Source organism: Phodopus roborovskii, unplaced genomic scaffold (genome assembly GCF_943737965.1).
Source record: "Phodopus roborovskii unplaced genomic scaffold, PHOROB, whole genome shotgun sequence".
NCBI classification, from domain to species: Eukaryota; Metazoa; Chordata; class Mammalia; order Rodentia; family Cricetidae; genus Phodopus; species Phodopus roborovskii.
In genome coordinates this window covers 3,724,881-3,851,632 of record NW_026126646.1, presented here as the reverse complement: position 1 = coordinate 3,851,632, position 126,752 = coordinate 3,724,881, and the positions used below count along the sequence as shown (strand labels likewise).

Here is a 126,752-nt window from a genome sequence, read left to right as displayed (position 1 = left end):
AGCGTGCGGGGAAACGGGGTCACCCCCTCCTAAGTGGAAATAAATAGGGTTTTTATTTATTTATGTATATGTATATTTTTCGTTTGCCTCTCCAGACAGCGCGCCAAACTTTGTGGTGCTTGATTTGGGGGAAAGCCTGGGGAACGATGGAAATCTGTCTGTACCTTTAGGTAGCAGCATTCTGGGCGGATCTCATTGACCTATACATAGGTTTTGTATGTGTGCGTTTTCCATACTGCCTATAGTGAAGATTTTAGTGCTAAAGCCAGAAGTCCTCCTGCACTTTTTTGTGTATCATTTTAAATTTATACAGTGCTTGTATATATTTGCGTGGCACAACGCCGTGTGGGTTCTACCAGTCTGGGTGGAATCCACCACGCAGAGATCCACCTGCCTCTGCCTCCCTCGTACTGGAATGAAAGGCACAGGCCACACACCCAGTCTTGTTTTGCTTTTGAGACAGTGTATCCTCTGCAGCCCAGGACGACCTCGAACTCATCCAGCCTCCCTGCACGCCCCCACCCCAAGGCTGGATTTCAGGGTGAGCCATCACTCCAGACTTTGTCTGTTGCTGGGGACTGAACTGAATGCTTCTACTAACCGAGTTATCTCCCCAGTCCATGGAGTGTGGGGTTTGTTTGGTTTGAGTCCAGGAGAGAAACCGGCGGGTACGAGGGCTACAGGATAGGAAGGGTGTGTGGAAGACTTTAGGAGCTGTCCCTACCAGCTCCTGGAAGTGATGAATCACTGGGGAACCAAGAGCGATTTGAAAGGCAGAGGCGGGAAGGAGCAAGCCTAAGCAGGATGGGAGACTGACCCCAGACAGGCCGCTGTGGCTGTGGCGAGCCCTGATGTATGGGCATAGGAGTGCAGAACCTGGGCTGGTATCCCAGGCTCCAGTACTTTACATCTTATCTTGGTGGCAGCAGGCAGGTAACTTCTGTGAACCTCGTCTTCCTGTAAAATGGAATCCTCATTTCTCCATCTTGGACTGACAATCATCCATTGTCCTGCTTAACCTTAATTGTCACCCTGACACAGCCCAGAGCCATCTGAAAAGAAAAGCCTTGATGGGGGATAGGAGAGACGGCTCAGTGGTTAAGAGCACTGACTGCTCTTCCAGACCACCCAGGTTCAATTCCCAGCACCCACATGGCATCTCACAACTGTCTGTAAATCCAAGATCTGACACCCTCACATGGATATACATACAGGCAAAACCCCATTGCAAATAAAATATAAATAAAAGAATTATTAAAAAAAAAAAAAAAGAAAAGCCTTGATTGAGGAATTGGGAACACCACGTGGTCCATGGCATATCTGTGAAGTGTCATCTTGATTACTAATTGAAGTCAGAAGGCCCAGCCCAGTGTGTGAGGCACCATTCCTGGGCAGGTGTTCCTAAGCATGGGCAAGTGAGCCAGCTGTAGAGCATCCTCCTCCGTGACTTCCATGACTTCTGTTGAGCCCCTGATTCCATTCTGCCCTGACTTCCCTCACTGGTAGACAGTGCCTGGGAGAATGACACCGTAGTTTACAAAGCCAGCACTGTGTTGCGATTGTGCGTGGGGAGACATTTGTTAAAGTGAGGTGATAGGAAGGAGAAAGAGATTTAATGGTTCAGGTACAGTGAAATCCCAGCAACACACACATGTAAGTAAGGCTCTCTAGCCTCCTTCCTGTTGCTGTGATAAAACACTGGCCAAAAGGAACTTGAGGAGGAAATGGTTCATTTGGTTTAACACTTCCGGGTCATGGGTCATCACTGAGGGAAGTCAGGGCAGAAGCCATGGAGGAACGCTGCTTTCTGTCTGCTCATCCTTAGCTAACTTCTGTGAAATCAAAAGTTCAGTACCACCTGCCTGAGGAATGTTGTCCACAGCCGGCTTTCTTCTCAGATGACCAGGCTGTGTTGATTTGACCAGGGCACAAGGGTGACTGAGTGGCCGGGCTACCCTGGAAAAAGGCCTGGGCTGTTCTGTTACCGGTCTGAGAGCAGGAGTTCTGGCTCCTGCTTGTCCGGCATGGCCTCCCCAGACTCAGGACCTCTCCCCTGAGCCAGGACATGTCAGAGCCACTAGAGGGCGCTTGTTGCCCCTCACTTATTCCCTGGGAGGAAGCCCCTTCTCAGGCCCTGAGCTTTTGATCTCCACTCTTAGGCGACCAGCAAAATGTAACTGACCCGAGAGCTTGAACCACATCCTCTGCCTGTCACCCCCCCCCCATGAGGTCACAGTTCCTTTACCCTAGAGGTCAGAGAAGGGGAGATGTGCTCTATCAGGTGGGCTACACTCAGGGAATGTGAACTTTTTAGGGGTCGCTCGCTGGCTTTGCTGAAACTTCAGGGCCTGGCACTCAGTGCAGTGACAGACAGGGAAGCAGGCAGGGTTACACACATCCAGGCATGTGTATAACCAGAGAAGCAGACACACAGAGGATGTGTATACCCAGGAAAACAGTTACAGAGTACATATGCCCAGGGAAACAGCCACGCTCACATATATAGTTACACACAAAGAGTATATACACCCAAGGAAACAGTTATACACAGAGCACACGCCCAGAGGAGCAGTCACACGGAGAACACACTTATACCCAGGGACATAGTCAGAGAGCGTGCACCGACCCAGAGGGGTAGTCACACACACAGAGGGCTACATCCAGATGCACAGGGAAACACAGGCCTGCTTCCCCACCAGAGAGGAAGGGAGTCTTACCGAACAGTCTCACTGGGTTTCATCCAGCTCTTCATCCAATGCAGGAGGCGATAGAGCTCCAGGATGGGAAGGGAGGACGGGAAAGTGCCCAGTTCTGGGGTACACCTCCCCTTTTCTTGAAAATAAGCATTTGAATGTGTTTTGTTCTAGCAGCTTCCAGACAAGCACAAAAGGGGATCTTTCTCAGGCAGTAGGGTCCCTCTGTGGCCCATGTCTTCCCCATCCTTAAATGCCACCCCTGGCTAGAGCAGTCATCCTGTCTGGGCCCAGGTGGAAGCTGTCTTGTTTTGGGACAAGTGTAAGGAAATTGAGGCAGACAGACTTGACCTGGAACAGCGAGGGGCCCAGTCTTTCCTCTGGATGAAGGCCGTGTGCACTTAGAGAGGCTGTGGACACGTGTGTACACACGCACACATATGTAGATCGCTATAGGAAGTTACAGGTATTTTGTCTTTTGACTGGAAGCAGGTTGGACTGTTTTTGAAACCTGGACATATTGCTTTGCAAGTGGAGCTGAATGGTCAGGTTGGGGCCAAGCATTTCACAATGGCTAGGGGGCCCTTGCCCTATACAGCTTGACTCACTGTTCATTGCCAACACTAAGAACCACCTTAGCGTTTCCAAATTGAGCCACAAGCTAAGATGAAATAAACTGTCAGTCTTTTTAAGACTCAGCTTGTGTGTGTGTGTTTGTGAGTGTGTGTGAGAGAGTGTGTATGAGTGTGTGTGAGAGTGTGTGTGAGAGTGTATGTGTGAGTATGTGTGCGAGTGTGTGTGAGAGAGAGTGTGTGTGAGTGTGTGTGAGAGAGAGAGAGTGTGTGTGTGTGTGCAGGTGCCAGTGGAGCTGGGGTTACAGGTGCATGAACAGTATGCACTCTTAACCACTGAGCCATCTCCCCAGCACCACGGTTTCACTGAGCAAGAGAGAGTATGGAGAGGAGCGTGAGCCCAAGGCAGGCACACAGAAGCATGGATGAGATCAGCATTGACATGCCATGCATCCTGCACACAAAATCCCCAGGATGAAAGCTGGCCCGTGTTCTATCATTCAAGCCTGAAACCAAGCAGGAGGAAAGCCCAGGATGCTCATATCCCCCTCCCCAGTGGTGGAGGCTAGATCAGTCATTTGCACAGGGCTGTTTCCCCCTGGCTATTCAGGACCTCTGGCCCATCCAGAGCGCAGTGGGGAGGAGTCTGCCCAGCATGGCAATGGATCTGCACTGGGGACAGCCGCGTCTTCCAAAAGAAAATTTCCTCTAAGCCTGCATTGGTGGCACTCAAAAGGCAGATATCTGTGAGTTCGAGGCCAGCATGGTCTACAAGAGCTAGTTCCAGGACAGTCTCCAAAGCCACAGAGAAACCCTGTCTCGAAAAACCAAAAAAAAAAAAAAAAAAAAGAAAGAAAGAAAGAAAAAGAAAAGAATATTTTTCCTCCTGTCTTCCTCCTCCAGCAGTCACAGGATCACAGGATGGAGGAATGAAAGCTTTCTCCAGTCTGGTAAATGATGTGTGATTTATGAGTACACAGGCCCCTCGGTGCATAAGTCACATGTGCACAAAGGGGCCGGGTAAATATTTAAAGATTGGAGCCAGCTTGGGGGAGACACAAAAGACTAGGACAAAGAGGGTCTCTCTGAATTCACTCTTCCTAAGCTGGGCTGGCCTGGCTAGTGTTGATGCACTTACTGAAGTTCCAGCTTTTGTCCCCCTGAAGGGCCCTTGGCTGCTGTACAATTCAAAGCCTCAACGCAGTTAAAGAGCCTTAAACAATTGCAGCCTCTCCAGCCCCATCTGGAGACAATCACCTGAGTCATTTCGGGGCTTTTTGCCATGCCCCTGATAGTTAATTACACAGCAATCACTTCGTCTCACTTTGAAGCACGTCTGCAGAGGGGAACAGGCTTCTTTCTCCAGTTACCACCAGCACCCACAGCGGTCTGTGCCAGGCTCGTCATTCAGCACTGGCATAAAGCCAGATGTGCAGGAAAGAAGGGCTGGTGGCACCGGGACCCTGGGCGGCCAAGGGCTGGTGTCTGGTAGGGCCCTTGTTGGGGGGGGGGGGCTTCATCAAACCCTTTCTCCACTTTGTGTCCGTGTGTGCCTTTTGCAGAGAACGCAAATGGGAAAGACACAAAGGCACCAACTGGGTCATTTTTCACCCTCAAATCCCTGGCTGTGAGAAGGGGTGGGGTTAGGGTGGGCTGACAGCAAACGTTGCCCTTGAATGAGCAAAAGGGGCCTGGGTTTCCTTGCTCCTCCTGGGCCTGTACTCTTTCCAAGTACCTTGGGGACCCTGAGTGCTAAAGACAGAAAGGGAGTTGGTGGCCTACATCCTGGTTTGCATAAGCAGGGTTTCTAAGTTGGTCTATGACCTTCCCGGCAGGGCAGTTCAAAGACAGTACTGTGCCCAGCTTGCTCGGGGAGGGTAAGGTGAGCAGCTGTCTCTCCTCACCTCTGGGAACGACTCTCTCTCTCTCTCTCTCTCTCTCTCTCTCTCTCTCTCTCTCTCTCTCTCTCTCTCTCTCTCTCTCAGGACTGCCTGCCGGTGCAGGTGAGATGTCCCTCCTGCATCTCTTTACCTGTCACCTTTTCCACTGACCTTGCTGGTTGTAAAGGTCTGGCTCTAACTTAGTGGAAGAAGAGGCTGCCTAGAGGACGAAGCTGTGAGGGAAGCTACTGTAGTGGGAGGAAGGGGACTGGTTTGGAGCTGGGAGGGCGAGAAAATGGAGGGGAATGGGGAGATGGAGGCGTCCCTCCTGGTCAGGAGCTTGCACAGCCACAGGCGCAAGCATCGCAGGTGTTTTGTAACGCCAAAGGAAGGAAAAGCAGGGAGGTCCGCACTGGCAGAGAGACCCCCATCCAAGGACCGGCCCACGGGAAAGGAGCAGCAGAAGGCACGATGCGATGCCGCTGCAGAAACAGATTCTAGCCGAGGGCAACCTCTGAGAACCGGGTCCTGGCCCCGTGGCGGCGGGCCTCACTTCCCCCAGCCAAAGCAGAACGTTGCAGATTAGTACATTTTGTGGTCAATTTTCCACTACCTGAGAAACACTTAGCCACCCACATGAACGGCCCCACCCAGTGCAGCCGGGATCCCTGGGCATAGCCTTGTGAGGGGTGATGACCTAGACAGTGGGGGGTGCGGGTGGGAGCGAGAGAGGGGGACTTTATAGTGACCCTAATTCTGGAGAGGGGGCGGGACCAGTGCCCAGCGCCCCGCAGTGCGCCAGGAAAGCTGAGCGCAGAACTATTGGGTTGCTAATGCACCGGACTCAAAGGCGCGGGCAGCAGTTTATGGGAAAGTATTGTAATTACAAGACAAATTGCCCCGCTTCTGGCTTGACTTGAGAGCGAGGTGGGTGGAGCGGACCCGTCGAGGTGAGGCGCGCGCCCGGCATCTCTACAGATGTGCAGCAGCTGGAAGTCCGTGCGCCGCGGGGAGCCGGGAATTTGGCCCCCGAGAAGGCGGGCGCGGGTGCGGGCGCCGCTTTGTGCAACCGGCACAATGCCCTTAACACTCGGCTGCCCCCTTTGTGCCGAGCCCCTCGCCCGCCTGCCCCGCGGCGCCTTTGTACCTCCCCAAAGCTATAGATAGCGAGGCGCACGGAGGCAGTCCCGGCCCGGCTGGCGCTTTAAACCTACCCGGCGCGTGGCAGCGCTCGTCACTGGGCTTCAGCCCCGTCATCATCCAGAGTACAAGCCACCCGGATCTGGTCCACCCACCCAACGGCGGCGGGGAGGGGGAGGGGGAGAGAGAACGTTCCAGAGTTCTGGTCGCCTTTGCCCAGGCCTGAAAGGGGGAGGGCGGGACTCGATTCTCCACGCTGCTTGGCGCTTAGGAGCGCATCGACAAGGCCCGTCAATGCCCAGAGCGGGGGGTGGGGGTGGGGAGCGGAGGGGTCAGAAAGATGCCCGGTTTGGGGGCATCTTGCCCCAACAATGACCCTCAGAGGCCATTGCTTTCATGTCTTGACCACAGAGAATGTCAGGGATGCCTCTTCAGTCTCCTGGCTCCCGATCTAAGACCAGGAGAGTGCAAGAAAAGGAGGTATCTAGGTTTGAACCCAAGAGTTTCTCTGGAGTCAGCCTTGTCAATCACAATCCAATGGGAGTGGAGTGAGGGCATTGCAGCCTTGTCCTATAGCAAGTGGTCCCAGAGCCTCTTGTGTCCTCGCAGCATGGGAAATGGAAGGTGTACAGGGACATACAATGCAGTCTGGCCTTTCAGAGCCATCAAGTGGTCCCCAACCCCGACTCCATGCTCATTGAACTTAAGAGAAGGTACACAGGAACTGAACCCAAATTGCTGGTGCCCACTCTCTGTCTCTGTTTCTCTCCTCCTAGACAGGGTTTCTGTGTGTAGCCCTGGCTGTCCTGGAACTCACTCTGTAGACCAGGCTGGCCTCGAACTCAGAGATCCACCTGCCTCTGCCTCCTGAGTGCAGGGATTAAAGGCGTGCGCCACCACAGCTGGCTCAGGTGTTTTTCTCTTAAAGACAGGTCCTTCACCAGAGTTACAAGCCTGGAAGCCCAGACAGGGCTGAAAGTGGGGTGGTCTGCTTCCTAGCTGGAAGCCCCCATATTGGGTTCTATCACCAGTGACTGGGTCCTTGGAAGGAGGAGACTCGTTGTGGCCCTGCGCCCTGCGGGCGGGCTGCACGCTTTAATGGGACACATGTTACTGCGTGGCCCCCACAGGCCCTGCTTGAGGTTGGCTTTGAGCAGCCACAGGCAGAAAATTGCTACATTGTCCCTACATTAGGGCGAGTAATTCAGTATCCCAGCATGGCAGGGCGTGAAAGGCATCCCTGGCCAGTACTCATCGCTTCAGCGAGGATGAGGGTTCCATCCTCACCATTCAGGGTGGTATGCAGCCTCCAAAGCTCCTTGTGACATTGGAGGACTACCAGAAGAATGTTGGAAGATAAGATGCAGCCAGGACTTGGCAAGTAGAGGTGGTGGTGAGGTTCAGACCTACAGTAGTTGGCTCAACAATGCCTGGAGAGGATGGGCTTGGGAAAAGTCTTCAGTGGTGGTGGGGGGGAGGAATTTCGTAGGGAAGCAGGAAACATCTTGAAAGGCAGAGGCAGCCTGAGTTATTGGTTATTGGAAAGGGCCCCATAGAGGGACATAGGGACAGTTCCTCTGCATCCCCTTTCTGTCCCCTCCCCCTCTGGGTTTTGCCAGTTTCAAGAGCCTCATTGACATGTAAACGAGGTACCCTATAAAGGCCACGCAGTCTACTGTCCCTGCAGATGCCACAAAATGGGCACTGAGCCCACATCGAGGGGTAGCTCCAGTGGTTCAGCCAGCAGCTTCCGAAAGGTCTGGGATCCTGAAGGGTTTGGAGTGAGAACCCCTGGGGTGGGAACCCCTGGGCTGGAGGGGGTGGAGGCCTGGAAAGCTAAGGCCTTCCCTCTAAAAGCTACTGGCTGGCCCACAGATCTCCAAGCCTCTGATGGAGAAAAGGCGCCGTGCTCGAATCAACGTGTCACTGGAACAGCTCAAGTGTCTTCTGGAGAGACACTACTCGCATCAGGTAAGACAGGAGAGGGAGGGAGCGGTTGGTCCAGCCCTTCTCCACTCGGCCTGTAAAGAGTATCTTATGGCTTGGCAGATACGGAAACGGAAGTTGGAAAAGGCTGACATCCTGGAGCTGAGTGTCAAGTACATGAAAAGCCTTCAGAATTCATTGCAAGGTATTGAAGTCAGGGTTTGAAGATCTACAACTCGACATTGGGAGGGATGTGTGAGAGCTAGCCATGAAGTCTTGGGGCTAGGCATGGCATCGTTTGCCAGTAAACCCAGCCCTGGGGAAGCTGAGGCAGCAGGATGGAGGGTTTGGAGAGCAGTCTGAGCTATAAGGTGGTAGCCTGGGGTGGGATGGGAGATAGGTAGAGAGGAGAGCTGAAGTGAATAGCTAAGTGAGCAGGGTCCACCACCTAGCTGGAGTGGATGTGTGGAAGGGCAGCTAAGGCCTGTCTGCCTGGCTGTGGAGTTGCAGCCTGTGAACAAAGCTGTGCCCACCCAGCAGACCATCTTCTTCCTTTTATCCTTCACACCTCTATTCTCCCTTCCCCTCCTCTTTCCAGGACTCTGGCCAGGACCCGGTGGGGTCGACTACCCGTCTGGCTTCCAAGGCTGCTTGCCAGGCGTGAGCCAGCGGCTTCGGCGCGGAGGGGACGGCAGTGGCCTGCGCTGCCCCCTGGTGCTAGAGCGCAGGGCAGGTAGCACCATGGACAGCGCCAGCCCGCAGGCGGTCTCTGTTCTCAGCCCCTGCCTCCCCGCGGTCTGGACTCCTGCTGCTGGTGGCTCTCAGTCCCCGCTGTCCCCGCTCTCTCTCCCTAGAGGTCTCCCAGAGTCCTCTGCCGGCGTTCAGGCTCCACAACCAGCGTCAAACTGCCAGACCGAGGAAAGCTCCAGGCAGGGGCTTGGGCTGTGGCGGCCCTGGTGAGGCCTAGGCAAAGATTCAGACTCAAGACCCTTCCCTCACCATCACCCATGGTGACTGCAGTACTCTTAATCGGTGGCCTGGTAGAGCTGCAGGAAAATCCACACAGCCACTTGTGGATGGGGTCTCCACGTCTCGGTGAATTCACCCACTCCAGCCCCACCCACCAGCCATACCAGCTCCCCTCCCCCCACCTCTAGGGGATCTAGGAGAGGACGGGTGGGCTGTGCCCCTTTCCCAGGGATCCAGGGCTGGCAGTTCGCCCCTGCCCCCCTCTCCACGGTTGCATCACGGTGGGAAGGTCGCGGTCGCCAGCGGCGCAGAGCGGACCCCTAGTAGCGAGGAGAATCGCTGCCCCGCCCTGATCCATTCAACTGGCCTGGGGAGCTCTGTTCCCACAGGCACAAAGCGCGCCGGGCTCCGCCCCTCCAGCAAGGGGCTCCCATCCCATCCCACCCCCACCCAAGACCCTTTCACTACCATCGCAACCCACTCCCTCTGCACGGGGCCCACCCTGCGGACGCGTCCTCCAAGGTCCTCCCTTCACAGATGCCCACGGCTGTGGGATGCTGGAGCGGAGCGGGGACTCCGCCTCTAAGGTTCATTGCGTGCTCGGACGCCGCGTCTCGTCACGATCTAGAGTCCCAGGTCCCACCCATCGCTGCTTGGCATTGCCAGTGAGAACCTCGGCACTTCTGCAAAAAAGACCGGTATCCGGGACCACACAGTGCCTTCTGAGCCCTAGACTCGGAAAGAACTCTGTACCTGTTACCTACCATGCTCTGCGACCATGGAGGGGAGAGATTGAGGATGAACACGCTCTGATCTACTCAGGATTCTCCTCAACTTGGCTCTCCCACACTAACCCACCCCACACATCGAGCTTTCTAAAGCAAGGACCGGTACAGAGTCCAGCCATGGCCAGCCACCTCAGGCGGCCTCTGGTTAGCTAGCCGGTGGGAGAAAATTCAAGACCCTTCCTTCCTCTACCGCTAGGTGGCGGCCTCTCAGCGAGGACCAGGAGGAGTGGTCTGCGAATTGAATTCTACTGGAATCTAAAAGTGGTCTCAAAGGGCACACCCAGTACCAGCATTACTGGGTCAAGATCACAGTGCCGATCAAATAAACCCTGACCCCAAACATAGGTGCCAGATAGCCACCGTGACACAGGAAATTTCCTCTGACCACTGCTTGCTACCGTTGTGAGCCCAGGTCTGTCTCCCTGGTCTCCTGCTTGGAGAAATGCCAAGTACACTCGCCTAGACTTCAGGCTGTAGACGGAGAGAGGTTTGGGGAGTAGCTGGTTAGCCCTGTGAAACAGGTTTCCTTCCGCAAACCAGCCCCAGAAGGCGGTGTGCAAATCATGAGGACGTTTTTTTATTGGGTCCTGTACAGAAGAGAAATGCTGTTTTTCAAAAATCTACAAACAAATCCCAGACTCTGGGCTGAGCGGTGTTGTCTAGATAGCGTTCTTACCAGTAACCCATGGCCAAGGTCCTTATGAGCGTCGGCAAACAGGGAGGCTGAACGGGGAGTGGGGAAGAGCCCTAGTCATCCAGGGTCCTCTGCGTGGGGTTTGCCCTTAAAGTTCTGTAAAAAGTAGGACTGACTTATGAGGACCATGTCCCCATGACAAGTATTGCCTTTGAATACAAAAGAGAGTGGTGATCAATTGACGATTTGAGGCCAGTGAGGGGAGACAGTGGCTAGCTGGTGACCCCTGCCCCTACATGATGTCAGTCCCTGAAGGCACAGCAGCAGACAGCCGGAGAAAGCTTCTCCCGTGTCCAGACATGGACAGACTGTAGCCCCCTGCTTCACCATCTGGATTGGTTCATCCTTCATTTACCCCACAGCCAGGAACTACAGCCACCTCTGAGGCCTAGGACAGAGCAGTCACCCACCCCCATACGCAGCTGGACTTAGAACTCTGTGCAAGGGAGAAGAGATGGGCCTGGTCATCGTGCAAAGGAGAAGGGCTGCTCTGTGCTGGCCTTGAGACCATCTCCAGGTCCCAACACAGAGGTTCTGCTGAATGGTGGCAAGGCTACCCCACCCTAACTCATACCCTGGACATCTCCCGGGAAGAGCTATTCCCCTGGAGCAGCCCAAGCCCAGAGAGAGGTCCACCCAGGGGAGAGCACAGCCCTTCCTTGCAGTGGGTTAGGGGTGCAGGTGGGGAGGTGGGTGGGGGCCTACACAGGGGTAAGCCCCCTCTGTGGGGCCGCTGTGTGTGCGAAGCAAAGCTGGAGACGGACACCAGGACAGCAGAGCCTGGTTCCATCGACTTTAGCTCCGTGCACCACAGCAGGGTCACAGAAGTGGCCGAAGTAGTGGGAGACAGGCAATGTGGTGGAGTCTGGAGCATGGGGACACTAGTGGGGGTCAAGGCGGCTGTTATACCCATGGTGGTGGTGTTGTGCTTTAGCTGAGGTCAATCTCCAAGAGGGCAAGGGCCATTGAGATGGGGGGAGGGGTGCCTCAGGTCTGGGGGGGCCATGTGCTGAAGGCTGACCCTCACAAAGGGTCCTAGGCTACCTCTCACACCTGGTCCATTCAAGGACCAGGGGGGTTCTTCAAACAGCCCTGAGAGATGTATCATGGTCATCCACACATCAGAGACAGGGAAACTGAGGCAGGTCACAGGGAAGCCTGCTCAGTAGGCCTTGTTTGGGTTCTGAAGACCCCTGTGCTTACAGATGCTCTACGTGCCACACCCTTGAGATGAGGCAGGTGCAGAGCAAGTAGAAATGAATGTTGTCCAGCAGCTCTGGCTTAAGCTTCTCAGAGAAGGGACTTCGTCCTTTCTCATGGTGGGCGGGTCTCGGGATCCCCTATACACCCCAGCCTAGTCTCAGAAGGCCGGGGAGGTGTACTAAACGTGCAGATGCCACTCACTACAAAGGCACAGCCTGTCCCTTCCTGAGAGATGCCGTCCCCAGCAGCAGGCTGGCGTCCCGTGCAGCCGTCAAGGGCGGTCATTGTTCCTCCAGGAGATATCAGAACCGTAAGAGGGGTGCCGAGTCCACCATCCATCCACCCCTAGGGTGGGTGGCACTTGTCCGCGCGCCCAGCACACGTGCCCAGCACACGCGCCCAGCATCTTTGGTGCTGTGCCTCTCCCATCTGCGTGGCGTCCCTGGCGAGGACCACTAGGACGCAGAGCCCAGCGAGTCCGAGTGCAGTGTGACGTAGCCCGAGGACTCGGAAGGCGAGCTCAGAAAGCTGCTGGTGCTGCCGCCGCCCGCCGCGTGCAAACCGCCGGGCTCGCCCCACGACGCGCTCAGGCCTGTCTGCAGGGGCCCTGCGTGCGCGCGCGCGGCCCTGCGTCCGTGGCTGCGTTGCGCACCGCCGCCAGGGGGCGTCGGGACCTCACCAGGCTCCGTGCCGTCGCGGGTGGCGGGGAATGGCCGGGCTGGGGCGGGCAGACGACGTAGGGCCTGCGGCTCGCGCTCGAAGGCGGTTAGAGCGAAGGCATCAGGCAGCAGCGAGACCGAGGCGGAGCGGGTGCCCGGCCCGGGGCGGCGACGCGGGCTGCCGGGAGGCGAGTCGTGGGTGCCACGCGGGCCGCCGTCCAGGGACGAGGGCTGCAGGGACAGCAGGCTCTCGGCTGAGCGACGGCGCGGGCGGAATGGGGGCGCATTCTCAGCGAAAGCCAGCAGGCTCCTGCGCCGCTGGTCGGTCCCCGCGGGCAGCATTAGGTGCGCCAGGACTGCCAGGTCCTCGCCGGAGCTCCAGCGGGGCAAGAGGGTGGGCAGCGGGACGGCCGCCCAGACGTCGGCGTCATCGTGGGAGAACCGCCGTGTGGGCGGGACCTGCGAGCACCCGGCCGGGCTGAAACGGGGCTGCCCTCCTGGAAACCCGCACTGATGCCTCCCCGCGCCCTGCAGAGCAGTGTGTGGGTCAGGGACTAGGGCCCCCTGAATCGGAGCTTTGAGATTGGGGCAAGTGACAACCTCCCTGAACCTCGGTGTCGACTGAAGCTTGGGTCAGTTGGGGAGAAGTCTCACGGGAAGGTTCACAGCAAAGACACCAATGGATCCCCTCTTCCAGAGCACGGGGATGGGCCCACCCACATAGACTGACCTCGAGGCAAGCCAGAGGCTGACAGCCATCCACTGCCTCTGATCTGTGCGTGTATGCGTGCATGCAAGCGAGGGGGAGAGGGAAGAGGGAGAGAGTCCACCACAGACTTATGAGGCCCCTCTGCTTTGCCGCAACCTACCTGCAGATACTGCATCCGATCCTCCTGCAGTGGCCGCAGAGGGTAGAGCTGGGGCAAGCCTCCTTCCAGGGCAGAAAGCTCATACTTGGCCATCCTGTCCAGGGCAGCGAAGTCACCTCCACAGCTGTAGTCAAGGGAACGTTCCAGTACCAGGTCAGGGGAGATGCTGCCATCTAGGCTGGTCTCTGCAGGATAGGACAGAAGCATAGCACCATGAAAATGGGGAGCATCAGGAAGGTTTCAGGGATCCCCATAAGGTAGGGAGTAGTTTGTGGAAAGGGCAGGCAAGGGTTCCAAGTTCAAATCCCATCTACAGCACACATTAATGCTGAGTCTAAAGGCTGACACGTTGCTCCTCTGAGATTTGGGGTAGGAACTCCCTGGGACTAAATACCCACACAGGCTAACAGGCAAAGTCTATTGCCATGGGAATATCTGGTGGCGGTGAAGAGGGCCACCTAAGTGCCATGTGGTGGGGGTATACCAAATGACTATTTGAGTGACACCCAGTGATCTCACCCGGGTGCTGCCTTCCCCAGAGGCCACCCCGAGGACATCCTTACCATTGTCAGAGTCCTCGTCATTGGCCATAAGGGCCATGCACTTCTCCCAGACTGCTTTGAGGTCTGCCCGGTAGCGGTCACAGGTCCAGAGGAACACAGGTAGCAGCAAGGCCTGGGCCACAGAACACCACAGGACACAGAGCACCATCCAGGGAGCTGAGGCGTCAGCCCGCAGGCTGCTGAAGCTCACCACCTGTGGGCACAGGGCTAGGCCTAACCTCCAGAACCCTCCCCACAACATCCCTCCTAGCCACAGCTGCCCCACCTGCACAGCAGGGCCCATAACCCACTGGCCAGAGGAGGGCCTAGAAGGTGGCTGCAGAATGTTCCAGGGGAGAAGGCCCATCGAGTGAATGAAGACAGGGGCCCGTGTCCCTCCTGAGCACAGCTCAGCTGTGTGTATCACCCCTCATTGTGTTGGGCAGCAACAAACTCTCCAGAGGGAGAGTCCAGGAGAAACAGGCCTGCAGCCTATACTTTTCTGTCACTGCCGTATCCTCCCAGGCCAGTGGCCTCCTTAGCTCTGCCCCTGCCCATAAGATCAGACCCCAGAAGAGACCCAGCAGCCAAAGGGCTCTTCCTAGGGTTCCCTCATCAGCTTGGAAAGTGTTTAAGCATGCCACAACAGAGCAAAATTGGGTACACCATGTCTGTTCTGTGATCTGCATAATCCTTGGAAAGCAACTGAATTTCTCCGGGGCTCTGTTTCGTCTGTGAAATGCACTAAAAACACCCGCACTACAGAAGGCAAGCTAAGGATACATTTTTAAAAACATTTTTTATAGTTTCATGCTTTTAAAGCATTTATTTTTTAATGTGTTTTGCCTGCATGTATGTACACATACGTGTACCATGTGTGTGCCTATGGATGGTTGTGAGCCACCATGTGGATACTGGGAACCAAAAACAGGTTCTGGAAGAGCAGCCAGTGTTCTTAACTACTGAGCCATCTCTCCGGCCCTGAGGTAAGGACTGTTGATAATGTTTATGACAGGCCGTGGGCTCCTCCCAGCTCTAAGGAAATGCTGGGGCAGGCCCCTCCCTCTAAGGCGTCTTTACAGTGTTTTGTGATGTTCAGGGTGGGTTCCTAGCTCTTCTGACATTGAGAAGTGGGAGGGTGCTGGGGAGGGTGGCAGAGCGAGCCGCAGATACAGCACAGGGGTCCTTGACTGTGAAGCAGCCACTGATCTGCGCCTCTCTGGGACTGCCCTGCAGTGGCTGAGGGACATAGCCCTCCTGGCTGTGTGGGCAGGCTGCCTCTGGCCCGGGCTCCTGTCCCTCCAGGAGCCCCAACGAGACTGTTTGCAGTGTTCACTTAAGTCTTTTAAAAAAAATATTTGTTATTTATTTTTATGTGTATGAATGTTTTGCCTGAATGTGTATCAGTGTCTCATATGTGTGCCTGGCGCCTGTGGAAGGTCAGAAGAGGGCATCAGGTCCCCTGGAACTGGAGTTTAAGACACATGTGGGGTGGGGTACCATCAGGGTGCTGGGATTGAATCTTCCTCTGCACTGAGCCATCTCTCCAGCCCCAGACTTCAGTCATGAGCCAGCCCAGTCCAGGCTGCTCAGAGGACTTCAGGCAGCCCCACTGGTTAGCGAGGCCTTCGCCCAATGAGCCTTTAATTCAGCCTCCTCCAGTCTTCAGGAGGAGATGCAACTTCAGAGAAGACATTGGGAGCCTGCCCTGTGTCAATTCAGTGTCCCCTACCTACCTGCCACATCCTGGGACCTGGGCAGGGGAAGGCAGTGGTATTGCTTCTCTTGGAAAGGGCCTGGGGTGAGGGGAGGAAGTACCTCTGCAGTGTGACAAAAAGATACAAGTCAGCTGACAGGGGTTCAAGTCTCACCACACCTACCCTGACTTCGGCAAGTCATGTACCTCTCTGAACTCTGCCTTCCAAATCTGTAATAATTCACGGCTGAAGTCAGGTTTGAAGCTTCAGCCACCTGATGGCCAGTCCCTAGGCTGTTCTAGAAGCCACATCCATGACAGGGCCTACCCAACGACCTCACCCACCAGCACAGGGAAGCCCATGAGGCAGTCATAGATGACCACGATGGCGGCCACCAGGCCTGTGATCTGCAGCGAGGTTTTGGCAGGCTCCGAGCCGTCAATGGAGGAGCGACGCTTGCCCTGTGTATCCTCCACCACGATGGTGGGCACAGTGAAGGCACGGCGGCCAGCCTGGTGCCCCACCTGCGTGGCCAGTGTCTGGAAGAGGGCGATGGCTGTGCAGGCCACGCCCACGGCCACGCTGCCACCCACCAGTAGCAAGAAGCAGACGCCGAAGCCAAGGCCGATCTCAGCCACGATGAAGCGACAACCGTGGGTGTAGAAGCGCTCGCTGGTGTCATGCCAGCCGACGGCAGGAAGGGCGGACAGGATGAAGGACACCATCCAGATGCCCATGACTGTGTGCACCGCCTGCTTCTTGGCATTGCTCAGCCTGGCATGAGGTAGAGCAGGAGAGAGAGCCCTGGCTTTACTCGCAGGACACTAAGGGACCACAGAAGGGGCCCCACTGACTGTGGTCTCCCCACAGCATGTTCCCCTTCATGCACCTGTCCCTCTCGTCTGGCATTTCTGTACTGTGACACTCTACATGCAGGCCCCAGCAGCCCTGGGTTGTTCCAGCCCTCATCTTACCCACCCTGGCATAGCAAAACCACACGCACAAGCACGCGCGCGCGCACACATACACAAACACACACACATACATACACACGCGCGTGCGTGCGCATGCGCCAGGCTGTCTTGTGCTCACCGGTAGTTGACTGGCCAGCGGACCATCCACATGCGGTGGTAGGAGATGGAGGTGACAGAGAAACAGGTGGCCAGAGTGAGGGTGTAGAAGGTAGACACGAAGACCTTACAGAGGCCCTCGTTCCACTCATAGTCGGGACGTTGCTTCTGCAGCTGCACAACAGCGTACGTGGCAATGGGCACTGCCACGTTGAGCATGTGTGTGGCCGCCAGCATGCAAAGCAAGAACTCCAGAGGCTTCCACTTCCTCTGCTTGGCACCCACACTGAGGATGCCCCAGGCGTTGGCTAGCAGCGACAGGCCTCCACATGCCAGCCAGCCTACCGCACTGCCAGGCAGCCGCCGCTCATCACTCATGGTGCAGACCGGAGCTGGAGAGTGGCTCTGGCATCCTTCCTCCTCCTCCTCCAAAGGCAGCAGCCCTCACATGTGGGGGCTTGGCGATGCCGGGGGCCACAAGCAGCTGGGGAGGGAGCAGAGCACCCAGTGAGATGGGAGAGTCTCAGGTGCCATTACCTGCGTACAGGCTCTGGCTCACACCGTGCTGTCGTCTCGGAAGGATCTCATCACTTACTGGGCAGGCAGCTCAAGGGGCGGTACACAGGGGTGCCAAATAAGTGCACATCCCCTCACTTCCACTCACTCATCATCTGAGCTTCCTTTTTTACATTTTTTTAAAAAAGATTTATTATGTACTTGTGTATGCCTGAATGTTATATGCACCATATGCATGCAGTACCTTCAGAGCCCACAGGGGGTGTCAGATCCCCTGCAACTCGAATTACAGGCAGTTTTAGTAAGCTACTTGATGAGGGTGCTGGGAACTGAACCCAGGTCCTCTGGAAGAACAGAAAGTGTTCTTAACCATGGAGCCATCCCTCCAGCCCAGAACAGCCCACCTGTTCACTTACAGTCTCAGGTCAGGCTGGGCCCAAATGGCTTTATTTACCTTATAGCATGCATATGCGTGTTCTGTCTGTATACCCTGTGTTCCTAGGCCAGAAGAAGGTGTTGGGCCTTCTGGAACTGGAGTTACAGATAGTTGTGAGCTCCCATGTGGGTGCTAGGAATTGAACCTGGGTCCTCTGCAAGAGCAGAAAGTGCTCCTAACCACTGAGCCGTCTCTCCATCCTCAGTCTGGGTTTTAAGGGACAGGGTCTCACTATGCAACCCTGGCATTTGCTGTGAAGACCAGGTATGCCCTAGTTTTGTCTCACAGCAAGCCCTCTTACCACTGTGAAACCCACACACAGATACCCAAGCACTCTGACCTTCCTTTTGCCTTCTCCAATCCCCCAGGTGATGTGTGAGGTAGAGATAAGATGGCCACCACTCTCACACCCGCCCTAGGAGTGGGCATACATTCTTTCACAGCGGGCCTCTGCACAGGCCTTGGCACAGCTGGACTGTGACCAGAACTGTACCTCTGGCAGCGTTCCCACCCAAGGACAGTTATGCTGCATCCGTGGGGACAGCTCATGTCTAAAGCCTAGGGCCCAGGTATCTCACACAGTGGATGCTGTGAGGGGACAGCGGCATGCTGGGCGCCGTGTCCCATGTCTGGTTGAGTACTCTGAGGCCTGGATCTCACCCAGAGGGTGCTATGGACTAGTGTTGGTCGGGAGTCACCCCAGAGCCCAGGCCTTAGTTGCAAAGGAACTTCAGGTTGCCTTCAGATGAGAGAGATGGACATAGGATCCTGGGCAGGAGGTTAAACGTGGGGGAGGGGCCATACACTGCTAGAAGGCTGATTGGCAAGTCCTTCCCACAGCCTGGCAGCTTTCCCGGGCTCCCTGTGTGGAGCACCGCATCTTGGAGCAGGCATTACCTGCACTACTCAACCTAACACACATCCAGCCCCACACAGTGCCTCCAGCTGGGGCTGATGGGCAATGGCAGCCTTAGGCAAGATTCATTCCCAGCTCTCGGGCAGGGAAAACGAAGTTGTCCTGGCCAAGTGAGCAGGCATTCTCTGCCGGCTTGCCTACAGTTTCTTTTAAAAATGTTTTTTGAGACAAGGTCACTCTGTGTAGCCTTGGCTGTACTGGAGCTCACTCTGTGTACCAGGCTGGTCTTAAACGCCCAGAGATCCGCCCGCCCCTGCCTCCCAGTGCTGGGATTAAAGGTGTGTGCACCACACTCAGCCCTTGCCTGCTTAGTTCTTTTAACCTGCTGTAGGTTCTTTTCATTCACTTTTCAGTGTCTGCCCCAGGCCTGCTCTGACCCTGACTCAGGGGAGGGGCCTATTTAACCTGCTGCAGGCAGGGAGGGAGGTTTCTGCCCAAACATTTATCAGGTCGATGCTTGCAGGATGGCTCTGTCCGGCTGTACCTTCCACCACACTGCCTGGGTCTGGCCAACCTTCCCGGCTGCAGACTGGAGGCCACACAGGCGAGGGAGAAAGGCCACTGAACCACTCAGGAAGCTGGAGTCCAGCTCCTGTCCCTACTTGGCACCTCTGCACCACAGTTTTCCAGTCCAGAATTCAGACATGGCAGTGTCTTTCTTGAAAAGAGCTGGTGAGCTCTGCCAGGCAAAGTGCTTTGAGGGGGGGTAGAGGCTCAGTGAGCAGTCAGTAAACAAAGGAGAGCATGGAGAATAATCAGGCCTGGGGCCCTCACCCAGGCTTCAGTTCAGTGCTCTACAAGGCAGCTTGGGCTATCTGTGGGCAGGGGAGGAAGGCACACTTCTCCAGCATCTTCAATGGGCAGTACTGCTGCCATCCCCATTACAGAGAAATTTTGATGGAGGCAGAGACAGATGTGATCACCTGCGAATATCTTTATGTACCCGAGCCAGGATTCAAACTGCATTCATCAAGCACCGAAGTCGTGGTCGCAAGACCTTCTAAAAAGTCCCCCAAAAGGTACCTCAATGCTCCCTGCAGGATACATCCTAACTTTGGCAACAAGGTCGCCTCCAAGCTGAGGGCAGCTGAGAGGAAAGGGTCAGGGCAGGCCATATCTGACCCCGGGAATCCTAGAGGCTGTATTCTGGGAGGGGAGAAATGTTCTGGAGTGTAGAGGGACGGATATCAGATCCCTTAAGTGAAATGGCGGTGAGAATATGCTGTTGATGCCCACAGATCCTAGGGCAGCAGTCAATGGGGGCCAGACCCCACTGGGCTCCATCGGGGTTTGGCTACTCTAGCCTGCGAACTCCTTCTGCAAGGGATTCCAAGCATCTCCAACATTTCCAGGAGGATGCTTCCCATCTCCATATCAGGGACCTCACAACTCACCCTCCCCAAGGCAGGGCACAAAGCAAGTGAGACAATCTAGAGACCCTCCCAGGCCTTGAAGCCTCCTCCCTCCGCAGGGTCTGCGGGTAGGGCCAGGTCGTGACGTCACGGTCCAGGGCCAATGAGGCCGCGGAGCCACGGGGCTGTATTGCGCAACAAAGAGAACCCAGAAGTTGAAAGGATTCCCGGGTTCGGGCTGCGCCCACCCGTCTCCGAAAAGCCAACGCTTAGCTGTTTCTTCTCCTAGCTGGCTTCTGGTTTGTCAAAGGATCTCCAAAGGCCCAGCTGGACGGAGCGCAGTGCACGCCCCTTGGCACCCCACTTACAGGTCTCGGTCTCCCGGGGCTCAGTTGGCTTCTTTACCCACCCTTAAAAGGCGCAGCCCCACCGGCCTGACCCTAGTAGTTCTCCCAGTTCCCAGGCTCGAGGGTGCGTGCGTCCGAGTGACGGCTGGGAAGCCAGCTTGTGGGTGGGCTGTGCCTCAACCCGCACCCTCTGTTGACGCTGAGCATAAGGGCCTGGGACCCACAAAGCAGCCACGCCTGCCCGCTGCGAGCACCCAAGGATTGCACCGCCAGCCCAGGAGGCGGGTAGCCGAGGGAGACGCTGGCTCGGAGAAGTTACCCTGAAGGTCCCCAAGTTGTTGTTGGTGGGGCGTCCCGGCCCTAAAGGCTGCCCACGGCCACTCCGACGGACCCCGAGACCCTCCAGGTGCTCGCAGCGCCTCCTCGTACAGCCCTCCCGCCCGAATTTCCCCTTCGGTGCCCCTGGGCCGGGGCGGCGGCGCTCACCCAGCATTCGGGCGCCCGAGGCTCCAGCTCGCTGCTCCCGCCTCCGGCTCCGGCTGCGGTTCCCGCGCCCCGGCACTGAGCGCCCGCTGCCCGGGGCCGCGGAGGTGGCTGGCGACGGACCGGCCCGCGGGCCGGGGCATCCTGGCGGCGGCTGCCTACAGCCAGATCGCAGCGCTGCGCTCGGCCCCGCCGCCCTCCCTTCCTGGGCGCCGCCTCCGCCACGGCCGCGCTCGGCTCCCGCCGCTCGGCTGGCTGAGCTCAGGCGGCCGGGGGCGGGGGGCGGTCCAGGGCGCATGCCTCTGCCGGGGCCTCCGCGCCGCCCCCTGGCCGCGCCCCGCCTTCCCGGCCGCCTCGCACTGGCCCCCCACTCCCAGCAGCCACGTAGCCCCAGCAGCCGCAGTGAAGCCCCTTAGAGCGCGCGATGGGACCCGCCCACGCTGGGGCTGTTGGGTCTGGGTCACTCGCGCAGTCGCCTCTGAGCCGCCTGGAGTTGAGGGGCGGGGCTCGCAGGCCAGAGAACGGGGAGCTTCGACTCGGAGAGGACACAAGACAGGGGATATGGGGAGTCAGGGAGGAAGCCACGTCAGAGGTTAGCATTCTTGACAAGGAGAGGGACAGGATTCGTGCGCCTGAGGACTAGCGGTTTCTAGGAATCAAGAGTAGCAGAAGGCAGTGTTGGGCCAGCCAAAGGTTTCAACTTACTCCTGTGCCTTGGGCACTGCTGGGAACAGGGCAGGGACCTCAGGGCGGCAGGGTGATGGCCCTCTTCCATGGGCTCAGCCTTGCCCTGAGGCTTTGACCAACCAAGCTGACTTGTAGAAGCCGGGATCTGAAGCCTGAGTCCTGGCTCTTCCTCCCCTCCTGGAATCCAGCTTCTGTAACACTCCTGGCCGGCACAGGCTTGTACCTCTAGTCCAGGGCTCCTACGTAGAGGGAAATGTCCTGTTCTCCCTGGCAGCTCGTAAGACCTCTCCAGTAAGAGTGGAGCTGGTCCTCCACCCAGGAGATACAATGACACAGTCTTCTGGGCATAATCTAGGGTTGTGTGGGACAGAACCCCCTTTATCCTCCATGGACCAGACAGCTGTGCCCACAGGAAGATGGGTACCTAGGATCAGACCCACACTTACTACAATCCAATAGTTGCCCGGTGTCCCGCAAGCTACCCTTACTTGGTAGCTAACCTCCTGTACCCTGGGTGCCAGGGTGGGCCTTACGGTCAGTCGTCTGAGACAGTCGAGATCTGTTTTTATATAAAGGAAGGGTTCATATTACTGTTCAGGGCTGGGATAGTCCCAGGTGAGCCCTCCCACACTCCCCACACTGCCCGGGCGTGGTCAGGGCTCTCGGCCCCTTTGTGGACCACTGGCTCTTACGCAGGCAACCCTGGTTATAAATAGATTGCCAGCAGAGGGCAGCTGTGATCAAGTGTGGCATTTTAATGCTGTCTACGACAGACATGCCCCAGGGAGCCCACAGCCCAGGTCCTGCTTAGGACAATGGCTGGGTCTGGGTTCAAGATCTTGGAGTTTGTGCTCCTGTCTGCTGGCCCCAGAGGCCTCCTCATGGCATTGAGGGTATACTTGTGGCTTAGACTGGAGACCTCAAAGTTGTTCAGGGACCTGAGGGACGGACAGAGCTGATATGTGGCTGTATGTGGAAGGGTTGGTTCCCTCCCCTACTTCCGGGTAGGAAGTAACCCCGTCTTCTGGGACCCAGGCCGAGACAGATTCTGAAGCTGAAACTCCTGGCGTGTATTTCTGCACACATCTGCAGCTGGGTTCTTCCTCCAGGGGCCTCGGGAGCTGTGTGATAGGCTGCAGCTGTTGGCAGGAGTTTGCCTTCTCCATGTGGTAGGACACATGTTTGGCCTTCACGGACAAACTCAGGCGCCACCTCTGGCTGTTTGGTGGGTAGGGGGTGGAGTCCTGGCCCCTGGAGAGGCCTTGGTGGCTATTTGCACACCCTCCCCAAGGCAGCTGGGCCACAAGCACAGGCATATATCCCAATGATGACACAGATAGCTCCTTAGCAGACATCCACTGCTACATACAGCAACACAGATACAATGTGCACAGAACCTCACACCACATATTCATACAGCAACAGACATGCACATGTGCTCCCCTACACACACACACACACACACACACACCCTATCTGTAGCTACACAGCCACTCCGACCCCACCGACAAGAATTCCACAGGAGCCTCTCCAAGTGGCCCCTGCCTGAGCAGCGGGGAGACCCCCAGAAGATGTGGGATCTGGACCAGGCAGCACAGTCTCTGCACCTGCCGCCTGCTTAGGCCATAAGTAAGGAGAGGGACAAGGAGTCCTTGTTAAGGGAGTGCACACAAGACAGGCAGCTTCCCACGAAAGCCAGGATTCCACTCAGATGCAAGGCCCCAAGTGCACCTCTCTTTGAGTTTCCAGCGCTGGTGATGGGAGGGGCGGAGCCCGGAAGGAAGGCAGTGAGCCCCCAGGAATGGAGGGCTGAGGCTGCACGAGGAGGCAGGGCCCCCAGTGAGAAAACAGACCCCCCCACCTCAAACAAATGACCACCCAGGCGTCACGGGTCCAGCCAGACAGCATCTTTATTAGTGGTGCTGTTTTCTTCACAGACCATTCAGTGTGCCCTATGTCCTGGTGGCCTTTGGGACAACACTGGGGAGCAGTTACTGGAGGGATATAAATAAAGCTTTGGTGCACAGGTTTTGGGAACAGGGCAAGGTAACACTGCCACGCAATACTTCATACAACACCAGCTCTCAGTGGAAATTGGGGTTTTGGCCAAGGGGTTACTTCTAAGTGACTGCTCATGGGGCTGCCACCACAACTGTGCTGACCCCAGGGACAGGAGGAAGACACCTAGGGCTGAGGCTCTGTGTGGCCCTGTCGCTTCGCCTTCATCTGCAGATAGCGGCCTTTACCATCTTCAAAGCGCTTCTTCTCGTCTTCGGTCTCAGGCTGTGGCGTACACAAAAGAGAACACGTTAGGGTCACCAGAGAGCTCATGAGATCTGCACTGTCCCTGGAGGGTGCCAGGCACAAGGACCCCTGCCCCACCTTCCACAGTGTGTGGAGACACAGGCCAGAGTGTCTGGCGATGGGCTGTCATGTTTGGGTCAAGTGTCATGAAGGAAAGGGATCGGTCCACTCCAGCAGACAACTGTCCAGCCTTTGTCACAAAGGGAAGGCAGGGACGTCATGTAGGCTATGGCCTTACAATAAGAGTAACAATACCACCCGTGGGGGGGGGGCCCTAGCACCCTGCCCTGGACTGTGAGGTCCTCAGGCAGTGGCACCTTGGGCTGAGCAACTTAAGCATCTGGGGCCACAGCATCGGTAGGCAGGACCAGCTAACCAGAGGGATTTAGCTGCAGGCTGGGTTTTGCTGGGGGAATGGTCCTGATTTACATCTGTTATTCTGGCCAGCTGGGACTTCGTTTTTAGGAAAGGCCTGGTTTCACTATGAACCCCTGGGCAGATGTCATGGGAGCAGCAATTGGGTGGTCCCTTTTGAGGCCCCATCTGCCCCGCCTGTGCCTGCTAATTCTGCCAGGATGCCATCTCCCTGTGACATTATGAGGGTATCCAAAAGCCCAGGAAATGGGGCAGGTGCCCTTCATCCAGGGTGACACCAAGTCCTGGCAGCTATTTTTAGGCCTACACGCTTTACAGACATCAGTGTATTGGCAAAGGAGAACCACCAGCCAGAGGACTTAATGTCAAGTCACACCAAATATTTCCTTCCTCCAGCGTCCCCAGAATTGCTGTCTAAATGTCACCAGGTGTACACTGTCTGGGCTGTGCCAGCTGGGAGCCAAGGACATGCTGTCCACAAGGATTCTAGTTCCTGTGTGCAGTGTCTTCAGTACACACATAATGTAGCCCTGGCTGTCCTCGAACTCACAGAGATCCACCTGCCTCCCCTCCTGAGTGCTGGGATTAAAGGCGTGCGTCACTGCCATTCCTCCCCCCACCCCATCATACACAAGTTGCATTGGGGTCCCCGGGTGGGAGACAAGAGTTGCAAATAAAAAGCACAGAGCACCTCCTGTGCAGTGCTAGGACCGCTTTTCCTCTGACAGCCACGGCCATGGGCGCAGCACCTACAGAGCGCTCGGTCGTTCCATGGAAAACACTGACACTAAGATCTGAAATCGTTTGCTTCACCTGGCTAAAGAGGCTTTCGCAGGCTGGTTTGTCCATGCTAAGGAAAACCACTGCTCCGGCATTAGTCAGGGGTTGCTGGTACCATGCCTTCTCCTCGCCCACCTGCTCATGTGCTCTCCTTGTGACCTCCACAGCCCAGGGGGTACGGTGTTGTCGCTCATGGGCCACCTGGGCCATGGTTTTGGCTAGGGCTATGGCGCCCTGAGTCACCTCTACCTCTAGGCTCCAGCAGGCCAGGACCTCTCCTGACTCTGGCTCTGATTGAGGAAGAGGGGACCCAGGGCCAAGAACTCTATAAGGGGAGGGGCATTAGTTGCCAGTGTGCACCTGGACGGACCAGTCACAGCACTTGGCTTAGGGCTTCTACACACAAGCTCTGTGCTCCTCAGAAGGCAAGTGACCTGTTCTTCAGACAGGCTGGTGCCCACAGAGGGAGGGTGTCTTCAGTCAGGGGACAGCTGGGAAGAGAGGAGCTCCAGTTCACCAGAGGCCCTTGGGTTTGCTGTCTTACACCTTGCTGTTGATAAGTCCTTGATCTAGCAGGCAGCTACAGAGCGGGAGTCGGGGCGGACGCTCGGCCACTCACCTGTCACTCTGGGCAGTTATGCAACCCCTCTGGGCTTCTCTTTCTCATTAGGGTGTGCTGTGTCTAGCTTGTGTCTAACCCTAACCCAGCGTGCACAGGCAGCGACCCCATCTCTCTCATCCCTACTCCGAGTTAACCCACACGACCCTGAGTCCTCACAGGGTAAACGTGGCCAGGATTTCATTTAGCACGTGCCCAGTGGGCCTAAAGGCACTGAGAGCTGGTGGGGTTACTCACGGTCCATGTGGCACTATCAGTAGTTACCCTCGGCTCCAGACGAGATGGGGGCACTGCCCTCACCTGGGAGGGCCATGCTGAATGCACATCTGGGAGCTGGACCAGATGTTCAAGTATCACCCTGAGTGTGTTCTCTGAACATCTAATGAGGGCGTGTGGGGGTCACTCCTGGACTACAGCCTGCCTGTGTCTGCCAACTGTGCCCTGTTCTCCCACAGACAGAGTCCTCTTTCGGGGGTCTCTGTGAGCCTGTGGGAGAGGAGCTGCTTTCCTAGATACTAAGTCCCTCCCAGTTGAACTGTCTCCTGCCTTTTTAACTATTGGTGGTGGTGGTGGTGGTGGTGGGGAGGGAGGGAACACTCTAGTTTACACAAAGGCAGAGTGCCTAGGGGTTGGCCACCTGAGGCCAGTTTGAGCTCCCATTCCCTGTTGGGTTCCCCCACTGGGAGCCTGTGAAGGATAGGGCTCTGTTTCACAGCAGAGAGGCTTCCAGAGAGTGGCCTAGCAGCCCCTCCCCCTACAGAGTTCCTGGCCACAGGGCAAACTCTTCCTCACTTAGGCAGCCCCCTCCCTGACACAGTCATGAGGGGCCGCATGCTCCTAGAACTAGAGACACGGTAACTCGGTAACTCAGAACGCCCGTAGCCATAACCAATACAACGGGCGACAGTGACCAGTAAGTGCCCCATGCATGGGAGCAGAGCCCACGTTTACCTCAGGACTGAATACCAGGCCCTCCAGGTCCCCAGAGTCAGAAACATGACCTCACAACATACCAGGAAAAGCCAGAGCCTTACAACCCCCGAGTATGTGAACAAGCTCCCTTCCAGATGACGTAGTTTAAGAGGACTGGGGCATGGGGAAAGGCAGCTTCATGTGGGAATCATCGTCTACTGAAACTATGCAGACACCACATTGGGTATCATATGTGCCCGGACAGGGAGGTGGCAGACATCAGTGCAGGGGCCAACAAGGAGCCCATGCCCAGCTGTGACAGACGGTCTGAGCCATTCTCTGTCACAGCCTTGCAGCCTCAACAGCCAACAGGATTAGTGTCTCCAGAATGTGCCTCAAAGGCGAAGAGTGCGTGTCTCATTAGGGCCCTCATTGTAGGACCCAAGGAGGGCATGGGCCAAAGTGGAGCAGCTGTAGCGGTCAGCTCAGGACAGATGGCAAAGCTTGGCATGGGGCCTTGAGGCTACTCTGATGTATCTCTGATGCTTAATATCGGCAGTGACCTCATCACCAGGCTCTGCCCTCAGCCAAAATGAATGCTGCCTGGTGATGGGTGTGCGGGACGGTGGCCAGTGAGCATGGCCAGGGCTTTGCAGGGGCCTATGAGGAAGGTGCCAACTGATGGCCTCATTGATCTTAGGGACCATGGCTTGCACTCAGTATCCTGTGCTCAGAGGGAATCCAGTCAGGCCAGGGAGTCAAATTCTGCCTCACTACCATCCCATCCCAAGATGGCAAAGGCCTCCTTCCCTGGAGGTCCTACCTAGCAGGGCAGATACATTCCAAGAGCCAAGGGTCTTTCATTTGCGAGCAAGAGAAGACAGCAGAGGCAGGGAGGCAGAGCTGGTCCCACGTGGAGACAAGGCCCCCGGCTCAGAGGGGCTGGTGGGCTTTCCTACCCAGTGACTAACAGAACGGCCACGTCCCTGCTGGGTCTGGGTCTAACAGGCCGAGACAGACGGCTCCCTGTGCACTGTCCTCCCCATGACACAGTTGCTGCATGCTGCAGCCAGACCCCCTCCATGGGCAAAGTAAACAAACAATACGATGCTGGCTGTGCTGTTTCTCACATCTAGGGAGGTGGGGAGAGAAGACCGAAGGCTGTGTGCAGGAAGAAGGGCTGGTGAGCACAGGGCCATGGGCAGCTCCTGGCTGCTAGAGTGCCCACCCGCAGCCCCAAGCAGGTTCCCCCAGCCACAGCAAGGGCAAAAGGTAAGACAGAGAGGACGTGGGAACGGCAGGGTGGGAAGCCGACAGGGTGGAGTCTGGGTCCATGGGTCTCCACGCATTGTGGCTAGGCTCCCTCACCATGAAGTAAGAACTCTGGGGGACACTCCAAGTATTTCCCATGGGGCCTAGCACATGTGTCCCTCACATGTGTTCACATGCATGAGCATCTGTGGAGTCATCCTGCCTCCTGAGGCCACATGCACTCCGGTGCTTAAGGAGGCAACTGCTGCTAGCTCAAGGCAGTGGCCAGGGAGGAGAGCCCAATGGCCTGGGGGTCATCTAAGTCAGCTGGGCCTTGAAGGCAGCTTCAAGGCCAAGGGTGATGCTCCATATTGCCCTCTGGATGCTCAGGGCTCAGCCTGGCACTGAGCGTCAAGCCCTTCCCCCTGCCTGACAGCTCCAGCACAATCTGCGTCTCCTCCCCTCCCCCGCACATCCTGCCAAGTGCCATCTCCGGGTCCTGCTTCCACCCGGGGAAGCCTGTGGCTCCCAGAGCCTCATGCTGCAAAGCAATTTCTGTGCTTCAGGAAGGCACCACTCACAGCATAGCAGAGGGGGAGTGGCTGGTTCATCAATAGCTTGTCTTTTTTGTAATTAGTCAGTGTCTGGTCCAAAGGGGGCTTCCAGTGGTGACAAAACACCTTCCTGCAAGCCCGGGGGACACAAACCTTAATTGGGAAGCCATACAGTCAGTGCATTCTCTCCCATGACCCACTGGGAGACGAGAGGGGTCTCGGGACTCCAGCATGTGGAGGCATCAGGCCAGAGTGTGAGACTCAGCACAGGACTCTGTCCCCCCCAGTGAGAAGGACTGACAGAGTAACACTCCAGCTCTGCCTGAGAGAGACTCTGACCACACCAGGGCCAGGCCAGGCACCTGAAAGGTGGACCGTCAACTCTAGGTCTCCTGCAGAAACCTCACCGGGGAGGCTCATCCATACCTTCCTCTTATCTGCAGGGACGGGTTGTCACCTAAAATACCTTGTTCCCACATGGCTGGGAAACCCCCTGCATAAAGGCCACCAGAAGGCTGCTGGCAGGGAATCAGTTGTGCAGAGGGAGGAGTCGGCCCATGAGGGCCTCTCCCATGGGCACAGGCTTGTTAGACTCTGCAGTCCCGCTCACAGCTCCCACGTTAGTTGTCTCTACAACAACAAAGACAGTAAGGATGGTTCACTGGCCAGGCCCCAGCCAGAGCTGTGTCCTTCCTGCAGGCTCTGCCCTGAGTTCTTTCTCATCTTGGTGGAGGTGAGAACTGGACTTGGATCCAGCAGGATGAATAGTTGATCAAAACAAGGATGTCTACCCCTGCTCTCCCCCAGACAGGCTTCTCTGTGTAGCCCTAGACCAGGCTGGCCTGGAACTCACAGACCCACCTGCCTCTGCCTCCCTGAGTGCTGGGATTAAAGGCGTGCGCCACCACCCAGCTAGGAGGTCTTAATCTACACAGGTATGTACGGCCTTCGTGTCCGGATTCAAAACCGATGGTTTGTAAAAGACACTGATAGATCTGCCAATGTCTCCAGCAGGCTTGGCACAGCCCGCAGCCCGCAATGACACAGGCGGGACTGAGTGTAGCCAGTAAACTCCCTCAGAACTCAGCTCTCCTGCTGGCGGTGGTGTGTTTACTGATTCCACATTGTGCACACATGCATGCAAGTGGGGAGGGTCTCTCCGCATCCCCCCCCCTCCCAGGCTCCAGAACTTCTCTCTGAACCTTGCACAGAGCTCAGGAGTGCTCTAAGATGGTGTACTAACAGTGTGCTGCAGGCTGAAGACTGGGGGGTGGAGGTTCCCTGCCCCAGGACATGCGAGGAGCCTGAGCTGGCCACCATAAAACATGCCTCAGTGGCCCAGGCCTTACCTTGCCTCCTGCCCGTAACACTTCGCTTCTGCGGCAGGGGAGTGACTGGGGCTGTGGCGCCTCCTTCCCCTGTCCTCTGGAAACCTGACATTGGGCCTTCTTGTATGGCTGCCCTCCTGGCCACTGTGCTGGCGGGTTCACCCCATCAAGCCACAGCGTCCTTGTGACCAGTGACAGGCCCCTGTTCTAACTTACCCCATTGGACTGGCCTGAGTGGACCCCAAGGAGGGCAGCTGAGTCTCAGAGGCAACTCAGCAGACAGCCAGGAACAGTTCAGTGCTCAGTGAGTGCGTGTGTGCGTGTGTGTGCATGTGTGCGTGTCTGTGCGCGCGCGTGGTAGCCTGGGCCTGAGGGTCCTCAAGAGACACCTACAGCTTCGAGGGCCAGGAGGTGGGTGTGGAGGTTGGGGTGCAGTCGGCGGCAGGCCTGGGGAGGGGCACGGTCCTCTCAGCTGTGCCCAGCCCCCTGGCTCTGGGGACTACAGGGCTCACCAGCCCCTATGTTCCCACAGTCCGCTTTAGAGTTCTGGCATGTTTTGATCATTAGAGTTATCTTGCACACCCAGAGGCAAAGAGATACTGAACAAAGAATACCCTGGATGTCCTCATGTGTGACTCATTCCTGAGAGCTAGCACGGTAGGGGCTGCCTTGCTCCCGAGGCTGGGCAGTACCCATGCCTTCTTGGAACAGATACACCAAGCTGTTGCGCTTTCTGCTTTGCCAAAGGCTACTGAGAGATGCACACTGGCTAAACAAGATGGAGGCAGATACAGGGTCTTGGGTAGCTCAGGACAGTATGGGTGTCCCAAGCATGGCCCTACAATCCTGTAGGCTTGAACATGGTCCCTCAGAGCCTGCAGAAGCCTGAGGGCTGAGAAGAAGCTAGAGCCCCTGTCTCTACCCCAGGGTAAGAGCCTTCCCTGAGGACCTCCCTCCCTCCCTCCCTCCCTCCCTCCCTCCCTCCCTCCCTCCCTCCCTCCCTCCCTCCCTCCCTCCCCCAGGGTGTCTGTTCCTTCTGCAGTGCTGGCCAGGAAGTGTAGCCCGTCCTAGGCCCTCTCTGCTGTGTGACTGGGATCAGACTTGGGGACCACAGAGACTGAGTGCCACAAAAACTCTTGTCCTGTCTCCCCCTCAACACAAAGGCTGGGAAGACTTTCAAGTGAGTTGTTACTGAGCCACACAGAGGGACCTCAGAGAACGACAACATGGCTGGTAACAGTTCCAGTCAGGTACCAAGAGCCTAAGAGAGAAGGGACAGCCACAGCCAAGGCCCCTTCTACACACAACCCCACAGCACAGCGCCAAGGGAGCGTTGACACTGTGCTGAAGACAGTTCTAGAGACAGCCCTGCCCGCTCTCTCTAGCCGCTGTGAGAGGAACAGCTCTACCATGACCTCCTCTGGGCATGATGCTCTGCCCTCCCGAGGCCCACCAGACAGAGCCAAGGCACCAGGGACCGAACCATCTGAAATCCTAAGCCCACCCTCCACCCCCAACAACAAGGGAAAGGAGCAATGTTTCCCCCAGGCACTCTGCACGGCGTGACAACGCCAGGGCTCACAATAAGTCTTCAGCAAACCCGGCCCACTGCCCCAGGGATCTGTGTGGTGCTCGGTGAGGCACTCCACAGATGAGAGACAAGAGAATGCACACCTCACTGAGCCTCGGCTGAGCTCCTCTGGCTATGAGCAAGCCTCACTTTGAAAGGAGAAGAAAGTTGGCCACCGCCCTCTCTCTCTCTTCACGGCCCCCACTTTAAGCTGCTGACTAAGGCCGGGTCTGGCCCTGCCTGCCGGAGTGACTGCCAGGCATGAGAGGCAACAACAGGAGCTGTGGCATCCTGTGACGGAGCAGCCAGCTTTGCAGCCAGATCCAGATGTTCTGAGAACATAAAAACCAAGTCTGCTTTGTGCGCCCTGCCTCCTCAGACTCACGCTGGGCAGCCTCTGGTTTACAGAGTCCATCTTGTTGGGGGTCTCGGGTGTGGCGCTCTAACTGGGTATGCTGCCCACATAAGGGGCCAGGGGCTCTGGCCACACCAATTCTGTGTTACTCTTACCTTCTTCAAATCATTTCCCTTACCTCAGCTAAAAGGGTCACTGGGTGTCCAGGGCGCCACAGGTCCTAAGCCGCCAGAGGCAGCTCTCCAACCACGCCTTCCCACTGCCGTTCCAGTGGCTGTGGCTCATTCCCACCCCAAGGTCAGAGGGCACAGCCACAGGGAGGAAGGGAGCGAGCGGAAGGTGTGGCCCACGCTTCTAGCACAGGCTGGTCTGTGCTGACAGTCGGTCGGAACATGACAGCCGCTGCAGAGACCCCGGCAACAAGCCCTCCCCACATCGGGAAACACCTCCACAGAAGCAAAGGAGGCTGCATTGCATGTCAGCAAGGCCCTGGGGAGGGAGCTAAAAATAGACAGGAGCTTCAAGATGGCTGGCAGCGGGGGTAGGGGCAGGCGGGAGCACGAGGGGCAGTGTACACACTCGTGTAACCGCGCAGTGGGGCAGTGTACACACTCGTGTAACCGCGCGGTTCAGGGTGCACTGAGGCCTAGGGCTTGTGCGTGTGTGCGTGCGTGCGTGGCTGCTTCCCTAGCACACCCAAGCCCGGGGAATCTCTCTGCAAGTCTTTTGCTTTGCCTTTGCTGACTGCTCTAACCCTCATCAGGGGCCCCAGCACACCGCAGTGAAGAACCAAGGGGCAGCCTCGACAAGTGCAGAGTTAACAGGCAACAAGTGACTGGACCCACAGGACAATACCAAGAGCAGAACCTCACACTTGGGGACAGAGACCACCCCTGCCACCTGGTGGGTGTCCTTCACCTATCCTCTGCAGCCCACCTCTAGTTCTAGTGCCTTCCCCCCTCCCCTCCCCTCCCTCCTCCTCTCTCCCCCTCCCTCTCCCCCCCTCCCCTCCCCTCTCTGGGTCAGTGCAGCCCCTACACTGTCCAGGACGCAGCTCTGCACTGGCCCTCTAACTATACCCTAGAGTTGAATTAAAAAGAAACAGGGCACATGGGCTATATGAACCCACCTTCCAGAATACACCCTGCATCAGGGTTGGGCTTTCGGTCCTGGGAGCCAAAACAAAGGTGCTGTGGGGAGCACTTGACTATTATCCAGGAAGGAGGACCCATGGTCCCGTGCAGCGGCTGTGACCTCACCCACACGGCTGTGACCACACCCACAGCAGCCTTCTCTACTTCCAGACATAGGGGGCCTCGTCAGACTGAGCCTGAGAAGACGCTGACCACCCGCCCAGCACTGGAGCTGCCCATCTTGTGACCATCTGAGACCCCAATCGCTCAAGGTACTGAAAGGCCTTGGTTCTAGCCGTCATTTTGTTTGTGTGCGCCTTCCCTCTGCTCCTGTGTGCCCCTGTCCTTGCACAGTCTCCCGAGAGGACTCCTCCCTGCTTCCCACCTCAGGCCTCTGGTCAAAGCCTTTCTTGTGAAGGAACTTACCCCTGTAGCTGCTGGTCGGCATTCTGCAGTATGCCCGCCCCTGTTCACCCAGTGAGCACTCCCTCCCTCCTCCACCAGGAGCGGAGCTCCAGGAAGGTATGAACAGTGGCAGCCTTAGGGGCAGGCTCAGGTCTTTCCCTGTCTCATATGACACATACTATGCACTTGAGGACACAAGGCTTGACATGTTTCTAAGACCCTAGTCCAGCACACCTACACATTGCCAGGAGCTCCAGGCAGTGTGCCAGCCATGGTGATGTGCTCAGAGAGGTCTGATCCATCTGTCCAGCCTATGCCTAGAGCTTACAAGGGGCTTCTCCTCAAGACTTCATTAGACCTAAGCACAGCCCATGGTTTAGGACACTCACCACAAGCTGCGGTACAGGCAGTGGCTTGCCCTCCTGGTTCAGGGACACGTAGGTGAAGAAGGCGCTGGCGGCCCGGTATCGCTTCTGTGAGTTGTCCACCACAGGGTCGGCGTCCACCAGGACTTCAATCTCCATGGACTTATTGCTCGTGAAGGTCATACGTCCAGAGATGGTGATGACGCAGCCTGCAGGGTACAGGACACCACTGCATTAGCCGATGCCGGCGTGCTCTCTACTCACCAAGTAGGCAGGGGCAGGTCAGTGAGAAACCATGTTACTGGGGACAGTTAAGACACTGGGTTAGGCAACACAGGCAGCAGCAACTACGAGGACGTATGACAAGTTATTAGCACGTGCCATTGTTAGTCCATGTGAGTCACTGTCCCCTGAGCAGACACTCGGTGCTGTCCCGGTACGTGTGGCAGCCGCTGGCTCCAGCCCTGCTGACACAGGGCCAGGCTGGGCAGGTCGTCAGCCAGGCTGTGGGTGGGCTTGCTCAGCCCTGCCTCGGGTGAAGGTCAAACCTGCCGCCCTCCCTGTCCTCCAGGGCAGGGTGGTGCCCACTGGCCACACAGATGCCCCACTGTGCCATTCTGAGCACCAGAGAATATCCCACAGGCTCCTAATCTCTATGCTGGATTGACACAAGCCACGGCGCCAAGCTCTTGGTGGGGCCATGTGACGATCTGTCAGGTTTACTCAAGTTTCACCCTCGGAGTTGTTGGCTGTCATTCGGGATTGCACCCAGGTTCACCTCTTAGCACCAACCGGGTGTCAGGTGGTGGTGACCTCGGTGTCTCTGTCAATGCCCGAGTGATGTCTAAGCCAACACACACCGCCATTCCCTTGGGCACACGGTACCCCAGCCTGGGTTCCTCTTCCTGGCTTGCTGCCTCTTCCCTCCCGCTGACCCCCCCACCCCTCCCGCTGACCCCCTATCCTCCCTCCCGCTGACCCCACCCACCCTCCCGCTGACCCTCCACTGCTGGGCCCTGCCCCTCTCCACCCTTGGCAGTTTCTGGCCTCAGGGTGCTTGGTTCCGCTCTTGTAAATGGACACAAGAAAGCCTGACCTTCGGGGAACCGTGAGGAAAGGTGGGCAGCCCCAGGGTGCTTGCTTGCCAAGGGTCCTCACCCCATCCATGATGGGTGTGGCCTGTGGGGGCTTTGGCTGCTGCCACTTCTGAATGATGTGTGACCAGAGCCCTCCTCCCACCTCCAGCACGGTCTTCTCCTGGGCCAGGCCATGGGGGTCACTCGGCAGGGACCCGTGTGGCTGCGGGGGCCTACAACACATATCTAGCTCCGAGACAGGCCCTGCAGGACACACGGAGACAGCCAGAGAGAGACAGTGAAGGTGCAGAGCTCTCTGCTGAGAAGTACCAGAAAGCTCCACTCCCCATTCACCGTCATACTTACACAGCGGCTTCAGCGCAGACATGGCCATTTCTGGGAGGGAAGGAAGGAGCCAGGTGGTCAGCAACAGGCGGCCTGATGCGAGCTGCACTGCTCAGTCACATACAAGCATCTGACAGGTGAGCACGCCTGTACCACATCCTGGGACTGTCACCAGCTCAGGGCCTAGGAGCTTGGACTAGTCACCCAGGTCTTGCAGCGGTTCTCTAAACAGCCACTAAGAGCTGGGCCGCGGGGCGAGCGAGATGCAGAAAAGGGGAAGCCGGCCAGAGTTCCCCAAAGTCCAAGGATCCTATGAGGGAGGGCCCACTGCGGAAGGGCCAGCTATTGCACACTGCTACACGAGGCCAGTCCCAGGCTCTGCAAACCCTGACCCAAAGGACAAGGGAACGTGTGCTGCTGTCAAGCACGGAACCCATGGCCTGCCCTGCACAACAAACAGCAAGGCCAGGGCTGCTCATGGTTTAATGTTGGAGCCGGAAGCCCAACGCTTCTAACTCCAAGTTCAAGTTCAGAGGTCCAGGAGGTGGGGTCTGGAGAGCCAGGGACGCCATGCCACACAAAGAACACCCCAAACTCGGGCCTGAGAGCCGCATCACATGTCACACACAAGCCTCAGAGGGACCCCACAGACACAGCGATCCACTATGGCTGGCACCTGACTGGGCCACTAAGAGAAACAGGATCACACTGAAGCCCATGTCAAAAGTCCTCAGCCCTGGCGACAGAGAGCCACAGAGCATCACTCAGAGGCCCTGCAGGTTCAAGGCCAGGGGAACCAGATCCAGCGAGGTGGGGAGAGGCAGCTAACAGGTGGGGTAAGCCTTTAGGTGTCCCTGCTCTGACCCCTACCTTCCCTTCCATACCCCACATGGCCTCCCTCTCCCCACACACTTCTCCCTAATCCTTGGTCTCTTCTCCACAGACGCTGCCAAGAACAGTCCACTCCTAATTAGCCTTCGTGTTCCACTGCAGATCTGGCCATGCCTCCCAGTCTGGAATGCCTAGAGGCAAAGCAGGGTGCCGCTATGAGGTGAGGAAGGGTTTAAACACGGGCAGTGGACTATAGAGACCTAGCACCCTGCTGGCCCCCAGGGCCCAGGGGAGCCTGAGGCCCTGGTTTACTCTGGGGGAAAAGACACTGACCAGGCCTGAATTGAGTGGCTGAGAAGTGTGCCACTGGCCTCCATCAAAACCCTGCTGACCAATGCTTCCTCCCAACTCAAAGGCCACCCTTTGAATGGCTGCCCTAGGGTCTCCCAAACTCTTCCCCACCTGCCTCTCCCCAGGAAGAAGCAGGGCCCTTCACTCTGCAGGCACCCAGAACGTCCAAGCACCGAGATGAAGGGAGTGTCTAGGTTCACAGGGACCCCTGTGACTGAGGGCACACTTGCTAGCAAGGAGGCCTCAATACAGACTGTGGGAAGATGGATGGCGCCCCACGGAAGAAGGCTCTGGTGCATCAGTGGGCACACGAGATGCCGTCAGAGGCCGTCGGCCCCAGTGCTAGCAGCTCCTGCAGCTCCGCCCCCTTTGCCTAGGGCGGTGGCCTGTGGGTAAGCACGCACCACAGCTAAGGCCAGCACATGGCACCTGGGCCACCCAAGCACCTGGGACGGAGGTTGGATATAATGCGCTGGATAATGAGACACTATGTGTCCGCCCTGCCCTGTACACGGTTGCAGAGGGCTCTGGCCGCCTGCACAACTGAGAAGCAACACCTGTCATCCCTCTCTCCTTCCATCCTCCCTTCCGGTCTCTCTTCTTTGGGCAAGGTTTCACTACGGAGCCCAGCTGCCTCGGACATGCGCTCGCTCTTTCTGCCTTTCTGGAATGGCCTCACTGTGTTGGGCAGGCTACACTGGGACTATAAGCACATCCCACTATGCCAGCTTTAATGTTCATTTTAATTATACTCTGAATAGTCATGTGTGGACTGGGACTATTCTGCAGCTTAGTTAAAAACAAAGCTAAGGGGCTGGAGAGATGGTTTAGTTTTTAGAGCAGTTGTTGCTCTTGCAGAGAACCTGGATTCAATTCCCAGTACACACATGGCTCATCGCTATTCAGATTCTAGTTCCAGTCCACAAGTACCAGGCACACACATGATGCACATATTATGTACATTCAGGCATGACACAGATACATGTTTTAAAAACTATAAAAAGGTTTTTTTTTTTTTGCAGCTTTTGTTTGTTTTTAAGCAAAGCCAATAGAATGGAATGTCAGAAGCCCCTGGAGGCAGGAGACTCAACTGTCCATTCAACACTCTCCACACTCAGCAAGAAATGGACCCTGGAATAGGCTGATGAGGACACTATAGACCAGTCTCTTTCTCTGCATGCAGCCTCAGAAGACAGAAGCCACTACTCAAATGCGAGAAGTGAAGTCAGATGACATCCAAGGTCAACATCAAAGGCAGATGACCTTCTGGGGACAGTCCTATGGCTACATAAAGCTGTTGCTAAAACTTCTGATGAATATTCTACTGGGTGACAGAAAAATCTTGACAGACAGACCCAAAAGATGGCCTGTGGCCAAGGGCACAGGGACCCAGAGGAGGCAATATGGGTCCTCAGAGGGCATGTGGCTCTGATGACATCTCGGACTCAGAAGTTAGCCTCCAAAATCAGGAGAGAGTTCGTTTCTGTCGTTTTAAGTATCCCAGTTTGTGGGCATCAGGTACCACAGGGAGCTAACACTTCACAGAGCCCACGGGTGTCAGGCCCATCTGCAGGCCAGGTTCCCAGGGCTCTCTCTAGCTGCTGCTTCATCCTGTACACACTGATGCGTGTCACACCTCTTCTGAGGAGGCGGCAAAACTGTCCCCTGTGGCCTCCTCTATGCCAAAGCTGAGGAGTCACACACAGGAAAGGCACAGGGACAGTGGTTCAGGAGGCACCATACCTCGGGGTCTACGGTGACTTGAGCAGCTGATCAGAACTGACCTGTCAGCCCCCCCCCATAGCTGCTGACACACTTGGACTGTGTCACCACAAACCCAGGGGCAGGAGGGACCTGCCAACCCCACGTGTCCAGGGCAGAGGAGAACACACTGCTCTAAAGAAGCAGGGACTCTCTACTGAGGAACAAAAGGCGGAATGTCATGACCATATTTGTGATGAAGATACAGCCTGTGTCAGCTGAAAAGGGACCCTCCTCCCTTGACACACTCCAGAACGGCTCCCGTGTAAAAGGACACTACACGGGGACATCTCGTTAAAAACAATAAGCAAGGTGGCAGTGTGCAAAAGCCTTAGGACACTGGCCCAGAAGTAGGCCAGACTCCATAGCTGCTATTTCGTTACTGCCTCGGTCCCTTCAACCCCCAAAGATACAACCTGCTGCTCCCCAGGAGGAAGCAAATGTCTGTCAGAAGTCTCGTGGCCACGGGCTGCACGGGTACAAGGACAAGGCAAGGCTGAGACACTGAAGGAGGGTTCTAGGGAAGGGGCTCGCATCACACATTTTTAACATTAGACAGGGTGTCAGTGTGTAACCCTGTGTGACCGGAGCTCACTATGTAGACGGAGCTGGCCCTGAACTCCTGAGTGTGGGATTAGAGATGGGCACCGGTACATCTCCTTAGCCACAAAGACCAGGGCAGCCTAGGAGGTTCTGTGCAATGCCCTGGCCCGGACCCATTGAGGAAGCCAGCGCAGAGCAGTGTGACAGACGAGAAATCAGGGACTTTTGGAAATGCAGACCCTTTCTGTGTTGCAGATAAACGCACCTTTAGAAACCAGTCTCCATCGTCAAAATGCCACATCCTCTGGTGGCAGAAATGACCCTACACAAGCTGCCTGACTCACAGCCACTCCTCCAATCCAGAGCCACTGCCTCTGGAACAGCCCCTTCCAAGCGGCTCCTGGCCATGCAGGGGGCTGAGGGGGAAGAATCTGGGGTCCTAACTTGGTGTCTTCACTCTGAGAACAGGGTGGAGTTCCTTTAAGGGCTCTCTGACTCAAGGCTTTACTGGTATAGCTATTGCCGGGTGGACATGGAGGAAAAGCTGCTATGGAGGATGCTTTTCTTAGTGTTCAAGGTCAACGAGGGATGGCTGGGCGGGGCCAGTTCTGTGGTGCAAGAGCCTGCTCTCCATGGTGGGTTTGGGTTTATATTTAACAATGGGATGCTAAACAGCCATGTCACCAGGCAAGAACTCTAGGAAAAGGAAAGCATGAAATCTGACATTCAGGCCTGTCTCCTCCCCTCCTAAAGGCTCACAGAATGAGCTACAAGGCATCCTGGGAAACCGTTAAAACGATACTATTGCCTGTGTTTGTGGCAAATACCTGTCAATCAAGACAGATTCTTGGAAGCAGGAGCCACATCACCAGGGCAGTCCGTGTCCACTGCAGGACAGCCTACTTATTTTCACTATGGCCAGGGGGCAGCCTTGCATTACCCCATAGCAGCCCCTGCCAGGCGCTGGGGAGCACACAGGGCCAGCAGGCTCTGGCCTCAGCACAGGAGGACAAGACAGCGGTAGTGGCTAGGGCTGTATGGCTCCCAGGCTGTAATCAGTCACGTGAGGGCCTAGCCTTCTCCACTGCCCCGCCCATGAGCTGCAGGGCGAGCACTAGCTGAGGAGGGGGTGCCCGAGGCGCCTCAGCACTGTCTTGCTGTCACTGTCCACCCTGTCCTGGGCCACCTCTTATTCCACAGGAGGACACCTACAGGGTTTAGTGGCAGCTGTCTAAGTGAGAGCATCACAGGGCTCTGTCTGCCTTAAGAGAATAAGTAACTGCTGGGCTTGGGGGACAAAAGCCTCCAGCATCCCAGAGTTTGCAGCTGAAGTCAGACCAGTAAACACCAGTCTCTTGGATGTGTGTGAAGCACAAAGCACACGGCGCTGCCTCCCTGCCTCTTGTGGCACACAGAAGACAGCAGGTGTGAGCAGAGTGGAACGGCCCCAGGGCCCCAGAGAGCTACTTCCCAGTCTCACGTTAGGAGGCTCTTACCTTTCCGGATTTTGTCGTGGAAGTTGATGGCATCCACGGAGGCGGTGACTATGTTGGTCTTGCAGTGACGTGCAGCCACAATCCCAGCTACCTCATCCATGAGCTTCATGGTCACGCCTGCACAGGAAAGGCACATGGCTGGTTAGACCTGGAGGCAGAGGGAGTGTTCACACCTGGAAACAAGTCCTCCCAGCCGCTCCAGCAAAGGCTCCAAAAGCAGTGGGCTGGGGCTTCGCATGCTGTGACTCTCATGTTAAAGTTCACTTCCTCAAGGACATCTGGAAACGGTCTCAGGTGACATTCTAGGCAACTGACAACATTCTCCACAAACCTTACTGCTGGGAAAAGTGCATACCAATGTCCCCTGGGAGGACATCTGTCAACACATCAGCTGGTTAGATAGGGTGACACACATCTGTGACCCATACACTCAAGAGGCTGAGGTAGGAAGATCTTGAGTTTGAGGCCATCCTAGGCTACATAACGCAAGACCCTGCCCTGTCTCAAAACAGTAAGGTCAAAGTCAGATAGCGCAAGGCGAGGGCAGCCCACAATCACGAGTCCTTCCTGTTTACTTAGAGGAGACAGGCTTTCTCAGTATAGCCCTGGCTGCCCTGGAACTCACTCTACACCAGGCTGGCCTTGAACTCAGAGCTCCACCTGCCTCTGCCTCCTGAGCGCTGAGATTAAAGGTGTGTGCCACCAACGCCCAGAGCCACCAGTCCTTCCTAAAGGGGACTGAGATGGGGCAACTTCTGGGGAACCTCTGGAATTTGTAGAAAGAAACAGTGTACTTCTACTGTGCCATACCCAGGGACAGAGATGCTCCAGAGAAACGGACCAGCAAATGCAAACTCAATGGCCATCTCACTCATCAGAGCCATTCAGGGACAACACAAAGGCCACCAGCTGATGTGGGTCAGCAAGATGTGACCCCGCCCACCCACGGTAACATGTGAACCTAAAAACAGGTACAGAGGGAAGCGAGCCAGACACTGAGAGGCACACTCAGTAAGGGCTCCCGTGTTGTAGGAGGGAGACTCAAGAGTCCTTGGAGATGGCGAGAGATTCCAGGTGGCGTAGCGCTCCTCCTCTAGAGGGAATTAAATGTGTCCCAATCAAAACCTGAAACCTGAAAGCCCCACCAGCCCAACTCTGAGCACCCATGTGATGCCATAAGCAGCAAATGCCATACTGTGAAACTGTTAACACAGAATTATTAAAAACTCATACAGTGGGAATGCAGTAGAGAGGGTCCCAACACACTGAAAATACAACCACCCACAATCCGCAGTCTGTTTCCTTGGTGCAGACAAAGGAAACAACAGAGCACACTGCCTGCCCGTGTATTACTACACATTTTACTTATTTAAGCCCGCGCGTGCATGTGTGTGTGCGCGCGTGTGTGTGCGTGTTGTATGTACCACAGCACACACGTGGCTGTCAGAGGACCATTCTGTGGAGTTACCTCTCTCTTTCCATCCCATATGGGCTGTGCGTGTGCGTGTGTGTGTGTGTGCGTGTTGTATGTACCACAGCACACACGTGGCTGTCAGAGGACCATTCTGTGGAATTACCTCTCTCCTTCCATCCCATATGGGCTGTGCACTGGGCTTGCATGGCAACTGCTTTCCTCCCTGAGCCAGGTTGTCTGTACCCTGACTGCTTATTTTTGGAACAAGGTCTTGCTGATATAACCCAGACTGGTCTTAAACTCAAGCTTCTCCCACCTCAGTGTCCCAAGCACTGGGATTATAACCCACAAGAGCGTCAGCATGCTACCGATCCACTCAACAGACATCAGCAGCGTTAGGAGGGCAGGTGTTCACTATTCCCAGACACGCTGTCTTCCAAAGATGCAGACTGAGGAGCAAAACTGGGAGACACCTCACCCACGAGGTCCAGGCTCTAGTGGGGTCACATGGCTGATACTCTGGCAGGCAATGCCACTGGCCAACCAAGGCCCTCTGCTGCTCAGCTCCTACCAATCATCCTCAGGGCTATAAAGGCCTTGACTGGATTCTAACTGTACCCAGTAGAAAAAAATTACAAGAGGTTACAGAGGGACCACTTGATCACCTAACTTTATCGGCATCAAGGGCGCTAAAAACCAGAAAGACATTGCAGCTCATGACATCTATCACTGCCCCTGACAAGCTCCAGAGAACTGATGTGGGATGATCTCTGTGTGCTGTGATATGCTTTATTACTACGGTTAATAAAGAGGCTGACTGGCCAATAGCTAGGCAGAATAGAACTATGGGGAAGTCCAAGCAAAGATGGGGGAGGGAGTCAGAGCAGACACCAGCACACATCAGGGAAGCAAGATGTGAGGTAACAAGCCACGAGCCTCGTGGTAAAGTATGTCATAACAAAAATGGGTTAATTTAAGTCATAAGAGCTGGTTAATAATAAGCCTGAGCTAACAGGCCAAACAATGTGTAATTAATATTAAGCCTCTGAGTTATTCGGAAATGGCAAGTGGGAGAGAAATGTCCGGTTAACAGAATGGCCAGGCACCGATGGTCACAGACACTAGGGTGTGCGTGGCCTGAGTTCAACACCCATTTCTTAGAGTTTAGTGCTCTTGGCTTTAGAAAATTCCAGTTTTATCATGACCTTTTCGGGAAGGGGAAAGGTTCTGCCAATCATGGAGAGGAGGATGGGAAGGAAACAGGGAGCTGCTCAGCCTACATGGGAGGTCAGGGGCCCACTTCTCAGAACCACCGTAGGGACAGAGTCCTCTAGAGTCTAGAGTCACAGAGCGCAGGATGAATGAAACACCACTGCACAGGCTTCCTCCCTTCTGTGCATGGGAGGGGCTGTCACTGGAGAAGGGCAATCGGGAGGGGCTGCAGCTCTGCACTCCAGAGTCGCACTGGGCTGCAGAGTCGCACTGGGCTTGACGTTTGCAAAGAGGAGGAAGAAGCATTATAGAAACGCTTACAGCCCTGCCTGGACCCACTGTGGAGCCTCAGTCCTCTCCTGAGCCAAGCCAGGGCCCTCGTGGAGGTTGACGTGACAAGGGTCAGCACAGGAGGGGTCTAAGTCCCCAGCTTGGGACTTCCCAGAGTCACAAGCACAATAGGGATCATCTACGAATCAGCCTTGGAAAGATTGGGCTCTGAGTTAGGTGAGTGCAGGGGCCACCACAGTGGCTCAGGGCATGGGCTCTGGAGTTGGTTGGCCTGGGGTACAATCCCAAGCCTGATCCCTGGAAGAGCCCCAGCCCCCACGATCACCTTTCAAACACAGTGCATGCAGGTGACACTTGCAATCTGTACAGCAAACACAGGGGTGAGGGGCCAGCGGGGGCTGCAGCTGCCAGCACGGGGAACAGTTGCTGAACTGAACAGCAGCGCCTTTGCCGGCTTAGGACTGGAGATGAACACCTAAGGGAAGAGGAACAGTCTCTCTGGAGGAGTGAAGGAAATCTGGCACCATACACAGCACTCTGCTCGGGTGGGCACAGGAGTCAGACATCGTCAACCTCTGCTGGTCAGGTGCCATTCACACGGAAGCCCGTCTGGGTCATGACACTTTTCTGATTTGGCTATGGCTCCATGCAAGTCTCAGCGTGTCACTTGGCACTTCTCAAAGGACTGTGGAGGACAGAGGGACGGTGCGCAGTCTGCATTCTTCCAGACAGATGCTCTCTAGAGGGGCTTTCCCACAGACTGTCCTCATGCCATGAGCAACGTCCTTGGTGGCCACTGACGCTCCCTTGGCTTAGACTGACATCGACAGCACTCGTGCTGAACACTGGCCGTGCACACCAAGGAAAGATGTGCCCAGAATTCATGTGTGGTTTGGATCACACTTGTCAGTCAAGCACAGAACAGCGCAGGCTGGAGTCTAGGGACTGTGGCTGCCAGGACAACACTCTGTAGATGCGGGGTCCATAGCTGTCTGACAAAGACGAGCTGGCAGCCCCAGGGGCAGGAGCACTGATGTCTGTCTCATAAATCAGGGACAGAGGCACAGCCCATAACTCCAGTCCTACGTTAACCTGATGCCTCTGGCCTCCAGACATGCTCTCCTGTATATGTGCATACACACGTACATCTAGGCAAGCACTCTAGCCACTGGGCAACATCCCCACCCCTCCTCCCCCTCCCTCCCTCCTCCTCGCTTTCTCTTAACATAATAGAAACAAGCAAGTCCCCACTCAGACCCCAGAGCGTGTGACTGTTCCTCAGGGAAGGGAGAACAGAAGGCATGGACTGAAGGTTTTGTTCTATTTTAAGTTCTATTTTGTGTGTGTGTGTGTGTGTGTGTGTGTGTGTGTGTGTGTGTGTTTGAGAGAGACAGAGACAGAGACACCAAGGAAGTCCTGAGTTTGAACCCCGGCCCCACAGAGACCTGGAACAGTGTCGCACGCCTATAATCCCATCCCTCCGAAGTGAGGCAGGGGCATCAGAAATTCAAGGCCATCCTCAGTCACACAGCTATGTGAGGGCGTCTGAGAAGGGCTGGGTCAAGCATCACGCAGCAGTTATTGAAAATACAATATGCTCTCCCAGAACCCCTTCACCAAACACCACTGCTTACAGCACACCAGGGCGCCCCAGTGGAAAGCTAAGTTTGCTAACTTGTATCAAAACAGAGGAGTTCCTAAGTGCCCTGGCTGCCAGTGCAGCCCAGACGGACGCTTCTCCCAGAAGAGCCGCGTGTGTCCCTTTTTCCACCCTGGAAGTCACAATCCACATCCCATTTCTTGCTCGTTCACACAACTAGCAAGTGCCAAGTTCTCTATAACGCCTCTCCCAGGTGTCCACGGACTTTCTCCTCACTTGCTTCCCATTCAGACAGCTAGTATATATACACACACACACTAACACACACTGTCACACACACTCACACACACACACTCTCACACACACAGATGGCTTTGACAAACTATACAGTCCATCATGGGCTGTCCCTGCTTCTCAAGATTGGTAATTTTAAAAACTGACAACCAAATCGCAGGATCTGCTGTCATTAGAGGCTGCACTCACTCCAGGAATTATGGGAAGGAAAAGACCCAGGCTTGTTGGCCACTAACACAGAGATAAACACTGGGTGGTAGAGATATTTTTGCAACTTAACATTTAACTGCTTACAGATTTTTGTTTTGATTTTTCTTTAAGTATCGACAACATGCTGACTGGATTAAAAATAGAGGCTTAATTTTCTTTTCCCAAGGCCTGCTGGGCCAGGCCTGCCTACAAACCCACAGCAGCAGCCAGCCACACAAAGCTACAGACGGCGCAGCCTGCTCTGTGGGTGGGATCTGAGATGCCCCCATTTCTAAATTTAATCCCAGCTGACGGAGCGTGGGTAAGAGCCTCCTATATTAAGCAAATGATAGTAACTTCATCTTATTTTATACATCCTAGCCTTTGGCGACGACAAGACGTTATTATGAGACGCAGGTGAGTGAGTGTTCCCACATGCCCCGCCTCCTCTGGGTGCTATCACCCTGCAGCACCCAGGACCAAGGAGTCCCTGGCACAGGAGCCTTAATTATGACACTCAATGCAGGTTAATTTTTGTAACGAATGCACATACAGCCACAAATTTCTAAAGACAGTAACAAAATGTCAAAAGTGGGAACTGTAGGGAACAGAAACAGATAGTCCAGCATGTTAAGTTCTTGTCACCAAGGCAGACTGTTGGTAGAAGGGAATAACCATTCTAGCAAGTTGTCCTCCTGTACAGCCAGCCATGTTCATGCCATAGCACACAGGAAATGCAATGGCTTTAAAAAGTAGATACTATCGCCAAGTCCCAGGTGGCAATGACTGTGGCTGGAGCATCACACTCCGGGGTGACAAGGGCAGCCATTCTGCCTCAGGAAACTTAGAAATAAATCTGGTGACTGCTGCTCAAGGGTCAGAGTAGCAGAGGCAAAGCAGCAGGGTGCATTTGTCACTCGATGCCCTGGGGACTCGTGGAGAGACAAAGCAGTATAAATCCACACCCAGACCCATGAGACATGGCCGGAGGCCAATCTGCCTCCGCCTAGAGGCCATGAAAGGGCAGGTCCCTTCAAGGAGTCAAGACTGGAGCAGAGGAAGGCTACTATTTTACACTAATGGGTTGGTCTCTTTGGACAGGACAATGTTGTTAGAGGCCACCTGCCATGGTTACTCCGGTGCGTCCACAGCCAGACAGGGAGAAAAGACTGGTTCAGGTGGCGCCAAAACAAGGGTGCACAGCTGCGTCAGCAGGGGCCGAGGGAGTCAGATGCCTCGGGACAGCAATGGGGTGGGGTGGGGGGGGTGGGGGGGGCAGAGGCATGCTAGGGGTAGCACCTGCACTCTCCTGGGTCCTGACACACCAAGAGTCTTAGCTTTGGAGAGGTGGCAGGCAGGCAGGCCAGTTGGCCGCAGGACAGATGAACTCATCGACACAGAAAGGATCAAGTAAAGAACCTTCTACCTTCTGCCCGTCAGGCCCCAAGCAGAGTGGAATGTGAGGAAGTGACCAGCCAGCAGTGGCCAGGGCTTAGACCGGGGGAAACACGGTGCACATGTCCAGCTTCTGACATGAGGCACAGTAGAAAGGGAGTGTGGGCCAAGAGGGGAGATGGAGGCTTTCTAGGATGGAGCGAGTCAGGGACTCCTGCAGGAATGCTGGCCAGACAGAGGACAGAGACTGCTGGGAAGGGATAGGGCTGCTGACAGAAACCAGGGGAGAGGAAGGGCCTGGAGCTATGGTCTCCTCAGTTACTGCCCATTACTTTTTCCAAAAGGAAGCTAACAGTGGAGTGGAGGAAACTCGGCGTTCCACCCCACGGACCATCAGAGCCAGACCTGACATAGCACAGGCTGGAAGGTGACCAGGCCCTGGCCACAGCCCCACAGTAACAGCAAGCGCCACAGAAGCTGGCCACTAGGCAGTCCCTCTCCTGACCCCTGGCTAGCGTCTTCTCTGTGATCTGCGGCTCTAGTGCAGGTCAGGACCCTGACGTGATGCACAGTCAACCAAGCATGGCACATGCCACACACCGTGTGTCAGAGCAGGCTCTGGGGACGCAGGGGCCCAGGCCTGCCCCTCAAGCCCACCCCCTCCCCTTTTTCTATGGGCACACCCTGCTATTTATTCCCTTCTCAGTACCAACATTGAGATATTTTTAATTCTCCTTTTTAAGTCCCACAGGCTCAACACCGCCCACTATTGCTCTGAGAACATCTCTGGCCCTCTCCCCTCTCCGTGGGGCAGCAGCTCCCTTCCCTTACTTTAGAGCACGTGCCATCCCGGCTTTACTTACCCAGGCCCAGCACTCTGGGGGAAGGCAGCTTGGTTTTAGGTAGCACACGCACAAGCTTTACTGAGCCTGCTCGGGACATTTGTATTTAAAGTGCTCTTTATAGTCAAAGCATGAAATGACCACACTGCATAAACGACCTCTGAACAGCAGATGCGGAACTGTCCAACTCACGCTCTCCCCCACCACAGTGTAAGACCTGAGAGTCTAGTCTGCTACAACACACCTGCAGTTCCAACAGCTCTGGAGACTCAAGTGGGAGGGTCGCTTGAGCCCAGGAGTTCAAGACCAGCTGAGCAGGACAGAATGACCCATCTCAAAAATAAGTAGGGCCAGCAAGATGACTCAGCAGGTGAGTGCACTGGCCACCAAGCCTGATGACCTGAGTGGTCCTCGGAGCCACACGGTAACAGGAGAGGACCGGCTGCCACAGGTTGTCTGACCTCCAGGGCACAGGGTGCTTCCTGCGTGTGTCACTCCCTACTATCCCAAGGGAAGTAAGCAAGGAAATGCTGAGCCACAGACAGGGCTTCAGGGGCTCAGAAGAGCTATAGGCAAGAGCTAGATGTCTCAGCAGGTAAAGGCACTGGCTGCACAAGTTTGGCCACCTGAGTTCAACGCCCAGAAGAGAACCAACTCCACAAATTGGTCCCCTGACCTCCCCATGCCCCTTCCCATCATGTGTGTGCAGACACACACACAAGTGAATTTCTCACCCCTTCTAAATCATCAGAACCGGCCAGGCACTCCTTATGAAAACTACAGGCCCCAGAAAGCAGCTCATCCCTCCGGGAGAGGCCGGGAATGTGTTTTCCTTTGGGTCCCACCGTGTGACCCATCAACCCTGGGCATGTGGTCTGTGAGGGCAAGCAGAGTGCTCTCAGACACCAAGAGACTCGCTAAGCATCAGATGCGTTTATGAAGCTACCCTGTCCCCAGTCTGCTGCCATAAGCCCCTCCCTCGCCTCCTGGTATCTCCGGAGTGACTGACCCTCTCTAAGCAGAACCACTTTTACCCAGAACTGAATGTAAACAACAAGATTTCTTTCTAAAACAGAACATAACACCCACCCCCTCCACACCTCCTGTCCTCTGAGGGCTGGGACATGAACTGCAGAGGTGACCGGATCACGCTGTGTCAACTGTGGCCATGTCTAGGCTGAAACAAAGAGGCGTGACTGAAATGGTTCTGGGTGCCACTCAACATCTGCTGCCCCCAGTTGATCCTCTACTACGACTCTCCGCTCTCTTGCAGCCCCCTTGGTATCTTCAGGGAGTTATTAGAGGAGGTCAGAGAGTCGGCTGTGGGAACGAGGGTCTCCTCCGCCCCGCCTCTCCTGACAGCACAGAAATGGGCTCTGGGCAGCTACGTAAGCTCACCCATAGTGCCTGCTGGACTCCAGAATGGCCACCCAGATCACCCAGACAGCTTGTCCACAACCAGCCAATTGGGTGGGCCCAGCAGGACAAGGACACAGCTAGAGTCCTCAGAGAAAACACAAGGTGTAGCCCTCAGGTACAGCAGAGGCGGAGGGTGGCTCAGCTCTACAAGGGTTCCAACAGCAAGAATGGGCCCAGAGGGCCAGAGACGGGGAGTGACTAGTCCCGCTAGTAAGACAGCGGTACAGGAGGGGCTCCCAGACAGAAGAGGGGTCACACAGCTGACCATGGACGGGGTGCAGTTCTTTTCATGAGGGTGCCGGCCAGGCCACAGCTGTAGACACCTTGAGCCCAACACTTTCACTGGAGGGCCCTCTCCCAAAGGAGTCCCAGAGCAGTGGTAGGAGAGCCCACTCCTCCTGGAGCCCGACAGAACCCATTCTCAGTCCCAACCTGGGTGACGGCTGGCGGGGCCTGACACACTTTAACCAGCTCTTGGCCAACATGACTATGTATGGAGCAGCTAACAGTGCCTGCCTGGGTCAGGAGCCTGGACAACAGTGAGGACCACATCGGCAGGGGTCGGGCCAGGGTACGGGTACAGGGGACCCAGCCCTTGTATCCGCCGGCTAAAACCACGGAAGCTGAAGGTGTGGAACTAAGTCCTACGGGTACAGGACTCCCCTAAGCGCCGCCCTTAGCCAGTTCATGTTCTCAGGTAATATGCCTGAAATGAGATTTTCCTTAACAATGTTGCGGCAGGCACCATACCAGCCAGAGGACCATGACCCGGTGGGACACATGGCCACACTGTCCCTGGCGTAAGCTGCTGCTGTTGAGGGCATCTGCACGGCGGCAGATCTGCACCCCAGATGAGAGGCGCCCAGAATGGTGGTCTTCAGGAAACACTGGCACTCAGTAACGGTTGGACCACAGATATCCAGGTAATCATGACTTCTGTGGAAACCACCTCAGCCTCCCGATGCAGCCTGAGTCCTTCCCTGTAGACAGGCTGACCTCACATGTGAGGGTGGCCTACCTAACGTCGCTAGGAGAGGAGGGAGGACGAGGACACAAGAGGTAGGACACTAGCTTTGAAATAACGACCTTCAAGAATAAAGCAGCAACAAAAGGGCCAGAGCCTTGGAAGCTGAGAACTGGCAGCCCCCCGAGGATCCGCCCTGGCTGCCCCTCGGAATCTCCCTCACTGGCAGCTCCCCGAGGATCCGCCCTGGCTGCCCCTCGGAATCTCCCTCACTGGCAGCTCCCCGAGGATCCGCCCTGGCTGCCCCTCGGAATCTCCCTCACTGGCAGCTCCCCGAGGATCCGCCCTGGCTGCCCCTCGGAATCTCCCTCACTGGCAGCTCCCCGAGGATCCGCCCTGGCTGCCCCTCGGAATCCCCCTCACTGGTACTCTGACCCCCAACACCCGTCAATCACCCCCAGAAAGCTATAATGTGGGCAGGGGGGGCAGTAAAGGGACAGAAAGGAAATGGATCCTTACCAGCTGACACCTGGCACTTCCACGAATCCAAGGGGCTGTGAGGTTTCATTTGGGTTCAGAAAGCAGGAGCCAAAGTTATGTATGTGCTTCCTAGTGTATCCCAACTCAGAACTCCCTACTGGAGAGGAAAATGACCATCTCTCACAAGCCACAGCCACTCTGATCGCTATCCCCCAGGCAGTGAGCTCTCTGCCCACGTGCAGGATGGAGTGAGATGCCGGGAAGCCGGCTCCTGGCTTCCTCTGTGGTTTTCAACAGAAAGGTCTCCTTTCCAATGCACCTTCCACAGCCCTGTGACATCAAGGCCAAGCCCAGCCAGCAACTGAGCCGCCACTCAGTCAGCACCTTTACAAAATACCACAGCCCAGAATCAGGGACTTCAGCGACAGTCACACTCGTCCAGGTTCACTGATCCCTGCATTACAGCCTGGTTAAGACTGATTCATGTGAGTTTAGATGCCCTGTTGTGGATACTCTACAGGGAACAAGGGGATAGTAGTTGCCCGTGTTATTATTCGCCCACTTCCAGCAGACTGACAGGCACACAGGCAATGTTGGGGCAGATTTAAAATTAGGAAGCATATTTTATAAATCAAGCATGAGGAGCGCCTAAGAAAATAGGCGCTAAGCATCATAAAGCTACCGTAAATGCCTCCTACTCACATTAAACACAGTGCCCAGCGCGGAGGGCTGCCTGCACTCTGTGAACAGCAGAGCTTCTCAAGGGTTTCCCGAGAACCCTTCACCCCTCTCTGGCTGACACAAGGACCCACTTAGGATGTAGACTTTTACATAGCAGCAGGATGGAGCTGCTATGCAGTCTTGGTGGGAACCTCTCACTGAAAACGAAATAAGCTACACGGCAGCGTGGAGTTTCATAACCTCACAGAACAGGGCTGAGAGGCTGGAGAATGAGTCTTGGAGAAAACCCTGGGCTAGGAGTGGCTGTGTCAGAAGAGCAGGAGAGAGGGCTGCTGTCTATCTGGAATCTGAGGCCAGTGAGGCAGGGATGCAGGGACCCTGGCAAGGACATAGCTGCTCTCAAGGTGGAAAGAGACTGTCATGGGCCTGGAAAGTAAGCCCTTGGTGTAGAGCAGAACTAGCATCCCCCGGGCAGGACTTGCACCAATCAAAATAGCAGTGCAGACAGCACTTAGTGAAAAGAGACAAACTATCATGAAATTGAAAATAGAACCACACCAAAGGGGATTGGCTGAAGATAGGAACAGGATGAAAGAACTCTCAAATCCACTCTGATTCTGGCAGGCCCAGGGCCCATCATCCTTCAACTCAAAAACAAGCCATGCGTCTTTGCGTGGTGCACTACTTCCCAGGAGAAGATGGAACCTGACCCGGTTCTTGAGGAATCCCTGGTAGAAAGATTTACGTAAACCTACAGGTAAAGCCATCTGCGCTGAGGATAAAAAATAAAACAGGTGTCTTCTAGTCAGTGAGTGAATGGGAATTCAGTGTCCAGACACCGAGAAAGGAGGGCAGAAGGGACCGTGATGTACAGAAGCACCTCTTATACCGAAGGACTGAGGACCAGCTGTGCCCAAACCTCGGCGCCGCAGGCCCCTCCCAACCCCTGCTGTCACCTGTGGCCGCTCACTGCTTGCCTGGCATCCCGTTAAATCAGATCCACGATGGCTGTTTTGAACCAGGGTCCAAGTGTCTGTGTCTGCCTGCAGGCCGAGTGCTCCCTTCCTGAGCCATCTCTCCAACCTCAGCTCAGGCTTACAGCTTACTCTACTCTCATTCAGAATGGCAATACCCACTTGTGCAGTTGATGTGCTCCTTATATTTGTCTTATATCAAAGAAATAGCCACACATTACTAAAGTTAAAAGTGTCCTCCAGGAGCCATAGGCCAGGTCCTTGTGTCACAGTCAGAGGAGCCTGTCCAGGACTTTTAAGGCCTGTGCTGTTACAGGTAAGATCCCCAGCATCTCAGAATGGTAAAGGCGACCATCTAGAAAAGCATTTTTAAACAGCAACTGACAGGGGTGCAGGGTATTCTCCTGGACTCTGCAAGGCCAACCCCCGACACCACACAGCTCTGAGGTCCCCACACAGCTCTGAGGTCCCTGGGCTCCATGTGACCCTCTGCTGGACTGTCCTCATCCATCCAACTTTCATTTCCAGTTTTAAAAACAGACACCAATGGTATTTCAGTAATTTCTTATGCAACCTCTTAAAAGTTTAAATTTATACTTCACCAGACTCGAAAGTCTAAACTAGGTCAGTAAGCAGCACGGCCTCCTGGGGGATGCTCAGGACAGGCAGGGGAAGCAGGCAGGGGCAAGGCCCCCTGGGGGATGCTCAGGGCAGGGGAGGAGGGGAGAGAAGGGGGAGCAGGCAGGGGCAAGGCCCCCTGGGGGATGCTCAGGGCAGGGGGGGGAGAGGAGAGAAGGGGGAGCAGGCAGGGGCAAGGCCCCCTGGGGGATGCTCAGGGCAGGGGGGGGAGGGGAGAGAAGGGGGAGCAGGCAGGGGCAAGGCCCCCTGGGGGATGCTGCCCTGGCAGGGGTTAGAGCCCCAGTGACCAGAGCAACTTTATCCCTACCTCCGTGCACGAAGCCATGAAGGGTGCAGTCTGAGGGTCCCACCAGGTGGATCAAACTGGACTGGCTGTAGCTCACTGTGTTGGGTTCTAGAAAAGCACAGGAGAGAGATCAGTTATTGCACAGATGGATCCCCACAGCCCACGAGTGGCAAGGCTACCATTGCTCAGCATTCTGTGTCACCAGAAGTGTCTACCTGCAGTCACTCTGGCAGGTTCCTCTGAAGAGAAGGGATGTCTTGGCAGTACCAAGGAGCCTCTCTCTATCAGTGAGTCACAGTGCACTTTGGGTATGGTGGTATCCACTATAGACCCTGCCCCTGGCAGTCATTAACCCCTTGGCTAGAAGGTTCCAGACTTATCTCAGATTCTCCACAGGATGTTGTCATCCAGCTAACTTTTTTATTCCAATAACAAACAAAAAGCAAGTTATTGTGGAATATTATTTTAACTGGGCAAATAGTTACTTTAAGTGTGTAACTGTTACATTTGTTTCTGTTGCCTTTGTTAACAATGTAAAGATGTATTACATTTGTTTGTGTTGCATGTGTTTAATTATGTAAAGATGGGTTGCATGTGTTTCACCTCGCCTGCCTAGGGCACCAGGCTAGGCAGGGCTGGCAGGCAGAGAATAAAAACAGGAGGAGAAACAGGTTTAAGAAAAATGAGAAAGCTGGGCAGTGGTGGCGCTCGCCTTTAATCCCAGCACTTGGGAGGCAGAGGCAGGTGAATCTCTGTGAGTTGGAGGCCAATCTGGTCTACAGAGCGAGTTCCAAGACTCCAAAGCTACACAGAGGAACCCTGTCCCTAAATAAATAAATAAATATGAGAGGAAGAAGAGGAGATGAGGGAGAAAAAGAGGGGGCAGAGCCAGGGCCAGGAGCCAGCCAGGCAGATATGAAGACTGCAGTAAAATAAGATGACTGTAGACAGAGAGACAGACAGACAAAAAGCCCCAAGGCAAAATATAAAGAGAAACAGATTCAAATAAGAGCTAGGTTAAGACTGAACATTCATAACTAATAATAAGTCTCCATGTCGTGACTGGAGCTGGTTGGTGCCCCTCTCAAAAAAGAAAAAAAGTGCCTGCTACAAGGACAGTGTCTGTACTTCCCACAAAGTGTCAGCTTTGACAGGTGTCTAGGCTGACCTCCCACTGAGCACCCCCCCATGCATGCCCATCAGTGCAAACCTTCCAAGAACAGGAGACTGCAGTGGGCTCCAGGCACTCAGCGCCGCTGCCAACTGCCTAGGAAAGGCTTCATTTAAAACAGGGCAAATTCTGTCCCTGGGGGTAGATCCATTCCTCCACGCTCTCTCTCCTCAATCACGTGCCACCTGCCCTCACCTTAAAGCTGGTGCCTGGAGCTGCCAGTCAGCAAGAAAGGCAGAAAGATAGGATCTCAGCTTAGACACTTACTCTACATTCATGAGCTCAGAATGCCCAGGCTCTGTTTCAGACTCACACAGGGAGCACAGGTCCTAGGGAGCACTGCACGGGGAGCACTCCATCAGTCACAACCAAGAAGTCCTTTGGGACACAAGACCCACCTGGCTCTGGAAGGCAATTCTGGTTTTGGCAGGGTGGTCTGATCATGTGACTCTCTAACTATCTTCATTACTGGCCACTGTGTGAGACAGTCAGGTGACATGTAAGGGCTCTTCTCCTGCACTCGCTACCAACAAAGACAAGGAGTCCCTGGGTGGCCTGATGGCCAGTAGACTGCAGCCAGCTGAGGTGACCTGAGACTTTGACAACTGCTAGAGAAGAGTCTTCTCTCTATTCATTCAAGTTCAGTGTCACCTCTCAGGACGCAGGAGCACCCAGATGGCCCTGCACCTCAGGGCAGCTTCTTTACACCCCAAAAGGCCGCATGGGACACTAACAACAGGACCCGGTCTCTCCAGGGCTCCTCTGACCCCACGCTCTGCTTGGCTCTGCTGACTTTCCTTGGAAGTAGGAAGATGAGCAGTGAAGTCCACACTGCTGAGAGAGATGAGCCCTTGCTGAGAGAGATGAGCGTCCGTTCACACTGACTATCTGTCCTGAGGCCACCTGAATGCTGAGCATCTCCTTGGCCGACTCTTAGAGAGACGCAGACCAAAACAAGGAGGGCAGGACACCAAACATCTCACTGTGGCCTTCGCTGGCCTTGTTTCCCTCACGACGACGTGAACATGTGTATTCTGGAGCATGACTGCGACGTGAACATGTGTATTCTGGAGCATGGCTGGACACCCATGGCCTCCAGTCTCACCCATCTCAGGCCTGATTTACCAGCTAAGAGACCTGCACGTGGTTAACACCAAAAAAATACTTTCAAAGGTCAGACCTAACGCTGGGGTGTAGCTGGTGGCAACGTATGTGCCCAGGATACACAAGTCTCAGATTTGATTCCCTAACACACACAAAAACAAATTTAATTGAAAATTGCCTGCCAAAATCTTTCCCAGCTGGGCAGTGGTGGCACACACCTTTAATCCCAACACTCGGGGGGCAGAGGCAGGGGGATCTACCGGTTTTAGGCCAGCCTCGTCTACAAAGCGAGTTTCTGGGACAGTCAGAGCTAAACAGAGAAACCCTGTCTTAAAAATCCAAAACCAAACAAATCTTCTCCACATGACCAACTCAACAGGACAGCTCAGTGTAAAGGTCCCAGCAATCAACTTCGACTACCTGAGTTCAGTTCTTGGACCCACATGGTTGAAGGAGAAAACTGTCTCCTACAAGTTGTGCTCTGACTTTTATAGGCTCAAGATGACATGCCTGTGCTAACCTACATGCACATGAGTGCGCACACACACACACACACACACACACACACACACACACACTCTTTTATAAAAATCTTTTTCACAACGATGCCTAAGTCTCACTGCACACCCTGGCCGGGCTAGATCTCACTATGTGGACGCACCACACCCAGCTTGGTTTTATTCCTTTTGATGGAAGGGTCTTACATGTCCCAGGCTGGTCTCCAACTCAGCGTGTATCTGTGATGTAGGGCTCCTGCTTGTGGAACAGGTGGGAACCTCCATGTCCCACCCATGTGGTGCTGGGGATCGAACCTAGAACCTTATCTATGCTAAACAATCTCTACCAGTTAAGCCTTGTTTCCTTCTTTCTCACACCAAAAATCCACTGTTCACAGAGGAACGGGAAGCCACTGTAGCTCCCGGGTCAGACCGGCACCCCGCTGTGCTCCGTCCTACTTGAGGACACTGGTTAGGCCAGGGCTCCGTGTTCTTGGGAGCTGCACACAGGAGCTTCAGTGCCTCTTTCATGTCCTCCTCTGGCTCTGTGGGATCAGGTGACGTCTGTTTTCCTTCTTGGTCCACAGCTCCTGGGGTGAGCCACTCCCATGTCCCCTACATGTCACTTTTTAAGTGACACAGGAGGGAACATGTAAAAGGGGCTGCTATGAGCAGACACAGTGGCAGAAACAGGAGTGTCCTGAGTACAGACACCAGTGAGGGGCTGCCCAAAGCCTTTGCAGGGCCCAGGCACTACCACCTTGTCAAAGGCATGAAAGGTGGGACCGCACATGCCTACACTGCAACATGCCTACACTGCAACATGCCTACACTGCAACATGCCTACACTGCAACATGCCTACACTGCAACATGCCTACACTGCACGCCCAGCCAGTTACCAGCCAGTTAAGGCGGGACACACACACACAGCATGTGGAAACTGCATGCCCAGCCAGTTAAGGCGGGACACACAAATCTGACCTGCATGCCCAGAGAGTTAAGGCGGACACACAAATCTGACCTGCATGCCTCCTGGGTTACGGTGCTGAAGTAAATGGCTCACTAGAGCCAGGGTCAGAGACCTTGGCTCTCGTTGCTCTCAGGCAGGCAGACCAGGAAAGACACAACTTCCAGAAAGAAGCAGCCAGTTGTAGGCAGAACCCAGAGTGAGCAGAGTCCAGAGACTTGGGGCATCAGAGGTCAGATATACCTCCTTACTCCAGACCTGGGCTTAGGGGAACTTGAGGGCAGAGGCCCATTGGGGCTCAGCTCTGAATCAAGCACCTGTGACAATGTGGCTTTCCCACCCACGTGTGTCTAGGGAGGGACTGTGGAGTGTGGTGAGGAGGAACAAAATGCGTAGGGCTTGGAAAGTAGCCTGGGAAGAACTTTGGGTGTGGTCACTGTCCTAGGAACTGGCTAGAAGAAACCAGATCCACAAGGGACTGCAGAAACTTTGACTAGTCAAGTCTTAGTTTCTGAATCTCACACTCAGACAAACAGGTGGGTGATGAGCCCCATGCCCCTGTGTCCACTATGAGTGATGCCAGCCTCAGTAATGGACAAGGAAGAAACAGAAGTCAATTAAGGCCTATCCCCATGGCCTTGGCCTGACAAGGGAGGGTGTTATCACTGTGGCTCAAGTGCCTGTCGTTTTGTCGTTTTGCTGTGCCCAGGCCTCTGCTCCCTCATCGACCATAACCAAGCACTGGGCAAGCAGCACCCATCTTCCCAGTGCATCAGATGTCAGACAGTGAGGTGCTGCATGTCACACTGTCTGCCCCTGAGACAAGGCTCCTGCTTGTGCAAAGCCACTGAGATGGCCATGTTAGGAGCAGAAGACAGGACGAGCAGAGCCAAGTGACTGTGGGTCAGGCCTGCCCTCGCCCTGTCCCACACACACTTGTTAGTGACTGTGGATGGTGACAGTCAGTTTCCACAGCGGGCAGTCAGCCTTCTGTATCGATGGAGGCAACCGACTTCCAATCAAAATACTCGTAGCAGCTGGGTTCGCCTTTAATCCCAGCACTCAGGAGGCAGAGGCAGGTGGACCTCTGAGTCTGACATCAGCCTGGTCTACAGGGTGAGTTCCAGGATGGCGAGGTCTACAGAGAAACCGGACTTTTTGCACACGCAGTGACGCACACCTGTGACCCTGGCACTCAGGAGGCTGAGGCCAAGGACCACCTGAGCTACACCTGTCTGCAAAGTGGGAGGCGGGGAGTATGTCTGATGTACGTATAGGGAGGGGTTTGTCATTATTTCAAAATAATACAGGCTTATTACCATTATTTAATAGCATTATGTTATGTTAGGTATCATAAGTAACTAAAAGAATTAATATACACTGGAGGCTTGCGTGTGTAGGCTCCATGTGTCAGGTACAGTATGTGAGGTTACATGCAAACCCATCCATCTCATACGAGACTAGTGCACCCTTGGATTCTGGATCCCATCCCCCATGGATCCCAAGGGAAGGCATCACACCCACACCCACAATGTTATATTGTATTTGATACATATATTCAATTTATCAAACAGATGACTACAGGAACAAAGGGGCCTGAGTCACACTCACTCTCACACTCTCTCACACACACACACTCACACTCTCTCACACACACACACTCACACTCTCTCACACACACATTCACACTCTCACACACACACACTCACACACTCACACTCACTCGTGTGCGCACACACGCTCACACACTCACACACCCGGTCTTCACCATTTGGAGGAGGCCCCACCCTCAGGGAAACCAAGTTTCCAGTCTGCCTAAGCAGGAACTGCCCCCCAGTTATGCACTAGAATGCTGGGGGGGGGGGAATCTGCTGCAGCAGCTACTGTGACCCTGACCTTTAAACCTGAAGTTTCCAAACTATGTGGGGACCCCTAGTCAAGCGCCCAGGGGAGCAACAGGCAAGGTTTCACAGGCTGTAGACACACTGAGTGCCCACCCACCTGCCAGGAGCTGCACCCCTGCTGAGTGCATCCAGTGCCCCTTCTCCCTACAAGCCTACAACTCACTACTTGCCTGGCCTGTTTCCACCAGGGAAAGTGAGGGTTAGATGCCCAGAGAACTGGGATTGGAAACAGGCAAACTCCAGAACTTTCTCTCCTGTCTTCTCATACCAAAGTCACCCAAGACTAGTGCTGAAGGAGCCAGGACCGTGGCTGAGCTGGATGGTCACCGGCGTCAGAGAGGTGCTTCAAATGCAGGCTGGGTCCCAAAGCGAGGCTGCCGGCCCTTGCCCTCCAGGGGCGGCTCTAGGCAGAGCTGCCTGGGCGCTGCTGGCCCTGGAAGGCAAATCTCATCCAGGACCAAGAGCCTGCCAAGGCTCCCCACTGCTCTGCCTGGGAAGCAAACACTATTTCAAGGACAAATGAAGGCAGCAGGTAGTCATTCATGAGGTAATGCTGATGGTGTCGTAAACCCCACAGACCTGGAAACAGGGCCTTGTGGTCTGAGTTCCCAGGGTTTGAGCTGGGCAGCCCATGGCCATGAACCTGGCAGCTCCAAAGTAACTTTTCTCTTGTCAGACAGAGAAAACAGCAGACTCCCCAAGGACACCTACCTGAAATGTAGGTGGCCCAGAGGTTGCTAGGCAACACTGTCTGAGCCCTGTTTCTCTTGCACAGGTGGGTAGGGGTGAGGCAGCAGGAAGGGGAGGGGTAAATGCTACATTGTAGAGCTCTGTCCTCCAAGGACGCCATTGCCACTGATATCTTAAAAGAAAAGCGCTACGATCACTCACATGAGATCCGGGCCCACAAAACTCCTAATGAAGGAGAGGGAATTCGCAGAGGTGGTGTGCATGGCCCCTTCCTGCCAGGGTATACAACTGCTAGGAGAGAGAGGTGTAGCTGCTAATACTCCTGTAAACCACCAAACCATCCTAGAAGCAAGTCAAGCCAAAGTAGCTGGCTCACGAAGCGAGACTTGGGTGAAGTGACTCCCTCCTACCACTGTTGGCGCCCTACCTGGGGTGAGGTGCTTGCTCTTATCTCCTCAGGAAAGGTGGAAAGAGGACACAGCACCCTACCAGCCCACTCGCCCAGGGGAGCCCGTCACACAGGGCCCCAAGAGAACAAGGAAGGCTCTGCCAGGAGACTGAAGTCAGAAACGTGGTTGTCTGCCTTGTAAGGCTCTGGACCCAACCCTCCCTGCCGAGGAAAGGGAACGAGAGAGGAGCAGGCAGTGGCCCCTGTTGCAGAGCTGCATCTCCAGTCCAACCAGCTGAGGGAGATGCATTTTTACAAGAGGCAGAAAACAAAACATGGATACTCCACCGAGAGCCCCGAGTCCACACTGCCAGCTCCAATCACTATCAGCTAAGTATCAGACTCAAGTCAGGGAAAGGGCAGGAACAACGCTCTCAGGAGTAGAGAAGTTAAACTGATTGACAGTCCCGAGTAATTTCAGATGTCTAAATGATCAGACGATGCCTAACACACAGGGACTGGGGTCTCTGTGTAGTCCAGGCTAGAGCTGAACTCACTGCAACTCTGCCTCAGCCCTGCAAACACTGGGGTTACAGGCATGTGCCACCGTGCCCGCCCAGGGTCCGTCCGTCCCTCCCTCCCTCCCTCCCTCCCTCCAGGTATCATGGCCTGCACGGTCCCATTGGCCACAGAGGAGCTGAGAAAGGAGAATGGATGGCGGGTGAAGGGCCCGAACCTCAGGTGGACCCCAGTGCACAGCAATGGGGCTTCAGGACAGGGAGTGCCACAGAGTGTGCTCAGGCCACAAGGACTGGGATCCAAGTAAGAGACAAACTTCCACACATCCAGGGGCCTGAGGCACCGGAGGCCAGGAAGCTGCTCACAGACAGACACCATGGAACCCAGCACAGAACCCTGAGTTGTATAAGTTCAGGCTGTTTCCACCAAGATGAAGAACCTACTAGTACCTTCTGGAAAGAAAGTATTCTCTCAATACTATAAATATAAAACTGTGGTGACTGTGTGCAGGAGGCAGGCGGTCACAGCATTACCAGGCAAACCTGTCTAAAGGCACATAATCCGTCACCGAACTCCTGAAGGGTCAGACACATGCCAAGACTCCTGCCCTGACTGCCATCGAGGAACCTGGGCAGCCCGATTTAGTTTTGGGGCAGACACTACATGAAATCATACGCCAGCCTTGCTGGGGACAGAGGGAGGGAAGGGACCGCGCCATAAGGAGAACTAAGGCTTGTCACTTTGTGGTGAAGGTGACAGTTGCTCAGAGGTGTGTGTCTACCTATGGGGCATTTAAGCCCCATCCTGACTCCAGACCTTCTGTGCTAAGGACAGGGACATCTGCTCACACACAAGCTCCTGAGCAAACTCAAGAGTGTCAACAAAAACAAATGTATTACACAGGCATGGCAGTTCCCACCCAGACTCTCAGAAGCTGCCAATGCCCCTCCGCCCTCCTGCCAGAGGTGCTGCACAGAGGTCTGGCTGGCACAGGGCAGGACGATGGGCAAGGCCTGGCTCCAGGAGGGGGTGCCTGTGGCCTTCGAGGCAGGCAAGCAATGGCCTGTGGCCCTGGTGTCAGCTGACCCCCCGCCCCCAGCCCTGACTTTCACCTGGGTTTGGGACAGGCTGGACTATGTCCCCATTCCTCCACTTGGTCTCCATGCGTTCCAGCTTCTGGGCTTCATAGCGCTTCCGTCCCTCTTCCTCCAGCTCCTGCCGTGAGTACTGTGGAAGAAGCCAGACAGAGGGTCACGGGTGGGGAGAACCCAGCCTTCCTCCCTCCACACCCTGGGGCGCCAGGCCACAGCCCCTCCCGTCTAGCATTTGGGACCTGAACTGCCCTCTTTTTTTTCCTGAGGACATGACCACTACATAACAAGAATGCAGGGCAGATGAAAGTTTCAGGGTGTGCCCTCACAGTGACAGCCTTGGACATCAAGTTAGATCTCCGTGTACCGGTAGATCTATAAAAAGTCCTGCCACGGACATGGGGCAGAAACAAACCCTGTCTCACTAGGTCACTGCAACACAGCTTATATGGTCGACAGTCTCTGCTATTAAAATGACACCATTCTGATGACTCTTGGCCACATCCTGCCACTTGGCACTCAACTCTGTCCTGAACACTGAGCTGCGGAATCCCAAGATCACAAGTGCGACCACCCCTCCTGCCATCTTTGCTAACCACCAGCCAATCAGCAGGCAGGACCTTTACACAGCCGGCAGCCAAGGCTGAAACAGCCCCCAAAGCGCTCCTGATGAATCGCAGGAGTTTTGGTTTAGGAAGTATGACTATAAAGTCTATTGTATCACAGGCCTTTAGTCCCAGCATTTGGGAGGCAGAGGCAGGAGGATCTCTCTGATCTACAGAGCAAGTTCCAGGTCAGTCAAGGCCACACAGACAAACCCTGTCTTGGGGGGGAGGGGAAGCAAAATAAATAAATATAATAAAACCTATTATACTAGCTGAGACCTCTCAATTGTGGGCATGATGGAGAGGGGCTTTTTAATGCAACAGCAATGGGTCACTGAACACTTCCTGGCCCATGAGGGGACACCCCACACTGCCTAACTTCTTCCCTGGGATCCTACCCAGGTCCTAGCCTTAGGTGTGTACTAGTCTACTGTCTATCCTTGGAGGCCCCTGTCCTAGGCCACCAGAGGCAGTCCATTCTCCCCTAACCCACCCTCCATGCTCACTACGCCCACCCGGCCGTTCTCCAACAGTCCGTTTCTCTCTGATTTCTCACTCAGCCTGCCTTTCCGACCAAGCCCCCTGGCTCCTCTCTACCTGTCAAAGATTTCTGACCATAAATTCACACTGAATGGCAGCTTTACACTTCCTTTCTAAAGACATGGTCTTGCTCCAGGCTGAGCAGCATTCTGCAGATTAACTATCCATCCCCTTCAACTGGAGCATGCGTCTTCAAAGTAGGTCAAGGCAGGAGCAGAGAGGTTTGCTCAAAAGAAAAAAAGCCAAGCCCCACTGCAGGAGCATCTGAGCCTGCAGGAGCACCTGACCCTGCAGGAGCACCTGAGCCTGCAGGAGCATCTGACCCTGCAGGAGCACCTGCCATTGCAGGAGCATCTGACACTACAGGAGCACCTGACACTGCAGGAGCATCTGACCCTGCAGGAGCACCTGCCATTGCAGGAGCATCTGACACTACAGGAGCACCTGACACTGCAGGAGCATCTGACCCTGCAGGAGCATCTGACACTACAGGAGCACCTGACACCACAGGAGCATCTGACACTGCAGGAGCATGTGACCCTGCAGGAGCATCTGACCCTGCAGGAGCACCTGACACCGCAGGAGCATCTGACACTGCAGGAGCATCTGACCCTGCAGGAGCACCTGAGCCTGCAGAGCATCTGACCCTGCAGGAGCACCTGACACTGCAGGAGCATCTGACCCTGCAGGAGCATCTGACCCTGCAGGAGGACCTGACCCTGCAGGAGCACCTGCCATTGCAGGAGCATCTGACACTACAGGAGCTATCCAACCTTCCCCTCCCCAAGCTGATGAACTCCTGATGCTCATGCCCAGTATTCGGTGGCACAAGCAGCATCTGTCTGTGTTTGGCCCATCACACAGAACTGATGTTCAGACTCCAGCATCCCAAGAAATGCCCTCCAGAGACCTTAGAGAGGGTGGTGCTGTAGCTCTGAGCACAAGGTGCTGAGTTCCTCCACAACAAAGCCGAGCTCTGGCTGGAGACATGGCTCAGCGCTTAGGAGCGCCTGTGTTCTTTAGAGGACCCAGATCCACCTTTAAGTCCAGACCCAGGTGATCCCACCCCTCCCCTGACCTCTCCAGGGCACTGCACATATGAGGCACACAGAAATACATCCACACACACACACACACACAAGAGTAAAATACCAAACAAAGCTTGTAAGTCAAGCACAGATGTATCACATCTGTAATCTAGACTCACTGATTACAGTGAGACAGGAGGATTGTTCCAAATTCAAAGCCAGCCAGAGTGCTGACTCCTCTGATCCCCACATATATGTGATAGCATGAATGTTCATGCCTACAAACACACAAAATAATACACATAATTTAAAAAGTAAAATAAACAAAAGCAAAAAAAGAGGGGAAAAATTGCTGCTTAACAAAGAGCTACCCCCATCACACACACATTCACATGCATACACACCACAACACACACACCTGCATCTCAAACCCTCATGGTACACAGCAGGCTTGTCTGAACTCTGCAGCAATGCGTGGAGCCTGAGGACCTAGACCTGGACACAGACATAGAGGCCCGGCTGCTTCACACGAAGCAAACTGCTGACACAGTCCAGTAAGACCGGCCCTTCACCTGGCCCCATGGGCCTGTCAGACCCAGCTGACTGGTCAGCTCAGTTCAAATCCTCAGACCTGAGCCGCCTAAAAAAGTACACTGAAAAACTCAGAAAAGCCAGTATGCTCAGCACCAGGGGCCTCCAGACACGACCACCAGAGCAAAAACTGCACTCTGTCAGGCTGAGGAAGAAGGCGAAACAAGGAGACATGTCACACTCTAGTGACAGTGTGAGCAGCCACTCCTGGTAACTAACGTGTGTGTGTGTGTGTGTGTGTGTGTGTGTGTGTGTGTACACTACACATAACTACAGAGAGACGTACCCTTTCTTGAATGACTGTTACTATCTGGGGAAGGTTGGTAGAAGGATGATCACGGCATCCGAAGCCTGAGTTCAAGCTCCCAGTACACGCACTTACTGGAACAAGGAAGAAAGCCACGATTTCCAGGGTCCGGGCAGGGCTCCGCTGGGCCCTGCCAGGGCACACATCGGCCTACTTTCCCAGGGAACTGATGGGTCCCATTTTGCACACTTGGCATCTGTGGGAAGAATCTGGATCATCCCAGCAGCCGCCACAGCTGGAGCTGGTGTGGTCCCTTCCTGGCCCCCGGCCTCAGCTTGGTGGCCCAGTTTCAGTACACTCCTCTATGAAGCCCAACTATTACTTATGTCATCAACCCAACACCCAAAGCAAACAAAAAGGCTGCACGGCTCCTTCCACACATGGCGGGCACTCGTGACTGCATAAGGAGCGTGGGTTAAGAGCGGGCAGAGAGCCAGTCCCTGTGGTGAGGGCTCTCAGGATCATCCATGCAACTGGCCGGAGCCTAAGTGGCTCCAACCTTTAGGGCCCTGACGTGCCAAAAAGCAGCCATGTGCTCAGTCTAGGGTTCTCTGGAAGCTGCAGGACACAGTGTCACAGCAGCCACATGTGTGACATGGCTGGGGTGCCGCTTTTGATTCCCAGGACCAGGTGAGAGCGCACATGTGTGTGCTCTTGTGGCTGTTAACATGCATGTAATTGCCACTAGATCTGAGCCCCAGTCAGCAGTCAAACCAAGAGCCAGGCAGACACCAGAGCCCAGGAGGGGTGGGAGGGGTCCAGACGAGGGTGGGGTGTGCTGGCCGGAGGAGCACACCCAAGGTTGAATGGGTTTATCAAGAAAGAAACTTGGAAACTCAGAATGGGGACATTTCTGGAAATGGATTTTGCAAATGCAGTTGGAGTGGGGTGGCCCGAAGCTCTATAGCTGGAGTCTCCCTAAGACACAGACACAGCCAAGGGGAGGGTGAGTAAGACAGGCAGAGGGACTGGGTGATGCCACCCGAAGCCTGCATTGCAAGGACCTAGAACAAGACATGGAGCCCTCCCCGAGTTCCACAGGCCATCCGTCCCTCGCCAAGCATGAGTTTGGGGCTTGAGATTCAGAACTGTGAAAAAATAATCTTCTATAGTTTAAAATTTTTATTTTACTGGGCTGGAGAGATGGCTCAGCCATTAAAGGCTAGGCTCACAATCAAAAACATAAATCCTTATTTTATTTTTCAGACAGGATCTCTCTATGTAGCTCCAGTTGTCCTAGAACTCTGTGTAGACCAGGCTGGCCTTGAACTCATAGAGATCCACTCACCTCTGCCTCCCAAGTGCTGGGATTAAAAGCATGTGCCACCATGCCTGGCCTTTTTTAGTTTTTGTTTTTTTTTTTAATTTTTATCTTTTTTGGGAGTGGGGGAGTTGCTGATTGGGGTTCTCTATGCATCCCTGGCTTGTCCCAGAGCTCACTCTGTAGACCAGGCTGGCCTCAAACTCACAGAGATCTGCCTGCCTCCACCTCCCAAGTGCTGGGATTAAAGACATGCACCACCAACGCCAGGATCCCTCCTTTAGTTTTTAAACCACCCAAAACTATAACACTTTGTCACAGCAGTCTTGGGACAGTAATACACAGGTCTGTGGACCCGCTGCCTCTGCTTTGCTCACAAGGAGAGACCAGCTTAGAACAGCTGGCGACCGGCCCCAGCACAGCCAGGCCAAGGCTAAAGTTGCCCCTTCTCAGAAGCCGAGAAGATTGATTTTAAAAATACCTAGACTTGGGGTTAGAGAGATGGCTCAGTAGTAAAAAGCACTGGCCACTCTTACAGAGGACCTGGGTTCAATTCCCAGCACCCCAAATGGCAGCTCACAACTGTCTACAACTCTAGTTCCAGGGGATCTGACACCCTCAAACAGATATAATATGTGGGCAAAACATCAGTGCACATAAAATAAAAATAAGTAAAGCATTTTTAAACACCTAGACAATTCAAACTGTGGTAGAACATGCCTGGGATCCTCATACTCAGGAAGCTGAGACAGGAGGATGGCAAGGTTAAAGCCAGTCTAGATTGCATGGAAAGTTATAGACTAACATTGGCTACAGAGTGAGGCCCCTGTCTCAAAAAACACTAACTAAAGCCTCACATGGCAGCACCCACCCTGAGCCACATAGCAATTTCCATAGGTTCTCAAGCCTTCCAGTCCAAAACACCCAACAAACCAACAGAATAAATGACAATAAAAAAAAAAAGTATCTAGGTGTCGTGGTGCATACCAGTAATCTAGAACACTGTGGGGGGGAGGGGAGCGGACGCTGAGACAGGAGGATGGTGAGTTCAAAGCCAGCCTAGGCTATGGACCTGCTATCTGAGCCTAGTTGGTCACTAAGCAATGATGGGAGAGAGGGCAGAAAGCCAGCTTTGGGCAGCCCTAAGTTATGCCGAGGAATAAGTCTCCATTGGCCCAAGTGATCCAGAGCCAGTGGAAAGATAACATATGGAGAGGATGGTCGTCTCACCCACAGGAAGCCAGCCCCACACAAACACACCCGGCACCTGTTAAGCCCAGTGAGGAAGAGAAGACGCCCAGAAGGAACGAGGGCTCCTGGTCTTGGCACTGCCCAGCTCTTGAGGGTCTGCAAGCAGAGGGCAGGTTCACCCTAACCACTCAGCTTCCAGCTCATCCTTGTTAAAGTCACGTTATACATAAATCCTCACCCAGCTGAAAGCCCCTACATGCCAACACTCTTTCCTGGCACATGAAGGCATCCAGAATGCTTGGGAAGAGCTGGCCACAGATAACTGAGTCTCTTATCACAGCAGCCATGGAGCTTGCTAGCTGTGTTAAGCTTCCTCTGGCACTGAAACATGCCATCCTACAGGGAAGTTCTTTAAACAGTAAGTAAACAACCCCAAAAACTTCAGAAAGTCACCAAAACCGACCAGATTCACTAGGCCCCTCCCTGCCAGAGAAGCAATGAACGCTGAATGTCCCCCTCAGAAGAGCAGAGCCAGGCTGCAAAGAATACTCTCAGACAAGCCTGAACTCTCAGTCAGAGGTGACTGAGAGCAGATTGCCGCTCCTGTAAGTAACCCCGATAAAACTCATTGGTTTACCATGTTGGTCTTTGGGGGTTATCCATACTTTGGTCTGTCAAGGGACCCCATCTGGGGTGAGTAGACCTGTGTGTTGCACCTCTCCAGCAAAAGTTTTGTTGCACAATACGGTCCTAGACAGCCTGCCTATAGCGGGATCCCTCTAGAGACAAATATCATAGGCTCTTCTCATGCGACTAACTTATACACGCACACACACTGAGAGACACTCAAAAGAGGAGGCCAGATGCCAGTAGGGGCAGCAGAGGGGAAAGGGAGGCTCACATGGGATCAAGTCCTCACATGGGTGCCTCAAGAGCTTCAGGGAACGGCTTGCCCTCAGCAAGACCCAGCACCCACCGCAGACAGTCCTATCATCGGCTTTTGTTCCCCACGGAGCAAAAGTAACAGAGGGATGCCCTAGCACGGGATGTGGACCACTGAGAGATGCATTCCAGGTGCTACGGCACTGCAGGGCCAGTACCTCCTCAGGCCTGACCTCCGTGTTTCTTCACCCATGCAGAGGGACCCCCGCCAGGCCCCCAAGGGGCCCAAGTGCTACAGTCTGTCCCATGATCCTCTGGGCTACTCCTGTGGCTAAATGGGCCTCCCACAACTCAGAGGGACCCAGCCTCTGCATTTGCCCCAAGAGACAAGTATAAGAGTCACCTTACCACAACAGGAGGCACCTCGAGGACCTTGTCCACATTCTTCAGTGATAGGGGCACATACCACAAGGTGGCCTTATTGGTCAGCTTTTTGGTACCTTAAGAAAAGAAAATCACATGAGTGATGTCTCAGTTTGGCTACACTGGGCAGGTGCTGCTACCGGCAATCGGCATGCCAGAGCTGTAACACCGTCACCTCTGGCTCCCAATCCCCAAGGTCCTGTCCAGCCTCTTGGCCTGAGGGCACTGGCATAGTGGATGTACAGGGCCAGAGTTCCATGCAGTCCCAGGGTCTTACAGAGGCTACTGGAAGGACTCAGACTACAGGCTCTAAGCTAAGTCAGCGCCAGGGCTGGCTTCACAGAAACAGGGTATGGCTATGACACTGTCAAATGCAGCAGGCTGATGAGCTGGCCCAAGTCCCCACCAGCACACTGCCATTACCTGCTGAGGACCCGATGTCCTCAGTCCAGACTAGGACAGAGCTTCCTGGAGACTATTCACCTGTCCAGATGCTGCAAGAATGCTCACCAGCAGGAGACAAAACCAGACAGGCAGCCTGAAGGGTGCATACAACCAATCTCATAGGATACAGAGACTGCTCCAATCCAGAACTTCTGCCACAAGAGGGGCAATGGGCCCAGACTCACTTGGGACACTGAATGCAGACATGGAACAGAATGAAGCTCCCAGAGCAGGAAAGCCCAACTGGGCTGAGAGCCACAGCTCACGGCCTTTTGGTGACAAAGGAATCCACAGTCCATGGCCAATGCCCTGCTTATCATAAGCAGCTAGAAGCCCAGTGAGGTCAAGAGCTTTGACCAACGTCAAATGGCAACTCGGTGACATCCTAGGTACACACCCAGGGCTGTCCAGTCACTTCAGAAAGTATGTAAGTGTGCCTTTAAAAAGTGGCTTTGACAACACAAGACTCCCGGGTAGAGCAGGGGCAGGGAGAGACAGGGGACAGCGGGGGCAGCAGGGGTGGCCTCTGCCACCTGGAGAAGGAGCTGCCTCCAGCCACCTCTACAGCCCCTTCCCCTGCAGCCTGGGGCTTCCCTAAGGTCGCACCCCCATGAGGGGGAGGGGCATCAACCCGCAATGCAGGCCTCACAGCCCCCCCACTCATGGCACCCCAGAACGAGGCTGTTGATTCCCATGCCTGAGAACCACAGACAAGACACGTTGGAAAAATATTTTCCCTACGCTCTGACTGAATGAATCTGACAACCTGCTTTTGGGAATAAAGATCTCCTCTTGGACTCAGAGCCAGCATGAAGAGCTGTTTCCATGGAAACCCAAGTGGCCTGCTAAACCTAAATGAACAGCACTGAGCAAACTGAGGCGAACACAGGGACTGTGCAGCCTCCACCCTGCTGCACTGCAGATGTCTTCACACGCCCCTCTGCTACTGGGAGAGTGGCCCGCAGCAGTGACATCCCGTTAGCCTGATGTCCTGGTATCCAGAGAGGGACCTGTGGTATCTCATGGGCTGAGACTGAAGACTAGTGGGCCAGGCCTGTGCTCATGCAGTGGACTCTGAACTAAAGCTCCGTGCAACAAAGGGACGTGGTGACGGGACCCTTGCTTGTGTGCTGAGGCCACACTAGTAACAGTAAGTTCGGCCTTCATGTGGGCTACAGCTCTGGATGTGAACCTAGCGCCCCTAGCCTCGGGCTTCCTGTCACTCATTCACTCATTCACTCATTCACGGCACGTGGTCAGGGCGGTGATGGATCGGATGTTGTTAAGCAGGCCATCACAGGCTCTCCTCGGTGGACACATGGGCCTCAGTGGACACCTAAGACATGGAAGGAAGACTCTAAGCCTTCCGCTCTGAGGCCAGGCTGCCACATCTGTGCCGCAGGAAGGAGGGACCAGGGGAAACCTGAGGCAATGGCCAGGACCCACTGACAAAAGCTGCCTTGTGCTGCCTCCCTGGGCATGCCAAGTCAACAGTGCCTGTCCTGTGTCTATACCTGCACAGCCTCTGCCCTTCAAGGCTGGCCCCTCAGGGCGGAAGGGACTCTACGGAAGGAAGGTGCAGACGCATGGTAAGCGCAGCGAAGGGCGGAGCTGGTGCTTTAGGCCTTTTCTTCTAAGAATTATTTTTATTTTGCTATTTTAGAAATGTATTGCATGTGTATGAGTATTTTGTCTGCAAACATGTCTGTACCACATGCATGTCCTTGCAACTCTGAAAGCTGCAGAATACCTTTGTGCTCTGCTGCCTCCCCACTCACACAGCTGCATTGTCCTCTGGCCACTGGGCTCCCGAGGGCTGACACTGTGATTGTTTCAGATAACACAGAAATATGCTCTTGTTTTTTAAATTTACTTTGTGTATATGTTTTGCTACATGAATGTATGTGCAGCATGCGTGCATCTGGTGCCTTTGGAGGTGACAAGAGGACGTCAGATCCCTGAAACTGGAGTGACAGACAGATGTGAATCAACATGTGGGTGCTGGGAATCAAACCCAGGTCCGAGCTAGAGCTCTTACCCACTGAGCCACCTATCCAGCCCTTGGGAATCCTGTCTGTCCTCCCCTCCCCTCACGAGACAGGGTTCTCTGTGTAGCCTGGCTGTCCTAGAACTCGCTCTGTAGACCAGGCTGGCCGCAGACTCTCAGAGCTCCGCCTGCCTCTGCCTGCCGAGTGCTGGGATCAAAGGTGTGCGCCCCCGCCGCCTGGTTTAGGAATCCGATAAGGCAGGCTCTACACACTTTCTGAAGCTGAAGGCGCCTACAGCCAGAAGACCTACTGGCTGCTTACAAAGAAGCATGAAGAACAGGAGCCTCCCCCTACGCAGGGGTGACCCTAGCCAGGCTGGCAGAGGAAGGCCCACAGGACAGACAGCGACTCCTCCCTGCATTGGGCCTGCCTTTCCCTTTCCCTAATGATGCACAGCTGTCCCTTCCTGTGCCACAGCCTGAGACCAGTGTCCAAAGAACACTTCATCCCAAAGGATCCAGAGCAGTCTCAGAGTCTCTCAGTACACGTAGCTGAGTGACCCAGCTCGCTCTGATCCATCCCTGCTGAGCTCATCGGAATGTTCCTCATGGCAACTGTGTTCTTAGTTCTTAGCCCTCCCCTCCCAGGAAGGCCCTCACTCCATGGGCTCAGCACTGCAGAGGACCCAGGAAAGAGGAAAAGGAATACACCAGCCCAGTCTTGAAGGCGCATGGGGCCACAGGGTGGTATGGGGCCAAAGAGCCCATCTTACCAGTCAACAGCCAGGTTACAAAAGAAACATAAGCACTTCATGAGTAGGAGCCCTGCTCTCCTGTGGCGCCAATGGGGAAGAGGAGAAGGGTTTCCATGGTTACCACAGCCAAGGAAAAGGTTCAGATGAACCATAGGCAAAGATTCACCCGATAGTTTCTATATACGCCTGGTTTCTAGATGGGCAGGGGCAAATTTTCCCAGCCACCTCTGCATAGCCATACAAGCCATGGTCCAGAAGAGTAGACAGGTAGAGAGGCAGGGCGTGGTCTCACGAAGAGGGGAGCAGCCTGGGAATACTGTTCTGCCTGAGAGGGGCTCAAGTGTACTTCATAACCCACCAGTGCTCCATCTGCAAACTACAAAAGTATGAGTAGAGAAAAATCTGCCTACAGGGTGCATGAGGGCCAAAGAGGTCATACAAAGACAAAGCCATCCCCTGGCATGGCCAACCCTCCTCGTGGGCAAGCGGTGTGTCAGTCAGCTTCAGCTGTCACCTTGACACAAACTTAGAGTCACCTGGGAAGATGAAGCCTCAACTAAAGGGTTACCCAGATCAGACTGGCCTGTAAGCATGTCATGGAGCCATTTTCTTGACTGCTAACTGCTGTAGGCAGCAGGCCCGGGCACTCTGTATAAGAAAGGCAGCTGAGCAAGCCGGAGACAGCGAGCCGGTACACGGCGCTCCTCCACAACCCCTGCTCAGCTTGTCCTCCAGGCTCTTACCCCAAGCGATGGCTACAGTTTCTAAGCTGACACAAAGGCTTCCCCAAGTAGCTTTAGGTTCATGTTTGATCCCAGCAACCTTTAAAGGCAAGGAAGAGCGCTGGCAAGACGCCAGAGAGACCCTGGGAGTTACCTGTGAGGATATTCTCTGACATCACGTGGACTTGGACTTCCACAGAGTGCTTGGAAGTGTAGGTGATCTCTGCACTGACGTGAGCCACCTCACCGATGCACATGGGCGACAGGAAGTCAGTGCGCTCCACCCGGGCCAAGGCAGCCACACAGCGCTCCTGAAAAACCAGAGACAGTCACCAGGCCAGGCCAGCAAATCCCTACCACAGAGACACTTCCTCAAAGCTGCCTGTTCCCTTCCTCACTGTGAAATGATGTGGCTGGGGGACAGCGCTAGCCTAAGTGTGCAGAAACAGCAGTGAACACTTCAGAGCTGCCGCTGACTGAACTGCAGTCATACACTTACTTACCAAGGACATTTCTCCTTATTTTTTTTGCAATAATACATACAGCTTCATGTGGGATACCAAAAAAGCACACAGAGAGGTGGAGAGCGGCTGCATGGCTCCCTCCCCAAGAGAGTTACCATCTGAGTCTTCATACTCCTTCCTCAGGGCAGGGCTGGCCTGCCTTGTCTCTCTCTTCTGGTGCAGGCTACAGGCTTAACCACATGGCTGTGCACTTCCCAAATTCACTTTCACACTCTCCTCTTCCTCACTCAGCAGGGAAAAACAACCTGCCTGTTGACACTAAGTTATCCATCTGTAGAATGTGGGTACCAGAAGGACCAGCCCACAGGGTTCACAGGACAGGAGAGGTCACCGAGGGAAGTGGCATCCCCAGGGCATTGGACACTAATAGGCTGACACTCTCTCCTTCCCTCCCGTCTCTCTCTCTTCTCTCTCTCTCTCTCTCTTACACACACACACACACACACACACACATGCACACCTTTCCCCACCCCACACCCACAATTCTTTAAACAGATAACCTGGTCTCATGATTAAAAATTACTAAAAGAACATCTGGCACCAGATGTGCCTCCAGCTCCAGTCATCTTTCTTGTCCCTGAGTCACCCAGGAGCCCTGCGTGCACAGCCTCTACCCCATGGTGAGGCCCAGATGCTAGATGCAAGCGTGCTGAGTGACTGCCCTTCCCAGAAAACCATCCTGGCAGTCTGATTTGGACAGTCCTACAGGCTGAGGCTGAGTTTGTTCGGGCTGCTAAGACTGAAACAACAGACCCTAAGCTCTTCCTTTCTCAGACTAAGTTCAAGTGTACTCAGTCGGATGAAGCCCTTTCCAGGGTCACGGCTGGAAACCAAGAGCACACTATTGTTATTGTCTGGTAGCATAAGGCCACTGAGCAGGGCCTGCTGTCACACACCTGCAATGCCAGCACCAAGTAAGGCCAGAGCCTGACAGGAAGGGAAGGGTTGCAAGGCAAGCCTGGGCACACAGTGAATTTGAGGTCTACTTAAGGCACAAAACAAGACCTGGCCTCAAAATGGTTACATAAATAAAGAGATGAGGCACAGGACCCTTCATGAAAGCTGGCGGCCCAGTGGCCTGAGGGCTTGGCCTTCCACAGCCCTCACCTTCAGAACACACGGGGACCATAGCAGTACTGGAAGGACTCTTCAGCCCGGTCCTAGGGTCCCATCCCACAACTGTTCTAATGATCAGACAGAGCACGAACCTCCATCTTTTGTTAGACTGTGCTGGCTTGAGGTGTGGTGTTGTGCAAGCAGCTGTCTCAGGACACAGCGTGGGATGCCACTAAGCCGGCAAGGGCACATACAAGCAGCCTGGTTGTCACTTACAGGCGATGCTTATGCTGTCGTCACTTACAACAGGCCTTGACAAGAGCCAAGATGGAAGGACAGCTGCCCACAGTGGCACAGCAGGCAGGTGATGGGGATGTCCTTCTGTGTGCTGTGAATACATGCTTATCTTACTGGTTGGTGAATAAATGCCGATTGGCCAGTAGCCTGGGAAGAGGGACAGAGAGTGAGTCTCCAAGGAGAAGCCATGTAGCTAGCCGCCAAAGGAGTAACAAGCTGGAGCATTATGGGTAAGCCACAGCCTCGTAGCAATACATACATTAACAGAAATAGGTTAATAATTGAGAGAGAGCTAGCCAATAAGAAGCCTGAGCCATTGGCCACACAGTTTATAATTAATATCAGCCTCTGTGTGTTTATCTGGGACTAAAGGGCTGAGGGACCACAAGGGGCAGAAGCCCCCATCTACGGGCAGGTGATAGTTCCAGCCCATGCTATGTGTTGTATCCCTCCATGTGTGTATATGATTAATACACACGCCTACACATGTGTGCATGCGTGCACACATGAGGAGGTCAGAGGAAGGTCATTGTAGGGAACAGAGGAACCCCTGAACAACTACAGCCCTGAGAATAATTCCTCAGCCCTACAGGAGTGACAAAGCCAGCTGAAGCTCAGGGGGGTTGGCAAAGCTTCCCTCCCGAGTCCAAGTGTGAGCGAGTGTTCCCGTGCACCAACACTAACTACAGCTCCCTCCTCCAAGGCGTTTATGCCTGAGACTGCTCACCCTGCTACAGAGACTGACTAGCCCCTCCCCTTGTGCCGTCCCTGATAAACATGCGGGGTGGGAGGAGGTGGGAGGGGGTGGGAGGGGGGCAGGTGCCTTCCATCAGAGTATGAGCGTGAGCGGGTGCGGCCCCACCTAACGAACCTTTCCTGTACATGTGTCTGTGTGTCCGTCTTGGTTCCCTGGTCCCCAGACAGGGTGTCAGTACCCAAGTCTGGAGGCACATGCTTCTCCAACGTGCACTTCAAGACAGGATCTCACTGAACCTGGAACTCACCTGAGCAGGCTGGCGGCCAGCAAGTCCCCGAATTCCTACTCTCTGCACCCCAGCAGCCCTGGGAGGAGGCATGAGGCCAGGCCCAGCTTTTCTGGAGGAACTGGGGCCCAAACCCTGTCCTCAAGTTTGAACAGCAAGTGTTCTTAGCCGCTGAGCCAGCTCCCCAGCCATGCTCTCCTGCCTGCCCCAGAGCTCACCCACTCCCTGGCAGAGGAGGCGGCAGGGCAGGAGCGCGTCTCACTCCTAGAAGCAACCTCTTTGGAAACCTGCTCAACGCGCTCTCCAGGGTAATTCTCACACAAACAGGTTGAGCTTCTGATCTTACAGATAACACAGAGACAGATCTTAGCAAGGCAAATAAGACCTAGCAGGAAACTAAAGTTCTAGAGGGGTGTATGTTTCCCCAGCCTGGACTTTCCGACTTGGCTGTGCAGGGCTTAACGCCCTCCTATCCACTACACTGCCTATTCACACGAGATGAAAAAGGATCAAGGAGGAGCCTTTGGCCTCAAGTTCATTCTCGTCACTACGGCGCCACCCACTGGCAGAATCTGGAAAGGCAAAGGCGAGGCAGAGCAGGAAAACAGACACTGCTCTGAGTGTGGCGATACTTCCTCGTGGAACTACCCACACTCTTAGCAAACCAGGGGGTGAACAGGGCCAGGCAGCGCTATGGGAGAGTGAGGTTAAGTCGGACCCCAACACAGGCAAAACGTGGGCACAAGGCCGCACACATGTCTGCGGCTGACCTAGCAGACCAAGTCCACTTCCCACCTGAACCATGGAGGCCGGGCAGGCCCCACCCCAGGGCACCTCCAGTGGGACAGGTCAGAGTGCCTGTCCTGGGGCCCAGGGCCTAGTGGGAAGATGATAAATAAGTAAAAGGGGCTGCACACAGACAGGAGCAGATGAGCGGACACTGGACTGAAACAGAAAGTAAGCTGGGAGAGAGAAGGCCAGGAAGAGCAGGGCCAGAAAACAACAAACACACACAAACGGCACAGTGGACTCAAAGGCAGGCCAGGGGAGGCTGGGCTCGAACACCGCCTTAGACCACCTTCCTTTCTAGTCTGCCCCCGGGAACTCTAAGCAGAGACAGCCTCCTGGGTGGAGGAGACACTGACTGAAGCTGAGGCAGAAGGAAAGCACAGACCCCCACCTGTGCTGTCCCCAGGGTGGACCTCAAGAAAGCAGTGTCCAGCCCCCCCCCCCCCGTCCCTCTGTTCCCAGCAGCCCTGTCCACAGAGAAACGAAAGCATGCCAGTCTCTAGGGAAGAGACGCTCAGAGGGCACAACACAGGCCCTGGCGGCAGAGACGGGCTAGGAGAAAGGGCACAGGAGGCAAGGTGCAGAGCAGGGTGGGACAGGAGAGACGGGTGTGGACTGGCTTGGACTCCAGAGGTGGCGCCTGCGGCCCTACTGTGTGGGTGCTCCCGTCACAGCTAAGGGGACTCTGGCTACTGCTCCGGGTATAGACACCACGGGAGGTGGGCAATGACCAGAAACACTCAGCCGAGAGGTTGTCCCTCCCAGCAACCCCAGGGAGAAGGTGATACTGCCAATCAGGGTGCTCAGACCAGGATTAACCTGTGACCACGTCTAAGGCATGACAAGAGAGTACCCAAACAGAGGTCGCAGCCCAACACAGCAGGAACCCAAGCTGCTTGGAACAGACTTGCCACCTGCCTCCTCGGTGGCCCATCCCGCAGCAGTCACCACACCTCTCAGGGAGAGATAAGGACCATGTGAGCTAATAGAGCGCTTCTTATTGGATGCCGGGGGTTACGTTACTCTACATTTTTTTTTTTTTTTAAATAGGGCATCAGCTGCCTTGGAACTCACTCTGTAGCCCAGGCTGGCCTTTAACTCACAGAGATCCTCCTGAGGGCCCAGCCTGAGTGCCACAATTTTTACTGGCAACACTGCCCATGTACCCTCCTAAGTCTCCTCTCCTTTCATCTGGAGGAGCTTGACCCTCCCAAGCCCACTCTCTTGACAAGCCACACTGCCCTTCTTGAAGCTTCTCGACAGAAAGGGCAGCCTCTGAGATTGTCACACCCTCCTTCAGCCACCAGAGGGCCCCCGACACACCAAGCTCTAAGAGCAGCACTTTGCCACAGAAGGCAGCTTCACAAGGAATCAGTCAACTCACAGCCTCACCACCGCCTGGACAAACTCGCCAAACACATCATGGCTGGCATGGTTCATTCTATGCACCCAAGCTCCTTCCTGCCTTTCCGTTGTGACACCGCCTTACTCCAGGAACACTTACACAGCAAGTCCTGGTTCAAAAGTCTGGTACTGCCTTGGAATCTGTTAACCATTACCTATACGCCTTTAGCAAGTTCTAACTTATGGGTGGCTCTTGCGTCTATGTGGTGGTTGCTGGTCAGCCAGGATGGGAGGTACTGAAGACTCTCCTCATGGTAGCGAGGGGCTGGAGAGACGGCTCAGTGGTTAAGGGCACTGGCTGCTCTTCCAGAGGACCTGGGTTCAATCCCAGCACTCACTGTCTGTAACTCCAGTTCCAGGGGATCTGACACCTTTAGCAATGCACATATAAAATAACGTAAATAAAAAGATAATGAAGCTTGCAGTAGAACTGCCCTTTTCTAGTCAAATAGCACCAAGTTCCAAGACTGAGCCACACTGGCTCGGCGCATCCACACGACAACTACTCAGCCTTGAAATGTGGGCCCTGAGGTGGCAGTGAGCAGGGCACGACTTCCAACTCGTTTCTCCTGCTGTCCACACCACATGTACAGTCTCTTCCTCCAGAGAGGTCTCCACCCCCTAAGTCATCCGTGATGGCCGGATCGCACCGCTTCCAGACCCCGTGCACAATGACGCCGTACCCTCTTCCCACCAACACGAGGGCTGAGTCTTCTCCAGGTTTCCAGTGTATGGTGTCCAGGTCCATGACACAAACCACTGGCAGACAGACACATGACCCCCGTGAGCTGGAGCGACTCCTCAATCCACAGGCTACAGAATGGCTGCCATGTCGGTACACTGCCAATGAATAGCAGGTCTGTCTGTCTGCTGCAGTACTGGGCACTGAACCTAGGGTATCTCACAAGATAAACAGAGGCTGCTGCACCATGGCACAGGTAGTCATTTTCATTTGTATTTGAGATGGTTATGCCACTGAGCTATCTAGGCTGGCCTTGAACTCACTCTAACATTTTGACACCCCTGCTTCAGGCCTCACTAAGATGGTAGGCCAGTGCTGTTTCGAATCTTCTGGGGGCAGCAGGTCTCAAGAGTGAGCTTACAACAAGAAGCAGGTCACTCAGGAAACAGGAGTGTGGTGGCTCACCCAAGCTCCACCGCATTCCCAGGGCACAGGCAGAATGGACCTAGAATACTCATTCTTAGGGGCCCTGGGGCTCTGGAAAGGCTTGAAGTCACCAGCTGCCTCAGCCCTCACAGGAGAAGCCATCCAGGCTGTAAAACTTTGAAGCCAAACACTGGCTTCTCCTCCCCAGCTGTCCAAGTCCCAAATGCCATCTTCCAGTAGACGACTATTTCATCTACATCATACGCCTGCTGTCTGCTGTGACCACTGCTACCAGAGGTCTCTAGACCAGCGGTTCTCAACCTTCCTAACGCTGTGACCCTTTAATACAGTTCCACATGCTGTGGTGACCCCCAACCCCCAGTTATTTTATTTTTAAAAATAACCAAATCAGTCAGGTGGTGGTGGTGTATGCCTTTGAACCCAGCACTTGGGAGGCAGAGGTAGGTGGATCTCTGTGAGTTCAAGGCCAGACTGGTCTACAGAGCAAGTTCCAAAACAGAGTTACACAGAGAAACCCTGTCTTGAAAAACCAAACAACAAAACAAATTTTTCCACTGTTACTTCATAACTGTAATTTTGCTACTGTTGTGAATTATAATATAAATATCTGAGTTTTCTATGGTCATAGCCAAGAATAGTTCAAGCCCCAAAAGACTGAGAACCACTGCTCTAGGCGGTAGCCAGAGGGTGTGTCCTGCCTGGCCCCACATAACACACAGAAGCTCATATTAATTATAAACGGTTTGGCCGATGGCTTAGGCTTCCTATTGGCTAGCTCTCCCTTAGTTATTAACCCAAAACTATTAATCTATGTATTTCTGCATGGCCTTATCTACCGGAGAATACCCAGATTCTGTCTTCCTAGTAGCTACTTGTCTCCTCTCTCCTTCTCCCAGAATTCTCCTCGTCTGGCAGCCCCACCAATACTTCCTGCCTGGCTACTGGCCAATCAGCATTCAGTCATTAACAAGAGTCAAATACTGTCAGCATACAGGACATCCCTATCACTAGACTGCTAGTGACTCGGTGGTTCCACGGTGGCTTGTCGCTGTGCCTGTACACCTGTGTCACAGCACTGTGTCCTTCCTTAACCCTCAGAGCAGCTCAGCCAGCTTCCCACTTCCCTTCTGCAGTTCTCTCTGCTGTCTCTGCTCCCTCAGCCTCGATGGAACTAAAGAGCCAGGGTCAGGCTTTGGCTGAAGGGAACACTGTGGCTTGATCTTATCTCCAGACAGGAAACTTCCTGGACATCAACAGTGGCGCCGTCACCTTTGTGTCACCCCATGTCCACGGGACAGTGCTTACTAAAGCCTGCCGAGAGCTCTTCCTCCTGCCCACAGCTGGTCCGTCCGCAGTCTCTCAGCCTTACACGCCTTCCTTACACAGCTTCACCCTTCCAATGTCTACTCCAAATGAAGGTCCTTGGAAGCCAGGCAGTGGTGGCGCTCGCCTTTACTCCCAGCACTCAGGAGGCAGAGGCAGGCGATCTCTGTGAGTTGGAGGCCAGTGTGTTCTATACAGTGAGTTCCAGAAAGCCAGGGCTATACAGAGAAACCCTGTCTTGAAAAAAAAAAAAAAAAAAAAGTCCAAAAAGAGTCACTGGAGCTGGGAATGTGGTGCTGGTAGGGTGTCTGCTTAGCCTACATGAGGCCCTGGGTCAGGGCTCGGCACCACATACACCAGGCATGGTGGTTCACACCTACATCCACTGGCCAGAGAGGAGAAAGACCCCACCTACTTAAAGAAAGTGGGTAGATGCACAGGAGCTCCCCGTGGGCTGATGTAGCACACTGGCTCTGTTCGGGAGAGGGGACCCAGACAGGCACCGTGTATAATGACCTGACGTTAGGACTCACCTGACTACAGGCTCAAGGCCGGGCCCTGTGCGAGTCACAGCTCCTGAAGGATCCAGCGTGGAGATGACCCTCCAGATGCCCAGCAGCTCTGTCTCTGCTGATTCCCCGCCCTCCACACTGAGGCCAAAGTCAAACCTTCAGGGCTGACTGTGCCAGAGCCTCCAGATGCAGACACACAATCCCAATACTTAGAAGGTACAGACAAGAAGATCAGAAGTTCAAATTCAGATCAGCAAGATGCCTTAGAGAGTAGAGATACTTGCTAACAAACCCAAAGACCTAAGCTCACTCTCTGGAAACTACTGGGTAAAAAGAGAGAACCCACTTCTGCAAGTCGTCCACATGCTCACAGCATACACTCCCTCTCCTACCAAATACATAGACAGATAAATAAATAGATAAATGTGAGAAAAGACTGGAAGTTCAAATTCATCACCGACTACATGGGGGGTCAAGGCCAGCTGAAGCTCTACATAAGATCCTATCTCAAAAACCAAAACATTAATAACGTAAATTCAGCTGGATACTGGGAGCTGACTATAGAATGAAGTTCAGTCGTGTTGTGTCTGGGAATGAAGAGATGGAAGGACAGCCTAGAGCACACACACTGACATGGATGATACAATTCATGAGACCCTAAAACAATCACAACAGCAATAACTTATCGGAACTGAGTGTCGCTCATGTGCCTAAGCATGCACGAGACCCAGGGAACAGGGCTGGAGAGGCGGTCACCAGGGTTCTGTCCCCAGCACTCATGTTGGGCAGCTCACAACGGCCTACCATTCAGCTCCAGGACACCTGACATTCTCTTCTGGCCTTCACAGTGCCCACACTCACGTATGCATACCAACACACATGCACACACACACACACACACACACACACACACATATATATACATATTTTTTAAATTTAAAAGTTTGGGGTGATGGGGGAAAGAAACCACTGTTTATAAATCCTCACAGCAGATATGGTTAGCAAGAATGTGAACAAATGGAGAATTATCAAAATGCCACAGACCATAGCAGATATGGCTGGCAAAGAATGTGAACAATTAAAGAATTATCAAAATGTACCACAGCCCCAAGCCAGGACATTCCTGCTTAAATGGCATCAATAGATTTGTTCAATGCAAGTTTGTCACAGCCTGTGATTTGCAGAAAGGACAATGCATGTGAAGTACAATAAACAAAGCGCAGTGGGAAAGCCCAGTGGGACGCCTGCCCTGTCATGGCAGGCTGCAGAGCCAGGCAGCGGTCCCTGTCCCGTTTCCCAGTTTGACCAGGTCAAAATGCCCAGTGCCTGTCTGGGTTCCCTGTTCTGCACAGAGCTTGTGCTCAGCCCACAGGGGGTCCTGCGCACCTACCCACTTTTCTTAGGTGAGGTGGGGTCTTCCTTCTCACTGCCCAGCAGGGCTCTAGCTGAGGCCCAGAGCCCACAGAGGCTATGCACTGCAGACCCCCTGCAGACCCCCTGCAGACCCACCACAACATGCAGCTGTCACGGTAAATTTTCTCTCCCTGGCTGGTCTTCAGAAAAAAATGCCAGGTCCGGCTGGCTGTCATCTCATGGCAGCCTATAGCGATCCTGAAGAAAGCCAGAGAACCTATCCTACAGGCCCCAAAATAGCTGCAGGGTCACCTCCCCCTGCTCAGCTCCTGAGTAGGTAAAACACTGGCCCTGGGAATATGCAGGCCCAGCAATACTCAGACCATAGCTGAAGCACAAAAAGCCAAAGCACTTGCCCATAGCCACCAGGGTTCAGTCAGGGACACAGATGGGACTCAGGCAGCCTGTCACCCACACTTCAGCTCTTAAATACAATAGCAGACCCACACAGGCACAGAATATTTCTAACCACAATCAAGGAGCTAGCAGGGCTCAAGGCCGGGCCCTGGGCGAGCCACAGCTCCTGAAGGATCCAGCGTGGAAGGTGGGGAGAGGACCCTTAAGCTGCCTAGCAGCTTTGTCTCAGCTGATTCCCGGCCCTCCACACTGAGGCCAAAGCTAAACCTTATTCCCTGGGGCCTAAGCAGGGCTGACTGTGCCAGAGCCTCCAGAGACCCAGACCTAGCAAGCGAGGCAAGTAGGCTGCAGATCTGGCCTCCACGTGAACTACTGTCCAGCCCCGCACTGTTACGGCTGTGGAGTCCAGAATCTCACGGTAACCCCGCACTTACCCCGTTCTGGCTATTACAGTGCCTGGTACTGATGATGACTCCTGCCTCCTCAATCATCTTCAGAATGGTCCCTCCATGAACATTGCCAGCCACGTTGGCATCATCTGGCCGCATGATCCTACAGTGGGTAAGAGAAATGAGATGAGCCTCTTCAAGAGGACAGTGCATCAACCCTTGGGGAGAGAAGCAAGTACACCAGAGGGCTGGCTGCCCCCACAGGAAGGGCAACAACTTCCCATACACCCCGATCTCCCCCAATACAGTGTGTCCATCAAGGCTAATCAGACAAGCACACAAGGGCTCACAGTCCTCTTTAGAGGGGACAGAAGGCCATCAGAAGGCCACTGGTGCCTACAGGGAGAAGGCTACGTGGCCTGGAAGGAACAGCACAATAGTTTTCCCACGGCCACCAGCAAGGAGGTGGCTCAGCTGCTGTAGTCCCTGAGAGAGCATGAGCCAGGCCCACCATGGGCCACATCTCTGATCCCAGGTGAGCTGAGTAAGCACAAGACACAGACTGAGCCCCAGGAGCAAACCCCAGGGCAGCGGAGGCCCAGGGGAGAGAGGAGCTGCAGCTGTTCTGAAAACTGGCACAGGCCCGCCCTCAGGGCCTCTAAACTAAAGACTCACAGGCCCCATGCGTCTTGCTTGCCCACGGTGTGGGGAGATCGTCATGGGGGGCAAGGGGTTACCAGGACCCAAGCTTGGGAGCTCCAAGGTCAGGGAGAATAGAAACACTAGCCTGTTCTTCCAGAAGAGAGACTTTGCCACTTCCTGAGGGCAGCTAGCCACTCAGATTGCACAAAACCTCAGGGCACAAAATAGTCAGTGTGGTGCTATCACAAGCTGCCTGGCAGCACTGGCCATGTCCTGTGTCACTAACAACATGTACCTTCTTGGGTGATGGTGCTAGGTGCGTGCTTATGTGTCTAACACTGTCTGCGGCTCAGTCCTGCTGAGCGAGGTCCCAGACCAGCATGCTCATGCCTAGAGCTGCCAACCCTTCTTACAGCAGTCTGAACTAGTCAACACTCTAGGAGAGCAGAGAGCCTGGCCCAGCTCGGCGTCTGGGTATCCAGGAAGAGCTGCCAATCAAGCACTAACTGGATTCACCTTTCCTTCTTCTCTTCACCTACAAATGGACAGATGTCAGTGGCGCCTCAGCGGACTACAGCGAGACAACGCCTGGGAGGCTCAGGGCGCTGCTGCCCAGACAGGTGACAGCAGAGTGGCGTCAGCCCGTGCTAAGCAGCCCTCCCTTCACCGCACACTGAGCCCGCTGGCCAGAAGCTTCATGAAAGATCCAAACGCCAATGGCAAACTCTCCTGATGCCGCCCGCACCCACGGCCACTCCTTCACTGAGTAAAACGGTATACAGCAACCAAACCTGGCTGCCACCAGGATGAGAAGTCACCAGAGTAGCTGCATATCATAATGGTGTCGTGAGGTTTAGCACTACACCAAAAAAAAAAAAAAAAAAAAAAAAAACCACAAGGGAGTCCTAGACCATGACGGTAACTTCTAGAAACTTCACTTAAGTATTTTAAGAATGAGTTTTTCCCAGAAGCTCCCAAATAATCGAAGTACAGAAGTTAGTGTCTGCAGTACTCAGCCAGAACTGGGAGAGCTGTATCCCAGCCCCTCTCCCAAAGGCTTGGGGACATCATGGAAGAGGCGGTGGAAAGACACATGAAGAGACTCAACAGCAGCTGCAGGTGCCCGCCAGACCTGCAGCACAAGAACAAGCCAGTCAACCCTGTACCAAGGGGAGCCTGGCAGCGGGTGATGCCCCCACCCCTAGCTGAAGGGGGTGGTGCCAGTGGGTTCTAGAGAAATCTGTCAGACCTCTATCAGTTCCCCTACAAATGACTGCACACACACTTACGCATGGATGAGCTCACACATAACACACACAACAACTTAAGGGTTTATATGTGCTTATGTGTCTGTAGGAGTGTACACCATGTGTGTCCAGGCATCTCTGAGGGCCAGAATCCCAGGAGCTGAAGTTAACAGACGGCTGTGAGCCACCTACTGTGGTGCTGAGAATTCAACTCAGGGCCTCGGAAAGAGCAGCAGCTGCTACAATGTCATCACTACAGTGCCCAACAGTAAGGTTAAAAAGAATGATGGGTAGAAAGCCAGACGCAGTGGCTCACACCTGTAATCCCAGCACTCAGGCAGGAGGATTAACATTAGCTCAAGACAGCCTGGGCACACAGCAAGACCTTGTCTCAAAAAGAATGCGTAATAACAATAGGGACAATCTGAGTCCCTATAGGAAACATTAGGAAACATTCTGGAAAGAGGCCATCCAGGACCTTCTGTTGCCCCTGGAGAAGGAAAATGTTAGCTAGACCGGGACTCGGTTTCAGTTTTAACCACATCAGTCTAATAGTGTAGAACAGTATCCCTGGGCAGCCTTAGCCTTTCCTCCTCTGCAGATGTATTCTCAGGGTGCAGCTCACCTTCCCTGCAGGTACCCATGCAGTCCAGGAGGCAGATGTGAGGCAGGAGCTGCTCTAAAGCAAAAAGCAGGTGTCGGGAAAGCGGGGTGCGCTGGGGTGGGGGCGCCCTGGCTGCCCTGGACCGGCCTCTGCCTCCTGAGTGCTGGGATGAAAGGTGTGCACCACCGCACGGGGGAGGGGCATCCTTTAATTTTTTCTTTAACGTTTTTAATGGTTTATTTATTATTTCATGTGCATTGGTGCTTTGCTGGCATGTATGTCTGTGTGAGGTCGTCAGATGCCCTGGAAATGGAGTTACGACAGTTGTGAGCTGACATGTGGGTGCTGGGAATTGAACCTGGAGCCTCCTGAAGAGCAGCGAGAGCTCTTAACCACTGAGTCATCTCTCCAACCAAGGGGGAACCTTTTTTTTTTTTTTTGGTTGTTTGTTTGGTTAGCTGGTTAGTTTTTGTTTTTTGAGACAGGGTTTTTGGTACCTGTCCTGGAACTCACTCTGTAGACCAGGCTGGCCTCAAATTCAGACACCCTACTGCCTCTGCTGGGGTTAAAGGTGTGTGCCCCTGCCCCCCCCCCAGCTGGGGGAGCCAGTCTTATCCACAGGGACACCAGAAGGAGTTCTAGCCACACCTGTCCTGACTGGCCACAAACTCCTTGGGATCTTTCCGAGGTAGAGCCCAGCCCAGAGCCTGCATAACCTGGGCTGAACCTAGTTTATTTCTATGCCAAGCCCCACCTAATAACTAGGAAAGTGGTTGCATGTGGAATTAGACCTTTGCAGGGTGTTAATTAACCCACACTGCTCGTGGCCAGACACCCTGACAAGTACCTGGGCCATTTAAACGCAGGGCAGATGTATTCCGGCCTGTGGTCCCAGAGGTTTGAGTGCAGGGGCGGCAGGAGCCCAGTTCAGCCTGAGCTGAGGCAGCGCACCATGGGGTGCAGTGGACAACAGGCTGCTCAGCTGCTCCAGTGGGGAAGAATGTCCGCACCGGCCCATGTTTTAGACACTTGGCCCACAACTGGAAGCACTGGATTGGGAGGTTCTGAGAATGGGGTAGGCCAGGGTCCTGCCTCACTCTCTGCTTCCTGGGCCACCATGACATGAGCAGCCTCCTTCGCACGCTCCTGCCACGGACGATGAGTTGCTTTGCTTTCCCCACCACTGTGGACTGAAGGAAACCAAGAGCCAGACTCAAGAGGGAAGCGGTGAAGGAAAGACGCACCGTCAAAATCACACAGGCAGGGACCAGCTGCTCCAGATGCCCAGCAAACACACGCACACACATACACACACCACTCACACGCACGTACGCATGCATGCACGCACACACACACACTCACACATGCACGCGCGCACACACACACACCACTCACAGGCACATATGCACACGCGCACACACATACACACACTCACACGCATGCATGTACACACACCACTCACAGGCACATATGCACACGCGCACACACATACACACACCACTCACACACACTCACATGAATGCATGCACACATACATACACACGCACGCACACATGCATGCACGCACACATACACACACACCACTCACACACTCACACGCACGCATGCACACACACATACACACCACTCACACACACACTCACACGCATGCATGCACACACACTCAAATGCACGCATGCACACACACACATACACACTCACACACATGTACGTGCACACACATACACACCACTCACACACACACGCATGCACGCGCGCACATACGCATACATGCACAAACACACACCACATACACACCATTCACAGGTATGCACACAGCACACACACACCACTCACATACACGCATGCACGAACACACACATACACACCACACACAAATGTACAAACACGCTCAAACACAACACACCACAACATACACACACACACACACACCACACACGCACCACAAAGCACTGAATCTATCCATGAACTACTCGCTGATGACGGCAGCACCCTCAGACCCTGTTGCTTCCGAAAAGCCACACCCACGTCCTGCATCAGGGACAGGGCTTTCGATACACGGGCCTTACCGCGCTCACACCCGAGATGAGCTCCAATGCCCTTACAGGGACAGGGAGATTCTGAGACACAGAAGCTACTGCAGACAGAGTAAGAGACTAGAGTCCCTCAGCCACAGCCAGGAAACACCAGAGATCCCGGAAGCCTCTAGAAACTAAGAGGCAAGAAGGATTCTCCCACGGCCACTCTGACCTAGATTTGACACTGCTGTCATAAGTCAGTCCTCACGGCAGAGCCACACCCACACCCATCCTATCCCACCCACTCCTGCCACGTTTCCTTCTGCATCTGCAGAAACACACCAACAGTGTGGCACCAGCGAGCCACTCAGAATGGCAGTGGCCTCAGGCCCAGCTGGCCCCGCCACCAGTTCTGGCAACAGTTTGTGGGGGGGGGTGACCTCAGCAGCCCACTGAGACTGTGGCCAGTATCTCTAAATCCGCCTTGAAAATGTCAGAGCTAAAATTAAAACATTGCTGTGTAGAAACCATGGCAACGAGGGAGAGGTGTGCCTGGCTCCCTCCACGTCACAGAGCTCAAAGGATTCAAGCAGAAGGTCCCACCAAGCAGTCAGGTCTGGGTTGCACCCAAACACAGACAGGAAGCCTTGAGCCTATTGCTGCCCCCCAAGGGTGGGGCGGGGCTGAGCCACATAACTCCAGCACAGCCAGAAGCTCCCTGGGTCTCAGCAGGTGCCCAGAGAACAAGCAGGGGCTGTGTGTTCCCGCGTGGCTACAGACAGAGGCGATACTACATACTCCATAAGAGGGCAGGGATTGGAGAAATTTCTATACCAAGATAAAGTTCTAGGGGTGTTCTCGGCCCCAGAGCAAAGGAGAAAGGAGCCAGCAATCTCCTCCCAAACCCCCACGCTCACATACATGCCTGAGACAGGGAAATGACCAAAGACTCCATGTGTGGCCCACAGACCAGCACCCATAATGTCAAGAGCAGGGTTCGACTCAGGCAGGTGGGGAAAGCAGCAGCCTCCAACGACGAAAGCAGGGATGTGGCTTCCCCCTCCAGTGGGTGTGGGAAACACGGGGGGCAGGGGTGAGGCTGGGACAGAGACCCAGACACGTGTCCAGGGGCTTCCGATGGGGACACTCTGACCGCTATCCAGAGCCCGGTCACTGGGGCTGACTTCCTGAAAGGCTCCAGCAGGCCAGGGCATGGCAAACCTGTCACCGACAGCTTTTGCCTTTTACCCTTCTCCCCCTTGCTAAAAACATGACATTCCTAAAGCTAGCCACCGAGGTCCAGCCCCTTATTTGGCCACTTCCTCCTCCAGAGCCTGGCTACAAGGTCCAGCTACCAAAGTATTCAAGTCCAACAATCAAACCCCCCACTCTGACTACCCTAATTAACACGCACAATCAAAACTACCCTCCTCACCCTAACACGCTTCCTTTTTCACCCTCATAAACCGCCATTTGTCTCTGGGCCATGTCTGTCTCCTCTCTATCCAGGGACAGTCCTTTGACCCTCTAGAGAAATATCCCCAAATTGTCCCTTGTTCCTTTCCCTTCCCCCTCATCCTCCACCTTCTGCCTCTGTCCCTTTGTGCTGACAACTTGTTTGTGTCTTGTGATGACTTCTGGTCCTCTCACTTCCTACCTCAACTTTGGGGACCACCATATGTCCAGGGTGAGTAGACACAGGGCCAGGGTATTCCTGATGACCTCACTGGCTACATGCACAAGGCCAGCCAGGCCGCCAACCACGGGTGGCCCCAAATATTCAATCAGGCACTGGATACAGGTGAGCTGAACAGTACCTGCTGGGCTGGGAAGCCTTGAAACTAGGACTCTCCAGGCTGGGACTCAGAAGGGGGTCAAGAAAACTGTCATGGTGGAAAACACCTTTAGTCCCAGCATTCAGAAGGCAGAGCAGGCAGAGCTCTGTGAGTTTGAGACTAGCCTGATCTACATAGTAGTGAGTTCCAAGCCAACCAGAGTTATAAAGTGAGACCGTCTCAAAAACAAAAACAGGATGTGAAGGTAATCTGGCTGTGGCATTTGTCAGGCCATCACCAGGGCTGGTGTGGCTGACCTCCCCTGCTCACTGCTTCCTGGACATCAGTCCCAAAGCTGCGCCCTGAGGGCTCTTGATGGAAGAGGACAACCTTCCCCGAACAGGGGACAGAGGAGGGCTATCTTCTTCAGTCAAGGGGAAGTGAGGAGCTACACTCTCCTGCTACAACCTCCAAACAAGCTCAAAGAAGAGACATAGCCAGGCAGTGGTGGCACACGCCTGTAATCCCACCCAGCACTTGGGAGGCGGAGGCAGATGGATCTCTATGAGTTCAAGGCCAGCCTGGTCTATATAGAGTTCCAGGAAGGTTACACCAAAAGGGGAAAAAAAAAAACTGTCTCAAAAAACAAAAAAAAAAAAAAAAAAAAAAGAAAGAAAGAAGGAAGGAAGGAAGGAAGGAAGGAAGGAAGGAAGGAAGGAAGAAAAGAAAAGAAAAGAAAAGAAAAGAAAAGAAAAGAAAAGGAAAGAAAAGAAAAGAACGGAAAAATAGGATGAGGGGGAGGAGGAAACAAGGCTAACGGCAGCCTGGTAGCCAGAGTCCCCATCTTTCCCAGCCGGTCAAGGCTCTGCCTGGCCCAGCACCATCTCAGCATACAAACCGTTGACCAACCAGGCTTCGGGGACCCCCGCTGACTTTCTGAACTGCTTAATCTAAACAGGAAGAGGCTCTAGCAACCACAACCGGTTGTCATGGAAACTGCTGGGAAGCAGAGGTGTCACCACTGAGCAGTACTCAGGCCGACTTCTGGAGGCTCTGCCCTTCCTCAGCCTTACTCAGACATGATGAGCGCGGCAGGACCTACTGCCAGCCGCCTAGACCTGAAAGGCGGTGAGAGAGAGAGCAGCCTCCCTGACCAAAGCCTGCATCCCACTGAAGCTAAAATAGTCTCTAGCACCAGAGCCTCAGGGCAGCTGGAAGGGGACAGATGTCACCCCCCTGCCCCACACACGCACACCTGCAGAGATCATGGTCACTCTGTGCCTCAGAATCTCCCCTCATCACTCCTCAGACACAAAAGCTCTAGAGCTGCCAGCTACCCCCGAGAGTCCCCAGGGCGGCTAGTATTCCCACCTCCCTTCCCTCCGCTGGGACAGAAGTCAAAAGTCACAGCCACCAGGGACAAGTCCAATGGGTGGTCCCTGGGGAGAGAGGGGATCAGAACTCACATGACTTCTCAAACCACCCTCCACAGCCCTGCGTTCCACAGATCTGCAATCAGAACTGAAATGGGAACTCTAGCCACAGGGTCAACGGGCCAAGGCTGTGCCAAGACCAATGGACTAGCCACCTGTATGTAGGCTACTCGGTCCAGAATGAGCATCTTCATTGCCCCTGTTTTCACAGGGATTGAGGGCAGAGCCCAGCAAAGTAGACAGCTCCATCCAAAAAACCAGCTCTGAAGCTCCCAGTCCTGACAGATCCAGCCCTGGGGGCTTCCCAATTTGATAAGAGCAACCAAGGTAAGTTATTACAGGTGCCACTGTGAGCCAGCCTCTCTGAAGGAGGGCAGTGACCCATTCCCATGATTACCACAAAAACTAGGCCCCAGGGAGAGGGTATGCAGCCCTGGCCCCCCTGGACGATGGGGACAGAGGGTTCTAAACAAGTTTCCCCCAACTACACCAAACACCCCAGAGAGAAGCAGGAACCATAGTCCTCAGAGCTGTCGGCTAGGGACCAATTCTACAGAGCCCCTGTGCCTTCCCCACCCACACAGCCTGCCAGGGACCCTCCCTGGGATTTGGAACCTGGGCACGTTATCCTGAGGAGAAATGCCTTCATTTGCAGAGAGCACCATGGATAGGCCTGTGATGTCCCAGACCTGACTGTAGCCCACCCAGGCAAAGTACCATGAATGTGTCAAATCTGAGTGAGTCACACCACAAACAGGACCAAGCAAGCCTCCCCCATCCCATGCCTTGTGCACTAGCCGAGATGGGGTTCTCTCGGGTCAGTCAAAGCTCTTTGTGGCACCTGGCCAGCATGCAAGGATGGTCACTGCCCAGCTCCCACTCCTGGGCCAAGAGACACGCACTGCCTCCAAAGGGCCTGTGACCAGGCATCATGTCTATAAGTAGCAGACCCCCCCCCCCCAGCCCCAGTGCCTCACCTCCAGTCCACGTGTTACCTTCAAGTCAGAGGAAAGGCCTCCAGGACCCCAAAGCATCCCAGAGCCCTAGAGCCGTCACCACAGCCCTGCCACCCAGGGTAGGTCTCAACATGCTTCTGCCACTTGGGGACCCCCGTTCCTCAGTTCCTAACTCACCATTTGATCTTCCCCCTGAGGCAGGCTCCCTTTCTGCAGACTTGGAGAGACAAGGCTCGATGTAGTACAAGCATGTTCTTCTGCCTCTGCTCCTGCCAGAAGCCACAGCCAAACTATGTCCTTTGGACTTGCCCCCTCCCTCCAGGAAGGAATTGTTCCCTTCCTAGGCAACCCCAGCTTCCTCCAGTCTGGCACTGGTCCCAGCTCTACTTAACCCTACAGGTAAGGCACCTACTAGGCCTCCACAGTAGGGGTGGCTGAGCCATGACAGGGGATGGCTAGGTCCAGGGTTCAGTCACATGTGATGGGAGATGCCATTATGTATATGTGTTTCTCATACTGGTCATACAGGGATAAAATTAAAGGGAGACGGGGTTTGGACCCCCTCCCCGAGCCCAATGTAATTCATGGACTACCCGAAGAACAGTGGACCTTGGCGTGGGCCGGGTACCCCACTGGTTGGAGGTTACATCCCACCAGCCAAATGCTTTTTGCCTTTGAATGGAAGGACCCTGACACGTGCAGAACTGGGCAGCTCATCTGGACCCGACTGTCTCAAGGGTTTAAAATTACCCAACGATGGCCAGGCAAGTAAGAGAATTTCTGGGGACATCTGGGTTTTGCAGGCTGACTAAGGAAAAAATTCTCCTGAACCCCAGAGCATCAGGAGACAGTTGATGCCATTAAGAAGGCCCAGTTGAAAGCACCACTCTAAGCCTTTTGATATAACTAACCTTTTACCCTTTATGTGGACAAGCATAAGGGGGTCGCCTGGGGAGTTTTGACCAAATCCCTAGGGCAGTGGAACAGACCAGTTGCTTATCTGCCAAAGAAGCGTGATCCTGTAGCCAGGGGAGGGCCTAGCTGTCTAAAAGCTATCGCTGCTGACAAGTTGACTTTGGGGCATAAAGCAACTATAATAGCCCCCATGCATTGGAGAGCATTGCCCGGAAGCTACCGACTGATGATGACCAACACCTGCGTGACTCACCACCAAAGCCTGCTTCTCACTGAGAGACTGAGTGGATTGTGTTTGCTCTACCAGCCAGCCTCATACCGCCACTCTTCTGCCTGAGGAAACTGGTGAACCAAGGACTCCTGACTGCCATCAACTGTTGGTTAAAGAGACTGGAGTTTGCAAAGATCTTATGGACATCCTGCTGGCTGGGGAGATGTTGACCAGTTCCCTGCTGGGAGCAGTTACATTGTAAAAGGTAAAGAAAGGGCTGGGGCGGTGGTACTGCTAGACAAAGAGAAGTCCATAAACATTAACAGGCAGCAGGTATGCTTTTTTCAACTGTTCATGTGCATAGGGCTGTCTCAACCGTGTGGCTAAAACATGACTGAAAAAAATTTTCCTAAGGTAGTAAAATCAGACAATGGTCCAGATTTTTTGTTGCCCAGGTAAGTCAATCACTGGCCAAGATATTGGGGATTGATTAAAATTGCATTGTGCATACAGACCCTAAAGCTCAGGTAGAAAGCATAAGTAAAACCATTGAGGAGACCTTTACTAAATTGACCACGGAGACTGGCGTTAATGATCAGATAGCTCTCCTACCCTTTATGCTTTTCAGGGTTAGAAACACCCCTGGACTGTTTGGGCTGAGCCCCTATAAATGGCTCTGTGGGGGGCCTCCACTGGTGGAAATTACCTCTGTACATAGTGCTGATGTGCTGTTTTCTTAAGCCTCTGTCTGCTAGGCTTAAGGTGCTCGAGTGGGTGAGACAGCGAGAGTGGAAGCAGCTCTGAGAGACCTACGCGGCGGGAGACTCGGAAGTTTCACATCACTTCCAAGTTGGAGATCCAGATTACATTAGATGTCACCACACAGAAACCTTGAGACTCGGTCCTCCTCCTCTGGACCCACCCCCACGCCACTGCAGGTTATAGGACCCAGGGACAGCCTCTTACAACTGCCCATTTTTATTTCTCTCTTGTTGCTTACTATTGGAAAAATTGTTACTTTTGTTATGAGTGCTGTCCAGATTATGGTGCTTAGCAGTACAGGAACCTGGGAGCCAAGAGGAGGCTGCTTCTTAATTTCCATAGTTATAAGATTAGAACTATTGACAAGAGAAAAAGGGGGGAATGAAAGACCTAAAAAGTAATGTTAATGATGGACTAACCTGGAAACCAATATCTGTTCCTTGGAATTTGCTAACTTCCTCTCACAAGGCCCTGAGATAAGAAGAATTCACATTGCCCCTCCTTTCCTGTGAGTCAGCAGGTGGTAAATAGGGTCCTTAGGAAACAAAGAGATAGCTGTAACTCTCTGGTTTGCCCAGACAAGATTAATTAGCACACCTGAGGCCCTAAGGTCTGCTGACCCTAATAGCAGACCATCCGGGCCTCCAAGGGTCACGTACTCAATGGCAGAGGGCCCCACCCCCTCCCTAAACTTGTGGGTTTGCCTTTAAAAACACCTGGGCCCAGGAGAGGGGGCTTCTCTCTAGCCTGTGTGCTGGAGGAGCCCGTTTGTGCAAACGTTTCCTGTTCATTAAAGCCTCTTGCGTTTTGCAGCAACTGGACTGGACATTGAGTTCTTGGGGTATCGACCGAACCTAAAAGATTCCTCATTCTGAGGGTCTTACAACATAGGCTTGGGAGAAAAAAAAAAAAAAAAAAATGGTTTTAAAAAGACAGAGAGGAACTGGGTGTGGTGGCACACTCTTTTAATCCCAGCACTCGGGAGACAGAGGCAAGCAGATCTCTGTGATTTCAAAGTAAACCTGGTATGCAGAGTAAATTCCAGGACAGATAAGAGACACACAGAGAAACCCTGTCTCAAAAAATAGAAAAGAAACAGAATTAATAAAAAAGCCACAGATGGAGAGAATCTGGATACTGTACCGTATTATATTGTCTTTGTATTGTTTGACTGCTGAGGAAACAACTGTTAAAGGAAATGTTGCTGGATTAATTCAATTTATATATTTTAAAAATGCTTTGACTCAAAAATTTAAGTTCAAGGACAAGTTACTGGGGAAAAGGATTTCTATTTTTGTTTCCACAGAAAATAAAAAGCTGTGGATTCCTTCCAGACTAATGTGGTTTGATCAAGCCAGACCCCCTGAAACAGCATTCCTGGTGATCCAACATTCAAAACAGCTTGAACAAGGCAGCCTTGCAGACTACAGCAAGGATTTCTGCATGCTCTTGGGATCTCCATGACAGCGCCCCCTATCAGCAGTAAGTAGTTTGGGAAGAACGACGCCCAAATTCCCAAATATTGTCTATAAATGTTCGTTTTCATTTAAATGGGGTTGGTTATAAATGGTTAATGATCACAACCAATATCTTTTTAAAGGTAAAAAGGGAATTATGGTATAGATATGAATACTTTGTTTTAGAATGGATTTTCATTTATTGACACAATTTAAGGTCAATTTTGTGATATGTATATTTCTCCTCTTGTTTAGGTATTGTGTTTATATAGCTCATTTAAAAATGTAATGTACAGATTTTAGTATAGATTTTAGATAGTTACCTATAATAGTAAAAACTTATATAGCTAGGTGAGTTAGGTTTTCTAGATATATAGAGATATATTTGAGATAGATAGGAATTCTTCAAACCTTTCAAAGACCTACAGAAAATGGCATTTAAAATGGTTTAGGGTTTTCATGACAGTGAGACATAATTGCTCTTGGTAATACCACCTGCACCAGAAAGGAAGATGGACATTGAAGAAACGCATTATGGAGTTTGCTTTCAATATGGCAAGACTAGCCATTTGGACAAGATACTGCTCTTGTATGGACTGTTTGACTTGATGCTGTATAAACTGGACGTGCAGGACCCACAGAAAAGTGACTGCTGATTCAAGATGGACATTGCTATAGAATTCCTGCTTCATGGAAGAGTCTGCCAGACAGTCTGCAGGACACAGAGAAAAGTGACTGACAAACTGCCAATACAAGAAGACAGTTTAAAGTTTCCTGCTTTGCTGAAGAGTCTGCCAGACACATTACGGCCTATGTGCTGAAGATGGAAGATTACAAAAGAACTTCTGGTGACCAGGCAGTGAGTTGTCTCTGTCATTTCTAGATCTTATATATTATCCTTCTATGGTCTTTGAAGGAGTTGAAGACAGATAGTTATGGTTATAGTTTTCATTAGTTAGGATTAAAGATAAGTTACATATAGAACTTTAGACTCACAAGGAATAGATGATGGAATATTTTCTTAAATCTTGCTAAATGTTAATGGACTAAATATTGTTAACTGATTCTTATTTGATAACTGTTGTGTTATATATTTTGCTATTTTAAGGTTAAAACCCTTCTTTTTATTTAGACAGAAAAGAGGAGATGATGGGAGATGCCATTATGTATATACGTTTCTCATACTGGTTAATAATAAAGCACTGTTGGCCAATAGGAAAGGAAGATAGGAGGGACTAGGAGACAAGGAGGAAAGAGGAAGTGGTAAAGAGGAGTCAAGATGGAGAGTCGGGAGAAAGCAGTATGCCGGCCGGCTCCCCGGTAAGAGAAATACATAGATCAGCAGAAATGGGTTAATAATTAAGATAGAGCTAGCCGATAAGAAACAAGTAACCGGGCCAACAGGATTATATCTAATACAGAGTCTCAGTGTATTAATTGGGGCTGGCGCGGCGGCGGGACAAGACCAGCAGCAGCAGGCGGAAAAACCATACACCTTACACACATGAGTGAATAATTCCAAAAATAAACTGTCAGAACTGATGCGTCCACCTGCTAAGTTAATCATTAGTCACCTAGGTGACAAAACCAGAGGGCACTCATAGGGGCAACACTCATGCACCAAAAGGTGGAAACAACCTCATGTACATCACTCCCGCTACGCCATTGGCCATAAAGAGGACTGGCGGGAGACAAGACGCCTCAGAGACCCTGAGTCAGCATTTCCAGCATCCACATAAAAGCCAGGCTCAGAGGCGCTGTAAGCCCAGAGCTGGGGGTGCAGGCAGATAACCTCGGGCATTTGCAGAGCAAGCCACTCTAGCCAAGTCAGGACGTTCCTTCCTTCCGGGTCAGCGGTAGACACTGTCCAATAAAACAAAAAAGCAGTGGAGAAGGAGGGGGAGACACCTGACAGGGACTCTGAACTCCACACACAAGCACAGGCACATACACACACATACCACACATACACATGCATACCACACATACCACACATACACACGCATAGACCACACATACACACACATACCACACATACACACGCATAGACCACATACACATGCATAGATCATATACACATGCATAGACCACACATACACACGCATAGACCACACATACACATGCATAGACCACACATACACACGCATAGACCACACATACACACGCATAGACCACACATACACACCCATAGACCACACATACACACCCATAGATCACACATACACATGCACAGACCACACATACACACCAACAATAATGAATAAGCAAACGGATTTTTAAAGAAAGGACTGAAGGAACCTGCACACATGTGGATGAACTCACCAAGGGTATCTATCAGAAGCAGCTGGGTGTGGTCCAGCCTGTGTTCTCAGGAAGCTGAGGCAGGAAGGCTGTGAGCATAAGGCTATGACTACACTGTGAAAGTCTTTCTCAGAGAAGCAAAGGGCAGCTTAACTCAGTACTAAACACTCATCCTGCATCCACACCCATAAGGCCCTGGGCTATATCACCAACAACCACAAAGAACAATAGGAAAGAAGCCAGACAGTGGACTGCTGACTGCCAGGGCCTGGGCAGGGAATGCAGGCAACTGACGGAGCACAGGTACACCCTGTGGGTGATGAAAGGGCCCGTGAATGCGGGTTGCACAATATCTGGGTTGACTGAACATCTACGGACTGCATGTATAGCCTGAAGGGTAAACTTTGTGGTTTGCCAGTTTCACCTCAAAGAAGTCATAAACATGGACACAGGCAGGCCTCCCCATTCTAGAGCAGGTTCTAGAGCAGGAAGTGTGAGCAATGCTCTGAGAAAACCCCCAAAAAGCACCCTTGACCCAGAAAGGCACTCCCAAGACTTAGCAAAGGCACACAGGTGTGGCAGCATTTGACTTTTATTACAGCAGAGGAGGCAGAGGCAGGCAGAGCTCTAAATTCAGGGCCAGCCTGGTCTACATAACAAATTCCAAAGGCAGCCAGGATTACATAGAGAGGCCTTTTCGTGAGCAATTGCGGGGGGGGGGGGGGAGCACAGACAGAGCCACCCAGCTGGTGTTGCTGGTCCTACACTAACAGGCAAAGGAGAATCAGCTGGGGCCCTAGAAACAGGCCAAGCCCACACCTCACTTTGTGTTTGGTGTTTGTGGTGGTTTGAAAGAAAATAGCCCCCAAAAGGAGTGGTACTATTAGGAAGGAGATGTGGCCTTGTTGGAGGAAGTGTGTCACTGTGGGGAAGGCTTTGAAGTCTTACATGCTCAAGTTTCCCTCTGTGACAGTCAGTCGACTTCCTGCTGCCTCTGGTCCAAGTGTAGCCAGCACCATGTCTGCTGCACGCTGCTGTGCTCCCGTCATGATGGCGATGGACTGAACCTCTGAAAGTGTAGGCCACCACCTCAAGTCAATGTTTTCTTTGTAAGAGCTGCCCTGTGTCTCTTCACAGCAACAGAAACCTAAGACAGTGTTCTTCCAGGGAATACAGACCTCCACCTTCTGCAGCTTTCAACAGCAAGGAAAAGCGTCCTTCCCAGAGAGTAAAAAACCTCCCCAAGCACCAAGGTCTACAGTCACTGAGAAGTGGGTGCTGATCCAGCCAGGCACCTGAACCTCAAAAGAACAACAGGCCAGCTTACAGAGGACCTCAGGAGACTTTCAAGACAGGACACACCCACATTCCTTAGACAGAGGCCATGTTCCTTCTCTCTACAGCCCATCCCCTCAAGGCAGAGGAAACTGGGCAGGACAGCAACTTGATTCAGACTGTAAAAAGATATCTCAAAAAGTGTGTGCATGTGCATGTGTGTGCGCGTGCGTGCATGCGTGTGTGTGCCTGCCACATGTGTGCAGGTATCTGCAAAGGCCATGAGAGGGCATCGGATCATCGGATCCCCGGAGCTGGAGTTGCAGTCGCTGCCAGGTGTCCCATGTGGGTTCTGGGGACCAATCCTGGATCCTCTGCTTAGCAAGGGCTCTTGACTACTGGGCCCACACCCTTGGTGTGTTCAGACAGTTCTCACTGTGTAGTCTGGACTAGTTTTGAATTTGTGACACTGCTGCCTACGCCTCAATTACAGATCTACATCACCAAACTCACCACTCAAACTCCACTTTTATAAAATTCTAGGAAAATGATAACCACCACACAAAGTCAGCCAGCAGATGCCTGAAGGTGGTGTCTTACGCAGTGTTCTGTGGCTGTGAAGAGATGCCATGACCACAGCAACTTTTTGAAAAGAAAGCATCTAACCGGAGCTTGCTTAACAGCTTCAGAGGTTTGGTCCACTTCTGTGGTAGCAGGAAGCCTACAGCACTCAGCAGACCTGGTGCTGGAGAAGCAGGGAGTTCTGCATCCGGATCCGAGGGCGGCAGGGAGAGGGAGGAGCCGCTGGGCCTGGCTCGGGCTTCTGAAACCCCCAAAGCCACCCCCAGTGACACACCTCCTCCAACAAGGCCACACCTCCACTCCCTCTCAAGTAGGACCACTACCCAGTGACGGCATTCAGACATAAGAGCCTACGGGAATTACTCCTACTCAATCCCCCACAGGTGAGGAGGGTAGAGTGACAGGAGCCTGCTCCTTATCTTCACTATGGCCCGGCCCTGCAGGCATGGACACATACAGGTCAAAGTTGAGTAAATGTATTAAATGGGTGCAACTATACAAGTTATACCTCAATAAAGTATTTAAACAAGAACCAACCCCACCCCCACTGTCCCTTCGCAGACTCCTATGTCTTCAGCAGGTGCCTTGGTTTCAGTTTGACACACTGCCCCTGGGTGTGTTCCCAGAATCCAGCCCATTTCAGGAAATACAATTATGTCACAGGGACCGAGACTTAGGACCTGGCCCAGAACAGAAGCCCAGTGTTCCCAGCCCTCTGGGCCCCTGAGAACATCACTGAGGACACTGTAGCCTTGCACTAACAGACACCATGTTTGCGCGTGGCCCCCAGAACAGCTAGACATGTGGTACACGCCTGCAATCCCAGCAGCTGGGAAGCAGAGGCAGAATGACCAAAGCCGGGTTGGTCTATATCACTAATTCCAGGCAAACCGGGGAGGGTTACCTAGGGAGCCACCCCAGGTGTCAGACGCTTACACTTACATCTCTACACCCGTGCAGACAGGCAGGAATGGCCATGGACAAAGCAGCAGGCTGGAGTATTACAAGAACAGTCAAGAACGAGGCCACCCGGTCTCACTCTGAGTGCCAAGGGACACAGAGAAGTGACACCACAAACGGGTACTGTTGCCAAGAGCAAAGGGCTCCAGCAGCCGAGGCCAGCGCTCTGGCGGTGATGCTACCGCAGCCTAAATCACCGCTAAGCCCCTAGAGCCTATAGGAGGTACACAGCAGAGCGGACAGTCCCTGGAGGATGGAACTCCAGACAGACACGGTGCCGGGTCCCCCACCCTGGAAGCAGCAGCGTGAGTTCCAAAGTCACCACCTGCTGAGAACAACCCGCTGAGTCAGGGTTCAAAAGGAGAAACTGAGTCTGGCCTGACAACACTTAGCTTAGGAGGAGACTAGAACCCAGGCTTGGGGAGGCTCCACCGGTCAAGTGTTTGCCACAGAAGCACAAGGGTCCGATCCCGAGACCCACGCAAAGCCAGACTTCTACAACCCAGCATGGTGAGACGTAGGCAAAGCAGCGCAATCCCCAAAGCTTGTGGGCTGGCCAGCCTGGTGTACACAGGGAATAAGAAACCCTGTCTCAAACAAGGTGGAAGGTGAAGGTCAATACCTGAGGCTGTCCTCTGACGTCACAGGCACACATTCACACCCGCATACACACGAACCCGCGCGCACACGCGCGCGCGCACACACACACACACACACACACACTCTACAACAAAGACACCAAAAGCATTGCAGAGGAAAAGGATAGCCTTAAGCAGTGATAGGAGACTATACCAAAGAATAAAATTTTTCCTACAGAGCATACAAAAAGGAATTCAGAACAGACCTCGGGCCTAAATGTTAGACTCAGAGGAAAAAAATGTAAGAACACCTCCTGACACTGGATTTGTGAATAAAAATATAGGCAAATTAAACTCACAAAATTCAAATATTTTCTACACTAACAGTATCGACAGCATCTAAAGCCAGGGCACAAAGATGGAAAACTGTCTGCAAACCACGTGCCTGGTGAGGATTAGTGTCCAAAACAGAGCAGCTTTCCTTTGGTTTAGACAGGGTTTCTCTGTGTAGCCCTGGCTGTCCTGGAACTCACTAAGTGGACCAGGCTGGCCTCTGCCTCCCAAGCGCTGGGATTAACAGCTAGAATACACAGTCTTTTCAATTGGTAAGTATCTGGCCATGGTGGCCCACACCAGTGATCCCTCCCAGCACTTGGGAGGTAGAGAGAGGAGGATCTGGAGGCCAAGGTCACCCTTGGCTGCAAACTGAGTTCCAGGCCACCACAGTGCAGTCCTCCAAAGGTTAGACATGGGTGACCCAAGCATGCTACAGAAGGGCTAAGCGTGCAGCCCAGCAGTAGAGTGTGTACCTGGTGTGCACAAGGCCCCTGGGGTTACAAACAAGCAGTTAATTTCACAACTGATGAATAACGCTTTACTTTTTAAAATACAACAGAACACACACTAGTAGAAGTCAGGAGCCCGGCACAAAGGCGCACACTTGTAATCCCAGCTCTCGTGCAATAAGCCATCCCTGTGTTCAGAAGGGGCTGCAGGCTGCCCGCCCTGGCACTCATGCTGCAGGGGAGGATGCCAAAGCCTTTCCCGGGTTTGGAAGGTCGGTCCTCTATTCCCCGAACGCTGGTGCCTCCAGCACATCTTCCTTCCCACCTGTTCTCCAGCCGCTGACACCTGCCCGGCTAAGTGCCGTTCACCAGCCTGGGCAGTGTCCTCAGAGCTTTATGGACGGGCGCAGAAGCACGGCTCTGCCTTGAGGGTTTTACCCTGGCCTAGTTTTTCATGCATCCCATGCGCCCCAGTCCTGTCCTGTGGAACATCCTTCCACGGCTGCTGCAGAAGACAGAACGCAGAAGCCCGTGTGGTGGAAGGCTACCTGACCCCTCTTCCTTGCCTCCCAGGTGTCTGTGGACACCAGAGGGCCAGAGAGTGAACAGCAGGGCCCCACTGCCCACTCAGAGCTCCCCAGAGCTTTTTCACTCTGAGCTTTTCCACTCTGCTTAGTGGGCAAGGGCTCAAGCATGGCCAACTCCTGCATAGGAAACCTTCACAGCAACCACAGAGGCTGTGCCCTGTCCCAAGTCCATCTACTAGTGCCTGAAATGACCACAGTGACAAGAACTTTGCTATTTAATTTGTTGTTAACTTTTCTACCTCCCCAAAAACTGTTCAATAAACCTTACAGATAGAAATAAGTAAGCAAGCCAGGCATGGAGCACTTCTAACCCTAACATTCACACAGCAGAGGAGGCCTGCGCGATGTGCGCTCTGAATACACAATGGACACTGCTTCAGAGGAAAGAAAGAAAACATGAGCTAAAGGACCGGCTCGGTGACACATGTGACCATAGATGACTCCCCTAAAAACAGACAAAATAACAAGTGTACTGGAGTGGGGGCTGGGACCTGTGCCCTGCTCAGAGGCCTGAGAAATGGTGTACTCCTTAAAAAATTAGAAATAGACTAATTATTATCTAGTGACCACGTCTGGTGTACATCCAAACAACTGAACCGTCACAAAAGAGCTGTCCCGTTGGGGTGTGCTCACTGTTAGCGCAGGGCATCTACCTACGTGCCCACCACCAGGCAACTGTCAGGAAAAGTGTGTGCCAGCCACATGAGGAACAACAGTCGGGCAGCAACTCCAGGCCCAGGGGATGGGACACCTTCAGGACACCTAGGGCACTGTATGCACATGGCACACAAACACACATCAGGCAAAACACCCATACACATAAATACAATGGGAAAAAAAAGTTCAATGCAGGCTACATGAAACTGTAACTCACATACATACATACATACATACATACATGACAGAGTTTCCTGTTCCATCTGGTTCCTCCCATCATACATATGAAGGAAGGAAGGAGGAAGGGAAGGAGGCAGGCAGGCAGGCAGGCCAGCCCGACACATCCAGCCACATGAATAAGCAAGGCCCTGTACTAATGAACACACCATAACAAGACACTGTACAACTGGCCTGAAGTCCCAGAGGAGTCACATTCAGGAAGTTCTACCCTCGCTACCATAGAAGGGGGATGCCAGAGACTGGGGAAGACTGATGGGGACAGTTTGATGGGCTAGACTAGACTTTCCTTCTGGGGACTACATGCTAGCTCCAACAGCAATGAGACACACACTCCAAAACAGCTAAGTTCCTAAATGTGATGCTACCTGTACTTTGACAAATTTTTGGGAACTGGAAAGTATATCTGAGAAGAGAATTGTATTATCTGGAATGTATTTAAAAAAAAAAAATAGCAAGCCTACCAGAAACCAGGCCAAGTTCAAGAGTGGTGTGCATACCTCAACCCCAGCACTCAGGAGGTGGAGGCAGAAAGGTCAGGAGCCTGAGGTCAGACTGTGATAGTAGACCTATCTCACGAGAGCAAAAGGCAGCTGAGTGTGGGGTGCACGCCTTCCGTGCCAGCACCTAGAGGCGGGATAGACGGAACTCTGTGATTTCAAGGCCAGCCTGGTCTACTTAGCTACCTGCAGGACAACCCAGGATATTAAGTGAGATCTTCTCTCAAAAGTGGGGAGGAGCCAGGGGGAGTGTGGTGAAGTCTCTGCTGCTCTTCCAGAGGACCCATTCCCAGCACCCACATGGCAGCCACAGCCTCCTATAACTCCAGCTCCAAGAGGCCAACACCCGCTTCTGGCCTCTGAGGGCACCTACACACATAACATATACACATTAAAAATAAACTTTTTATTTAATGTTATTTTATGTGCATTGGTCTGTAAGTGTCATAACCCCTGGAACTGGGTTACAGTTGTGAGCTGCTGCGTGGGTGCGGGGAACTGAACCCTACTCCTTTGGAAGAATAGACAGTGCTCTTAACCGATGAGCCACCTCTCTAGCCCCTAAAAAATAATAAATCTAAAAAAAGGAGAAGAAGCCAAGTGTGATAGCACACAGCTTTAATCCCAGAACTCCAGAGGCAGAGGCAGGAGGAGCTCTGTGAGTTCGAGGCCAGCTACAGAGTGAGAGCCAGGCCAAAGCTGTTACACAGAGAAACCCCGTCCTGGAAAAAGAAAGAATTGGGGCATCTGAGTCATCAAGGGAGTGTCAGTGGGAACTGCAATGGGATAATACTGCACACCCACTAACAAGCAAGTGCTGGCAGCTTCAGGGACACTGAACCTATCAACAGGCTGTGGAGCCACCCTGCAGCCTCAAAGGGCGACTTGGAAATTACCAGGTGAGTCCCATTCTCTCCCAAATGAGCTGTTTCTATGCACACCACCTTTGTTGACAAACATCAGGTGACAGTTCCACCCTTTCAACTCAGTTCCTACAACTCACCACCATTCTGCCACCAACGAACCCCACAGGCCCAAAGGTTCCATCAGTCCCCAGAGGCCACCTGATTCAGACACCACACACGTCCCATTTGTCACAGTCATCTGAATCAGGGTTCCCACAAGCCCCCCCTGCAGTCTGCTAACGGGGGAACTTACTGCAGGCACAGGGCACTGTGCTGGGCCCTGGTGCTGGGGAGGCAGGAGCAGAAGACAGTTTGGAGACACAGGAAGGCTCCATCCCAAGAAAAAAATGATTTCCTTTTTTCAAATGAAGGACCCAACAGGAACCCGCCAAATTCATGTAGTGGCCGCCAATGAAAAGCTCGAAGGTAAATGCTGACCTCAGCGTCAAGAGCTGTTAAAGGGATTTCATGATGGGCCAAGTCATTGGTCATGGGTGATTAGCCCAAACCAAGAACCTCCCCCACCTCAGTAGCGAGTAATGGGGTGGAGCCAAAAATCCAAAGCCTTTGGTCCTTCCTGCAGTCTTCCTGGACCAGCCCCCAGTCACCGCGCTGGAGGAGCTAGGAGAGCAAACACACTGTCATCATTTGCAAAAATGATGGTGGCAGCTCAGGGAAGGCGCTAAAGCCACCAGATTGTGTACTTAGTGGATAAAATGTATGCGTGCGAATTACATCCCAACAAAGTTTCTGCGAGCTTGGGGAAAATAAAAGCCCATTCATCCGGGCCAAACAGGGTGTTCCCAGAGGCTGCTGGGTCTCTCAGCCACCTGAAGAGCGGCGTGGAGGAGTGCCTGGGCTGGCACAGCTGCTGGCGCACAGGATGTGGTGATCTCCAACCACATCCAAAGGAATTCATGACTAGGATGGGCCCAGCTTCCTACAGCCTGGAGCCCGGGAGACTACGCTGGTCCCCGAAAACAGCAGCAACACAGGTTTCAATGGATGACTACCTACTGACAAGCAGCAGCTCAGCGACCTCCGTCCCTAAGGATTTACAGCACATACTCCGTGTTCCACAGCCTAAGGACTCTGGAGCAGAGTCCCTGAGGGAACAGATTTTGACCAGTCATCCTACCTTCCCATGGCGATGATGCAATGTCCAGACTTCTGGTGATCTGCTCTGGTTCTGACAGCCCTCATGGAAACCCAGCATCTTCTTTCCCTGAGCCCCAGACACCCCTGGCCTGCCACCAGGCTCCAGGAGGCTACCTGCCTCCCCACCTCCCAGAGGCCCAGAGTCCTGGCAAGCAGCTTCATCCTCTGGGCAAAAGGCTTAGCTGCTGTCCACCAGCCAGCACCCGGCTTAGCTATCGGAGGGGCCTCCTCAAGGGAATCCTGCCAGCAGGCAAGCTGGTGGGTCTGTAGCCAGTGATGCAAGCAGCTCCTGAGGAGGTATGAAGTCACTCAGCCTCGCCGTACCTCTCTGAGGGAGGAGGGACAAAGGCACCACCTACTGCAGGATTGACAGAACTCCTTCTAGGACCCCCACCAAGCTTTACCCTGCTGGGCTTATGCCAAGTTGAAGCACAGGTCCCACGTGGGCCAAAAGATCCTCAGCAAGGCTTGGCTGCCAAGTAGGGCAGAGGTCCTGGCTTAGCATGAAGGCAGCGGAAGTTCGGGAGGCGAGGCGACAGTAATGCAGCAGGCAGGAAAACACAGGGCCAGACTCCACCCTCACACGCTGAAGCTGCAGGCTCCAGAGGTGGTGGTTTTTTCCTATTGTCTATTCTCTACTGTGGATGAGTCCCCAGTACCCACCCTGTGTCAATGGCCTTCAGGACACCTCGGGTTTCCTCTCTGCTCCCAGTACTTTCCAATGCCAGGTTATCTTGCAGCAAACCCCAGGTCTGGCACCCTCTCAAACACAGGCTCCTTCTCAGGTCCACACAGGCCAGGTGGACTACATCAGTCTTCCAGTTCACAAGGACTTAGGGAGCAGTGAAAGAGGCTCACTTGAGCCAGAATTTCAGAGCAGCCTGGGCAGCACAGGGAAGTCCCATACACACTTCTGATTTGTTTTGTTTGTTTTGTTTTTTTAATTAGTTTAAGGTTTTTGTTTGTTTGTTGAAGACAGGGTTTCTCTGTATATCTTTGGCTGTCCCGGAACTCACTCTGTAGACCAGGCTGGCCTCGAATTCACAGAGATCGACCTGCCTCTGCCTCCTGAGTGCTGGGATTAAAGGAATGAGCCACTATGCCCTCACCCCACCCTGACTGTTTTGTTTTTTTAAAAGACAGGTCTTACTATGTCACCCTGGCTCACCAATAACTCAACTATGTAAGCCAATCTGGCCTCAAAGTCACAGAGATTCCCCAGGCTTTCTCTGCCTTCAGAAAGCTGGGATTAGAGCACTATCAGGCCTGGCTTCCCATTTTTAAATAAGTAAACATATAAATAAGTAGATAAACCTAGAACATATGCTAAAAATCCATCAACCTCATCAAACATCAAATGACTGTTCCCAGGCCCTAGATTATATCCCAACACTTGTGAAATCTGCCTTGTACCATGTGTGTTCCAAGGATCACACTCAGATCGCTCAACAAGTTTAGCAGGCAAGCACGCTGGTCTCTACCTAGCCTTTAATAACTGTAATTACCAGACCCTAAAAGAAAACAGAGAGGGAGGTGTCATCACACAGTGCCGTTGGCATTCTGCCTCTGTCTGCCACACACCGGAAAGACAGGTGTACAGGAGGGTTACGTGTGAGTGAGGAGGCCAGAGCACTGGCTTTTCTCAAGGCCCAGCTGGAGATAGTTGTGAGCTGACTGACATGGTACCGGGACTGAACTAAACCCCTGCAGAAGACCAGCAAGCATTCTTAACCACTAAGCTCTCCCACCCCAGTCCCAAGAGGTCTTTTCTCTTTCTTTTCTAACACTTTCTCTAACCTAAGAGGGATTTTGTTTGTTTGTCTGTTTTTGAGACCATCTATTTTTCGATGAACGTAGAACTTACTGTGTACCCCAGCTTGGCCTTGAACTCAATCCTCCTGCCTCATCCTCAATTGAGGGAATGGCTATGTCTGTGAGAATAAAGGCTACACTGCCCCAGGCTTCAAGGAACTATCCATAAGTACTTAAAATCTCTATTCTGCTGACTCTGTTATTTTCCAGCAGTGACGTTTACAATGGTGATCAGCCTCCCCAGCTATTCGGAAACAGGGAGTTGGTGGGATGAACCACATACTAACTCCCTTCCCAGGAAGCCTCCAAGAGTGAAAAACAGCACCAAATGGGGGGGGGGTCAAGACACCTGTGGGGTCAGCCCTGAGGAGGACCCGCCTCAACAGGGCCAACCCTTCACCTGGGCACACGGGTCCTCACTGGTTAAGGACACTGGCTGCTCTTCCAGAGGACCTGAGTTTGCTCCCCAGCAACCACATGGAACTCATAACTGTCTATAACTCCATTCCAAGGGGATCTGATGCCCTCTTCTGGCACCGGGCACACAAGGTATATAGACAATGTGTACAGACAAAACATCCATAACACAATCATAGGTAAATAAAGTTAAATAAGGCACCTCTGGCTAGTTGCAGGGCAAAGTTTGAGTGACACCAGGGTACCTTGAACACCTAACAGGACAGTGGTAGACTCAGACATCCCCCATCACAGGCTCACTGGGCTATACAGAGTGCCTCTCCATCTGAGTCCATACATCCTCGCAGGAATGGAGCCAGCATTGCGCTTTACGGAATGTGCAGAACAGGTTCTATGTTTCCGTTAATTCCACCTTCAAGCCAGAGACCAGGCTGCACAGTGGGGAAATTCATATCCTCTGAACTAATCTTGGCTAGGGTCTTGCAGACTCCAGGCAGTACCACGGGAATTCACCCTCGTCATACAAAGCATCCCAGCTCCTAGGAAAATGCTTGGCAAATCAGTATCTGAGACAGGACAAGCAAAGTTGAGACAGACCCTGCAGATGTCACATCTCTAACCCCAAATAGATCCCAAATCCACGAAATGAAGCTGGGGCAGAATGCCAAGGACAAAGTTAGCACAGGCTACAAAGTGAAGCTCCACCCCCAAAGTAAATCAATAAATAGACGTAAAACAGGCCACTGGGTAGTCATGGTACACACACTTTTAATCCCAGCACTCATGGGGCAGGGACAGGTGGATCTCTGAGTTTGAGGCCAGCCTGGTCTACAGAGTGAGTTCTAGAACAGCTAGGGCTACACAGAAAAACCCTGTCTTGAAAAACAAACAAACAAACAAACCCAACCCCCCCACAAAGCACTGAAAGACAGATGTCATAAATAACTTGTAAGGAAGAACTTGGATAGAGTAATTCAGAAAGGCACCCAATATGGACAGCTTGCTTCCACACACAGGCATATATGTACCCACATGAGCATGTACAAAAGGGTCCAAGCCTATGGGCCTGCTGGGCCATCTTGTACCAAGGCCTCCTCCCCCAGCACATTGCTTGAAAGGTGACTACCTACTTGCAACAGATCAAAGGACAGGGGATAACAATGGCCCCTGTGGCCTGAGTGAACACCCAAAGACCTGGTTCTCAAAGGGATGGGTCCCTTTGTAAGGTCACTTTATACCAGCAGGAAAGTGGGACAAAGGTATTGGTCCTTACAGGGACCTGAAGATAGGCACTGACCATCTCCAATTTACAGATAAGAAAATCAAGGTCAAGTGAGATTATGCTGTGAGATCAGGGAAGTGATGTAAACCACACGGACAGCCTTCAAGAGTGGAGCCTGGGCCAGCAGCCTCCTGAGCTCGTGTCCTACTTTCCACATAAAGAAAGCCAGTTGACTCCCAGGCTAGCCATCCTACCAGGTTTGGCTACACTCTTTCTTGCTTTTCCTTCCTTCCTTTCTTTCTTTCTTTTCTTTTCTTTTCTTTTTTAATGTAATTGAGTTTTTTTTGAGATAAGGTTTTTCTGTGTAGCTGTGGCTATACTGGAACTCTGTAGACCAGGCTGGCCTTGAACTCAGAGATCTACCTGTCTCTGCTTTCAAGTGCTGTGATTACAGATGTACACAGCACCACACCCGGCTTGACTCTTATTCAATACTCAAACCCAAGAGAAGAGGGACACAGGAAAGTTAGGCAGTGGGCTTCCAGGCTCCTCAGTTACCAAGGGCAGAGGCTACATCCACCCCAGGGCTAAAGCCAATGCCACACTTTGTGTCGTATGTGCAGGGGCCATGTGTGCAGGGGCCATGTGTGCAGGGGCTGTGTGTGCAGGTGTGTGCAGGTGTGTGCAGGGGCATGTGCAGGTGTGTGCAGGTGTGTGCAGGGTGTGCAGGGGTGTGCAGGGGCATGTGCAGGGGTGTGCAGGGGCTGTGTGTGCAGGTGTGTGCAGGGGCTGTGTGTGCAGGTGTGTGCAGGGGCTGTGTGTGCAGGTGTGTGCAGGGGCTGTGTGTGCAGGTGTGTGCAGGGGCTGTGTGTGCAGGGGCTGTGTGTGCAGGGGCTGTGTGTGCAGGTGTGTGCAGGGGCTGTGTGTGCAGGTGTGTGCAGGGGCTGTGTGTGCAGGTGTGTGCAGGGGCTGTGTGTGCAGGGGCTGTGTGTGCAGGTGTGTGCAGGGGCTGTGTGTGCAGGTGTGTGCAGGGGCTATGTGTGCAGGTGTGTGCAGGGGCTGTGTGTGTGCAGGGGTGTGCAGGGGCTGTGTGTGCAGGGGTGTGCAGGGGCTGTGTGTGCAGGGGTGTGCAGGTGTGTGCAGGGGCTGTGTGTGCAGGGGTGTGCAGGTGTACTTGTGTCATGGCATGGAGGTCAGAGAGCCACCTTAGGCACCAGGCAGGCGACAATCCCCATGTCACCTGGAGTGAGACAGGGTCTCACTTCAGGATCAGGTTCACTACAATCAATATCTATGTACCTAGCTGGCCTCTGAGCTTCCAGGAATCTGTCTCCACTTCCCATCTTGCTGTGGGGGCACTGGGGCTCCAGACACACACTGTCTTGTCTGGCTTTACATGGCTCTGCACTCAGGTCCCCTCTCCACAGCCCCTGTCTTTAAAACGTCCTTCCTTCAACAGCTTTGCAACTGACAGCTGAGGATGATGGGTACCCATCTAGACCACACCATGTCTCTCCTAAGATAAGGACTAAGCTTTCCATTACTCAGTGTCCTTGCCAATGTGTGCTCCTTGGGGGTGTCTGGTGAAGTCTTGTTAAATTCATGGCTTGGACGAGCCAGGCCAGTAGTCTCCTCTTCCAATGTGTTAGCTCACATGTCCTTAAAGGGCTCTCCACTCTGCTAGGTCCACTCTCCAGTGCCGTGGGTTTCTCTGGGCCAAACCAAATGACCACAGCCAATTCACAGCTGTCACGCTTCACACCTGGAACATCCCAGCCAGGCCAATAATGCCCACAAACCCCTTCCTTCTGTCACTTAGGAAAAACACTGTGACTCTGAGGGCTAGAGGTGGCCCTGTGAGGTACAAGAAAAGCCACACACAGATATTGGTGAGGTGTTCCAGTGGTACAATGGTTAGCATGCACTACTTACACAACAAGACAGTTGTGGACATATGAAAGTATCCAAGCTACATTAAAAATCCATTAGCTGTTAGAAGCTAGTGGAAAAAGGAGTCACCAGCCAATCGTGCTGATAGTGTTAAGCAGGAGCCGACCCCGAAGCTCCTGCAGCTGCAGCTGGGTGGCCTTACTGAGCTACTCAGTTCCCTCCTCCACACAGCAGGATGAAGGTCACTACTATCTAGCCTCCCAGGAAAGGTACAGATGGGACACGAACAGGTTCTTTCCAATGAGGCCCAAGACCCCCGACAACCAGCACGTCCCAAAGACCCATATAATCTCCAAATACGAGTAACACCCACTCTTGGTCCTCAGAGAGTTCAAATGCAAGGGCCAGCGAAGCCACACAGCCAGTAAGGAAACGAGAGGGGCTGGGCTCCCCTAAACAATCACTCTCCTCCAGGAGGTCAAAAATGACCTTCAAGGCAATGGCCTCTGCCAGCCCAGACCGTGGGGTTGAGTGAGAGCTATGAGCTCCGGTTATCCCGCAACAGCATCCACAAGAAGGGAGCCTGCAGCTGCAGGGCATGGCTTGGACACAAGGTCAGTGTGGTGCCACCCCCGAAACTCTCTTGGCAGTCTGGCAGGCAGTGCCCCCAACCCCTGCCCCTTACTGAGCTGGTGTGTAGATGCCAGCTTGCCTATGCTTTCACTTCTGTGAACGGAACCGCACGGTAACCTTGAGGCTGCCCTCCCTGACTTCTCGGGGGGGGGGGGATGAGTTTCGCATCAGCTCCCGCTTCCTGTGGGGACCCACATCTAAGCAGCACCCCCAGTGGAGCAAGCCTGGAGAGGATGCGTAAATTAGAACAACCCTTCAGCCCTATTGTGTGAGATGGCCCACTCACTCCCTTTCCGGGACAATAAACCGTTTGGAGGGATGAGTTCTTCCTTCTAGCACCTGCTCTCCTCACAGCCCAGGCGGGGCTCTGGAGGAACAGTGTCTGGGCCTGCACCCACAGCTGAGCATCTATCTATCTTCCCGAGTTCTCCTTCCCGAACCCCGCAGGAGGCTGGGCTCAGTCTATAAGGCGCCGAGCCCAGGGTGGGGCAAGCAGTGCAGGACGCACAAGAGGAAGCAGATAGACCCTTTGCCGATCGCCCTGTTCCACTGTCCCTGCCCGGCTTCCTAGACCGAGCCTCCTCAGGATTGCGGCCGCCGCCCTTGGGATGCAGCCAGAGACCGGTGGGAGGAGCCGGCGAGGCGGCCGGGTTCTGCAGCATGGCGTGGAGCATCCTTGAGAAGGGTACGCGGGGGTCCCTGGTGGGGGCCGGGAAAGGGATCCAGGGCGGGTCCCGGGAGAGAGTCCCGGGCCTGTGTCCAAACACAGGAGTCCAGGGCGGCACCCAGGGCCGGGGTCCTGGGAGCGTGAGCCGGGCAGGGCCGCCCAGGATGAGGGCGAGCCCAAGCACTAGCATCGCCCCGGCCGGCTGCGGCGCGAGTGTGCAGGGAAGGGTCGGCTGCGGGGGAGGCTCCGTCTTACCGGCAGATCTGGATGGCGGACGGTGTGTCGGCGGCGGGGTCTGACATCTTCTCTGCGACGGCGGGCGGCGGCACGAGCTGAGAACAGGTGTCTAGCAGGCCCGGCGCCGAATGAATGAGCCTGGGAGGCGCCATGGAGGGGGAGGAAGGAGGCGGGGCCTCGGCGCCGGAGAGGCGGGGCCTTCGCGGAGGCGGCGAATCATGCGCGGCCGCCCCCCGGAGGCCCCGCCCACGCCCAGGCCCCTCCCCCCGCCCCGGCCCAGAGGCCTCCACGGCCGTAGGCGCCGGCGGGGGCCTCGAGCTCCGGCGGCGGCGGGGGCGGCTGTCGGACTCCACTTCCAGAAGGTTCGGTGGCGGTTGGGTGGCGCGCGCCCGCCCGCCCGCCCGCCCGCCGTCCCTCCCTTCCTCCCTCCCTCCCGCGCACCGCACGCGCCGGCGCGGAGCAGGCGGCGAGCGGCCGGCACCCAGCAGGCCGGAGGCCGATGCAGCGGCGGAGCGAGCGACCCCGGGGCGCGTGCGCGGCCGAGCCGGTGGCGGCGGCCGGGTGTCTGCGGGGCGTTCCTGAGCGCCCGCGCGGCGATTCGCTGCCCGGCCGGGCCGGACACCCGATGAGGTCACGGGGGAGGCCGACCCGGGCGGGAGCGGCGCCCGTGAGCCGCGCGCCGACCCCTGCGCCCGCACTAGGCCCGGGCTGCCGGCGCACATGGCGCACAGACGGCTGCAGGCACCGAGGGCCGTGGACCCTCGCCCACCCCGAGGGCCGCCTCTGCTTTCACGGCCGCCAGCAGGTCTCCAGAAAGACACCCCGGGAGCCCCGAGCGCAGGCTGCGTGCACCTGCTGCGCCAAAGCTGCCTGTAATGCCTAGAAAACCGATCCATCCAAGTTGCGGGCCACAGAGACCACCAAAGACGGGAGGTGTGGTCACCCCTGTTTACTGTCACTGCTGAGAGCCTTTGCCACCCGTGCGGTCTCCCAAGAAAATTAACCCTGACCCATTAGCACAACCTCGGCCCTTTTACACTAAAGCCCCATAACCCTGAAAGCGCTGCCATCCTCATTACCAGGTGCCAGCAGGAGATGTGACTTAGTGACACAGGCCTTGCCTAGCAAGCACGTGTTGCACATGGATTTCACAATTATCAATTTAAAAAAAAAAAAATCAGTTTTTAGGGCTGGGAGTAGAGAGTTAGTGGTAGTGGTTTACAGCCCATGTCCTCCAAGCATTTCATCGCCCAGCATTGGTGGCGAGTGCCTTTAATCCCAGCACTCGGGAGGCAGAGGCAGGTGAACTCTCTTGACAGAGTTTCAGGACAGGCTCCAAAACTACAGAAAAACCCTGTCTCGCAAAAAAAAAAAAAAAAAAAAAAAAAAAAAAAACACCACTTCCTGTTACTGGGTGCAGATCTGAGAGGAAGCTGTAGCTAAGCATAGAACTGGGTCTGGAAGGGTAATCCAGTGGGGTTTTCCTGGGCTGCTAAAGGACCTGGATTCAGCTCCAGCACCCACATTTGTCTGTAGCAAAGCGGACCTAATGCCCGCTTTGAGCTTTTCTGGCTCCTGCAAATGCACCATGCAACACACACAAGAATTTTAGAAATAAAATGTGACTGCGTTCGGGTTTTGTTGTGTGCAGTTATACAGTAGTGCCGTTTATTTAAGGTTCTAAAAGTTCTAAGCTGTGATGGAGACGAAGATCGCCAGTGGGAAAGGCTGGAAAGAGGCGTGGCGCGAGGGACGTCTCTGGGGTGATGGTAAATAATAGTCCATGACTTTCTAGAGTGTATTAGTCAGGGTTCCATAGAATAACAGTTTATAGGATGAATGTCTGTATATAAAGGAAGGGGATTTGCTAGAATGTGTTACAGGCTGTAGTCAACTAAACCAACTATGGCTGCCCAAGGACTACAAGTCCAAGAATCCATGAGGCTGGTGTCTCAGCTGCTGTTCAAAGGCAGGTCTTCACACCTGCGGCGAGCCCCTCGGCCAGCGAGGAAGAAGAACCACCACTCACCACTCGAGGATCCTTCTTGAGTCACACTTTATTGGAGCACATCGGTTGAGAAAGAGCAGGAGCTGAAGGGCCCCGAGCAAGCCAAGCGAGCTGCTTATAAAGAGACCAGGGACACAGGTAAGGTCCTGATAGGTCCAGGCCGGTCTGCAGAGCCACGAAGCCGCGGGATTGGCCTGAGACGGAGGGCGTTCACACGCATGCGCACTCTTGCAGGCGCGAACCCAGATGGCTCCAAGCCTTAAATGGAGTTGTTTACCACTTGCCCTACGGAAGTGGGCGCCATCTTGTAATGGCCCTAGCACACACCTCAAAAGACAAAAATCCCTCAGAGGTGTGCCTTCCCCTTTGCCATTTTGGTTAACTCCGGGTGTAGTTGGCAACCAAGAATAGCCATCACATGGGGTTTCAGGTATATACATCATTAGAGCTGTGTGTGAACTTATCCAAAAAAAAAAAAGCTGTCACATGTGCCAGCATATAAAGATATTGTGTGTGAACAGGGGGACTGGAGAGATGGTTAAGTAGGACCCCAGGTTCAATTCCCAGCACCCACATGACAGTTCACACCTGTCTGTAACTCACCCCCAGGGACCTACACCCTCAAACCAATTCACATAAAATAAAAATAAATTATTTAAAAATACAGTTTTTACCCCTTAAGTATAAGCATGAGTTTTCTGGCCCAGCTGGGTCTTGTCGCTCTTGAGTCCCAAATAAACACACAAAAACATATTAATTATGAAAGTGTTGGCCAACAACTAGGGCTTCTTATTGGCTAGCTCTGTTTTAATTATTAACCCATCTCTATTAATCTAAATATTTCCACATGGTCTTACCAGAGAAGGGTCCTGACTTCTAAATCCTTTGGTGGCTCATGTGGTGACTGCTAAAAGTAGAATAATAGAAATGGATTAGTAATACGACAGAGATAGCCAATAAGAAACCCCAGTCACCAGCAAACAGTTTCATAATTAATGTAAGTCTCTGTGTGTTCATTTGGGGCTGAAGCGGTGTCAGGGCCTAGATGGGACAAAAATAACTCACATAACACTTAGGTTCACTTTGAATGCATCAAAGAAATGAGAAAGGATTCTGTTTTGGGTATAGAGGTAGCATGCTGGTTAAATTTTGTCAAGTTGACACAAACTGGAGTCATCTGGGAAGAGGGGCGTCAGCTGAGGAGTCATCTCCATCACAGTGGTACAGTTGTGAGGCTCCTTCCTTGGGCTAAAACTCCCTCTGTTGCTTAGCGACAATGGGGTGGGTGTGCTCTGATCCTTGCAGCCTCTCAATTTCCTCTTTGAGGTGGTTTTCTGTTTGCTTTTCACACTACTAGACCCTTTCTATCCCTCAGTGTCAGCAAAACTTCTCAGAAATGCTGCTTGCAAACAACACACCCCCGTCCTGCCTGCCCAATCTCCAGAGATCCCTGCATCACAGCCTCTGCCTGCCCAGTCTCCAGAGATCATCACTCCATCTAGATTTTGTCTTTACCACAACACTGCAACTCCTTCCCATGCCCTGTGAGAAGTCACCTTCCTGACTCGGCAGGGATGAGCTGTGGTCTCTTTGCTCTGGGAGCCCTTCTCTCTCTTCTAGGCTCCCCCTCCACACCCGACACCTGTATTCACCACCACCATGGCCAAATTCTTCCTTCTGTTCTGCTCTCTTCCAGTCCACCCTCCTGCCATAAAACAGCCTTCCACTTCCCACGTGTCTGGTGATTGAGTTCTCCCCGACAGCACACAGCTCCAGCCAGCTGAGCTGTCCCCCCCCCCCCCCCGAGGTTCCAGGTCCATATGACTGTATTAGGAAAGGTGTTTTTATTTTTGTGGTGGAACATTTGTACACTGTGTGAAGATGTGTTGCTGTGATTGGTGTAACAAAAAGCCCAACAGCCAGGAGCTAGGAGGAGAGTATCGGCAGGGATTCCGGGCAGACAGAGAACTCTGGAAGAAGACAGGCGCAGTCACCAGCCAGACTCAGAGGAAGCAGGATGGGCAATAAGAGACGAGATAGCATGTCTCATGGAAGAATGTAGACTAAAAAAAATGGATTACTTTAAGTTATAAGAACTAGTTAGGGGGCTGGAGAGATAGATGGCTCAGAGGTTAAGAGCACAGGCTGCTCTTCCAAAGACCCTGAGTTCAATTCCCAGCACCCACGTGATAGCTCACAACCATCCGTAATGAGATCTGGTACCCTCTTCTGGCCTGCAGGCAGAACACTGTATACACAATAAATAAACCTTTTTTAAAAAGAAAAGAAAAAAAAAAAAAAAAAAAAACTAGGAAGGACATGGGCTGCAGAATTTGTGATTTGGGCCAAGATTGAAGTTATGGCTGGTGCAGAAAGTGATGGCCAAATTCACTGCTGTTAAAAAGTATTTCAACTCTTACACTGTCACAGGTAGAATGAATTGTGTGCTGGCCACATACGGAGGGAGGCATTGCTTTGTTGGAAAGAACTCCAGCTGTGAAAACATCACAAATGGATTTTGAAATGTCTGCCCTCATCTGCTAAGTCCCATGCCTGAAGAAGCTGAGTCACCTCATCCTGTATGACTCAATGTGTACAATAAATTATGAACCTGAGGGGGGGGGCAAGTACTAGTTAGAAACAAGCTGAAGCCAAGGCCGAGCTTTTATAGCTTTTATAACTGATAATAAGTCTACATATCGTCATTCACTGGTTGTCAGTCTTGACACAATTTTTTTAAGCATTAAAACGATATCCAGGCCAGGCCAGCATCAAACTCTCCACCCTCCTGTGTCAGCTTTCCAGATGCTGAGGCCCCGGCCCACACCATGGTGATGGAGCTGGAGACATAACTCAGCGGCAACCAGCATTTGCTGCTGCCTTCCAAAGTGCCCAGCTCACCGCCATCTCTAACTCCAGTTCCAGGGGATCCCATGCCCCCTCCTTATGCACTGCGCTCACTTAGTGGGCTTTCATACCCGAAAGACACCCACACACTTAAAATAATAACTTGTCAGGGGATTTGTTCAGGTGGCCCTCACGATGGGGTTGTCGATGACCCATCAATGGCTGACTGCATGCTAGAGAGGCAGAGAACCTGGTAGCTGCTCAGTCCATGAAACTCGGTGCCGCCTCAGAGGTCCCAACCCACAGCTGCTAGTGATCAGTCCACATTGGAAAGGTGAGAAGGTGATGTCACTGGAGGGTGTCAGCAGCAGGAACAGATGCCCTCCTCCCTCAGGAAAAGAAGATAGCCAAGCAACATTGATTTCTTTCTCCTTGAACTATTTGGGCTGCCCTGTGAAGACACAATTCAGAGGTGTGTCTCTTAGGTCAATTCTGAACCTTATCAAGTTGACAATTAACACATACTTAACTACATTAAGAAGAGAGAGAATGTGTGTGTGTGTGTGTGTGTGTCTGTGTGTGTGTGTGTGTGCGCGCGCGCATGCACGTGTGTATATTGATAGGGCTCAAACCCACCATGCTAAGAGTGTGTAAGACAAACCCTCTGCCACAAAACTGCACTTGTAGTCAATAAATATCATTGTAGGCTAAAGATCTGGTCCTTGTAGAAGTTTGAATTCATAATTTTTCTGCCATAGAAATGAAAGACCTAAAAAGTAAAGTTAATGATGGACTAACCTGGAAACCAATATCTGTTCCTTGGAATTTGCTAACTTCCTCTCACAAGGCCCTGAGATAAGAAGAATTCACACTGCCCCTCCTTTCCTGTGAGTCAGCAGGTGGTAAATAGGGTCCTTAGGAAACAAAGAGATAGCTACAACTCTGGTTTGCCCAGACAAGATTAATTAGCACACCCTGAGGCCCTAAGGTCTGTTGACCCTAATAGCAGACCATCCTGCCTCCAAGGGTCACTTACACAATGGACAGAGGGTCCCACCCCCTCCCTAAGCTTGTGGGTTTGCCTTTAAAAACACCTGGGCCCAGGGGAAGGGGCTTCTTTCTAGCCTGCATGCTGGAGGAGCCCGTTTGTGCAAACGTTTCCTGTTCATTAAAGCCTCTTGCGTTTTGCAGCAACTGGACTGGACATTGAGTTCTTGGGTGTATTGACCGAACCTGGAAGACTCCTCATTCTGAAGGTCTTACAGAAACAACCAAAAATGAGCATGTTTCCTGGGAATGTTCAATGTGACCATGTGGCCTGTCCATCTGAGAGGCAGCTACTCTCCAGGGCCCAAGAAGGTATTCCAGAGATATGCACAGAGTCCTGCATCTCAGTTTGCTTCCATCTTTGCAAGGAGTGCAGGACCTTGAGAGCCTGAAGGAGCATCCAGCCAGCCTGTGAGTGAAAGTCTCATTGAGGCCCCTGGGGGTCAAGTGGAAGAACTTCCGGAACCAAGACGGTACCAGGGGCTGGGTAACACTGCACCTCAGTTCCCTGGGTGTGTGGAGAACACAGGGAACCTGCCTGTGGAGTTGTGCTAAGGAGTAAGCAAATGGACATTTTTCGGGGCTTGGAAAGGGCTATGTGAGCCTGCTGCTAAACCTGGCTGCCCCGAAGTTCGGAGACACAGGGATGTATTGATAAAGGGGTTTAAAGAGCATAAGGCAGAAAGAAGACCCTCCCTGATGCTGCCCCATTCCAACTGAGATTGAGAGGGGAAAGGACGCTGTAGGTTACCAGGACCTGTCGTGTCCTGTGTCAGAGATGCAGCCAGGAGAGGAGTCCTGACCTCCCTAGCCAGCTCTCACCTCTCTTCCTCAGGGAATGTCTATAGTCTTCTGTTTACAGGCTTGTTTCCTCTCTCATCTCTTACGTGTTGAGATGAGGTGGAGAATGAGGAGGAAATGAACTCGCACAGAAATAAACATTTATTGAAACGGTATTTCACATGCCCGTTTGAAGCCCCTTGTCAAAACGCTGGTGTTTGCATTTGAGATGAGAGTTCCGCCGTGGAGGGACCTCGGAAAGATCTCCTCTGCACTCTTAGTTCAATCGCTCCTGTAAACACAGGGAGAGCTTCCTGAGTACGCCATGGTGGGGTCTCTGCAGCTTCTATGACGTCTGTTTATTTTTGCCCTCAGATCAGTCATTTACCTGAGAACCCTGCCTGCAGAGTGTGTCGAGTTCGGGACAGTGAGCTGGCCAGACCACTTTCACCTTCCAGAGTCCAAGGTCTCTAGTGTAGCTGTGGAGAGTTCAACAACTCACCCTCCAGGCAGAGGCCTAACTGCAGAACACAGCCACGTTGTTGGCGGCACATGACGGGTGCTTAGGCTCAACTCTAAGAGTGTGAGTGACTCATACGCAGCTGGATCCCAGAAAGCCCCTCTTTGGAGAAAATGATGCTTCGAGATTGTGCCTCCTGTGCATGGTGCTTTACTGGGCAAGATCCCACCAGTATGCTGCCAGCAGGAAAGCTACCTAACCACTGAGGACTCCCCATACTCACGGCTGCTGGGAGTGAGGACCCCGACCTCGGGTCACCCAGCTCCTAACTTTACCTTTAGTCACATCCTCTGCCCCAAGAACAAACCACTCTGAGAAACTTAAGGTGAATAAAGGACTCTTCAAAATAGGACTTTTTGTCCAAGAGGGAAATAATAAAGAGTTATTACACGAGGGAAAACAAGCCAGGAGTCTGGAACAGGGTTGTAGTCATTTCCCAAAAGAAGTGTTTAAAGATCACTTCTTAAGACCGGAGATGTGAGTCAGCAGTTAAGAGCACTGGCTGCCCTCCCAGGACCACATGGCAGCTCACAGCCATCTGTACCTCCAGTTCCAGGGGACCTGACGCCTTCTCCTCCATAGGTTTACACGTGTCTGTTACACCTACATTTATGCAGACAAAACATCCAGATGCATAAAGTAAGAGAGAAACCAAACATTAAATCTGGAGTTATTGCCATGCGTGGTGCCAGAAAATTGACAGAGTCAAGGTCCCTTTCTCTTGATGTCCTTGGTTTAGACTCTGAAAGTAACAGGGCTCTGGGTTTGCGGCCTTGTGGCGCCACCTAGAGGCAGAGTAAATTGTTACACCATCTGGCCTCAGCCAGCTGCCACCTGCGTAGATCATGTAGCAAGCCGAAGAAACTTTTCCTTGGCCAAAATACTTTTATAGGGCAGGACTGTTACAGAGAGAAGCCCTGTCTGGAAAAACAAAACAAAACAAACAAACGAATAAATAAAATAAGCCTGGGGTTTTGGGGTGGGATTAATTTATTTGTTTGTTTTTGAGACAGGTTCTCTCTATATAGCTGGACTGTCTTGGAACTCACTCTGTAGACCAGGCTGGCCTTGAACTCACAGAGATCTACCTGCCTCTGCCTCCCAAGTGCTAGGATTAAAAGTGTGTGCCACCATATAGCCAGATAAAATAAATCTATTTTTAAGATTTATTTATTATTTACACAGTATTCTTCTGTCTGCATTTATGCCTGCAGGCCAGAGGCCAGGAAAGGACACCAGATCTCATTACCATGTGGGTTCTGGGAATTGAACTCAGGACCTCTGGAAGAGCAGTCAGTGATCTTAACTTCTGAGCCATCCCTCCAGCCCTCAATCAATCTGTGTTATAAAATGCTTGTGCCCCATAATTTTGTTCAGTTTTGGGCTAATTTTGGTGTCTTTTCTCTGTTTTTAGCATATTTAATGTAGACTGGGCTAAGTTCAAATGTTTAATATAAATATTTAATACATGTTGACTTGCAGGTATCTCAAACTATTATGGATCTACCAGGTTGTAACCCTCCCCCACTTCCCTCCACCGCCAGGCTGAGTGACATCTGGGTCAGATAAAAGCATGAGAAGAAATCCCTGAAGAGTCCCAGGATGGAGTCAGATGACTGCAGCTGGCAGATGGGGGGAGGGGCATGACGAGAGGTGTGGCTGAGCAGGATCTACTCCAGTGCTGACACCCTGGTACCTCTCCTTACTGTGGACAGGGATGCCCAGCTGGGGCTGAGCCCTCAGGCTCCCAGTGCTGTGAAACTGAGGGTCAGCCAGCGGGTGAAGCTAAGATTTGTAATGGAGTCTGGATTGGTCTCTCTGGGATTCAGCAGAGGAGACATCGCTGCCACCGGGCTGTGCAGATGACACTGAGACACTGTTGACCAAACACAGATCTAAACCAGGAAGCTCGCTTCTGCATCCGAGTTCCCCACCTTCCTCCCTGCACACTGCCGTAATTCCTCTGCTCCGTGCAGGTCCCTGTGGGCTAAGATCAGACCCTTCGTTACCAGCACTAAGATGCTCTTTCGTCATTAGGGTCCCCAGGGCCTGCCTACACTGGGCTAATTTAATTTGTGGATACCCAGAAGCTTTGCTCATCTTAGCTTTTACACTAAAGCCGGTCTCACGTAGCCCAGGCTGGATGATCTTGATCTTCTGACCCTCTGCCTCCGCTTTTGAGTACTAGGATAAGGGGTTTGCACACCGCTGCCAGTTTATTTCGTACTGGAGATCAAACCAGGCCTTCGTGCTTCTAGGCAAGTACTCCCAACTGAGCTACAACCCCAGGCCGCCTGGATTCAATTTATAATTGACTGTGGCTGTACCATGGCAGAGCATCCAGCTGGCCAGGCTGCTCGCCTCTTAATGGTCCTTAAGAGGCTTCCTGTTGACTCTGGTAGATTTCTTTTCTCCCTTCTTCCCTCCCTCCCTTTCTTCCTTTCTAAGTCATGATCTTGCTATGTAACCCTGGCTGACCTGGGACTCAATATATAGATCCAAGCCAATCCTAAACTCAGAGAGGACCCCCTGCCTCTGCATCCCAAGTGCTGGGAGCAAGGGCTCGACCACCCCCACCCACCCCCACCCCACCCCACCCCCGCCCTTCTGGTGGGTCACTAGCTACAGATAACTTGTATCACGTCTACATGCTCTCCACAGTCTTCCTTTCCTTGTAACTGTGCTGGAGTAGGTAGCGCCTGCTCACCACTAGCCTTTCTGTCCCTGAGCAGACAGGGAGCGTGTGTCTCTGGGGAACTGTTCCCCAGAGAGCTCAGATAGATAACTTTTCAGAGGCCTGCAAACTGCCTGCCTTTCACCCAGATATGTTGGATTATCTATCACTACCTGCTGATCATTTTTCCAATGGTTGGCTTTTATGTTAGAGCTATCATGACCCTCACATCAAGGCTTTGTGTAAATACATTTCCTTTCTCTTGGAGATATATATATATATATATATATATATATATATATATATATATATTTATCTTGGAGTAGGTTAGTTCATAGCTGGTCTGGCGATGCCTATAATCCTTGACCTTGGGTTGCTACAGCAGGAATACCTTGGTTTGTTTGTTTGTTTGTTTTTGTTGTTTTTTTTTTTTTTTTGAAACAATGTTTCTCTTTGTAACAGCCCTGGCTGTCCTGAAATTCACAGAGAGCCGACTGCTGAGGCAGGAATATCTTAAATCCAAGGCCCATACACCAGCTCTGTGCCATTTGGTAATCTCAAGATTACTTCTCAGGCTTCAGGGTTTTTGGTGTGTGTGGCAGGGGAGCAGAGATTGAGACAGAGTTTCTCTGTGTAGCCCTGGCTGTCCTGGAACTCACTCTACTCCAGGCTGGCTTCAAACTCAGAGAGCCACCTTCCTCTGCCTCCCAAGTACTGAGATTAAAGGCAGGTGCTACCATGCCCAGTTTAGGCTTCAGATTTTTTTAAAGGTCATTGTTACTTTATGCGTATGAGTGATTTGCCTGTGTGCACGTTCATGAAATATGTTTGTGCCAAAAGAGGTCAGAAAAGGACGTTGAACCCTCTGGAACTCTAGTTACAGATGGTGGTGAGCCATGTGGTTCTCAGTCATCTGGGAGCTGAGAACTGAACTAGGGCCTCTGAAGAGCAGCCAGTGCTCCTAACCAGATGGCCACAGTCATCTCTCTGGCTCCCAGAGCTACTCCTTTAGCCTGCTTAACCTACTCACATACAAGTATGCAACGGAAATGGTGCTTGTCCACACAGCCCAGCACCCGAGACATACAGCCCCTCAAGTAACTCACCCCTGCTCAGCCTCAGGCCCTCACCCCTGCTCAGTCTCAGGCCCCTCACCCCTGCTCAGCCTCAGCTCTCAGGCCCCTCACCCCTGCTCAGCCTCAGCTCTCAGGCCCTCACCCCTGCACAGCCTCAGGCCCCTCACCCCTGCTCAGCCTCAGGTCTCAGGCCCCTCACCCCTGCTCAGCCTCAGGCCCCTCACCCCTGCTCAGCCTCAGGTCTCAGGCCCCTCACCCCTGCTCAGCCTCAGCTCTCAGGCCCCTCACCCCTGCTCAGCCTCAGCTCTCAGGCCCCTCACCCCTGCTCAGCCTCAGCTCTCAGGCCCCTCACCCCTGCTCAGCCTCAGGTCTCAGGCCCCTCACCCCTGCTCAGCCTCAGCTCTCAGGCCCCTCACCCCTGCTCAGCCTCAGCTCTCAGGCCCTCACCCCTGCTCAGCCTCAGGCCCCTCACCCCTGCTCAGCCTCAGGTCTCAGGCCCCTCACCCCTGCTCAGCCTCAGGTCTCAGGCCCCTCACCCCTGCTCAGCCTCAGCTCTCAGGCCCTCACCCCTGCTCAGCCTCAGCTCTCAGGCCCCTCACCCCTGCTCAGCCTCAGGTCTCAGGCCCCTCACCCCTGCTCAGGCTCAGGTCTCGAAAGTCTCCATCCCCCAGCACCCATGCCCTCCCTGGCTGCCCACATCTCCTTCTATTGTTGATTTTTAATTGAATTCTGTTGTGGTTGAAGGGCACTCTGTATAATTTCATTTCCTTTAGATTTACAGAGCCTGGTCTTACATCCCAGCAGATGGTCTCCTTGACAACAGTTCTACGACCCCTTGAGATGGTGTTTATTTTGCTGATGACTGCAAGGACCAATTAAGTTTGTTGATAACCTTCCAGTCTTCTGCACCCTTACTAATTTTCTGTGTGTGTTTATCAATCACTTAGAGAGGAAGGTCTTTGACTATAATCATGCATCTGTTTTGTTTTGGTTTTTGGGTTTTTTTTTTTTTTCAGTTAAATGTTTTCTGTACTGGGGGTTGAACTTAGGACTCACACATGTTAGGCACATGCTCTACCACAGAACCACAGCCTCAGCCCCCAGGTGTGTTTTTGTACCTTGGATTTTAAAGCCCAGATACTGAGTACATACACATTTATAATTTTTATTTGTATTCTTAGCAATGGCTTGGGTTTCTTTGTTTGTTTGCTTTTGTTTTTTGGAGATAGGGTTTCTCTGTGTATCCCTGGTTATCCTGGAACTCCCTCTGTAGATCAGACTGGCTTCGAACTCACAGAGATCTCCTGCCTTAGCCTCCCCAGTGCTGCGATTAAAGGCATGTGCCACCACCACTGTCCAGCTCTTAGAAATGTTTTTTATCTCTCCTAGTGTCCTAATCACCACTGAGATTCTATAGCATTCTGCAATTTGTTTGTTTGTTTGGCTGGCTGGTTTTGTTTAATGTAATAAATAAATCCCCATCTAAGGGATGGGGACCTGGCTCTGCAGTTAATGATCCCTTTTGGGGGACTTGTGTTAGTTCCCAATCCACATGGGGCCATTCACCACTACCTGGAACTCCACTCCAGGGCACATCTCTTCTGATTCTTGTGGGCATCTGAGCCCCCACACACATTCACACACAGCAGATGGGTTATTGCTACCTAATGCAACTCCCAATACGCTTGGGTTTAAATATCACTGCTGTTTGTCTGTTTTCCTGTCTGTTCTCTCTGCCTTCTCTTCCTTTTCGCCTACTCTCTTTTGAGTTATGAGTGTGATATTTACATTTGTTTTATTCTGGCTTGTTTGGTTTTTTGTTTGTTTTTGTTTTTTGTTTATCGAGACAGGGTTTCTCTGTGTTGCTCTGTAGACCAGGCTAGCCTCAAAGTCACAGAGATCTGCCTGCCTCTCTGCCTCCCAAGTGCTGGAATTAAAGGCATATGCTACCACCTTGCTAACTACTTATTTTTAAATTACTTTTATAAGTGTGTGTGTGTGTGTGTGTGCGCGAGAGCCCATGCAGGCCACAATAGCGCATCAGATCCCATGGATCTGGAGTTACAGGCTGTTTTGAGCCCCCTAATGGGGGTGCTGGGAACCAAACTGGGGTCCTCTGGAAAGGCAACAAGTGCTCTTAGCTGCTGAGCCATCTCTCAGCTGATGGATTCTGTATTTTTTTTTAATGGCTTTGTGTTGTCCACATTTAAGCAATTCCAAATTCCTTTGGATCCTAGAAGTACCAAGACTATTTCTCAGACCCCGAGAAATGGTTTGACCACCACCATGGTTTGCCCTTACCTTTCTTAATCCCTCTCGAGTGCAGGGCGGTTGGGGCAGCCTCCTGTCCTGTGGTGATACTGTATAAAGGGACAGTAACATGGGGAGAGCCCTGCAATAGTGTTTTCTAGATCATCAATGAGGGGTGTTGCCCAATCGTGCACGGATAAAATATCCATTTATAACACAAGGAGTGGGCTTGTTCAGTAGTTAAGAACAGTTCCCAGCATCCACGTTAGGCAGCTCATAACCCCTCCACCTGTAACTCCAGCACCCCATTCTGGGCAAACCCTCTACTTTAGCAGCAGCAGCTACATGCTCAGCATGAGTCTTCTTCCTCCGCCCTCCTTACCCCTGTGCCAGAAAACACCAGATTCCTGCACCCTGGTCCTGTGACAATTCACAGGCCTCTGCTCCTTGCTGCCCCCTAGTGGATGTTCCCTAACAAGCCTCCCTGTGTGTAGGGTGTGTCCCCCAGGGCATTTCTCACGCTCCTAAAATCATTATTCATGCGTTATTGGAGCTGCTTTAACTGCTCGAGACTTTGCCCGAGCCTCTGAAAACCACAAGTGAAACTAGGTACTCGCTGGGAAGCCTCGGTGGGTGACTGCCTTCTCTAGGATATCGCATGCCCGGGCAGCTCTCGGAGAGGCGGGTACAACCCAAAGATGTGCAGGCCGAGAGGGCCACACATGTGGGCAGCCCACATAGGAATTAAGGCTTGGGGAAATAAGGCCACCGGCCGGCTTAACTGTCCTTTGCAACATTCAGACCATCTGACATACTCTGGAAAGAAAATATGCAAAAGGTTAAAACTAATCGGAGTCAGGATGGCGTAGATGTTTAATTGTGTTCTTGGGCAAAGCTTCCAGAGCCCCCATGAGGAGAATAAGGCCACCCCAACCAACCTGCCTGAGACCTTAACCCCGGGGCAGAAAAACTGGACACCGGCGCCTCTCCCTTTGGCTCTCCAGCTTTTGAACAAACCTCAGTGAATTAGAATTTCTCCAGGAAGACAGAAAAGGCTGAAGCCTGGTGCCGGCCAGACAATTCCACACAGTTCTTACAACCCCAGATCACCTTGCCTAAGAGACAGGGGCTGGCGGAGTGGGTCCACAGCCTGACCAGGTCTGCTTAGCTCACACACCTGTCTTCAGTTTACACCCTCCCCTTGTGTTAAGACTGGAAGACGAACTACTGGAAGTTACTGGATTGCTTTGCTTCTCCTGGGATGTCCTCTCTCGGGATGTCCTCTCTCGGGATGTCCTCTCTCGGGATGTCCTCTCTCGGGATGTCCTCTCTCTCTCTCTCTCTCTCTCTCTCTCTCTCTCTCTCTCTGTCTCTCTCTCTCATCTCTCTGTGTAGCTCTGGCTGTCCTGGAACTCGATTTGTAGACCAGGCTGGCCCCAAAGTCACAGAGATCCTCCTGCCTCTGCCTCCCAAGTGCTGGGATTTAAGGTGTGTGCCGCCCAACAACTATTTGTCTTTTAATATTGTTGTTGTGGTCGTTATTATCATGTGGAGGGTGCAGGTGGCCATGCCTGCATGTGGAGGTCAGAGGGCAACTGTGGAGTTGCTTCTCTCTGTCCACCTTTACATGTACTCAGGTCACCAGTCTTGTGCAAAAGCCTTAATGAGCTGGTTGTCCTTTATTTGGCCTGAGGATAAGTGGCCAAACCTGGCTCTGTAGGGCTGTCTGGGTACTGGGTCTCACCTCAACAGCCTCCCTTGCAAGCCCATTGCCCTTCATTGCCCTCCCTGCTCTGCCATGGCCAGAGACTGGCACAGATGCACACGTGCAGGCTGGAGCGCGTGCACAAACACACACTCGAAGATTCCTCAACTCCACAGGGGAGACCCCATGACCCAGCATATAGAGGGCTTAGCGGAACGCTACAGGGCCACAGATTCTTCAAGGGGTTTCCTGACAGTTATGTCCATTCTGCTAGTCCCAAGCGGACCAACGGGATCTCCCCCACCTCAGTTCACAGGAGGGGCAGAGCGATGGGGACACCGAGGGAGAGGCTTCGTCTGCAGCAAACAGCCCTTTGCCCTCATGCTTAAGGAAGGCACACACCACCTCTTCTCACTACCTGGTGCCAGAGGGGCAGGTGGGGCCCTGTCCGAGGCCTGAGTCTCCACAGCAATGGGTTCCCAGGCAGCTCCGCTCCCTGGCATCCTTGAGTCATAGTCGTCTCTGCCCCTGGAGTTATGAGAGACAATAGAGACCTTTTCTCCAGTTGGCTCCACGTTCAGTCAGATTCAACATGCAGCCACCTCAGAACAGACATCTGGAAAGCTCATGGTCAGTTATGGACTTGTTTAGGGTTGTAAAATGTCTGCCTGGCCGGGATCCATAGAGGTACTTCATTCAATCATC

At 53.3% G+C, this 126,752-nt stretch overlaps 3 protein-coding genes across 10 annotated transcripts; 1 reads left to right on the top strand and 2 right to left on the bottom strand.

Annotated features, from left to right (window-relative positions):
• The first annotated feature begins 7,982 nt into the window (after window positions 1-7,982).
• On the top strand, window positions 7,983-9,171 carry Hes3 (hes family bHLH transcription factor 3). Its single transcript, XM_051173937.1, has 4 exons — window positions 7,983-8,042; window positions 8,161-8,256; window positions 8,335-8,416; window positions 8,810-9,171. Exons 1-4 carry the CDS (start codon window positions 7,983-7,985, stop codon window positions 9,169-9,171), a joined length of 600 nt encoding a protein of 199 aa, XP_051029894.1.
• Window positions 9,172-10,520: 1,349 nt separating this feature from the next.
• Window positions 10,521-20,904, bottom strand: Gpr153 (G protein-coupled receptor 153). Of its 6 annotated transcripts, none has more exons than XM_051173928.1 (7): window positions 20,756-20,904; window positions 16,725-17,186; window positions 15,977-16,406; window positions 15,672-15,755; window positions 13,957-14,149; window positions 13,394-13,578; window positions 10,521-13,052 (listed from the first exon to the last, which is right to left on the bottom strand). In XM_051173928.1, exons 2-7 carry the CDS (start codon window positions 17,078-17,080, stop codon window positions 12,321-12,323), a joined length of 1,980 nt encoding a protein of 659 aa, XP_051029885.1. In that variant the 5' UTR covers window positions 17,081-17,186; window positions 20,756-20,904; the 3' UTR covers window positions 10,521-12,320. The 6 variants fall into 6 exon arrangements, with proteins under 6 accessions (XP_051029885.1, XP_051029886.1, XP_051029889.1 ...); XM_051173929.1 differs by having other exon boundaries at window positions 10,521-12,983; XM_051173932.1 differs by having other exon boundaries at window positions 16,226-16,406.
• Window positions 20,905-23,331: 2,427 nt separating this feature from the next.
• Window positions 23,332-111,331, bottom strand: Acot7 (acyl-CoA thioesterase 7). 3 transcript variants are annotated; one of them, XM_051173936.1, is made up of 9 exons: window positions 111,159-111,331; window positions 81,763-81,880; window positions 71,696-71,852; window positions 67,619-67,710; window positions 60,827-60,941; window positions 52,495-52,581; window positions 39,794-39,910; window positions 33,415-33,599; window positions 23,332-23,722 (listed from the first exon to the last, which is right to left on the bottom strand). In XM_051173936.1, the coding sequence occupies exons 1-9, from the start codon at window positions 111,290-111,292 to the stop codon at window positions 23,624-23,626; spliced, it is 1,104 nt and encodes a 367-aa protein (XP_051029893.1). In that variant the 5' UTR covers window positions 111,293-111,331; the 3' UTR covers window positions 23,332-23,623. The 3 variants fall into 3 exon arrangements, with proteins under 3 accessions (XP_051029893.1, XP_051029892.1, XP_051029891.1); XM_051173935.1 differs by lacking the exon at window positions 111,159-111,331 and adding an exon at window positions 104,705-104,727; XM_051173934.1 differs by lacking the exon at window positions 111,159-111,331 and adding an exon at window positions 104,243-104,439.
• Window positions 111,332-126,752: the final 15,421 nt, after the last annotated feature.

Coding starts and splice junctions, on each gene's coding strand:
- Hes3 (XM_051173937.1), top strand. CDS start 7,983: ATGGGCACTGAGCCCACATCGAGGGGTAGCTCCAGTGGTTCAGCCAGC. Junction 8,257..8,334: donor AGAGACACTACTCGCATCAG/GTAAGACAGGAG, acceptor ATGGCTTGGCAG/ATACGGAAACGGAAGTTGGA. Junction 8,417..8,809: donor CCTTCAGAATTCATTGCAAG/GTATTGAAGTCA, acceptor TCCTCTTTCCAG/GACTCTGGCCAGGACCCGGT.
- Gpr153 (XM_051173928.1), bottom strand. CDS start 17,080: ATGAGTGATGAGCGGCGGCTGCCTGGCAGTGCGGTAGGCTGGCTGGCA. Junction 14,150..15,671: donor CAGGTCCCAGGATGTGGCAG/GTAGGTAGGGGA, acceptor CTGTGCCCACAG/GTGGTGAGCTTCAGCAGCCT. Junction 13,053..13,393: donor ATCGGATGCAGTATCTGCAG/GTAGGTTGCGGC, acceptor ACTGCTCTGCAG/GGCGCGGGGAGGCATCAGTG.
- Acot7 (XM_051173934.1), bottom strand. CDS start 104,424: ATGAAGCTGCTTGCCAGGACTCTGGGCCTCTGGGAGGTGGGGAGGCAG. Junction 71,853..81,762: donor ACTGTAATAGCCAGAACGGG/GTAAGTGCGGGG, acceptor CTGGTTTTTCAG/GAGCGCTGTGTGGCTGCCTT. Junction 39,911..52,494: donor TCATGGCTTCGTGCACGGAG/GTAGGGATAAAG, acceptor TTTCCTGTGCAG/GCGTGACCATGAAGCTCATG.